Source organism: Molothrus aeneus, chromosome 7, assembly GCF_037042795.1.
Source record: "Molothrus aeneus isolate 106 chromosome 7, BPBGC_Maene_1.0, whole genome shotgun sequence".
Lineage (NCBI taxonomy): Eukaryota > Metazoa > Chordata > Aves > Passeriformes > Icteridae > Molothrus > Molothrus aeneus.
Window position 1 is genome coordinate 27,449,845 of NC_089652.1, and position 142,473 is coordinate 27,592,317.

The following is a 142,473-nucleotide window of genomic DNA, read 5'->3' on the forward strand; positions in this document are numbered from 1 at the left end:
CCCGAGAGCCCTAACTGGCTAAGCACTATCCACAGCAGAGACAGCTCTGCTTCAGCACAGCCCATGTGCCGGGTGTTTCCCCACCCTGGCTGGGCAGCTCTGCAAACAGGACTCCTGCAGAGTCTTGCCCTTCTCCCGCTGTTGGGACTCCTGTTTTGCAGTCTCCCAACAGCAGCTGAGGCCAGAGATCATGGGTACATTAACAAAGGACCAATCATTCCACTTCGTCTGGATCTGCTAGAACTACAGGTAAAGTTCTCTCAGAGAGTCTAAATAGATCCTGCTCTGTTCCCAGAATACCTTCACAAAATACCTTGCTCATTTTGAGCGAGAAAATGAGATAAAAATGGAATAGTAGTAAGTTAGGTGAACTATGATAAGCAATATTTTGTTTAGTTTTAGTAAGAAATCAATAACTTCATATCACACATGTATTATTGCATGTCACACATTTGCTGAGAATTTATTCTCTTCAGTATTACAATGAAGAAGCATTTACTTTGGAAATCTCCCAAAACTGTCTTCTGATATAATTGTATGTTTGCCCTTTTTTCACAGATTCTTTCTTCTAGTGATTCTACATTCACTGTTTGGCAGGCTAAAGCTTTGTAAAGAAATGCTGAGAAATGCAGCTGACATAAGTTAAAGTATTTTTTTCTCCCCTCCTAGGTAAAATTTGCACAGAAAATATAACTTTTATTCTCTCTTTTGTTGCAAGACTTCAGGGGACAACAATGGCATAAAACCTAGAAGCTTCCTTGTGCAACTGACAGATTGTGGACGTGGGCTTTATGCATTTTCTTCACATTTTTATTTTAAAGCAGGTAAAGTCTGCACAGAAATAAATTTGTCACATAATCAGCTCAAATATTTGGATTTTTTTTCCTGTTGCTACATGACTGTTTCCTTGCTCCCTTCAGAGACTTTTAGAACAGTTTATGCCTATATTCAAGACATTGTTCCATGAGCAGCAGCACTAATGATGCCTGGTTCCTCACAGGTCGGTGTTCTTTGTCCCTCTAATCCGCCCTGCTCTCTCAGCAGCCCTACCTTCCTTTGTGTGTCCTGTGCCACTCCCCTCCAAGGGGACACGGTGGCACAGTGGGGTTAGTCCAGGGCTGTATCCCTGTGCAGATGGAAGGGCAGCCCTCCATCACAAGGGATCAACCATGCCCAAGCTCCCTCCTGCCTTCCCCTGAGGCTGGCAATGATTATTTCTCTCTTCTATTCTCATGAAACTTGAGATTGTTTCCTCCCACCTAAACACTGAGAAGGGAAAAGGAGGGGGTTAGCCTGACAGCTGAATAGAAGCAGACAGACAGACTAGTCACATAAGCCTTGTTTTCATTAGGAAAAGAAGTCAAAAATACATTGTAACCTGCAGGTTTTCTTCCAACTTTTTAAAAGTAGGAGGTGAAAGCATTCTTCTGATTCTTGGCCTTTAGGTTTCTTAACATTATTCTCAGTATTCTTTAATTCTGCTCTCGATTCCATGGCACAATCCATCAGCTTTCCCAGGGCCATCACTCTGCATTAGTTCTGGCACACCTGTGACAAGCTGCGCATCCATCGCCTGCGACAGTTCCCAATGGAAACACCATGAAGGCATTGCAGGATACCCCAAGGGCAACCAGATCCAAGCTTCTGCATGGAATCCAGTCGGCAGGGATACCTCAGCCTCTCCAAAGTTATGGTTAGGTAACAACTGTGCTATTGCTAAGGAGCCCTTGGGGATTCATCCTGGGGTGCAGAGAGGACTGTCTAAATGAAGGAAATTGAAGTAACCACTGGAGGAGCTGCTGCCATCACATGAGACTGCTTGACCAGGCCTTCACTACCAGTGGCTCAGCAGCAGACATTTGGAAGTTCCCCTATCCATAACATACCTTAAAAAGGTACTTTTTACTATGCTCTCATTTCTGAAAGATCTCCATTTACCTACCTGTCTCCAAAACAAAGAGGCTAGTGCAGCAGAAAAGTCTCCTGAGAGGATACTGCTCCCAGTGAAGCTGCAGGCATCTCCCTAATCAGTCCACTGCAAAGTATACTGTTCCCTGCTGGCTGAGAAAGGTCTGGTTGGACCTTTGGACCACACACAAGGTGCTGTGCGCTTATACACATGCAAAACAAAGCACAGCCCATCTGCAAGGTGAAAAAAGAGATGAACTTATGGACATCTGCAGCAAGGGCACAAAAAGCTTTAAGTAAGGGCAAAACAAAGTCAGAAAGCTTTTTAAAATAAAAAAATGTAAGGATATTCTAGCTTTCAATTACAAACACTGCTCTTTCAAATAAAAACACATCAATAAAACTATGTTTCTGCTGAAATGGACTATTTCAGCAGAAACACTGACTATACCTGAATGACCTGCTCTTCCCCTTTCCTTCAGGGCCTTTTTGCACAACATCTGCTCAGGAACCTGAGAGCCTGGTGCTTCAGGGTGAAATGTTTTTATTTATGAATGACAATATGATGATGTAGCTGCCCATAACAGCAGAGGACAACAGTGTGAAAGCCTGGCTGTCCCTGGGTTGTTTTCCTATGCAGACTCAGCCACATTTCCTTTATGTGCTGTCCCAACTTGACTGCTTGCATGGCTAAGGGGGGGAACAGCTTCGCTTGACTCAATGTAGCAATGGACCTCTCCCTTTGCCATCTCCTGGCACTTCCATCTCCTGCACAGCCTTGTGCCATGCTGAGGAGAAGGCTGGACTGCTGTTGGCCCAAATACCATGGGCCAACACGAGGTGAAGTCCAAGTACCCAACTTCTGAGTGCTGCTGATCCTACTCTGGCACAGGTCCCCGTGTGACTCACCTCTTCTACCCCTCACTGACCTGGGAAACAGGGAATAAACTCCTCATCAACGCTGCATGAGAACAACACTTGAGACAGGGAAAGCACAAGTACTTCAGATCAACGTGAAATTTAGTAATTCCTCGTTCTTCCCTTTGCACATGGCAGTTGTCACAGCCCCAGATTTGAGCACTTTCAGCTCACACAATGTGCTCCCACACCGCTATCTTTAATTGGCACTTTCCTGCCAAGCCTCAGCGTTTTGCATCGGACTTTTTCCACGTGAGAGCTGCCACGAACAAAGCATCCCACTGACCCACTTAACTCCCACGTGAAGGCACATGAAGCTTCGCTTCAGTCACCAAACAGAAAAGAAAACACAAGAGCAGAAGGTTTTGATTAAAGGGAAATGAGCAAATGGCTTCAAGGCCCATGGAGTGCACACTGGCTTGTCTACGTGTGCTCACTCCTTGCAGACATTTGGCCACCCAAGGAGAAACATCCTGTACAAAGCAGGTAGTCTTCAGGCAGTGTGAACTGGGTTGGATTCGAGATTTCCCGTTGGCAGGAATGTCCTGTGAGCCATGCGACATCCCCACAGGCTTCTTCCCCTGACCTGGAGTGACTGCCTCCAGGAAGGCAGGGAATGGTTCATTCTCCCTGACCAAACATCAAGGAAGGTACCAATTAGTGTTAATTGTGGCATTGTATTGTGACCAGAGCCTGAGCTGAAACCCCCCAAAAATGAACACAGGCTACTGGCAACATTTAATGAAGTAACCTGGAAGATCAGCTCTGGCCTTACCAAGGCATGGGCACCAGGTCTTGTATTTTGCATCAGAGACTGTATTTTTCCTGGCTGCCCTCAGGCCTCTGGGAAGAGATATTTACAGGTCAAACTTACAAGAGTCCTATTTTGTCTTGCACTTAAATTTACATTAAACAACATTTCATCCCCATTTCCGCCTCCCTCATTGTTTCCTGGTTACGCTGTTTCAAATGGATTTACCTCTTCCTGTGCTTGTTCTCTACAGTCATCTGCTGATGCTATTTTATCTTTTTTCCACCATCCAAACACAATCATGCTCATATCTCCTTTTTTTTTATACTGGCACATTGCACATGCACATACCTTACCAGCATGGGTTCTTTCAATATTTGAAAAACATTTCCTTTTATCCTCATTCAAATATTAAGCCAACTGGAAAGTGACACATCAAGGTTAGGAATGCAGTCTGCTCCTGACAAGGAAAAAATGCTGAGCTCTGCAATAGAGGCTAAGTGGATTAAGATCCTTTTTAAAGATTAGATCACCCTTCACCCTAAATGCAGATTTCTACTGAAATTAATGGAAGCTCTTACAGAATGCAATGGGAAGGCTGACATTGAATGGCAACACAGCAAACATACACTGGCAGCCCACCCAATCCCAAGTGTCCAAATCACTACGTCCAAATGAGTCTTAACAACCAACTGGTTGATTTTGTACTATATATTAACAGGCAGGATTTAATCTTGTAAAATTATGAGCTGATGGGGGAAAAAAGATGAGGTAGTAGTTCTCAGGATAAAAACTTAGGCTGTGACTCATCTGATGGAGCTGCACTGACATAACACCAACAGACACATTTGCCGTAGGAGAATCCATACTACCTCTGGAGCTAGTCCTTTGCACTTGCATAGCTCCTGCCAGACCAGCCACAAAGCTCCAGCAGTTCCAACCTAGAATTTGTTTTTAAGGATACAGTTCAATAAAATGCACTTTTAGCACTGCCCTGTTAATAAACCACATACAGCATGTCTTTGTGTGGGATAGCTGAAAGAAAACTTTATAGATTTGTCTTACATTCCCTCTGCCATCAGCTCTGGGCAGATGAACCCAACCCCCTTCTAACAGGCAGACCTGCAAATGCAGCCCAGCACCTGAAAATCACACCAGAGCCCTTCCAGCTCTCACATCAACAGAAATAAAAATAGTGCAGGTGACAAAGCAGCTTTGCTGCTGCTGCTGCACAGCTGGCACAGACCCTGCTCACTCCCCACTGCATGGCTGCCTTGTGTGAGAAACAGTAACTGAGCAAACAGCAGAGGCAAGTCCTGCCTTCACCCTCAAAATGCTGCAATGCTCTCAGCCTCATGAAGCCACGCTGACAGAAGTAACTCTACTTCCCTGCTTGTTTAAAAAAAAAAAGCAGTACACAAGCAAACTGGGAGCTTTTGCAAGCCCTTGTGGGAAACTGGCAGCAATGCCTCACTACAGAGCAAGCAGCCCAATTTCCACATCTGTACCTGCTTACCAAGGCTCCTCTCAACCAGTACTGGAAAAATACACAGAAAAGAACAGGGCTTTCCAAAATCACTATCACAAAAATGAGATTTGTTTCTTTCCTTCCTGTTCTTTAAAACAACAAGTTTCAAATCCAGGGCAAGCCCCAGTCTCCATGTGAAGGATCAAATGGACAGACAGGGAAAAGAAGCAACAATACCAGTGCCTCTGGCTCACTGCAGGCCCCACCTCACTGTCTCAAAGTCCCGCAGCGTTAGTCCTCATAGTTCTGCCTCTCTTCAACAAGTTTGAGGACTATCATAAACCAGCATTTTCTTCCCTGATCAGAGGCAAACCTCGTGTAGGAGCTTCTTTGCAGCTTTTCCTTTCCCAGCACAGGAGAACCACATGGTTACTGGCCACAGACACACAGGTGTGTAACTACTCCAAGCCTCCCAGGACAGCCAAGATCTCTGCTCCTGCCATATGTTTAATTAATGCTGGGTGTCAGAAGTGATGAGAGGCCTTGCTGCACCCTGCATGGAAGAAAGCGTTTCACTTCAGGAATTCTCACTCACACATTAACCATTTCCTCAGCTTGCTCTGACAGCTGCTGCCCTTGGGCAGGGAGGGATGTGCCTGCATTAGCAGTGCCAGCAGCAGCCTGACACACAGAATGGCCTTCCCACCATTCCAGCAGCACCCTGGGCTGGTCCCCAGCACATCTCTGGCTAAGAACTGCAGATTATTGCTGCCTAGAGTTAGACATTTCAACAATCTGGGAGTTAGATGGAAAAGTCAGGAGAAAAGGACGTGTTTGAACAGCATCTTGGACAATGAAGTAGTCTGGTCCAAGAGGATTTGCAGATATTCCTGGAAAACATATAATGGAGATCACATTTCCTGTACTCCTGTTACCTGCTCGCCCAGCTTTCAGCTGCAGCACCCTGCCCAGGGCAGGGATGTGCACAGCACCTCACACAGCACGGCCCACCCCAGCTGGCTGCATCACACTGCAAAGTGGGAGCCAAACTCCTCAGCACTCAACCCAGGAATTTGCTGGAGCTCCCCTCTGCCTCACTGGTTAGTTGGAGAGGACAGCATGTCACCCCTCAGAGCCATGCCTAAATCTTCCCTTGCACCATGAGCCATTTGCAGACAGGTTTTATCCTCCTGCTCCCCAGGGCTGCAGCCATTTCCAAAGCCAGGTATGCAAGCAAACAGGCTTGGTACTGGCAAGAGCAAGTGTCACTTGCCCAGCCTGCTCTCCTCCTTCACCTGGTTCATGAGCAAGTACCTGCACTTGGACTGTGATGGCAGCACACTCCTTATGCAGCCTGGGCATCCCACAGCACATCCGACAGGCACAATAAGTAGCAGGAAAACATAAAACTGCATCTTTAATTTTGAGCAGCCTAACCTTGCCACATTCACCAGTATCTTTGCCTTGAGAGGTGAGCATTGCCTGCATCATTCCTTCCTTCCTTCCTTCCTTCCCTCTGTCTTGCAGCCAATTCTGCTTTTCTCCCTCACCCTCCCTACCCCCCATTCTTCTTTTACTTCCAGTATTTCTTGTGCTAGGAAATTGTGAACACTCTTAAACCCTGTTCCCTCCTCCAAAACAGAGAAATTGTAATAAATGAGTGTAAATTAGCAGGCTTGGCTAGCACCTAAGTTTCTCAAAAGAGTAATACATACATGAGTGTTCAGCAAAACAGCTCCACAAAGTCACTCATAACTGAAAGGCAGAGCACTTGCAAGTCATGCCTTGAAACCACAGCCCAAACACTCCCAGCATCCCTGTAAAAACAACTTGGAGCCTATCCTAAAACCAGTGGCCAGGAGGTTTGTGTTTGTCCAAGATGAACAAACAAATTACTGGAGAAATGAGAAATAAAAATCAGTGCAGGGACTGGGGCATAACTCATGACACAACACATCTGTCCACTTGCTACAGAAACTATGTTTGGCAAGTATCAGGTGTCTGAATTTCTGCTTACGTACATCTCCCTGGACAGCAGTGTATTAATAACACAGGCAGCCTAAAAACAGAAGCTATCACCAAGAAAAGCTGCCTTCTGCTAAGAGCTCCTTGCTGTAGCCTGGGTATTGCTGTGTTTTCCTCAAACAACGCAGAATTTTGCTTCCTTGCTGTTCAGAGTTGCCATCTAAGCTGATCTCAATTGAAGGAAGATGAACAAACAAAAGGAAGGGAAAGGAAAATTACAGCAGGAAGCAACCCTTATTGTGAGCAGTTTTCTTGAATGTCTTCCCATCAAGGCTCACACTGCTATGTGACTCTGGAGAGCCAGCAGCAGCCAGGGGTTTAGCTTAAAGGCACAAACCTTTCCAAGAGACCTCCAGAAGCCAAAATCTCTCATGCAGGGGACATGCAGGAGCTCATGCAGCCAGACAGGACAGCCCTGGCACTGCAAGCAGCATGAGAAGCTGAGTGAAACATGGAAGAAAGCAGCAAGTGAACACAGGCAGGGGCAGAACACTGGGCACAGAGAGGAGCACAGCAACAGAAGCAGAGTGGGAAGAAACCAACTCCACGTTCAAAATGCAGGCCAAGGCATTGGAATGGGAAGCACAGGAATGGAGATGCTCAGGCTTTAGGGAATGTGGAACTGCACCAGAGAAGTTAGTCTGGATAAACTAAGTTTTCTAAAGAGCAGCTTTAACTCGGCAGCCTAGGAAGAAGCACTTGTGGCAGCAACACAGAAATGGGCATTTTTGGTTAAGATCAGTATCAGGTTTCTCATGTATCCTCAAGCCGTGTTAGAGATGAGAGTCACACCAGTGCAGGCACTCACTGGCGGGAGAGGCTTTCCTCACACGCGTTGTTTCCCAGGAAGCCTCGTGCTGCGGCACGGCCACACAGCTGAGCCGTGCTGCCCCCCGCTGTCAGCAGATTCAGCTCCCAGCAGGAGGAACGCAGCCACATTTCTAGCTCATCCTGACTCAACAGCCATCTTTATGTGCCCGACACAAAGTCGGGAACAGGGATTTCAAAAGAAAACCGTCTATTCTGGGCAGATGCATTTTGCTTCTTTTCTGCTGCTCTCTGCTGTATGATGTCAAGGTAGAAGTTTTTCAGAGGTGCACATCAGATACAGATAAGCAATTTCTGCTAACCACTGTGGTGGTCATGTATCTCAAACCTCAACTCAGTGCCTATTTCTCACAGGTTTGGGGTACAAGCATTACCTGTTTCCCATCAAACAAGGCACAGGGAAGGAAGCCTGAAGATGTTCCATTGAAAGGCAAGGAACACTTCCATTGAAAGGCAAGGACTGTCCGTGAGCACTGGGCTGGTGAAGAGATTCCTGTGGCCTGCCCAAGGTGACAAGCATTTGATACAAAGACGCAGTCATCTAAGTGGCTTCCTCAAGAAAGGAGAATGATCTAATCTGAGTCATCTAGACAATGTCATTATGATCTCAGGATTATTCCAGTGATCAGGCCAGATAGATCAGAATCAGCAAGGCCAATGGTTTAGATTAATCTTTCTCTGCCAGGACTTCAATTAAAGTAGCCAAGAAATTAGTGCCAGACACCTACCTAGCTGGTTATTATCACCTGGGCTTTCCTCTAAAATCACCTGCTAAGCCTGACCAGAAGCCAACAGCATTAGAGTGTTTAAGACAACAAAAGATGAAGGCTAAATATCTGCACAGAACCCAATCTGGGATTTCTACACATCTCAGACTTGCATTAAAATCCAAATTCTAACTGCACAAACTGCCTGTTCAAGCAGGACTAGATATCTGCTATCTGCAATGACAAGCTAGTTGGAACAAGAATGAATCTTAATGCATTACAAAAAGCTACACTCAATTCTCTGAACTCATATGACTGCTGACAAAAACATGCCTTTACACTCCTGGTTATTACGATATTTCAATGTGCTTATCACCTCCTGAAGCAGAAGACACTGTTGGTTTCATGCAAGCAGTGAAACTAAAATGCAGTGACAAAGGAAAACAGAACTGCCAGTAGAACTCAGACTGCTCTGATTATTGGTGCATCTTCTCGAGAGCCTCCATCGGTGCAAATATATGAGAACTTTCACAAAACACAGACATTCAGTTAAACAGAAGAACCATTACCAAGACCAAAGAAAGTTGAAAAATGGTAATTTCTTTAATAACCTGTAATTAATTATAAATTTAAGACACAGTTGCTTGCATTAGCAAACTCTGAATGGACAGCCTCACATTTTCTTTCCAAACAGTGAGCACAAGACAAGAGTTATAAAATTAACTGAAGATTCTGGACTACTGTTGCTGTGTCACAGCACGGGCACTTGTGAGCACAAAGTCAAGGATATCTTCATATGTCCCTTGATGGCTAAACCACAGGGACAGGATTTGTGAACAGAGTCCTTGCCTAAGAAAGCCTGAAACAGTCTAGGCAGGATGAACCAAGCCAGGGCAGGAGACCCAGTAGAAGCTCCACCTCGAAAGTTTTTAAAGTTGAGAAAAATATGGCTACAGGCATAAAAATTTTAAGTCTGTTTCTGTTTCTTCAGGTTTGGCCTTTGCCTTGGCTGCTTCTTTGGTCTCTGCACAGCGTTCTTACCGCTGGCAGAGGGAAGCCTGAGAGTTACTTCATCGTCCTCTGTGTCATCATCCATCCGAGCAGCTTTCCGGCGCTCGAGCACTGCTGGAGTACACACTGGAGTAGGATCCTGAAGAGATCAGAAAAAATGGATTCACAGCAAAGCCATCTGCCAGAAAAAGCTGTCCCTGCCCCTGTGGTACCACAAGACACCTCAGTCCAGCTCTCCTTCAGAAAATTGTTTACATTTTATAACTAGCTACTTTTGTAGACATTATTTCTTTGGACAGAAGCGTCACCTTCAAAGAAGTGTATGTGAAAGGCAAATGGAAATTAATTCACATTTTTTAACGTGTTGTTATGCACATTTGCTTTCTAAACTTGGTATTTCCTGACTCAAAGCATCACTAAAGTCAAGTGGAACATAATCAGGACAACGAGGCAGGGGTTGAGGGAGTATATTTGAGACTGGCATACAGAAATGCCACATTCAACTTAACAACAGAGCTGAAACATCCCAACTTTATTACATCAGTTATCCCTCAGAACTCAGTTGACAGAATGTATTAGTTATCCTGTCTTCCTCACAACCAGCCATGCCCCAATTATCACAAGTAAATCCAGTAATAATAAAAATCCCCAAACAAACACTCACTCCCCCAGCTCACAACAATGATGAAACAGAACAGAAATGTTAACATCTTACAGACTGCCAATATCCCAAATCTCAGTCCTGATGACCTGAACTTCCCTTTCATCCTACTGCTACTTTTACCTGGCATTTGTTTCCAAAACACCAAATACTGCGCCTGGAGAGCACAGGGTAGGAGGGACAGTGCAGACGGAAATGGGGACAGACAGCACTAGACTGTATCAACAATTCAACTCCCTTTTTATCAAAACAGGCAGGCATTGAAACATGGTCCAACAGAAGGACTCCACCAAGGAGATCATGTCATCCCAGGGTAAAGCACAGGTGCAGGGGGTGTACAGGTGCCCCAGCACCCTGCAGTACCACAGCCTCAAGGGAGTGCTGAACAGCAGAGGCTGACAGCACTGAGGGACAGGCACTGCTGGTTACAGTGTGCTGAGCAGAAGCCTTTGCTGCTCAATACTCTCACAGGAAAAGGAACCATGAAGATTCTGTCATGCTCCTCAGTTCAAGAGTGTAAACACATCTCAAAGGAGCTACTTCTAGCACAAACATCTCTCAGGCAAACAATGTTATGGGGTTTTGTGTGTTGAAATCAGTATTAAGGTGCTAGCAGAAGACTTCAAACATCTGCTCCAATGTGAATGGTGGTACTGGTCAGCACCAGGACTGGTCTGTCTTACCTGGCTGCTCAAAGAAACGTTCAGTTTTGACTTCTTGGATGTTTTAACTTTCTTTCTCTTTTTGGAAAGCGCCTGTGCAGCCTAGGAAGAAAGACAGATCAGGTGGATCACTACGCATTTGTGTGAAGACACAGTCACTTAACAGTTCATAGATTTGTTTGATAACGACAAAGTCTTTGTTACAGCAAATAGGTTTAGAATAATTAACTGACTGACACAGAGGCGATCTGGTTTGAACAAAACCACCAAAAGCAATACAAGAAAATGTGCTACTCTACATTTTTAGAACATTCCATGTTAAACGGCATTAACTGCTCACAACTCAAGTACTTGACGGAAGCACTCTGCAGAGGAGGAACATACAAGGGCTGTGGATGGAAGTTCTGGCCTTGGGACCTGCCTTCAAGCCCCCACTCTGCCAAAGCCCCTCTGCTCTTTGGTGATCTGTGCTCCAGTATTAAACCACAGAATATCCAACTGCTTGTACCAACAGAATAAAAGGAACATCTGCCCTTTGCTGTTACCTATTACTTCTCTACAAGTACACACGCAGGCACATGGAGTGCAGCCCAGCAACAGCACTGAATTCCTGGCGCTTCCATACAGTTCCTAACACAAGTGAGCCTCCCTGGGGCTCTGTCTCTTTTGCCAGTTCCACATAAAACACATCATTTCCATGCATTCAGCACAACTCTAGAAACACATCTTGCTTAACAACCTCACTGAAGCGATGCCAAACTTACAAATCCTGGGAAGTCATAGTCCAGCCCCTTCTCAGCCAGCTTCTTCCGTAAGAGCCTCTCCTTCCGCAGCAGGCGCTGGGTCATCCTGGCCTTCTCCAGCAGGGAGCGGACGCGGTTGTAGCGCCGCACGGCCGGCTGGGAGGGCTGCCGAAAGATCCTGTCACAGCCTTTGAACAGGCTCTCGTGGACCTTCTCGGGAGGCACGAACTGACCTGCACCAAGCACAGCACATGGGTTACAGCAGGGCTCCCCTTCCTGCCGAGGGCACTCACACAGCACAGCCCACGGCCACAACACCGCGCTGCTCAGCGAGTCAGGAACAAGAAACAGTCACTGCACCCTCAGCCAGCCAGAGAAATGGGTGGGTGTGTAGGGGGATACAATATAAGAAAATAAAGATAGTGTAATAGTAATCTCACCCCTAAGGAGTTGCAGCTGGGCCAATTATTAAAGATTAGGAACAGGCCTGACTTTAACAGGCCACAGCTGTAACCAATGAGAAGAAGATGCTATAGAAGAGTGGGGAGGCTGGTTGAGAAGGGAACTGGAGTCAGTTGGCTACTTTGGGAAGAAGAAAGAGTCAGTGCTCTGAGGAGCTGCCCATGAGAAACACCAGGAAGGTATGAAACTTTTACGGTAAGGAGACAGCAATATGGAACTCTTGTGATAAGATGACAACGTGGGTGGGTGGATGGATAAAATGCTTTAACAGTTTCATCCAAAAAGAGCAGACAAAATTGTTTTACAACATGTCAACTTATAATCCTTTACAAAGAAAGTTTTACTGTTACCATGACTGAGAAACTCAGAGATTTCAACAATCTTTTACTCAAAACCTCCTTTTGTCCAACCTTACAGACAACAACTGCAGCAGTTACAAATGCCAAGGAGTTTCCATGTGAAAGGAACTATCCCTACAGCAACCCCAACTTTGTCCTGAGATTTCATGTTACACAATCACTAGGAGCAACATCAGCCCAGAGGAAAAACCAGCACTAGTGACCAAAAGCCTGCTGAGCATGTTCTTTACATGTAATGAAAATCTTTACAGATGATGAAAAGGCCAGCCCCATAGAAAATACTTCTGGGACAAAACTTCATTAAAAAACCCCTAAGAGTCTATGCTTGGTTGAAAATAATAACTGAAATAACCACAAGTTTCCTTTGCATGCTAGAGGACATAAACTGCACCTTATACTTACACTTCAGCAATCTCTCAGAGAACAGGTAGTTATTCATTGTGTCTGCAACAATCTTGGCCACATCATCAGACTCAAACTCCATAAATGCATAGCCTTTGCTGGCTCCAGTCTGTGAGTGACAAGTGAGAAACATCAAACAGTGCTTTGGTACCTGAAGGGCTCTATTAAAATTATTTTATTCTCGAAAGTCATAGCCCATTCTCAGCAAATGATAACCAATGTCACAAAGGTCACTAAAATTGTGAAAAACACAATTTAGACCTAAAAGACAAATTTAGTGCTAAATTGGCATGACGTTATTTGTAAAATACATATTTGCACACAAAATAAACTGCTCACAGGTATCTACTTGCTAAAAAACCCAGAGCTGGCCTGCATTGCTACTGTTCCATGCTTATACAGTAATCTTAAAATGTAACAGCAAACCCAGAAGTGAGAAAAAAACAGATTTATCAAACACAACAAGTAAGTTAAAACAGAATTGTGGCACTTCAGTTGTACCTTGAACTGGTGCATTCTGGTATTTCCCACTGGAGTGAATTTACTCACGGAAAAAAGGACCACAGGAGCCGTGTGCCAGCCGCCGCTTCGCAGTCGGGGACAGACCCGGGCCCTGCCGCTCCCACGAGGGGCTCCCGAGGGCCCCAGGGCGCAGCGGCCTCTGCGCGTTCCGAGGGCCATCGCTGGGCACGGGGGGAGCTCCAGCGGTCACGGAGACCGCCCGGCCCGGCCCGGCCCGGCCTCAGGCGCTCGGCCACATCACGGCACCGCACGGGCCGCTACTCACCTTCTTACTCCGGGAGAGCCGCAGCCGCGTCACCGTGCCGAACTGCCCGAAGTACTCGCGGAGCTGCGGCTCGCAGAGGCCCCGCGGGAGATGCCCCACGAACACCACGCCGGGCGTCAGCTCCTCCTGCGAGCACAGAGACCGCGTCAGCCCGGGCCGGGACTCGCCAGGCACGGGCCCCCGCCCCGCCGGGCCGCCCCGCTCACCTTGGCCGTCCGCTTGGTGCGGGCCCGCTGCACTTTCTGCTGGAACTGGCGCTGCAGCCGCGGCTCCAGCGCCAGGAGCGGCGCCGCCTTCACGGCCGTGGCAGACGCGGGCACCTCCGCCGCCATGCTGCCTCCGCGCGGCCGCCGGAAGTGCGTCACTGCCCTCGCGCCGGCGCCGCGCGGCCAGACGCCGTCTCCCGGCAACGGGGCGGACGGGCCCTAGCGCGGCCACAGCGGGCCCGGCCCCGCCGCACCGGGAGGGCGGCCTGGGACACGGACGCCGCTGGGGGGGCAATCTTCCGCCCTGGGAGCGGCCAGCTGCCTCCCCGGAGCGATCAGCACTCTCTGGGTGCCCTCCCAGTCGCTACTGGGCCATTCCTGGCTGCTCCGGCGGCTCAGGCGGTGCGCGGGGCAGGCCGGGGAGGCGCTGCAGGCGGTGCGGGGGCAGGCGCGCGCCGGCGGCGCGGAAGGCCCCGTGGGCGGGAAGCGGCGGCACCATGTCGGTGAGCGAGATGTTCGCGGCGCTGCAGGGAGCGCTCGGCCAGGACCAGGACATCCGAGAGGTGCCGGGGCGGGCGGGACGGGAACGGGGTGGTGCCGGTGCCGGTGCCGTGGCTCGGCTGACGGCGCGCTGTGCCCGCAGGAGATCCGGAAGGTGGTGCAGGCGCTGGAGCAGACGGCGCGGGAGATCCTGACGCTGCTGCAGGGCGTGCACCAGGGGCCCGGCTTCCAGCACAGTGAGTCCCGCGTCGCCGCCCCGGGCAGCGGAGAACAGCCGGGGGCGGGAGTGCCCCTCGGAGCACGCAGGTGCCCTGTCCCGGGGCCCCTTCTGCAGGGCCCAGTCTTTCCCGGGCCTTCACCGTGGGTTTCCCGGAGGCTGCGGGGAAGAGGAGAGCGCAGCTGGGAAGTTTCAAGCCAGACAAGCAGTAAAGCTGCCGTTCAGCGTTATGGACAGCGTTCTGTCCCTTTCTCCCCTCCCTAGTGGGGTGCTTTTCTGTCTCGGTGCAGAGCAGTGTGTTCTTTTCCGGGTGATCATGTCCTGGGCCGCTGAGTTGGCTCTTAGGTCTCCCTGTAAGTGGTTTGCACATAGATTGTGTTATCATCACTTGTTGGGCCCTTGATCAGTCTCATCTCTTCATCCCACACCCCAAAAAGCTGTGGTCCTGAGCACTGAAAGGGTATTCAGGATGGGCTGGGATGAGGGGAACACACTTCCATCTGGTTTGTACAAACACATTCTCTCTGTGTGTATAAAATCCCCTAACGCAGCAAAATGTAAAAAGAATTTCCAAGGGCTGAAAGAGCAGGACCTGCCCTTGTTGTCTGCTTGAGTGACAGCAGGAACTGTTCTGCAGTTTTGGAGGTTTGGGTTGTCATCAGCCTGGTTCCAGGCTTCTCAGGTGTTGGACAGAATGTTTCTGGGCCAGCCCATTTCCTCCAGGCCACAAGAGCAGCTCTGCAGGCCTAGGTGTCAGATCTGCTCTTTCTGCCCCCTCATTTCTCAGCTTACTGGTGACACTACTGGAATAAGCTTAAATGTGTCCCTTAAGAGCTGGATTCTTGCCAGTCAGTTAATGTCTTGTAAGAAGAAGCAACCATTCTGACTTTGCTGGAAACTCTTGAGAGGAATTTGTGCAGGCCACCCTGTGAAGGGAAACAGAACCAGCCTCCCCAGGTGCTGAGTTACTCCCTTGCAGAGCTGACAGGTTGTTTTCAGCCTGATGAGGTTCCCCAGCACGCTGGGGGCTGGGGCTGGAGGCCTGGGCTTCCTCTGGCCTCAGAGAGGGTCTGTGCTCAGCAATGAGCACCACCTGAGGTTTGAGCTGTGCAGGCAAGTGCAAGTTCCATCTGCTGGGAAACTGGCAGTGCTGGAAATCAGAGCTGCTGAGTGGTTATTTGCACAAGCTCAGTTCGCTAACCTGGGAAAATCCATGGTCATTCTGGGGGGAACAACTTCAGAATTGTTGTCAAGCATTTAATTGTAGAGGCCCATGTTCAACTCAGTGTATTTTCACTTGATGTTTAATTCCTGGAGAGAGCTGGTCCTGGAACTTGAGGAGTCGGAGAAGAGATTTGGAATAGTTAAAGAAAAAAAAAAGGACAAAACCAACTAAAAAATGGAAAACTAAAAAAAAAAAATCAAACAAAAAAACCCACAAACAAATAAACAATCAGACAAAAAACCCAAAGCCTCATCTTATAATTCTTGCACAAATAATGCTTAATAGGTCAAGAGTTAACTTGTGATAGCAGACCTGTGAATTTGTCATTAAAATTCAGCTCTGTTAGTAAAACCTTGGGATAGTTGGGAGTTTGATGGAGGACAGCTTCCCATACCAGCCAGTGGCTTTTAAAATGTCATCTCCCAGAGGCTTCCTTGGCTGCTTGTCCCAGCTGGAGCTGGAGAGCTGCTGGGAAGGCTGGGCAGGGCAGTGTGTGCTGTATCTGCTGTGGCCTGGTGGCAGGCAGGGTGACAGGCAGGGCCAACACAGCCCCAGAGACAACTCTGTCCTTGCTCTTGCAGCTGCAGAACATCAGTTTGAATCTGGGGTAGTGTGTGTGTGTCACTGGGCATTGTCTGAGCCTTTACAGTAAGGATTGTTTCTTTTTGTCACAGGTGCCTCTGCAGAACCCAAACCTGAATGTGTTCCTTACTCTTCCCCCAGCCGCACGATGCTCACATGACTGAGGCAGCCCTGTAGCTCTCAGTGAGCTTCACACAGCTCTTTCATCCTGGCTGCCACATGGAGCACTCCCACATTCTGCTTCCTGAAGCTTTCATTTTTTCCATGTCATTCTTGTCTCTTTTATTTTTTTAAACAGAAACAATGTGTTATTAACAGAAGTTTTATGATCACATTTGAGTGACTCCTCGTAGGTGTTGTTTGCTAAAAACCATCACAGCTTTCAGATGCAGCTTTTGTGAATAATCCTGGCTTCTGCACATGAAGATGCAGGAGGACCTGTCAGGTTGATTTTGTCCTTCCTTGGGCTGTGACCCGGCTGTATGAGGGGGCTGCAGGGAGGCCGCTGGCACTGCAGGCACAGCGGGGCTGTAACTCTGTCAGCGAACGGGAGGTGGCAGTGGCTGCTGCAGGAACAGGAGATCATTCCTCTGCAGAGCTGTAACACACACTGGGTAGGCTGCAACCCAGGCTCTGCAAATACATCGTAAAAAGCAGGAAATGCAGTTTCCTGAAGGGATGTTGCACTTCATGTAGCCAAATTCTGATGGATTAGAAAAAAAAAATAGGATAAGATTTTAATATAGAGAAAGAAAAGTTTCTTTTCCTTTGACTGTGAGAGTTGCCTGGCAGCAGTGCTTGGTATGTGCTTCCTTTGAGGCCAGCTGCTGTGTGCAGTGCTGTTCCACTGCTTGGGATCTGGCTGTTGCTGGGACATCTTGGCTCAAGTTCAAAACAAAGGCCCAGAGCAGATCAGAAAGCCTGGAATTCCAGAGTCTTTCTGCTTTACCTCTATGGCTCATGGTGTCACCAGGAATACTTCTCAGACCGATTCCAAGTGTCCGTAGCCTATCTTGAACAAGAAAGAAGTGTAAACAGTGCTGTCTACACAGGGAAACTGTTTACAAACCTCTGCTGCCTGTCAAATACCCATTTCCTGAGTGTATTCATTCCCCAAATGCTGTGCTGTTTCTTTTTCAGTTCCAAAGAAGTGTCAGAAGGCTCGTGAGCACTTTGGTACAGTGAGGACACAGATGGAGTCTCTGAAGACCAAGTTTCCTGCTGATCAGTATTACAGGTGTGCAGGATCACACACAGCCAGACACAGATATATACGGGAATTGCTTGGCATTTGGCATCATGGCTTTGGAATAATAATGTAAAGGTTGATGGGCTGAATGCTTCTTTCTCTTTGAAAAGTAAATCGTGGTAGACAAGTGTGAGGTTTTTATCAGCATAGATAAAAAATGCTTTTGCTCAACTTTAACTTTTCACCAAAAATGCTCAGTATTGAATTATTTTTCTAGGAATCTTCTTTAAAAAGAAAAAGGGAAGCTTAAGAAGTTGGAGCTGCCCTTGTATCTGGGAGCAGGGCATTTGCTGCTCCATTAATTTCAGTTAAGTTGTTCAGTTTGGGGCGTTCCTGGAAGCAGAGCTCTAAATCTGTCATGAAATGGCTGTTTGGTTCTGCAGACACTAAATGAAGTTGTCACCTCTGTGTTCTGTTGCTGCCAGAAGGGGACAGTGCCTGGCAAGAACATTTCAAAGAACAAGAATCTTGTCAGCTCAGATCTGCTGAGGGAAAGCTCTGGCTGTCTGTGGGCAACACAGCCTGGAAAAGTGTGGGAGCTGAGGAGGTGTGTGAGAGGGGTGAGCAAATGCCAGTGTCTGGTGTGGTAACCTGGGTGAGGAGTTCTGGAGTACCAAGGAGATGTCTTTTAGCTGGTGTCATTTTGATAAACCAAAAATACTGCAAAGTGCTTGTGTTAAGGCAGAAAACACAACACACAGAGAATGTGTGCTTGTTGCCTAACACTCCAGTAATAAACATTAATTATTTTTACCTGGACCTGGTGTTACTCCTGCAGGTTTCATGAGCACTGGAGGTTTGTGCTGCAGCGGCTGGTGTTCCTGGCAGCATTTGTAGTCTACTTGGAGTCAGAAACATTAGTGACCCGGGAAGCTGTTGCAGAAATACTTGGGAGTAAGTTAATGCTGTAACTGAAGAGAAAAAGCTTGTGGCCTTAGACACTGTAGCTTTCAGAGGTACAGGGAAACAGCAGAACTTAATTTCTTCCTGAGAAATCAGTTCCAGAGTTTATCTGGTATTTGATTTCATTATATCAACAACAAATTGTCAGAAGACGGAAATTGGCAAACCTAATGTTAACCAAAGTACTTAGTTATTAATAAGTTCTTCATCAATGAAAGTCATTCATTCAAAGTGTGTAAATGCACCAAAAGCATAACACAAAAATGAGAGCTTGTTTCTCTAACTTCTTGCTTTTGGTATTGAAAAAGTGTGTAAAACAGATTAAATTCTTGCCATAAAAGAACTGTATCTTCACAGAGCAAAAGATTTGGAAAAAATAGGGAAAATACATCCTGTATATAGATGTAAATCTAGTTACTCTGTTGGATGTACAAGATGCTGAATCAAGAACAGAGGGGCTGTAATTACATCACATACAGGAAAAGGCTGACTTTTATTTTGTAATAGTATTTCATAAATTTGATATTTCAAATTAGCACCAGTAAACAAATGCAATTTAAGGTGGCTGGGTTTGCTCCTGCTCAGCACCACCTCATCACTGCTCTGTTTTTGTCTCAGTTGAAGCTGATCGAGAACGGGGCTTTCACCTGGACATTGAAGATTATCTTTCTGGTGTATTAACTCTGGCCAGTGAGCTGGTAAGAAAGATATGCATGCATGTGTTTGGTTTGAAACTGACCTTGAAAACAGTAGTAATGTGTTTTTTAGCTTTATCGAGTTGGTCCTGGCAGTTATGATACACAATACCTTGATCTGAACTTATTCAGAGGCAAGATGCTTCTCTGCATGTTCCTCAGTGATACTTCTAAGATTTAAACTTAAATTTTGATTTGATTAAAAATCCAGAACAATGCTCAACAGAAAGGTAGATCTAAGTACAAATAAGCTGACTGCCAGGACCACAAGTGCGTCGTTTGGTACAGTAACTGGTGGGGACTGTGATGTGATGTGATGTGGGTGCTGTGCTCTCCGGTGTCTCCTCTGGCAGGCCAGGCTGGCAGTGAACAGTGTCACAGCTGGGGACTATTCTCGCCCTCTCCGCATCTCAACCTTTATCAACGAGCTGGATTCTGGCTTCCGCCTCCTCAACCTGAAGAACGACTCCCTGAGGAAGCGCTACGATGGCCTGAAATATGATGTCAAGAAAATTGAGGAAGTGGTTTATGACTTGTCCATCAGAGGACTCAATAAGGAGGCGACAGTTGGTGCAGGTGGAGAGAAGTGAAGGATGCTCCTGGAACAGCATCATCGATTACCTCAGATGGTTGCCAATTTAGGAAGTACCTAGAGAAACCTTCCTACAGTAGTTTAGAAGAACTGCAGCTCAAAGCTGCTCTCTATTTTCTTACAAAAGGTGTAGTACAGGTGTTAGATGTTTTGTAAAATCATGTCTAGATTAGGACAGGAGACTGTTTCCAGTGGAATTCCTCTGTCAAACACACGGTGCTGTTCTCTGCACAGCAGCAATAGTAGTCAGTAACTCCCATGAGCTGAGATTCCCATTACTTCTGTAGTGTTGCTTCCCTGCTGTCAGGGAAGTGCTGTGGCTATCTCTCCTCACACAGCACTCAGATCCCAGTGCAGACACGTGGGATCTTTAAAGAAACACAGTGTGTAAATACTGACTTTTTTTTTTAAGACACTTTTTTTTTTCTTTTTGTTTCTTAAATTTTCACCTATGTAAGTTGAACAAATTTGTATAACTGTTTATGAACCAGATCTCTTTTTTTTAATGGTTTCTCATAATGTACACCCTGTAATTGAGAAATTAGTGAAAATACTCCTGAGAATTCCTCTATTGGAACTGGTGTCTTGCACCCCAGTATCTCTGTCTCTCTCTCTCTGTCTCATATGTTTTTTCTTTCCAGCATCATTTCAGTTACCAGGGAGAGCAAGGTTTTCTTAGATACCTGCTTTCTCTGTCTGGTATTTGTTTTATTGGCATGAGTAAATGCAGAGTTTTAATGATGATTTGCCTTGAGAACTCAGTGTAACCAATTTGTATGTTTAATTTCCAAGTTTTCTGAATAGAGAAGTGTAAACTGACAAACTGCAGCTGGTGTCTGAGTTCTAACAACCTGTACAGGCCACAACTGTACCTGTATCCTGGGATTAAAAACAAAAAACACCACAAGACTCTAGTTTGTGTAGTAAAACGTTTGTACCTATCTCCAGAAATTAGGAGGTTACTGCTTTCAGGTAAGTATGTGAGATGTTTGCAAACACCAACAGCCTCTTTCACATGTGTAAGTGGACAGACTCATGCCTCCCCATGTGTTTGTTCTCTTGTCCTAAATGACTTTGAGTTTTGCCTTTCTCCTACTTCTGGTGGTGCAGGAGGGTTAAGGAGAACAGCTGACTTAGGAGGAGGAGGAGGAATACTTCAGAGGATGAATGGGAATGGTCAAGTTTATGCAGAGTTTGTTTGCGTTTCGGTTTCTTAGTGAAGATTTTCCACTGAGTTAGGGAGTTGTTTTGTTTTTTGGAAGAAAATCGTTTCTTGGTTATTTTGGCCAATAAAAGCTGTTCTTTGATTATGGCCACTTGGTACCTCTGTCTGTCTGTTCATCTGCTGTTATTTGCTTCCCTTGCTGGGAACCTGTTCTGGAATACCAGCATTTCAGTTCATCCTTCAGCTGTCCTTGGACAATAATGGAGTTCCTCCCCTTGGCTGTAGTTGTTCAGTAGCACACTTCTAAACACTGCCAAGTGCAAAGTCAAGCTGCAAACAGATTTCACAGGCTTTTTAAATTTATTTTTTTTAACTTTGAGCAATTTCACCAAGTAAAACAGGAGAGCTATGGAGTTTATCCTTACCCACCCAAGAGGTGGCAAGACTATTTTAAGTGCATCTCATAATCTTTCATGTTTGTCCTCATCCTTTGTATCTTGTCACTTAACATAGGGAGATGGCAATATTCCCCTTTTCACAGCTGAAGAAAATGAGGGTGTAACTTCCTGAGCCCTGTGGCAATGTAACAGCTTTCACAGTATTTGTTTTTGCCCTGTGCCAGTGTTTGCTCATTTCCTGACTTAACGCTGTGGCAGTGGGAGGAAGGAAGGAGCTTAAGCCAGTTTTACTGCCCAAACCAGAGATGGAGGGTGAACCAACACCCTAAGGCTGTGCAGACACAGCTGTGCACTTCAAGGTCACACAGGAAATTTGTGGGAGCAGGAGAATAGAGAAGGGTTACCTGAGCATCAGTTTGGTGTGCCTTTGGTTAGAGGACTCCTGGCATGTGGGACTGGGATGTGAGGCCATGTGGCAGGGCAGCTGCTGGTTAAGGCTTTGCACTGACTTGCGTCCCAGGTGCTCCAGTTGCCTTTGGTCATGTAGCAGGTCTGCTTCCTGACACAGGATGCTGTGTGCCTAACAGAGCTGTTTACTAGATCCCACATCTGCCAGCTCTTGCTGCTGGGTTCTGAGAGCTGGTGGAGATGAAGCAGTGCTGTGCCACACGTGCAGGTGCCATGGGAGGGACAACTGGAAGAGCAAGGTAATTACTTGGGGCTTACAGAGGTGCAAGGTGTGGGATCCTTCTGTCTAAGGCTCTGTGAAGAGCAAGTGCCCAAGAAACACTCACTCAGTGATGTCTTCTTGGAGGGTGTTTAGCAAACAGCTCCTTCTTTCCTGTTTTTAAGTCTTGGGGAGAGCCTGCCATCATCCTCTGGAAAAGCACTGTTTGCAAGAAGCAGGCTACACAGCTCATTCCCAGCGTGGGTCTGGAGAAGGAAAAAAAACCCACTAACTTTCCCTAGGCAGCAGCAGGGGAAGATGGGGATGCTTTTGTAGCTTCCTCTGCACCGCCGTAGCCTGTAGGACCTTGTGACCTTGACAAGGAATCTGCACATTTCTCTGATCCTAAATGATAAGTTGTATTCCTGTCCCAGAGCTGGGAGTAGAGGGAAGAAGGGAAAACCCAGAAGGACTTGAGTAGGGAAGGGGGAGCAGGGAATGGCAGTGGACTGCAGAAGCTTGATGGCTCACGGTGAATCAGATGCACTTGAACTCTGAACAAGTGACTCCTGTTGGTACTGAATGGACTGTGCAGCGTGTGCTGGCAGCTGGGAGGGGAGTGAGTCAGCACAGGAGCACTGGAGAGGCTGACTCAACACCCAGCACGGCTGTTCCCTGAGCACTTCAGCCTCAAGTGTGTCCCTGGGAGTGCTTTCTTGGATCGTCTTTGTATTCGCTAACTTGTTTGTTTGGATTTTTCACAACTTGATGTCATTTCTGTGGGCTTTCTTTATTTCAGTAAAAAGGGTACTTAAATAGTTGATTAATGGCTCTTTATTTATAGCCCTGCCTGTTGAAGCCCAGCAGATCAATGAAAGTGCTGACCTGAAACAGTCTGGGAAGCAGGGGTGAGCAGGATGCACAAGAGACCTTGAGGCTGGCTCTTGAACTGGGCTCTGTCTGCTGGAATTGATTAACTGCAGCCAGCCCAGCCACCTCTTTAAACTGGCAGAGGACACGTTATCACCTCCGGGCTGCCCTCTCCTGGTGCCAGCAAACCAGGTGTCTGTGCAGTGAGCTGGATCAAGGAACTGATTTAGCTGGAACAATCTATTTTTCAGCAGTGTTTGCTCCTGACCTGGTGCATCACACAGTACCCCTCCATGCTGTGCCAGTATGTTGGAAGGAGGCTTCTTCCTGCCTGCGGTGCCAGCTTTCAGTATTCTCTGAGCTGTAACATTGTGTGTAAATTGTTAGATTTTTCTTGAAGTAATTTAACTGCTTCCCGTTTTGAGAGGATGGCTAAGGATTTTCTCTCTGAACAAATAATTTGCCTTCATTTCACTGCAAAGTGAGTGAGCTGCAGAGCCTCACCCAGGTTTTTCAGCCAGCAAGTTCATTACACACCAAGACAATTAAGGGGAGCAGAAAGTGAGCATGGATGATGCTGGGAGTTTGTGTGTGGATCCTGACCCGTCATCTGCAGTCCATCTTCTCTTGTTCAAGTACTGTCACAGGATGCAGCTCTACTAAGGAGATCTGCACTGGATGCAGGGTGCAGCTCTACTAAAGAGTGTAGGGGTTGTTCAGAGTCTCCTCTCTGCTGAATTCATGGAGTGCTGTGAATTGAGTGTTTGGATTTCAAAAGGAAGACTCCTACCTGTTTTGTATCTCCTGTCTGTGTGTTGTGGGTCAGGCAAGACATGGGTATGTCCTCGCAGGTTTCACTGCCTATTTATTGTCACTTCAAACTGGCACTTCTGGTTTGCATTGGTTGGTCAGCACTGGGGGCTTGCCCTGCCCAAGGAGAACGTGGCTGTTTGAAAACCAGCCCTTTCTTGAAAGGAGGAATACATTCCTCGTCTGAGTGCTTGTTCACCTGCACATTCACACTCTGGGTGTACAAGCATCTAACCTGGGGAAAATGTAAGAGCCTGCTCTGCTCCCCTCGAAGTCTTCCCAGGGATGTGGCTCTGGCACTGCAAGGGAGGTTCCTGTCCTAGGAGGGAAGGGTTCAAGCCACCTGGGCCTCCACTGCAAACAAATCCTTTGCCTGATTCCATGCAGAGAACCTTCCCTGAGAGGGCTGTGGGCAGGCTGGGTCTTCGCAATTGCAGCTGAGAAGATCTGAGGGATGCAAAGGCTGCACTGGTGGAGATCACACTGGGGCAGGATTTGAGCTGGAAATTATTATTATGTTAATCCTTGCTAATGGATCTAGAGCCTAATGCCATCTTCTCTTCTAATCATCTTCTAATGCCATCAACTCTTTCCAGCTGTGTAACTGCTCCCAGTCAAGCCTGGGCAGAGACCAGTGCTGGAGGATGCTCTGCCTGTGTTCTGATTTCCCCAAAGTGTTTCATCTCTGCTGAGGAACAGGAACTCTGTTCCTATCACTCAACCTTTCCATCATGTTGTAGAAAGGTTTCCCGCAGGGGATCACCTTCAACTTCCCAGGGGAGGTGTATTCTTTTCTAATGAGTGCCCTTAGGGCTTGCCTGGAGTATTTAGACTGAACAGTGTTACTGTCAAGACTTCCTTTTTTCTTCTTTGCTTGTACCTATGTCTGGTCAGATTGCTCCTCTGCAGCAGCATGTGAAAAATAAGGCAGTTCCCTCATCTGCCTGATCAGTAAGACATCTTGCTCCTTCATACTCCACTGTAGTGACAGGTCACTCGATGACAATGAGAGCTTTGAATATTTATCTGATCTCTGGGAGGACAGTTTCCTCTGTTGCTTTCAGTTCCAGGTTTTTCCAGTTTCAAGTCAGAAAATGTCAGCCTAGTTCCAGCTAAATCTTACCCAATTCCCCAGCACACACATAAGAGGAGACATCACAAAATGAGAGTTACTATAGCTGCCTCATCCATGAGCCCTGAAGGGATCTTTGACATGGTGCTAGAAGATTTTTTTTTTTTTTTTCTCTTTGAACAAATCAGGGACAAGCAAGACAGTGCAATATTCACCAGAATCTCCTGCTGGGAAAAAAAAAATCTGGGACTTCTGTTGCATTATAAATTCACATGCAGCAAGTCAGGAGATCTGAGATGATCTCAGAGCTTTTTTCAGGATTTGCTGTATGCTGAGGTCGATCTCAGTATCCAATGACAACTCCTTGCTGAAAGACCAAAGCTGGTCTCAGATGTCTCTCAGATGTGTTCTTGATCAAATAGTGAGACCCACACTGAGCACCCCTTCCCCCTCTGCACTTCCTTTAATGACAACCAGGAAAGTATGAGAACACCATAAAGGAGAGGATCTCTATTCACTAAAGCAGAGGTGTCTGCTCTCTGAAGTATTTGCTCTTCATCTCCACACGTCTTCTTCAGACTTTCCCACCCAGCCTCGTGACTCATAAAGGAGCTTTTCTTTCTTTCCTTGGGACCTGAGCTCATAGAGGGCTCTTAGTCCAGTGTTTTGTCATCTTGTGTGTCTGCCTTCAGAACTCAAAACTGCATGGACTCTAAAAATAAAGACTGGCTTTTGTTGTTTTCTTTGTAAATGACCAGTAAGGCTTATACAAAATTATTTCTAAAGGTCATTTATGAGTTCTGGTAAATCAAGGGAGTAACCAACTTTTTCTTTTTCCCCCTGACAAGGGGTACTTCCAGAAAGGTCTGCTTGTACTTCTTGTGTAAGTTTGGTGAGCAGGAGTCTTGAAAAGTAATCTTAATATTGTCAGTCATGACAATGAAAGGCATAAAAATATTACAGAGACCTAGGAGGACAGCCAGCTTGGAACGAATAATTGCTTTCTTGGCTTGCAGACAACCCTGTTCCAAGTACCCAGGGTTATAATAGCATTTTGTCAGTTTGTTAATCAGAAATGGAAAAATACAGCACAACCAATCTCCATGGCTGCCAAGTAAGATGTGTACATGTGATACTGAAAGACCTGGAACTTCCCAGGAGAGGGATCATCTAGTTCAGAAGGGTGCCTGAGGAGTATGGAAATCTACTGCCTTGTCAGTGTACTGACACTCTTGCCCTTCCTGTGCTGCCTCACCCCACACCACAGGCACTCACAGGGCCACAGGGATTGTTCCCTGCTCATGTCCCCTTTCAACACCTGTAATTTACAGGCAGGTGAGCAGCTGCACACACCAGGTACATAAAAGTAGCCTGTGTTGGAAGCACAACCTCTGTCCAGTCTGACAGGTTCAGCAACCCCACTGTCGCTTCCCAAAGCTGTCCCAGATCAAAGGGCTTGTACTCACTGTTCCTTGGCCACAGTTCTTTAGAACAGGGCTACAGCACCACGTACACGTCCTGCTCATAACTCAATACCCGGTGATTATTCATGGACCTTCTTCTGGGGAGAGTTTGGTTCAGAGGAAATAGGCCATGATTACAGGAGCCTGGCAGGCAGGTGCTTCCTGTGATACTTAGAAAAATCCTGAATCTGACAAATTGAACAATCAGCCAAACATAAGATTGATGCTAAATATCAGATCCTTTATGTACTTATTGTTCCCTAACCTTTTTGAACAGCCAGGCTGGCTGAAGGTATCTTGATTTAAAGATATGACTGTACAAACAGTCCACTAGTGGTTTCGAGTATGAATTGAGGTGGAGAAAATCACTGTGCTGGAAAGTAATTGAAAACTTTCCAGCAAGCAGAGCTTTGTGGCTGTGAAAGCCACTCACTGTTTGGATAAATTGGGCTGTTACTGTACTTATGCCTTCTCTTGTCAGAGGTGCCCCAGAGAAATGAAGAGAAAGTGATTGTGCCATTGTGGTCTTGGGAGAGAAGACAAAGGTGCTACAAGCTGTTGCTTTTTGCATGTGAGGTGAATGGGGCTTGAAGGCTCATAAATGAGATCTGTCACAACAGCTTAGAAAAATCTTCCTCCAGCAGCTGCTCTGCTCAAGCATCCATCTCTGTGAAAAACAAATGGCAAACTAAAAGCAATGCCTCGTGCTCTTCACTGGCTGCTAGTGCATATTTTGGGGGAACAGCTTATTGTCTAGTGATTAGAAGGAGCTGGAGGGAATTCCAGCTCACTGAGGGAGGCAGGCTGCTGCCCTGCCAATCACTTTGACAGCTATTGCTTGCTACAGAGCTCTGCTGTGTGCAGCCACGCTCATGACTTGGGTACCCTCCAGATGATGCAAATCTTCCCATTTCCTCAAGGACAAGATGAAGCACTAAAGTGCTGGATGGTGCAGAATGAGAGAGAATACAGCCGGTAGGCACACACCAGTGGTGTCTGCCACAGTGCCCGGAGCAGTGCAACAAGCCCTGGCAGCTGTGGTCAGAGGACAAAGCATGGCACAGTCTGAGGCTTGCTCAGATGCTGGGTCAGTGGTGACTTTACAAGACTAGGGATACCTTTGTGAAGATGTCTTCTGTCTGCCTTTAGTGGTGACCTTTGATACTGGTTGATCTCTGGAGAAATACATAAATGTGCTTGTGTGAATCCTCCTGTGAAATAAATGCCTGTAACAAAAATATTTTGTTGGTAGTGAATAATACTGATTGGCTTTGTCTTTACCCTGTGGGCCTAAAAGAGCATTTACAGGCTGTCCTCCCAGATCCATGGACCAAAATTTAGGCTCCTTTAGTTTAGCCTCCAGGCTGAAATCTGGCCTTTGCTGTGTAAGTCACAGCGTGACATTTTGCAAAGCAGCGGTCAGTGTTAATGTCAGGCTGAAAAGGTTAAACCCTGTTTGCTTTTTTACCATTGTTCAGCTTTGAGTCATTTCCCTGCTGAGCAACTGAGAGAGGTTGGACCCTATGGGGCAGTTATTTGTGGCCTCAGTTTTGGCTCCAGAGCAAAAGGGTTTGTGCCAATCTTGTTGTTGTCTAGTGAGGACTTGAGTAGCAGGTTTGTACCATTCACCCAGTCTCATTTGGAGTAGCCCTGAGTTCTGTTCAGGGGATCCACAGAGCAGATGTAGGCACATTGCTCATCTGAATGCCACCCATATGAAGTGAAACACATACTCCATAATACAAATATTAAAAATATACCCACTTAAAGTAATTGAAACATAATTATTAAAACATTTTATGTTACTCTACAGTACAATGTAAATTGTTCCTTTCAATTAAATTTTGAAATACACTAGATTACATAATTTAAATAATTGCAAACTCTTAAATTCACTATCAGTGGTAGCAGAGCTGTATTTACATATACTTCTGAGATATTTCTTTCAGATGCAGCATTATGTTCCAGTCCCTAAGTCAGTTAAGTAACAGACTCTCACTGGGAGTGTGCTGCTCTTCCACAGGTTCTACACATATGTGGGGTTTATGTGTTTGCTCTTTTTTTTCTCTTTTTTTTTTTCTGCTGTGTGCATGCAGCTGAATTTGAGCAAATTGATACTTACTTGATTTGGATTAAAGATGAAAGGCCTTTCTTTTTAAGCAAGTGTTTTGACCAAATATACAGAGGTGAATAATGAAACACAGTCCTTAGGAGTAGTGGTGGAAAACAATTTTTTCCAGCTTTTATCCTCAGTTGCATAATACTGCACCTAATTTTGCTGAATACCCAGACTTTACCTAATGCTGATGAAATAAAGTCAATAGTGGAAACCTCTCTCATTGTCAAGACTGGCTTTCAACACGATCCATGCAATGGCAAGCATCATACATCATTCTCCTGCAGTGCAACATTAACAAGTTAAATTATTATCCTTGGGTGATCTCCTCGAGTGGAGCCCATCTCTGTATGTACATGAGCCACACACTATTGTGAGTCCAGGGGTTGGAGTTCAGCACCAGGCTGTGGCGTTTGTTTCCAGTGCCAGTCAGAGTCTTTGGGGACCAGGCTCCTCCCTGTGTTGTCCATGGAGCACGTTCAGGCCACTGGGGCTCTTGATGGTCTTTGCATGCGGCACTGGCCAAGCCAAGCCTGCAGGACTCAGGGCCTGGTGTGAGGAGTGCTGATCATGATGTTGGGCAGCGCGTTGCGCCGCTTCTTCCAGGAGCCCAGCTCCCTGGAGTAGCGCCTGATCTGCCTGAACCAGTGGTGAGTCCGTGCCCGGTCGCTGTCCCGGAACACAAACGCCTCCCGCCTGATCTCAATGAGTTCGAAGGTGTCGTCGCAGTCAGGATCAGTGGAGACGATGCAATTACTCAGCCTCAAGGGCTCCCTGAGCAAATGGAACTTCCCGTTATTTTTGTCCCTGATGAGAACCAGGACTGCGTCCTTCACAGGCCCTGGCTCAGCTGATTCCAGGCTGGACTCGGATACGCGCTTCATGTTCACCAGGAGGAGGACCTGCATGTTCTGGAACTTTAGGGTCTTGCTGCCTTTCTTCACCCACTGGCCGTCGGGGGGCTGGGCCAGCTGCAGAGACCCCTCCATCACAAACCGCGTTTCCTCCCGCAGCCACCCGACAGTTTTGAGGGCGGTTTCTCTCATCTCGATGTTGATGACTTCCCTCTTCTTCTTGCTGTCCTGGCGAAAGGATCGGAGGGTCCACGTGTTCCCCTCCTGCTTGGTTTTCATGTTGATGTGCTCCAGGTGGGACTCAATGCGGCTCTTGGCCTCCCGCAGGCTGCCGTGGTCTGGGTGGTACTCGGTGGTGGCCTTGATGATTCTGCTGAGCAGCAGGGGGTACTTGGTGACCCTTTGCAAAGGGGCCATCAGGAAGGACCTCAGGTTCATCCGCCGCAGTGCTGTGTTGTCATTCTGGGAGACATTGAGAAATATTCTGCAGGGATTTAAGAAGACAGGATGAAATGGTGGTTGCTCTGCCAGCAGATGCTTCAATGCTAAATGCAAACAGCATGGTGCTGACAGCTGCTGGGCACTGCAGCCCCCCCCATTTTTAGCAACCTTGTGAATTCTGTCTTATTAAAGACTAACAACCATTTCTGCAGCTGTGTTTAGCTGCAGAATCCCGATGAGGTGCCTGGGACACTTGGACATAACATTCTAACAGTCTTCTATTAAATCATAAAATAGCAAGGGTGTGATCTTTCTCTGGTACCTACTGACGTAAACATGAGGCAGATCCATCAGTTTATATCAGATTGCATTAACTTGTAATGCCTTTCATCATTAGATTACAAAACATATTAAACAAGAATTTGGCTGAGCAGTGGAAAGAGAAATTACTTGCCTGACATTGCCCAATAGACCATAGGAATGGGAACCAAATTCCAGTCGTGTGCCACAAAGTGGCTTTCTGCAGTGGAAATCCAACCTGGGCTCCAGCACAGGGACTGAGAGCTGATCTCAGCTGAGTATTATTTGGTGACAGTTCAGTGCAGTGGTCATTGGGCAGATACTGCTAGCACAAAACACAGAGTACAGCTGGGGACCAACTGGTTGATACCAGTGGAGATACCCAGGATTGAATATTTTTTGAGAATAAATGACTGTCCTCACCCTAAGAGGAAGCAGCGATAACTGAAGAACACTAGCATCAGACTTTGATCTAGATGGGCTGGCAAAGGCTTCACCCTCAGCCTGCTGCCCTTCTGTCCCCAAAGCCTGGATGAATATGCTCATCCCCCTTCTCACCTGAGCAACTCCTTCTCCTTCTCCAGGGCATTGAGCATGTTCACAGAGGAGGACTGCTGAAGACAGTACGTCTGAAAGGCTGGCAGCATGTTCACAAACTCCAGGAATATTTCTCCGATGCACACGGTCATCAGGTCATCATCCCCCTGCAAGTATGCAATAGGGCCCTGCTCAGTTAGCTCAGTTAGGAGAGGCAAAGCCAAGAGCCTGCCTTCAGTCCTATCAGCGTGAACTGCTGCAGGATCAGCTGAGCACCAGCCCAAAGGTGGAGCTGGGCTCACCCTTCCCAGTCAAAAGGCAGTTCCTGCAGGTCTGGGGGGAGTCAGTGCCTGGGGAGGGGAAGGAAAGCTGGTCTAACTGCTTGCTTTTCCACATGCAAAGAGCTGGCTGCTCTCCTCCTGTGGGCTCAGCCAGCTCATCAGAGCAAGGGCTTGAAGGCCATAGTGAGCTTCTTAGTCAAGAGGGTGTATTGTGCCCATGCTGGTGGGGAAGGAAAGCTCCTTGTGCAAGGCAGGGTGCATCAGTAGAAGTGGCCATACACAGCTGTAGAGCAGGGAGCAGCCTGCACTGCCTGGCCCCACAGACAGTCTAGAGCCAAGCTGCAGTAAACTGCAAGCCAAGGCAAACACAGCCAAGCCAGCATGAAGCCAGCCTGCTCAGGGCTGCAAGAGCACAGCCTGAGAGACAGAGCAAGCTGAGCTCTGTGCCCCCATGGTCACATTCTTGCCAGCATCCAGGCCAACTGGCCTAAAACTAACTTTGATAATGGGACCATTAATACCTGTTAATGGGATAAATAAGCAAGACTGCTGATGTCAGTGGCATCACCACAGCACAGTGAGTCCAACATCTGCAACCTGGCACAGAGCTCCTGAAATCTGCAGGAATAGCTGAGAGAGTAAGGAGCTAGATAGCTGACAGCTGACCAAAACCCAGGAGTCCTACCTCCTGTTCCTCTGCTCCAACTACGCTGCCCCCCTAATACAAAACCTATTTCAGTCTGCCTGGTCCAGACCCTTTAGAGGGCAGAGGCAGCATCATACCTGATCAAAGGCCTGATCAATCTCTTCTTGAAGTATCTCCAGGAAGTTTTCATTGAGGTCAATGAGCTCCTGGATGTTGCTGAAGATGCCCTGGAGCTGCTCCTGGCTGAGCAGGCCAGCTGCCTGCATGGGCAGGTAGAACTCCTCTTTGATGATGCGCAGGTCCTCTCCATAGCTGGCCTCCGTGTTGACAAACTCCAGCACAGACTCCTTGCGCTCTGTCCTGCGCTTGCGGCACTTCTCGCAGAGATCAGCCCGCCTCTGGTTGCAGTTCTGGACATCTGTCTCCACAGGGAGGTCCCTTTCTCCACAGTCGGTGCAGGGACGGTGGGCTTCCCAGGCCTGCAGGGAGCTCAGCGTTTCAGAGGCCCTGTTCCTCCACTTCCTGGCTGGCATCTGGCCAATGCCACTATCTGCCCTCTCCACATCCGCTGACTTGGTGCGGGTGGCCGCAGTGGGATCCAGATCATCCCGGGCATCATTCACACCGACAATCCCGCTGTCCGTGCTCAGGCTGCTGACGTTGCTCCAGTGACGTCTGGAGCGGAGGGAGCCCCGTGGGGTGCGTCGGGTCTCATCAAAGCTGCCGCCATGGCCAAGGTTGGCCTTTGCTACCACAGGACCTGAGAACAGACACAAATCGTTACAGGCACTACCAGCTGCACAGAGCTCACCCGAGGAACTCGTGCTAGCACAGCCATGAATGGCAGGAACCCTGGGGAGACAGGCTGGTTCTGGGGAAGCAGGGCTGTGAGCTGCCTCCCCTGTTTTGCTGCTGAGACTGGTGGGAGTCAGAAGGAAACAGCTCCCTGGTAAAGTCTGGGATCTGTCATCTCTGTACTGCCCATACCTGTGAACTCATTTAGGCTGCCTCTTCCCCTGCCATCTACCAGTCAGGGACAGAGCAGAGCAGATCCTGATTTCCTGCACACCTGGGTACAACCCAGGGTGCTTCCCTCCCCTATTTTTATAGAGTTACTCCACATTTACAGCGGCACAGCAGGGCGCAGCATCTGGCCCTAAGCCCCCGAGTGTGCAGTGTGAGTACCACAGTCCCGCTCCTGCCGGCGCTTCTGCGCGTGCTGCCGCGCTGCAGCCGCGATCTTCAGCTCCAGCTGCTTCCTCTTCACCGAGTCTGTCGGCATCGGGTCACTGAAGTGCGGCCGCAGCCGGCACTCCCGCTGGGCCTTGGCACCATCCGCGCTCTCATGGACAATGTCGGAGCTGGATCGGCGACAGGCAGGACTGGGGCTCTGCAAGAAAGGCAGGAAAGGCTTTGGAGCAAGGCTGAGCTCAAAGCAGCACCTGGTTTTGCAGACATTGGACTTCAGTTGCCAAAGGATGGAAAAGGAAACTCATCAGTAAAGGGATGGTAAATGTAGCTCTGCTACATGATGATTAAGAGATCTGCCCCCCTGAGTCCCTCTGTCTTGCTCAGCCCTAACAAGAAAAGACCTCTCTCCCTTTGCTGTTGTATAGCTCTGAGTACAGCAGCTCCAAGGTGGTTGGATCACGGCTGTCAAATAACCATGGAAAAGTCAACAGCACAGCCCGGGCTATGGGTATATGCTCAGGGACCTGAGCTCACTTGCAGCTGCTCTGTGAAGGTTTCAGTACTGCAGGGTCAGGAAGTTCAGCCTCTGTGCCCCATCTGCACCAGGAGCTTGCCCAAGGGGGCACTAGGAGGGAATCTGTCTGAACCCCCAGACACAGTGGAAGCCATGAAATGCAGTGGCACAGACTGAGGCAAAAAACTCACTCCTGTTTTACTGAGTGTAATAAAAAAGCTTCTAATGCTTCTAACAGCATTTAATCACTCATGGGAATCTTCCAGATTGCCATCTCCCAGCCTGCTCAGTTCCTACAATGAAGGGATCCTTCAGAGCTTCTAACAAGGAAAAAATCCTGAACACATGCATGAGAGGGGAACTCCTCTCTCTTACATTCCCTGCAGGTGGAGTGTCACTGGATGTCTCATTGCTTGGCTTGTCCTCCCAAGTCTCTGTTGCCATGGACATCGCTGTGGGCTGCTGGCTGTCTTCCAGAGGTGGGAGATCAGCTTCCCTCAGATCACACTGCCCCTTGGAGGGGGATTTGGCAGCAGTCTCGGCATTGCAGCTGCAAGGGAAGAAGCAGACTCCATTGAACGTCATGGATGCTGTTCCTGACACAGATGAGACTGAGCAGAGAGCACAGGTTCAAACAATGATCTGCAACAGTTCAGGAAAAGTGCAGGCAGGGTTCGTGACTGGTCAGCATGGACGGCTGTGCTTGTGTTTCAGCAGCTCCAAGCACTGCTCAGTTAAGAATTGCAAACTGGGTAACTACACTCATGCCAACATCAGTCTGGGTTATCAAGTCTTGGCTGTTCACAGGGCATTTTTGCCCTGTCATAAAACATGAGGTGCTCCACAGGGACCAGAAACACTCCTTTCTAAGTAGGCCACATCCATATTTGCTGCTATTTAAGGAGATGCTGCCAACACAAAAACCATATTGCTCATCTGGAAGAAAATCACCTGCTATAAACCATAATACTTTGAAGGGATTAGAGGATTAAAAGGGTATTCCCTCTGTTTTTCATCTCATATGATCCCAAGCCCACTGAAGTCACTGGAAAAATACTATCTGTTTTCAGTGAACTCATGATCAGGCCTTTTGGAGCACTTGAGACCTGAAAAGCCTGGCAGTGTCTGTTGCTCTCACTTGGCAGCTCTGGGATGCCCTCACTCACAGCTGTCCAGTGCTAACAAGGGCCTGGCCTGGCTGATACAGGCAGCCTGTCCAACCCCACATTCCCCCCTCTGTAGACAGCATTACTCTCCAGACAGACTCAGTCTGGTGCAAAACCACTGACTTGACAGAGTAGTTGACAGGCTGTTGTTTGTGATACTATTTGTGATACATTTTTTTTAACAGGCTTTCTAAGACATCTTATTTCCATGCATAATGAAGCCTGTTGGGAAGAATTTTTTTTTGTTGTTGTTTACTTAATTTTTATGGACTTGGATTCCTTAAAAAGGAAGGTTGTGAGGACTGAATATGGATGCTTGTATATACAGGAAGCCAGTGTCTGGAACATATTTCAGGTTCTGCATGTATTTTATGCTTAACAATAATCTCCTATGAGAAAAATTTGCTTCTTCTTAAAGGCTTCACTTGTGAACTTATGCTGGTAGGTCACACTGCTAATGTGCAATTCCAACAGTGTCAACTACAAGCAAACACATGAGACAGATGGGCATTCTCCTTGCAGTGAATGACACTTGGCTCCAATAACAAACCATCAGCCAATACTAAAATGACTGAAGAGGGAACAAATCTCCCAGAACACAAACTGGCTCTGTTGTCAGGCCAGAAAAGTTGGTTTGCATCTCTTCAGCTGATGCTTTTTCATCTTCCTCCATTTATGTTTCCAGGTCCCTGCTGACACAACCAGTTAAAAACAGTTTAGCTATGGCTACGTGACAATGGCAACAGTGCCAACAGCAGGCTCCTGGCATTTGCTTTTTTGCTGTCCCTCTCCAGGTCTCTACTCCCCAGCCTGCAGAAAGGGGATACCAACATCTCTGCTGGCACAGAGCAGTCTGTGGCACTTACAAGGCAGCAGTAAGAGCAGCACAGGCTCACAGCAAGGCTGCAGCTCCCCTGTGGTACTGGCCTGGCTTGTTTGGCTTGAGAGGCTCCTGTCTCCTTCCTCCTCACTGTCCCCAACCATGCTTGGGGTGCCACTCCTTAAGTGTGTGTAACTGTCTGTGTGGCCATGATCTAAAATCAGTCTTGAAATTATATGGTTTAAAACCCCTCCCTCATGCATTCTCAGACAGATAATTTCATCTGTGTTTCATTGAGTTGTGTCAAGTATGAACAGGTCAGCTGGGCAAACCCATGCGAGGGAAGACACAGGTTAAGAAGCAAGAAAACTCTTGAAGAGGATGTGCCACTGCTGAAAACCACCCTTTCCAAAAGCTGCTCCTGCTCAAAAGCTCCTGGTTAAATAACACAGAAAAGGGACCATGCTGGGGCACAGAGAGGCAACGGGATGCACCCAAGGTTAGTAGCAGAGCTCATAATTGGAATATTATCTTCTTGATCACACCAGCTCCCACTGTACAGAACATACTCTCATGAGAGATGCTGAGCTTTCATTTGTCGTTTTCACAGTGCTTCAAGATCATCCACTTAAATATGGGAAGCACTCCAAAGTATTGCTGCTCCTCTAAGTGAAGCTGACAGCAGCTCTCTGCTGATAGAGTCTATAGACCAGATGCCACCACTTATTGCAGTTTCCATAGCCCAAAAGGGATATTTAAAAAAAATCTCCAGACATGATCTTCAGTGGGAATAAGAGCCAATATTTCCCAGAGAGCTGAGCTAAGGAAACATGACTGAAGATTGAGAAATTCAACCCACCCATGGCTGATCAGATGGAGGTAAGAAAGGCAGATATGCAGAGCCCACATTGTGTGAAAGGAGGCTTCTTCATCCCTGGTTTGACTGCTCTACTTTTTGTCATGATAAGATCCCTCCTGCTTGATGTACTGGCCACGTGGTCTTGGGGCAAGTGCTGCTCCACACACCACTAGATTAGTGTGTGATCAGAGGCATGTGGGCAAACCAGGGAGGATAGAAGCATTTTTGTGGAACAACATCTTAGGGCTGCTACTTTAACATTTGCCTCTGGCTTAGGAGGAAGAGGGGACATTGCCAAGAAAATAGCATATTGCCCCTTTCTCTAGTCCCCTCCTCCTGGCAGAGATCTGTGCTGCCAACAGGTTCACACCATTGCCTGCTCAAGCAAGTCAAATCCCCTCACAGAGGGGTGTAGAAGGGGGGACTCCAGCAGCGTTCCTTCTGTTGGACCAAATCACTTGTTGGGACAGGAGTTTATGCCTGGCGTTGGTATCAGTTTTTCCTGTTCTCCCCAAGAGAGGTGATGCACTTGAGCCAACATAGAGAGGACCAATTATTTTTGAATGTGTTTTTAAACCTCTGGCCATCAACTCTAAATTTCATGGAAGTAGAGGTACTGGGGATGGCATACAACTGGAAATGCCCCTACTTTCCTTCACTGTCTCTATGGGCCTCTTCATGGTTTTATCATTGTCCAAGCCAGCACTTCTCAGCCCTTTCCAAACGTTCCTGACTCTTTCTGACTAATGGAAACATTTTTGTGCATGCCTTCCCTGCTGCCTTCCTGACTTGGTGTCAGTCCTCTGCTAGGGGAAGCTGGTATTGTACCCACTGTCCTGTTGTCACCCCACATACAGCCCATCACTCTTTTCAGGAAGCCTTTTCTTAGTCATGTCCTTGGCTAAATAGTGCAGCCTTCTGTTGTCACCATGTCCCTCATTTCATAGACACAAACCTGAGGTATTTGCATGTCCTTATCCCGAACAATTCCCCACTTAAGCAATTTCAGAAAATGGACTGTGTACTGAAAAGCTTACAGGATTTCCACCTAGAGAGCAACACCCCTTCCCAGCCAGGACTACAACCTAAGTTAAGGGTATCCAGTGACCCATGAGGGGGCTAAAGCCACCATAATTATGAGATTGACAATCAAATCTTCACTGACAAAATATTAAGTTAATTGACTGAATCTTAAGTAATTAAAAATTACTGTAGAGACTGCTAACTTACAGACAAAACTGCTTTGTAAAAACTGACACACAGAAGCACTAGAAAGAGATGACAGTTTTAGCTATTTTACTTTGTGATGCTCCATCACAACATCTCTATCAGAGACTTGCTGAGCTGAGTATCTGTGGAAACAGGACCAAATCAGCAAATGAGCTTTCAGCTAATTTCATTTGAGACTTAGAAAGAATGTGGTCTGGATGGCAGTGATCATAATTTAGCACCCAAAATGCTAAATTATAAAAATCTCCCATCTCTGCAGTGAAAATCAGCTGAAGTAGTGAATATTCAGGGACATTACGGTCTCAGGTGAAAATGATAGAAAACTGATAAAATTCAAAACAAAGGAACCCGGAGTTTCCCAATAACTAGTGCTTTGGCAATATCAATTACCATTAATTGTTATTATTCTGAAAAAAAATAAGGCCAGGGTGGTTCCTTCACATATAAAACTACCTCTCTAATACTGGAACCATTGTCATTCACATTTTTAGATCAACTGTCATTTTGGTGTTAATGAAAAATTGCTTCATAGATTTTAACAAATCCAACTGGGGAGACTGAATCCATTCACAGAAACAAAAACCACTGTGGATATTAAAAGCACAGAAACCACACATAAAGGCCTTGGGCAGGAAGTGTTTGGAGGCTGGGAGAGTAGTGGGAAGGAAGATCATATGCACTCCTCATTTCCTGTACTTTGCTCTGCATGCAGCTTGGGCTCCAGATACCAGTACAATCATTGATCTGCAAAGAGACAGCTGTTCTTACACCCTTACTGCTTGTGCCATTCTGCGTATTTCATTTCACATTCATGACAAAAATAGCCTAATCCATTAAAATGGTTGCATGCCATAACTCTCATCTACCTCTTTATTGGGTTTTCATTCTATAGAAGAAAAGCACTAAGGCTGGGCTGGACAGCTGAGAGCAGCACTGAGGGCTCTGACACCTCCGACTTCCCTTTGGATGTAAAGTTGCAGAATTATTTCTGCTGTCACTCTGGCTTCAGCCCCACTTAAGTTCTTTCGGATGACTCTAATTCCTGTGCAGAAGTCACTATCATCTCCCCCAAAACCAGAGTCCAGTCTCAGACCAGCCATTCCAGAAATAAAAAGACAGCATACAAGGTTGATGCCCTGTCATTTCACAGACCCATCTGTGGATTGCAGAAGCAGCCAGGAACCAAGTCTAATGCAATTCTTGGCAAATCCAACCATGAAAGCCAAGTGTATGGAAACAAACCACTCCACCAACACTTACTCCTCCTTTTCCTACCAACATCATCTCATGATAAGACAGTGATAACTGCTCCAAATTCATAGCTTCTAGAACTTGGCTGATTGCTAATGTGCCACCCTGCACAGAAAGGGATTCCCACTTCTTAGGCAGGAGGAAGGTAACAGGACTGCAGTCTCCAAAACCAGGATAGAGAAAGCAGTTGTTGTAAACATCTTACCCAGAGAAGGGGAAAAACCTTGCATGGAGAAGGAGGAAGGCTCTACAGAAGTATTTTCTCTGGCTGCCTACACAGAGATGGCAAAAGGACAGTATCTACAAGTACTTTCATTCACTGCCTGTGCAGGTCTCCAGGAGGGGGTTAAAGACTCACAGCAGCCATCTTACCCTTGTGTGCCTGCTCACTACATTCAGGCAGCAAGTGAAAGCACTTGCTTTGTCATTCTATCTAAATTCATGTCCTGCAGTGGTGGGACAGACTCTACATCTTTATTCAAAGGAATCATATCAGCACTTTGTATCCTTTTGTTGTCTTCTACTTTCAACAGATGCTAAAAACAAAAAAAAAGACATTCTGACAATACTGAAATAAAATGGGTGGGGAAACTGAGTGTCAGAACTACTAATGGCTGTTGTCTTTACAGAATTAAGGTGCACAAAAAGGCAAAGTCTAGATGAAAATGCTTTTTGATGTTTAATCCCCCACAAGGTGGAATTTAAGCTGAACAGCTTTAAAGACACGTCCATGTGGCTGAGACTCCAAGATGAAAGGCTCTGCCAACAGCACATTTATGCTACAGGAATTAAATATACCTATCAGGAGAAAGACCAGATCATTAACAAGGGAACTGCTTTCAGGTGACCCCATGGAGCATGTTACCTTTTCTTAATAAGTTCCAAGGCCGAACCTATGAATTCATCCTTCATTTTTTGTAGCTTAGCTCCATAGCTGGATAAGTCTGTGGCTTCTAACAGCAGCGATGAACAGCAAGAGGACTGGGCTTCAGAAGCCAGTGACTGCCCTGCCAGGTGGGGAACATCATTTAATTGTCTTGTCTCTCCTTTCTGCTGCTCAGCACTGAAGATCTCCTGCCCAGCACTGTGTATTGCTCCTGCCTGTAGAGGTGATCGTGGAATAGGACTGGAGCAAATAGGGACTGGTGATGAATCTGGGATGGAGCTCTGGAAGGTTCTGTCCTTCTCCTCAAGACTGCTCATCTTGAAACCATCCCATGTGGCTCGGTTTTGGGAAAAGCCAGCAGAGGTGTGGTTTTCATGAAATACATCATCATCCTCCTCTGCAGTGACAGCAGGTTCATTCACAGCTTTGGTCTCTAAAGTTTCTGGACAGACATTCTTACTGTTTTCCTCCTCCAGCATCTGGTTTGCAGGCAGACCCTTTTTCAAGCAATCTGCTGGCCTACTGCTGCTGTCAGATGAATTTCCCTCCTTACTTCTCATTTGCTTGAACTCCTCAAAGGTGGGTATGTAGAGCCTCCCTTTGCAGCGGCCTTTCTTGCTCTGTCCCAATGAGACTTTGCCATCTGTTTCCCCAGTGCACTGTTCTACGGTCTCTGCTGTTCTAGATTTGCTCATCTCATGGCTTTCCCCAGCATGCTGAAGGGGCAAATTCGGGGAGCTATTCTGCCTTCGGAGCTGAAGCCTCCTCTGAGCTTCCTGCTTGATGTCTTCTGGACTGATGATCCTGTGTGCCAAGCACAGTCCCTGCCCCGCTGTGAGGCTGTGCCTGAGAGCAGTGTGTTCCACCAGAACCGTGCAGCAGTTCACAGCACAGCCGTTCCTGCACTGCCGGCACACCTGGCACCCAAAGCACTCCTGGGCCAGCAGCTCAGGCAGGGCCACCTGTGGGCGCAGTGGCTTACAGGACTCTGCCACCTTACTGCTATGCAGCCTCAGCTTCTCCTTCAGCTCTTTTCTGGCATCCCCGTGAAGGGCTCTTTCCTGTGTGGAAGGGAAGAGCCACTGGGGCACTTTGGCAAAGGGAGGGAGGAGCACATCCTGTGTGGATCGAGATGTCTGTTTAGCACGGAGAGAAAGGTTCCTCAGAGAGTCTGACGCACTCTGTACTGGGGCCACATCCACACAGCCTTCTGTCCACTGACTGGTGCCTCTATAGTGAAAGATGATCTCGTTATCCAGGCTCCGGCAGTGAGAATACAGCCCACAGTCAGCAACTGCTGCCCAGTGCAGGTTTTCCACACTCCGATACATCCGGTTTTCCACAGGACTGGCCAAACATGCCTTGCCTGTGTGGCAGGCAAGAGTGTGGAAGTCCCCAGAAAAAATATGAGTGTCTAGGTTCTTTAGTGGATGCATGCTGCTAACTGAAAAATCCTTTAAGCCATGTTGCGCACAGAGCTGATTGTTTTGGCAGCTCGAGATCACCCGGCAGTGTTCCTGTCTCTCATCAACACTGATGTATGTCATAGCAAATGCACATGGAGGCTCTAGGACAGTGGCGTCTAGGGGGACAGGAGGGAGCTGGGGTGTTGCTTAGATGCCAGTCAATATCCACAGCCCACAGACAGCAAAGTGTGCTGCTGGGCACTCACGTAAGAGAGCTCTCACATGGGTGGAGTCGCCATGCGTAGAAGACCTGTGAATGGAAGGAAAGATGAGTTACTGAAGCAGCCGGGTGCTGGCTCGCAGGATGCAGCAGCAGGTCCGCTTCCAGGCTATGCAGAATCCAACACCAACAGCTTGGGAGGAGCAGAGCAGAATAACTGGGTGATGAGCTGTGGGGCTTGAGGCAGGGAAGCTTTTTCTTCTCCAGCCAAGCCAACAGTGGCCTTACACTACCTGTCTGAATTTGGAGAAGTTTATCCTACCTACCCTCAGCAACTCCCTCACAATAACAATGCTCAGCTCTAGAGACAAATGCTCAGAAGTGCTTGCTGCAGGCTCACATTACTCACTATGGAGATGGCAGGTTTCTAAGAGATAGTGAGGTCCTTTCCCTCAAATGGGGTGCAGACAAGAGTGTATAAGTTAAGGGGAATGCTGGGGCTGGGAAAGGATGACATAACTGTGGTCTCCTTGAAGACTCAAGTAGCAAGGAGGAAGAAGAAGGCTGACAGCTGGTGGTTTTGTGCCTGACAGTCACATTGCAGCCCCTTTTTGCTCGATTCACCCTTCACAAGGAAGATACATATGGTTTATTGACTGCATATGGAAGCCAAGGATTGCCAAGGCCTTTCCAGTGCAGAGACAAAGGTCTCTTACAGACTTTGACAAATGCACCCTCCTGACTCCTTAGCCACAGGCTCAAATGATCATCCTCCCACGACAGCTCAGTGGAGGCCCCAAAAGAGAAAGCTGTGCTTTTCAAGGCTCCTGCTATGAGCTGTGTTCAGCACTGTAAGGCCCAGGAAATCTAAGTGACTGAATCACATGTTCAGAATGGAGAATTTAATCCCTAAAATCCAGTTTGGGCCAGCAGGATGAAGGCTGAGTGGCTAAGTCCTTGCTGGAAGTGGACAGAGCCTCCTTACACTGAATGGAGAGACTCTAGATTTCTTTTAGGGATTTAGGCCTCATGGACTTTCCAGCAGTCACACAAGACATCAGTGTCTGTCACAATCTAGTCTACTCCCTTCCTTGGCAATCAGAGGCAAAGGGAATGAGTAAGTGCCATATGTAAAATGGAGTGAGATTGGGCAGGGGATGTGGGGTTAGCCTGAGATTTGTAAGGGCAAGATAGAGCTGGGATGGTGGGGCATGAGTCTTTAATAATAAGCCAGGCAAGAACCAACCAGGTTGAACACACAGGAAGAGGTCCTGATAAATCAAGACAGAACCAGTTACAGCGCAGGCTGTTCTGTAGTGCAGCTGGATTCCCCACATGTGGCCAACTATTCAGGCGGCACAGCCACCTTGATCAGGAGGGGAATGAAGAGGCTTGTTACTCCCTGAAGGCACCACAGGCACCTAGCCATGTGATGCACCAAGAGACATCTATCTGAGGGGAACTCTGAGGTACTGTATTGCCTGGAAGATAATCTTGAAGTTGATTCATCCCTTGCTTAGAGTGGCTCAAATTAGCATTTTTCCCTGCATTAATGAAATTATGTCTAATCTCATCCCAGAGAGGGAAGGCAGAACTGCTCCTGTAGTTCACCACTGAATGCAGAGCATAATTTGCATCCTTCATAACTGCTAAAAATAAAAATTAAAACTAGCTCTCAAAGTGTGCTGTTCCCCAAAACGTCACAGGCACTTCTCACCCAGTCTTCTCATGGTGGGGCTGGAGCTCCCCCTTCTTCACGGCTCTGGAGGAGCCCACAGGTGACAGCAGAGAAACGTGAGGATCAGGACTTTCTGTGCTCATAGGTTATAACATAATCTGTCAAGAAAGAAAGAATGATATGATGTGAAAGCCAGTCACTGAGCAGAGAGCATGGCTCCTGGTAGTGCCGGAGGGCTCCTGTGAGGAAGTGCTGTTAATAAAGGATGCCATGCCCTGTCAGTTTGGTCTGTGATCAGGTCACAGCCACAGGATTAAAAGCCACCACATACTTCTGGCACTATGCTTTCAGAACAAGAAGAAAGAGAAAACAGCCCTGGCTGCAGTGAGAGCAGAGGATAAAGCTGTCCTTGGCCAAGGCAGGGAGTTACACAGAGTAAGGCCTGAAGAGAAAGCAAGGCCCATGTGAGGCAGGATCCTGGGCTGGACACTGGCTCAGCAGGCTCTGCATGTGTGCATGTGACAGCAAGGGGGCCAGAGGAGGAAGGGCACAGGCAGGGGCAGAAGCAGTCAGGAGAAGAGCAAGGAAGCAGAGGCACAGAAACAACAGGGTGGGATCTGTCTGTGGGTGCTCCATTCACCCAGAGATGGGCAGCATTGAGAAGACAATTGATTTTTGTCCTCCTTCAGGTGGAAGCTCACTGTCTGGGCTCATAGAGCTGACCCCTCTGTGACCTGCAGGTCAGCTACAGAGATGCCAGGCATGGGAGGTCAGGGGCCACTCTGTCCCTGCCCACTCAAGTGCACCGCACAGGTCATGCAGGGAGGTTTACACCCCTCCATTTCTCAGGGGAATGCCTCAAACCCTCCAGCAGGTGAGGGCACCCCTCTGCACTGCAGAACAGCACAGGCCTGTTTCCCCAGCAGCCATGGAAGGTGCCACTGCTCTCAAGCACTGCCAGGCAGAAGGGACCTGCTGCTGCTTAGTCGGGGCAGGATTTTCCAGAAAATGTGCATGAGATGGCAAAAGTCACTTTCAGGGAAGCAGAAGCTGGAAGAAACCTCCTGTGTGCACAGTGGGGTTGGCAGAGTGAGGGACAGAGTGGGAGACAGAGGAAGGTTTGCGGAGCAGAAGAGCCAGAGAAGGCAGAGAACAGCCAGAGCTGGCTGTGAGACAGCAGGGGACAGAGACTTTCCAGAGGAGGCTGCACAAAGTTTGCTGACATGTAGACAAGAACCAAAATTTACTGCATTAAGTGCAGAAAGATGGGAATTTTGTTCCCAAATAATTAATTTTAATATTTGTCACCCTTCAAGGATGAATTTTCTTTCTCTGAACAGTGATTTTTTTGGTTTAAACACTTCTGACACAGGAAGTTCCTCTGATACTTCCAGGAGAGCTCAGAGCAAAGGTGCACATGGATGTAGCTCACAGGTGGGTTGGAAAGGGGGTCTGGTGCCCTGGCTGGAGTGAGAGGGAGTCTCAGAAATCAGTGAGTTCTGTTCCCCCTAACACCTGCAGGGCAGCTGTGGAGTTCTTGTAACAGCCAGCTCAGGCAGCAGCACCTTTGTTCCCTGTCACTCCACTCTTGGAAGGACCATCTCTTTCCAGCTGAACTCTTATGATCTTGCCTGTTCCTCCATGTCACCGCCCTGAGGGCTCTGCACAGCATGTCAGGCAGCTAAGCTTAATTTCACTGAGCACCCAAGGCAGCTGCTGCCCGAGTCATGACCTGGACAGGGGACTGGCTGAGGCACAGCCTCCTTCCCCCCCTGCTCAGGGATGCTTGGAGCAGGAGAAAAACAGTGGTCTCTCTAAAACACTAGGTAATTTTTCCCTGGCTTGTAACCAGGAAACACTGAGTGCTTCTCCCTCCTTCCCCTGTTCTTGTGCTCCATGGCATACAGCAACTGCATCATAGTTTCTGCTCAGATGCCTGCATTGGTCAGGTCATGGACACCCCATGATATAAAACATGTGCCTACACACTCAGCTCCCAAGGACCACGGCCACAAGCCTGTTGTAGGCAGTCTCCTGGAGGTGAGCACAAGATGGAGACAGAAAAAACCCAAACCAAGTTAATATGCTTCTGGTTGATAAGCTAGAGATGACCTCTGAGCACATACTTGCGGGCCCATGGCACACACAGAGTATTTAGCTGCAGTCCTATATGGTCACCAACAAAGAAACATTGGGAACCACAGCAATTTCCAAGTTTGTCCTCCCATCACCTCAGAGCTGTAAGTACATGCCATAGCTACAGCAGGTGATTCCAGGCATTGACCAGCAAAGGTCAATGAAGTGTGAGGCAACGGAAGAAAGGAAGAAAATGCTGATTTCTTACATGGTGACCCAACTCTGGGTCCTAATTTACCCTCTCCTAAAGGTGCACAACAGCCCTAATGTATCCTCTGCTCTCCTCCAGTTAGACCAAGCACTGAGTTGCCCATCCTTTGTCACTCTCCAGTGTGTGTGAGCACTGTGGATTGATGCTCCTTTGTTTACTCCCCTGGGTACTTCCAGGCAGTCCTGTCCACACTTACCCAAAGCTCAGGCTTTATTCTAGAGCAGCAATCCTCCAGGCCAATGGTCCCTTATTCCAGGCCAAATAGCAAAGCAGAGTTTAGTGTCGGCTGCTGCTGCAGCACATCATTGCTCCTCAATCACATTGTCTGTGAAACATTTTCCTGTTCCCTGGCTCAAGGACTGAAAAGTTTCTAGTGGTTATGAGCCTCATGCCTTAAGTGAGCATAAGACTAAGGGCAATGTGTGCTCAGCTTATTTTCTACCATGTGATTCTGTTTAATCAACTTCTCCACTACTCTGATAAGTGCCTGCTTGGAGACTTGCCATTAACCTTAATTTTCCTGTAAAATCCCCCCCAAGAACTTATTTCTCAAGGATTAAAGCTTGAAGGATAAATTATTTCTTCCCAAACACATCAGAACTGTTCTGCCTGGCTGACCTTCCCAGCAAAGCACGAGACAAAGTGTCAGGAGGATGAAGCAGGCACGCACTGGGTAAGTAGCTCATTGCTGATGAAAAACACTGTGGAGAATACCAGATATGTTCAAGGACTCCAGGAATACGAGGACGAGGGATCACACAGCCTCACAAGGCCTCAGGAAGAGAAGCCACCAAATCTGGCAGGGCTGAGTAGGTTTACTGGTGCTGCTTTGCAGAGTTCACTGCAGCAAGATTTACTCTATAGACTTCTCAAACATGGACATTTGTTCCATGAAATGGTGGAGAGCAGCTTGCATCTGTCTGGCATCTCCTGCTTGATCAGAGACATCAAATGAGTCTGGTACATTTTCCATTTTCCACATTTACAACATTTCAGTCACAAGCAAATGAGCTTCTGAGTCATGGCCATCACACCAAACTCGTGCTTCCAACGGAGGGGAATAGCTGCAGATCCTTACTCCATCTTGAAATAAGAGATTACACTAACCTTCAGGTTTTATTCTAATGTCTCTGCATTAGGCTTTGCAAATTGCAGCACTGAACAGAGGTTGGTTTATTCTGGACTACAATCTCCCTTTTATTTCAGAGATCCAGCCAGCTAGAGGGATGTGAACAGCACATTTCAAAGAGCTAGCTAAAGGATTTCAGCAAGCTATTTTACTGCTGTGAGCTTTGTGCTATCTGATACAGCAAACCTCATGGTCACAGCATGATCTGTTTACTGACACGTCATGCACATCACTTCAGCTGCCTAGCAGAGCACCAGCAGTCTCAAGGGAAAGAATGCCAGATGTTTTATTTTTTTAATATTAAAGGTTAACAAGAAAAAGAAAGGTGCCTTGGCTGTATTTGCTTTCTTAGCTGTTCTCTTAACCAGTGCTGTGCTGCAGGAACTGGTTGATGAAGATAAGGTGACCGTAGTTAAATTTCTTGGGGTTTTTTTGTCTGTTGTAGAAGCTGAAACAGGAACACAGCTTATATAGTGCCTATTAATTGGAGCAGGAGAGGTACAGCAACAGTACAATTTCCTGGGTTTCTTTCTCCTTCCTAGGGTAAACATAACTTTCCCTGAGTTTACAGTATTATCACTGCTTTCATTGTCCTCTGCATGGCATAAATCAGGATTGCTAACAAGAGGAACAACTGCCAGATTGATTTCAAAACCAGGTAATAATGGGAAAACAATAACCTTTACAGTCTGCTCACTGATTTATAGTCCCTCTGTTCTCACCTTGAGCATAAGAAAGAACCACAAAGTCTGAGAGACAGCTTGGCATGGGAAACCCCTGAAGACAGAGTACAGCCCAGGGTCAAGAGGGTGCTGAGAGCACAGGCAATGGCATTAAATTCTGCTGTGTTATGAGCTGCTTGCTTCACCACGTGATATTGTCTAGTCATTTTCTCCTTTCACATCTCCTTTCCTAATCCTTTTATGGATTTTTTCATGCTTCTCCAAGTCTTCCTCCATCCCACTGCATTCAATACAACACAACTTGTTGTTAACAACTTGTCCAGAAAAACTGGTCTTGGCCACAGTGAGGGCTGGCTGGTCAGAGCAGCCCAAAGGGCACACATGTGCCAGGCAGATGTGTCACAGGAGAATCTGGCCACGGTATCTGTTGATCACCATAGGAACATCCTGCTATGGATCAGCTCGGTTCCAACAGGGAGAGTGTAGGAATCACCATATCTTCATGTGAGTTTCTATTTGGGCCAGATTAGCTCTGAAATAGTCTCAAGGCAGCGCAAAAGCTACTCCCAAAATTTTATCAACTCACTTAAGTATTCTTGGTTCCTTTTCTGTAGGATTTTTAAGCTGTTTGGGAACTATTTTTATTGACATAAAAGGCTTCATCTGAGAAGCCCTACTGTTCCACACACCTGTGCACTTGGCAGTAGTGCCTTTGATGAATTTTTCTGGCTGCTCTCTTAGTCTGAGCAGCCTCTCCTTCTTGACACCCATCATGGTTTTCCCCTTGTTCCTCTTTCAAAAAGGCTATGATGAGATGATGCTTCCAGCCTACCTCCAAGGGCAGGCATTCCAGCACACTGATTTCAGGTAGCATACTTCCAAGGTGACTTATGTTTCCTCTTGATTCCCTGCTTTGGGAAAGGATACCTCCTTTTGTCTCACCAATGCACCACTCAATCTCTTGGATAATATTGCTCCAACAGTCCTGCTGATGATGCAGCAGAAGGACTGGAGCTTCAGAGGATTGACATTTATCTTGCAGCAAAGGAAGGCTGAATAGGTCAATTTTGTAGCAAATGCTCCAGGAGACATCAGTGTGACACCCCCATCAAGTGTCCCAGCTGGAGTTGCTTGTCATCATCAGCTGTGAAGCATCCCAAGAGATGACAGCATCCACCATCTGCCGAGCCTTAAGTGATTCAACACCCTGGCAGACCACAAAGCTCCTTTGGATGACTCCCTCTCAGGAGAAGCAAGTTCCATTTGCAATGAAGTCTTCTCAAGGGAAGATCACCCACAGCACCTATGAGCCTGCAGGTACATCTGACTGACAGATGCTGCCCGTGCCTGTAGCACTGTGAGCCACTCTGCTCCCCTCTTACAGATGGAGGGGGAGTCCACAGGGTTATAACCTGCAGAGACAATGCTCAGGCTTGAGTTAGCTGATGTTCAGGACCCAGGTGGTTTCCCCTGACCTGTGCAGACACCATGAACCAAGCATTCCCAGGCCTTTGGGTCAGGCAGAGCAGATCTTGCCCACCACCCCCCTTGGTCTTGGCACACACACACATCACTCACTATTGGCCTTACGAGGAACAGGATCTGAGCACAGGCTCTGACCTTGCTCCATACCTGGCAAAGACACACGCAGTTCTCAGAAGTAAACCTGAGCCAGGAAAACCTACCCATCCCCCTGTGAGATCTGGGAATTATAAAGCCATATGTCAGCTCACTTTACAAGCTCGCACCTCCACTTCTCCTTCAAATTCCCACTCTGCATAGGTGTAACATCAGCACTAACTGCAGAAAATGGTTCCAATATGGCTACAAGTGAATTTGTTATTCTTGGGAAAAGGGGAGAAGAAAAGGTTAAGGCTTTGACTTGAAGCTCAGTCCCAGCAAAGGGTCCAGCATCAGTTGTGACCTCCCAATGCCAGCTCCAGACCATTCTCCTCTGGCTCCCTGCCAGAGGTGTGCCCCAGCCCAGCCCTGATATGCTCAGTCAGTGACTCAGACGCCTTTGTGAGGCAGCCCAGTACTGCCAGCCCAGTGCTCTGCCTCCAGCTGTGGTCAGCAGCACATCCTTGTGGAAAGAGCAACACAGATGGAGCACGTCTGCAGCTGAAAAATGATGAGGTGGGGAACTACACCTCAGATCATCTAAAATTGTCTTGATCCTCTCTGCATGTGTTTGAGGAAGGCAGAAGGGACAGTGCAAAAAAAGCAGGGCACAAGGGGTCAGCTGAGTATGAGAACTGACAGGGAGAAGTAAAACAAGCCAGTAGCAGGAAAGGGCTGTCTGCTCCCTTCCCCTTGCAGCATGTGAGGAGGATCAACAGAGCCTTCACCTCAGCTGAGTGTTGTCATCTTTTGTGCACTGAAAACTGGCATTTCAACTCACCATTTTCATTCACTTTCTGGCAAGAAGTAAAATGCCAAGTCACACTTACTGGGAAAAATAAAATCAAGTCCTTTTTCAATATTGTCATTTAACTAATGATTTAACATCATGATTTGCAGGGCCTGAGTCACGATGCTGGATTTCTTTCAGGGTAGAAATACCCCTGGCTGAACTAGCAATACAAGACCATCATGGCACACAGAAACAGCATTTCCCATGCCCTATTACATTGCTTCCACCAGTTCAAGGACAACACAAAACCAGTCCTATGCAGTTGGCTCCCTCAGGGTTGCTGAAGGTATTCCTTCTTCCTTGTTCTACAATTGTCCCAAGAGTCTCAGCCTAATCCTTACAATGCATAGGGCACAGGAAAGAAATCACACCCTAATTCTAAGAATAAGCTGTACGTCCAAAGCTCCTACTCCCTTCCTTGTACCAGGAAAACGTTTTTTGCAGCACAGCCACAAATGTTAAACATTGAATGCACCACTGGCTTACTGCATCAGTCTTTCCAACCAGACAATATGAACCTTGGCTCCCATCTCACTAGTGGGGAAAGAAGCCCCACAACTTAATTCTGTTGATCCCAGTTTGCTAACTTTGCACTGAAAGCCACTCCAGCAGTCCCCAAAGCTTTGGGTAGGTGGATGAGCAGAGCTCTTCCATGCCAGCACATGTGAGATCAGAAAGAGATCTGGGGGGAGGAAGAGGGTGTTGAGGATGGTGAGGGACATGTATGATCTCATCCTACACCCTGCTTGGTTACATCCCAAAGCTGTCAGGCACTGTGTCATACTGCTGGCAGGCAGGTTTGCCATGAGGAAATGTGGATGACAGCAGTGCCAGTAGTCCTGGCTGGGCATGGATGGCCACGGGCAGTAACACTTCTTGCTCCATTGCCTCTGGAGGCACTCGGCAGTGCCTCTACAGAAAACCAGGCAGGACTGTGCCCACCACCTGTCTCAGCTGAGGGATGTATCCTCAGATGGTCCAGCACAGCATGTTGCCCACTATGAGGCAGTGGGAATCCTGACAAGGAGCTGGTGCAGCTGGCCAGGCTCCACCTCTGCATCAGTCCCAAGGAACATCACAAGCGCTTCCCTACCTACCAAAAAGAATTTATTTTCTTCTTTTTCACAGATTTTCAACTTCTCCCACGGGCCTCTCTAAACAACCCCCTCCCTTTCAGATGCTGATGCTTTTCAGCTGATTAAACTGTGGACCAGACCATGAGCTGGGTGTAAATCAGTATTGCTTGTCAATGCTAATTTACACCTGCTGAGACTGTCCCTTCCTTCACCATTTAGCAGAATTATATGACATGTCTTTTATCTCCTCTCACAGTTTAGCCTGCCATTCCCCCTTTCCTGGCCCCCAAGCCTCCCGCTTTGCTCTGAACTCCCTGGAGGTTTACAGGATAAGTTGCTTATTTGCAATGTAAAGTGTCTCTCAGAACCACAGCCCCGTGCAAACAAACCCAAGAGAGGCAAATTTATCCCTACTTGTGCAACAAATCCAGCCCCATCTTTTCCTGGCAGCAGTTCCCTAAGCACACACAGCAGAGAACTTGCTAAGGGAAGAAATATGTCCCTTATTGCCATTACACAATGCAGGACTTCTCTGGGGAGATGCAGAGGATGGAGAATGAAAGGATTGATTCCACAGAGACCCTGAGCTCTTTCCTTTCTCATTGAAACTGATGGTGATGGCTTACCACCCAGATCAGCACCCTGTAGATTCTGACTGTCAATAGGCAGGATACCATTAATGACTTCTCGTTGCTATGGTGATATTGATGGATACTCTGTGGTGGTGGTGGGAATCCTGTGAAAGCTAGCAAAAAATAAAAAAAAGTGGGTCAACAAAACAGTGAGTTTGCCTACAAATGGGCAGTTATGTGACATAATTGATGAACTCAGTAGCACTTCACACCTCTTGCCTCCTCCTGCCTCCTACAAGAACAGTGTGGTGTTCTCCTGCTCGCAGCAGGGCTCTGGTGCAGAGGTGCAGTGCTGCAAGTGGATTTCATTACTCGGCATTACTTTTGCAGCTTCACCCTGGCAATTCATTTCACATACAGAATAAAAATCTTGGCTCCAGTGAAATCACTTGGACCTGTGCCAGTGGGCACAGAGCCAGGATTCCCCCCAGCTCTCAGGATGCCTTATCGCAAGTGACAATTTCATTCAGCTGCCTGGATAGCCACTGGGAACCCCCTGCCTCTCCAGAGCTGTTTCAAGCGTGGAAAAGCCACTGTTGCAGTTTTTTGCTCTATTTCGCTGAGGTTCAGTACTGTGGTCTCTATGAAGGTGGTGTCATGGGCTCTCTCTTGGTTTCCTGCTTTGCAATGTGCAGTTTAGAGCAACCTTTCACCTTTCATCCCAACCGAGTGACCACTGAAAATGACAGGCTGGGCTCCAGTCACAATTGGGTCTTTGCACAAGTGTTCTTGGGATTTGGGGCACAGGAGCCATCTTCCTAAAATAACACTTCTCTCTGGGAAAATCATTCCTAACTCATGTTGGTGGCACATTAATGAAGAAGTGATAAAGCTCCAGTGGAACTCCTTATTTCTCTACAGATGCTATTTATCTATGCCCAACAAGGAGTGCACGAACTGCAAGATGCCTTGTTTTGATGGAGATTTTAGTATGATTAGCAAATTTTAGACTATGCTTTTTGTCTAGCAAAGACTCTCGTCTTTTCTGCTTTATGTCTAGGAGTACATACAAATTTACTAAAGAACCTTTTATTCCTAACAGTAGTACCACTCCAGGTATCACACCATCACCTGATCACTCTTAATCCAGAAAGTTTTTATTCATTTGGATCTGTTATTACAGAAGAATTATATCCACAGGGGAGCATTATCTATAGCAATACCATTACATGGATAGTTTTGCCAGTACTGCCCCAGGGCAGATCAGATTCAATGGATGTGTCAGTGTGTTCAGATCCTTTGCCTCCATATGAACTCAGGAACTGGAATCAAAATTACCCTGCCCCTCTCCTTTGCATCTTTTGATATCCCTAGTTCTAATGGCCTACAGAGTCTGAAAGCACTTTACATCAGGAACGGATCCCAAGAGGAAAATTCAGTTTCTTTCTCTAAATTACATGTAGCTGTTCATCAAATTTCCCAGGCAAGGTTCCTAAGCACACGGAGGCTGGACCAGCACTGACAGAGTGTCTCTCTTGTATAGCAACCCTTTGATCAGACTGACAGCATCATTTATTTACTTTTGTTTCATATTCTTCAATGCTCCAGTAAGTTATTTTTCCCAGTTGATTATCAAAGGCAAAAGCTGCCCTTTCAAGTTGGATTTGCACCTCTTCCCTTCCCCTCCATTTCAATTAGCTATGGAAATTACTTGGATTTTCTATCTCCTCTTGCCTGCCTGTCTATACAAGAGGCTTTAGGAACACTGATGGCTGGAGAAAACTCCAGCTGATGTGTTCCCTGTAGGAAATGTTGTGACTTGCAATTAGCACATCTAAGTGCTCTGTTTGACCTACTGCTGGCAGGGTGGAGAGCACAGACCCAGCTGCAGTGTCCTGCCTTTTCCCCAGCTAAGGGCAAGGGGATAGAGGGCTGTGAGTGCTGTGGATGGAAGAAAGGAGGTATCACCACAAACCAGTAGGGACAGGCAAGGACAGGAACTGGTTTACTACACTGGAAGACAGAAGGTGATAGGAACGTAAAAGCTTCTTGAAATGGGATCTCTGCCTGTGGGGAGCTGCTGTTCTGCTGCGTTTGCAGCTATTACTTTTCTGCAAACAGTTCTGTGACTGCAGAGAAACAAGAGCAGTGAACTGCCCAGAGCAGCTTAGGGCTGAGCAGAAATGGCATTTGGACTGGCTGGAGCTCTGGGTTCCTCCACCTGGAGGTACATGGATAAATGGCTTCAGGCACAAATCCTAGCATGCTGCGAGGAGCACACATTCCACAGGGCAGCTTTCCAAGTGTCATTTGCCCTAAACAGCTGGTCACCAAAGGTTTCTGAGATCACAATATCAAGACTTAAAAACACATCAGATATGTTCAGGATAGGAGAATCACTCTAGGCTGTATTTGACACCAGCTGGGCATTAACACCCAGGTGACCCCACAGGAACAGCATTTGGAGAGATCAGACTGGAGGCAGTACAGATCCATGGGATTTCTCACCACACACATCTCCCCTAGACACATCATGTCATGGTTTACTGGAGATGTTTTAAAGTCATCATTAAGAAACAAATTCTAAGACCGATTAATACCAACACATATATTCTTGGGATGTTCCTCACCACATCTATATATTCTAACTTATCAACATTGCCATGGGACTCTTCCTTTTTGGTTTTCTGCCAGACCCTACGCTATAGTGAAAGGTGATGGAAGAGGAGGCCAGACATGCCCCTTGTTTAAAGCCAGCTGTAAGAAAATGTTTTTATCTGCTCAGATGTACTAGACACTTTGTGCAAGCTGCATCTTCACACAGTGCAGTCCATAGTGCAGGTTTGCAAATGTAACATGGTGAAGAAAAGAATAAATGCAGCAATTTTGCAGCTCTTTCTAAGAGAGTGAGGGAGAAGGATAGTGAATCAGATTCCTTTTTCATGTGCTGCTGTTGTTAAATATTTCTACATCATATAGACTGCATGACATTAAGTGTGATGAAGACCCACCCTGGAACCAGAATCACAAGACTTCATGTCACTTCTTATGCCAGTAACTTGCTGCAGGGTCTAAAGCTGGCAGTTCCCAATCAGCTCTGGCTTCTTACAGCCTAAGTTTGGTATCATTACTTCCATGCTATTTTGCAAAATATTCCAAGAGCCTAATGAAGGTCACTACATTCTTGTTAACCTTTATTTTTTTCACAACTGGGAAAAAATAATACATAGATGATAGTAGCTGATTAGAGTTCTTGCATGCACATTTATTTTACCAAAGTAGTGCTAAAAACTAAACCAAGAGCATCAAGGCAGAGTTGCAGGCAACCAGCCAGGTTTTTTTAAATAATACAGCACTCAGTGTTTGCAGCCTTTGTGGTTGTCACAAAGTACACACACCTACCCAAAGCTGCATGGCAAGGAGGCAAAACCACACTACTGATACAACCTCACAATACCAACCAAAAGAAAGGAAACACTGTCCATGCAGACATCTAATCCCTCATGGAAAACAGGCAGGAGTCCCTTGTAAACACCTTTTTAAGGAGTACTCTGAGAAGATACAGTGGAGATGCTGCAGCCAACATTGTGGTAAGAGTCTCATGCAACACAGCATCTCAGAAAAGAATTTAATCTCAACCTCATAAGTACTGTCCATCAACAATTCCTGCATGTATCTATAACACCTCAGACAGTTTAATTACCACTTAAGAAATGGAAGACTAAATGAGCCATGTGACATTTCCCACCCCAGACCCTGTAGGTCAGCATTATTTAAGACAACTGGGAGCTTGAAAAGCTAAACATTAGGGTTGGCAGATGAATAGATGGATGGATTGCTGCCAACATAATCCATCTTCCCACTTGCCTCCATAGGAATGGGTGACATTCAAAGCTAACTACTTCCCTATGCAAAGAGAAATGCATGTGGTGCAATGAGTAGGCTTTAAAAAGGACATATCAGCTGGCAGGACCAGTGGCAAAATGCTTTGTGGCTGCTGTTTAATGTGCAGGTGAGGCTGTAAAAAAGAGGCATCAGGCTGTGACAGAAGAGGGGACTGTAGTGACCAGAGTGGATTAGCTGTAAGACAACATCTGAGCAAGCTCCTAAAATCTGTCAGGATGCTGTCATTTTTTCTTTGTGCATAAGAGGTCTAAATCTAATTAACCTTTTAATCAGAGCAGATAAAATTGTGGTATTATCATCAAAGGGGATGCCTTATCTACAGCTTCATGAAAATTTCCATCTCTGCTCAACTTAGAATTTTTTTTTTTTGCTTGAGGCTCTATGAGTAAATTCCCCAAACACTGAAAAATAAAAAAGAGTAAAGTAGGAGATGGTTTAACACAGCCAGTTACTATGCAGATACCAGCTCATCTGATGCCAGATGGGTCTCAGTTCAGAACTTTCAGATCCAGCTCAAATACCTGTTTCTGAGCACAGGGGAAGTTCCTGCTCCCTGGCTGGGGCAGGCACAACAGGAGCAGTGACACACTGTGCCAGTATGAATCGTGCCACCCTCTCTGACCGGGGACACCGAAGCCCACAAACTCCCACACACCCAGGACTTTCTGGTTTTCTGCAAGGATTCAAACAAAAGTAAAACAATCTCCTACATCTACTAGCTATAGCAGGTTGCTCTGTCAGCTACTAAACTACAACATAACTTTTCTAAATTGATGCAAATAACTCTGACATGTACCTTTGTACCTACAGGACCCCAAAGAATAAAGGTTGCTGTCTCTGACTGGCCTATAGTATAACCCAGATCAGACTGTATGTTGTGGGATTTTTCTTACAATGGCTGAAGTCTTCAAGATTTTCTACATCTGCTGCCAAACATCAGTACTGTTGACAAAGTCAGCCAGCACAAGCAGGTGCAGAAAAAACCCCAATCAAGATCTGTACCTAGGACTCCAGATAATGAAGCTTCCTGAGTAACATACTGGTGCATCTGCTTCACTGAACTTGCCTGTGTAATCTGAACCAAAAACCTCACTCATTTCCATTTACTACTGCCCATATGTCACCTCTAAATATACTTGCATACTAGCATTTATGCAATGTTCAGTACAAAATCCATATGGCCCCTTTCAGCAAGCAGCAACAAGGATACTTGCAAATGGAGTCTGGAGATGGAGCTTCTAAAGATTTCTTTCTAAGCACCATACAACATTTGCTGTAGATAGACAGAGGTGGAAGAGTTGTTACAAACTGCTCCAGATGGACCACGTTCTCTTTCTTGCATGAAGCTAAAATGGATTTATTTTCTATGAAATGTCTCCTAGTGATCCCTCTGGAACAGATTTTGGGTATCAGGGCAGATCCAAGCTTAGGCCGAGGAGTGTTGTACAGCTGCCACTAATGACTTTGACCAGTCTCATCTGGCACCTTCACCCTTGCTCCTGCCCCCCACTGGCCTGGGAGCTGCATTTAAGCCCTTGCCCTGGCCCTTACTTGGCTTGCACTTGTTCTGACCTGCTTAGCTTTACTTCTTTGGTGACATCAGAGCTGTGTTGGAACTACAGGTTTCTCTGAGGCCTTTTGGATGAAAAAGATCCAATCATGGGACCCACTCTACCTTTCCTGTTTAAGTGCAGTGGGATTGTGCCCCTTTTCCAAGGTTCCTATCTCAACCTGCTCTATTGTCTGGCTTCCACCTCACCTTCCTTCCTGGAAGGAAGATGTCCATCCTTATTTGCTTCCTGACAAGGAGTTTTCCAAGTCCTTGAAATTGGTGAGTATAATCCACAGTTAAACAGAAGAAACAAATGTTCCCATGGAATGAGTGAGCAGAAAATCAAGAGTTTTTGAAGCTCCCCTGCAGCGACCACTGCTGGGTGACCTTCCAGGATGTAGGAGCAAAGCAATTCAAGCCTGTCCCACTTGGCTTTCTGACTGTCAAAGAGAGCCTCTGAATGTTAACAACTTGCTGCAACAGATAAAGGGTAAATATAGGTTGGCTGTCACTGCCTGAATCACAGGAATAAAATGTGGCAGCCAATGAATTTCTTCTACTTAAACCATCAAGACTCTAAGACCATTGAAATTTCCCATGCACTGAAAGAAAAAGGTTTCATGTCCCTAAGAGACTGCAGTCAGAGCAGTAAGTCAGGGGCCTTGTGCTGCTGTTGCTCTTAGTCTTTTAGATGATGGGTTCCTAACTCCACAAATTGTTGTATCCCTTATGGACACATGCTGTGTTAGACTTAATCTTGACAGATAGCAAGGAATTGATCACAGAAATAAAACATAACTGGTTGCTTAGTTACCAATGATCACTACACAGTTACATTTGCTGTGTGCAAACAGAGCCCTGTGCAAACCAATTACCCTTCATTACAACTCTAAAATGTCAGCTTCAGAGAGCTGAGAACAACTGAGCCAGGTAATGAAGGGAAATTTTAGTAGAAAAATACAAATGATGATTGGGAACTTCCCCCCCCCACAAATGTTCAAATAGGCACAATCCTGTGGCTGAGGAAAGTAAATATATTGGTTTGAAAAAAATAGGATTCTTGTTTATTGGAAAAGTGAAAACTAGAATGTTATGTGTGTAAACACTGGGAAAGTAGAAATTAGTAAATAAAAATGACCATCTAAGAATTGCACAAAACTGACTGGGGGAAAAAGACATAGGGAGAATTAAAGAGCTTCAGGATTAATGATGGTTTCAAGGAGCTGAAATATTTTGGGTCCAAAAACCAGCATGGTGTAACTCCATAAATGAAGTGAGGGGTGTGGTGATTAGGGGTAATGGCTTAGGCATAGGAAACAGCCCTATGTCTTTGTGAGGCAGACTTGAAGAGGCAGCAGATGCAATGGTTGCAGGATCTGCAAACATCCTTCCCAGTTCTTAAAACACAGATATATGACTATTGCTATTTAATACACTGCAAGGAACCACCCTCATACATCTCACAATTAGATGCTATTCTTCTATGGTTCATCCCCAAAGACCAAATCAATAAATCTCTCATAACTGTGACCTTCCATTAGCAAGGTCTGTCTTTCATCCATCAATCAAACAGAGCTTTGGTGCCAGCTCTGTGGATAAACTGCTTTGCTTGGATGCCTCATCAGAAGCACATTCATGAGAGGATGCACCACAGAGATGCTGCAGGTTAGATACTCATGGACTAATCCATGCACTGAATTTATCACCAGGACTATAAACAATACATTCTTAGCATTGCTTGTGTCCAGCCTCTCGCCTCCTCAGCAGTTCATCTTCCCTCTCCTAAAATACATGATAATAAAAGCACCTATGGAGATTTCTGCCTTCCTTGCATGTGCTGTAAAGTGCAGCCATCTGACTGTGTCCTCATGACAATTTAAGTTCTCTGAATACAGAGCTGGATGCAGCCATAGTAGAAATGGGTTTAGTCTGAATGCTCTGTTCCTCTCCAGTAAAACCTGCATGTCTTGTGTACAGGAGGGACCATAAGTGCTAAATCCTCTACAGGATCTGGGCTGGAGAAATACCCTATCTTGGGTAACCTGCATTTTACAGAGGAGAAGAAATAGACCCATTTCTTCCTTTCTTACCTCTTTATGCAGTGCAGCACAATGTAATAAAAATAAATTCTACAGGGAATGAAGAGCACCTTTTTGCCTTTGACTCCATTATGAAATTGGTTCCTATGTGGCCAGAAGAGAAGCAAAAAACAAAATGAGCAATATTGAGGTTGATAGTGAATAGAGAGAAGTGTGTTCCTGGCTATTCAAGAGATGTACAGAAAGTGCTACAAGCACTTCAGTGTCAGGAAGCATTTTCTGTTGTTGAGTTTGAGCAGGAGTTCAAGGAAAGACACTTTACAACAGCCACCAGCTCAGCTCAGTGTTGGCTGTGGAACTGTTGCTCTGTGAAGAAGTTTATCAGCAGCCTGGATGGGATGTCTGCAGTGTAGGAGAGGTGCTGCTTGTGTTTACATTAATAGTTGTGTGGGGCAATGTGTGCATGTGTTACATTGATGGCTGATCCACAGAGGTGCTTCCTAAATGGGATCGGTTCATAAACATCACAGTGTGCCTTTCCTCTGTAGAAACATTAGAGATGTAGGAACAATGCCATGAGAGTGAGTCCATGTGAAAGATGGGAAGTGCCCCTCAGCTGCTGTGGTGTCCAGGCCATCTGCCTGAAGGGTGACACTGCTCTGGGGGTCAGCACGTAGCAGCTGAGTCTGTTTCTGTAGAAGCAAAGCCACCTTCCCTGTGGAAAGACAGAGCTTTGTGATCTCCTGAGAGATGGGGAGTTCTGTTGTCTCTTCTGCTCCCTGTAGATCTGCCCCAAGTTAGCACTGTCTGCTGCTAATCCCTTGGTTATTACCAAGGCCCTCAGGTATGTAAACGTGGACCAAATGAAAAAGGCCTCAAGAAATAATGGGCTTACCTCATCACATCCCAGCTGGCAGCACTGCTGAGGACACGGTGGAAAACTTGATTTATTAAAATTGATGAAGGAACTGGCTAGTCCTGAATAATTCATTACATATCAGCTGCTGCTGAGGTAATAGGAGCTCAGGAGATCAGCAAGATCCTCTTTAGCACTGCACAGTGCCTAAAATCTTTAAATAAGATGAAGTCAAAGATTGGTTAGTTAAAGATTGAAGGGCTTTCTCCATGTGAAGTGAGAGCCCCTGGCTCCTGGTGCTGAGGTCATCCAGCTGCGAAAATCACCTACGTCTCTCAAATGGAAGCCAGCCTGCTAATGTCACTGATATTTGCCAGGGCATGAAACATTCTGCCTCAGCCATCAACTTCTGCAGAATATAATAGCTCCATTTTTCCCAATTCTTACTGGAATCAGGTTTAGTTTTCAATATTCACCACAAGCTAGGGATGTCTGAGGGTGTTGTGAGCATTATGCTTGAAAATAAATCAGCCTGGTACACTAAGAAGTAAGCACTACTATTTGAGTACTCAGCTCTTGAGGTGCAATCTCTGCTGCTGCTCAGGGCTTTTGTCAGCACCAGCAGAATCAAATTACCCATAGCCTGGGCAGTGGCTGGACTGGGTTTTGGAAGCATGTCAGAAGCCCTGGAACAGACTCCTGCTAACTTAATCTGGTCCCACTTAACAAACCAAGAGCTCCTTTTAACTCCACTGATGTCAATGGTAAAACCTTTGAACATGTAAAGCAGCAGCAAAATAAGGCACTGTAATAAGATGGCTGGTATGCCTCTTCCTGTATGTCCTCCTGCAGAGGTCAGAGGAATTGTAGTCAATAAACAAAGAGGAAAAACCAATTGATGTACTGGACATATTCCTGCTTCCCTTCCATACAGCTGCTGGTATGGGGTCTCCACTATCCACAGTTACGGACCCTCCCTGAAGTCCATCACTTTCTCTCTTTGCAGCTGGTGATGATGGAAACTGCCCTCACAGCCAGTACTGCTGTCAGCTCCAGCTCTGGCTTGCATTGCCTTCCTTTGTCCCCAACCAGGCACTTAGGAATTTGTGAGGTGCTGATGGTACAGCACCTCTAGATCCTTAAGACAGCTGAACACAAGACAGCCTTTGACTTAAGATCCTAATGAATATAGAGATTGTGATGCCTTGTTGATTTCCTCATGCCAGATTTTACTTCCAGATGCCATTCCTGCTTCAGCCAGAGCAGATGATTCTAGCCAGTGTCTGAAGTATGTTGGTAAAGGTACTCTGATGTACCACTGGCATCATAAGGCATTTGACACAGCACCAGAAGACTGTCATTTTCCTCTCCTCTCCAAAAATACTGCTACATTAATCACTTGTGAAAGTGTTTTAAAAATTAAAGCCAACTCACCCTTGCCTTGAAATGCAGGCAGCACTTTCTCTTCCTGCTGTTAACAGCCTTTCTGCAGGAGGTCACACAACACTGATTTACACTCCTGAGCTTTTTGTGGACATAGGTTAAGATCATTTGGAGAAGCCACAAACTGAAGTTGTGACTTCTCACCCTGAAGTGTGTGAATGAAGCAAATACTGTAACTCTCACAGCTGCGGAGTGGGAGATGCTGAGAACAAACTGTAACTTGGTAACACATGAGACTGGTATCTGCTCCCCCATCTCCTGAGACAAGACACTCCAACTCCTGTGTTTCAGCTCCATTACCTCTAAGAGGCCAAAATAAAACTACCTTCCAGAATCTGCAAGAACTCTCCTGGCAGTCTCTGAGAACCAAGGAAGGTCAGGTAAGGTTTCCTAAAACTGAAGTGTAATCACTTGAAATTAACTTAATTCTGAGACCTGTGCTCAGCTGTAAGAGCTCCAAGCCACTGTCTGAGCACAAGCTGGCATGGCCCAGGGACATATGCCCTGAGAGACACTGTGCCTTCCCCTCTGACGTGGCAAGGACAGAACTATGGTTTCAGAAGAACAGCCCATGACCCACACATGCCTCTCTTTACCCACCACCAGCATAACTCTGTGTGCAGTTCTGTCTTTGAAGCTGCTTTTGATCTTTCAACACTGTTTTCTTCTTATTTTCCTTCTTTCTTGCCTTTTTTTTTCTTTTTTAAGAGCCATCTGTTCTCTCCTGGAAAGGGCACCTGACTAGGCACAATTCCCTTGGGAGCTGGTTTAGGAGGCACAGTGCCCTCTGACCTGCCAGACAACAGCAGTTGCTATGTGGTTTCCTTTGCTTTATTCCTGCAGGAGACCAGCTGGTATTTATAGCATTTTTTCTAAGCAAGGCATCATCCCTGAGGTACACTCAGGTGAGAGTACTTTGGGGAATTCCCACTGGGAGGTAGGAGTAAAGGACTTTATTATTAAAAAAACCCAAACCAACAACAAAAACCACAAAATCACAAATCCTGGAGGAAATGCCATTTCCTTTCAAGTGATTCTGTGAGGTAGGGACTGCAAGAGAAGTAGGGAAGCAAGAGTTTTACCAGCTCCAACACAATCCCTTTTTTTTTCAGAAAGATAGTAAAAGCCATTTCAATGCAAACCCTTCTGGGGAAGGGTGGAAGCTGAAGCCTGTTCAAATATACGCCTGATTTTAGCTGGGTTAGAGTTCATTTCCCAGCCTAAACAGAGGAAAAAAGGGCACAAAGCAACCTACTTCTTACTCCAGACAGAAAGGAAGGCAAATGGTATAAATCAAGAGCAGGAAAACTTAGACGTTTTTCTTAAAGTTTGTTTGTTGTTTTGTTTTTTTTTTTTAACCTAAGAGATATAAAATAGATTAAATTGAGTCGGCTAGAAATCTGGGGACACTGGAGTGGCTGGGTTCACAAAAGAGTTTGTAAGTTGCCTGAAGAGACACATTTGTTTCTCTGGGGTACAAGTGAGGGAGTAAAAGGGCCTTTCTCCCAGTTCTGTCCTTGGTGCTGGTGTGCTGAAGGTACACTCAGTGCCACTGATGGCCCAGCTAAGTGAGAAACCTGGCTTTGTCTATACAGCAAAAAAAAAAAGAAATGTTAAATGCTTTTCTATTTCCTCTAAGGATATGGTGGAACTAAGCCAAAAACCTGTATTTGTACTGCTCTGCCTAAGGCAGCATAAGAACCTTCTCTGGTGAATCACTAGGCCCCAAAGCTTTTACTCCTCCTAAATGAATGCCAAGCTTCCTGGGGAAGTGCTGCCAGGTACAAGGACATAATGACACTGCTGGGCTAATGCGTGATGGGTGTCCATGGCTGAGGGTCTGCAGGATTCAGCCCCAAACTCTCTAGGATGATGAGGTTTGGGATCTAATCCTCTGTATCTGACTTTTCACCGTGCCCCAATTCACCTCAGTTTTTCTGCTTAATGCTATTTTCCGATCTTCTATAATGCATTTTCCAAATATTTTGCCCAGTATCTTCCATGAAGCTGGTGAGAGACGTTCCTCACTGTTCAGGGGCCCACATATGCAGGATGTTGGCAGGTGGATGCACAGGGTATCTTTGGAGATCAAGGAAAACAGAAGATTGCTGCCACCATGCTTCTATGGACAAAGTACACACAGAAAAGTTTGGAAATGCATCTTCTGCAAGATGGCGATAAAGGGTGCAAGGGCAAACTCACTGAGAGAAATTTGAGGCTTCCTCTGCAGCTTCAACAGCCATATTGACATGCACGAGGTTAAGACCAGACTCAACAATTTGATTTAATTGCCTGGCTGCTTAAACTGGATATAGGTTCTAAGTCCTGGAGTCAGCTGTGCGACACAACCAACTGATATTTACGTCTACGCTGTCAGATCTTGCGCAGGGCTGCAGGGTCAGTGCACATCTTCCTGTGCATCAGAGCTGTCCACAGAACTGGTGGATTATTTTGCAAGAGAAGCAAGTAACATTTCACATCTGAAGGGACTGTTCAGACTTTAATTTCAGGCAAAGCTACTCTGGCCTAGGTTCAGTTTCTGCTCCAAGGAATGGCTCCAAGGCACTGATAACCATCATCAGCAACCAGACAATAATCACTGACCTGTTGGGCTACTCACTGGCAGTGCAATGACTGCATGTGGACACCCAGTGGCCTCTGACTGGTGATGTGACACTCAGGCAATGCAGTCAGTGTCCCTCTGGACTCACTGAGGGGCACAGAGGTCTCATGCTCTAAGGACACACAGAGTTAGAATACCACAGAGTAGTGGTTTGAGCATGGCTGTGTATAAGGAAGCTTTTTAAGATGACCTTTGGAACACCAGGATTCCTGCTGCAGTCTGTGCCAATGGGCTGGCATGTGGAGGGATGTAGGACTGCTGAGTCCAACTTCTGTCTTTCTTTTTGAATCTCTCCCATCCAAGATGATGTAGGATAGGAATACCCTGGGGGACAGAAGACACCCCTACTGCTTCCAAGCACTGCAGTGCCCTGTGAGCTGACTCAATTAGGTGGAGCACCAGGTCTGCAGCCATGCCCAGAAAACCACCAGGAGCTGGGAGCAGCAGGTTGTGTGGTGCAGAGATAGCAGGTGGTTCATGGCTGGGGCTGGTCATGCACTTGCACCAGTGCATTGGCATGCCCAGCCTGGCTCCACTGAGCCAGGGGTGTCACTGAGCCTGTGGAGCAAATTCCTGATAATGAGACTGCAGATCATCTTGTAGTGATCCCTGTTACAAGCAGCAAGACACTGTCTCAGCCTCCTGATCTCAACCTCTGTGAGGGTTTTGTATTAAGAGAATACTGACTCAATTTCTCATCTCCATTATAACTTCAGTGATGTAAGAGTAGAGGAAAAAAGACTTTAAATACCCTGCATCAAGGCGTGCTGGGTCTTTTTCCAAATAAGTGGAGGATGATCCCTGTGTAGGGTGTAGTCCCACACAAGCAGCTTTGATGACCACTCATCTGTCCTCACAGTCAGTACATCACACAGAAAGGCAGCTGGGAGACCCAGACTATTGCATACAGAGAAGCAGTACCACAGGCTAGTGCTTGCCCTCATTTGCATGGATGTAAACAACCTGCTTGGAAGCAAGCAAGGATACTTGATTTTTGCTACTGCAAGTGTGAGGAGGACACTGCATGGGGTACAGAGCTACCAGGATAAGCTACAGTGAAATCAGCCCAGCCCTCTTCAAGCCATTTACTGCAACATGAGGCAGAATGAATCAATAATATGTATCGAGCTGGGAAAGTTAATCTGCATCCAGAGCATCATAACAAATTAAAAGGAAATAAAATCAGTACAATTCCACTGGCTCCCATTACTATCACAGTGGAGAGTAATTAAAATCTATGGGGCGAATTCAACACTGTAGGAACTCTCCTGAAGCCAAAGGCACTGTACAAGGGCATTGCTTTTTCCAGATGCTATGTATTTCCAACAGCAGCAGGAATGGAAAAATGGGCAGAGTGGATAGGGTAGAGTAAGAGCCCAACCTCTTTAGGAGCCAGGCATTCTGCTGCTTGCTCTTCCTCATGTGGAGTCATGCTGCACAGCTGCTGCTTTGGTGCTTGATGTGCTGACTTTCAAAAGCTCCAGGCATTTGTATGTGGGGCTCCCATTCAAGGACTTCCCAAGCCAACACACAACTCCCATTCATCAGCTCTGGCTGTCCCCTCATCCTGCCTGTTCCCTGCTCTCCTGTGTTATCCCACTGCCTTTGCACTCCTCTCTCCTCCCCACTCCTAAGCCACCCATGCTACACACACTCTCTTAGGTGCTAAAGAAATGCCTTTTCCTGCCACAGAGCACCTTCTGCTATCCTGTTGCCTGATAAGACTCTCAACCCATCTTTCTGTGCTTTCCTACAAACTCCTTATCCTTTGACCCACACACATCCCTGATGAAGAAGCTGAAGGAGGAGTATCACCTTCCCCAAAGCCACAGCCACCTGCACTTCCATTACAGCTCTGCTCCAGTCCTGTGTCAATTATGATCTGGAGCTGTGCTATAAGGTGGGAATTCAACCTGAAGCAGCATTCACTGCCCAAACTGATACCTTGACTCTGTGAGAGGCCCTGCTGCCCCACAGCTGAGGCACTGTCATGACTCAGTGGAGCACCTGATTCCCACTGAGCGGAAGGAGATGTGTGAAGCACAGGCAGCACGTTCCTCATCACTGCACACAGCACTGTGTCCAACTACCCAGCACTGCAGCGTGAAGCAGCGGCGCAGCTGCCACACTGGCACCCAGAGGCAACTGATGGTGACAGCCAGTGGCATGGGGCTGTACATGCAGTTTGGTTCAGCTGGAAACTGCCATTAAAAGAGAGAGGCACTGGATGGAACAAATCAATCTGGGGAAGTCCTACAGATGATGTGTAGCAAAAGATTTCATCTCAGCATGCTTGTCCAGCTTTCACCTTTATGAACCTCTTATCTCCTGTCACCCCACCCTGTGTGTGGCTTCCACCTACGGAAGCCATGCCAATGTCAGCAGGATGATGCAGCTACCAAATACCATGTGTGGCAAACACCAGTCTGCACACACATAGTGCTGCTGAGGGCTCTTCCACATGGACATGTTTACCATATAATAATTACGGTAATCTACAGAGATAATAATCCAAAGTGGTTTGTTAATGCTGTTTTACAAATTGGTGTACTGTGGTCCTGCAGGTGGAACCATGGACTAAGAGTTGTATTTCCAGATATACCATGATCTTATTCACTGTCTGCAAAAGTGGAGGTCTCACTTGACCTGGCCTTACCCCAGTATGCCTTTCAGAAGTTCAACCACTTTATTACCACATATCCACATCAGTAACCATGTTCAGATTCACCAATGAACAGCACAAAAGCCTCATTCTTAAAAGTCTTCAGCACCTTAAAAGTCACAGCCATATTATCACAGAATGTGCTTCAACATTTCACCAAAAACAGGTGCTTGCATCTTTCAAAACAATCCAGCAAGGAAAACAAACAGAAATCTGCCCCTTAATAAGTACCTATCTAGTGGCCAATCTCTCCCTCATTTTTCTAATTTCCATCTGAAAATAGCAGACCTTCTCTCCAGATATATAAATCTCATCTGCCTTTCCTATAACAACTTTGAGCTGATTTGTATGATATTTATATGTTCTTCAAAGGGATTGCTCTTTAAGGTAGTGTTAGCTTGAGGTACAACTGGAGTTTTGATATGAATATTACTTCACTCAAAAGGGACTGTGCTCTGACGCTCTTTATAGGAGGTGAGATACAGGTAGAAGAATGGCTTTTAGGCAAAGAGGAAATAAAGTTTCTGAGTCTCATCCCTTTGTACAGACCGGGGGGAGTAGGGATCTTCTTCCTATGAAGGTCAAAAGCCATCCTAAATGAAAAAAAATATCTAAGGTATGCATTAATGCATGCTGCACTCTTGTAAGCATGAACAGGATTGCTGATGTGGTTGTGGGCTATGCTAATGCCTGCAGCTGCTTCTGGCCGGGTTAGCTCTGTTTAATGGATTTACTTCATGCTACTGCTGTAATGAAGAATAGCCTGAGGAGTGTGCTGAGAGCCAGAATAAAAAGTGTTGCAGAGTTATGGTTCCACTGTCTGCATATGACCAGAAGTATCACAGCACTGTGTAGACAAGCAATGACTGCCACCCTTGGGAACATGGCTCTGTGGTACCCAGCTAAGAACAGAACGCAGAATAAAGGGCAGAAGATCCTCACTGAGGACAGAACTGGCTGTTGAGTTGGCAGACCTGGTTCTCAGAGCCAGGAATGAGACATCGACTCTTTTTGTTGGAAGGTGCTCCAAAACTCCAGTGGCAGATCAAACAAGCAAGCTGTGCACCTTAATCTGAAAAAGCTGATCAGCTCAGAGGCTGCTTATCAAAAGGAGTCCATGGCCTACCCATTCCTCTTTCAAAAACAGATTTTCTTTTTCTTTCTTTTTTCCTCCTGTGACTTAGGTTGATGCTTCTTTTCAGTGATACCAAGCTTTTAGGGAAGCTGAAGTACTGTGTTGTGAGGTCTACCCACTGCAGGTAATATGGCTTCTGCAATCATAAATCACCAATTTCCAAAGCTGTATCTAGCCCTTAAATAGGAGGAGAAGTGCCACACTGGGGCTTACTGACAGCCTATCTTGTGTTGTGGAAACCTGAGCCCCGACTGTCCACAGAGAACAGAGCTGTTGCAACAGCTGTGGTAAAAAAAGGGGCACATCAGTGCAAAACAGTTAAGCACCACAAACCAGGACTCCTGAGGGAGTGCTCTCATCTGCTTGTAACTGAGACGTCTCAGTTCAGGCCTGAGGGGCTTTTTTCAGGTTAAACTACCACAGCACAGATTGATAGTGAAACTCTATTGATCCTTTATGAGAAGCAGTTACCTCCCAGGTTCTTACAAGGCACTTTCTTGGAAAGGCTCTTTCAAGACAGACCTCCTCTTGGAAGGGGCTGCTTCTGTCTACGCCTAGAAGCAGGCTGGAAGGATCAGCCACACCACCACAAACAACAGCAGTATTTCAGCACATGGCTGATTGATATCTCCAGGCACTGAAACCCTTTTGGTCAAGGGGCCTCAGCTTCAATCCAGTACCAGCCATGGCTAGTGCTAATTCCACTCCAGCCAAACCCTGACCCACTGCTCTGTCTCTAGACCTCTCTGCAAGGTGTGTTTATTGAGAAAGATGCTTGAGATGTAATGATCCTTAAGATAAGCAAGGACTCGAGTAGAGGGAATGGTAGGGAAGTTGTCCTTTCAACAAGCTAGGAAGCCAGCAAATAAATCTGACACAACAGCTCCAACAGGCTGTGATGCTAGAAATTAATGTGTATCACTTCTGTGCTAGGTCTGAATGGAGCTGTCTCTGCTCAGTGTCTGAGGGTCTTTAATTCCATTTTTCTTCGGAGAAGAACCTTGCATGAAAAGTTCAGCTGTGTGTACTCTGAGTCTTGTGAATCACTTGATTGTGGTCAAAGCCACTGTCATCTTTCAGTTGCTAACTGGCTTCCTAAACATGCCTACAGAAACAGTAGGATTGCTGTGTGGTAAACAAATTACTTTTGACAGGAGACTGCCAGCACTGCTCCCAGACGCCAGGGAAGCCACAAGATGGGCTGCACAGTGTCTGACTGGAGCAGCTCTAGCACTGCATCCACAGCTAGTGCAGTGTCAGGCTGCTTCTGCAAGCACTGACAAAGAACCGAGCCTGCAAACTCCCACCACCATCTGCTGAAGCTTCATATCCCAGAGGAAAAATGGATTTCTGCTTACACATATCTTTAAGCATTTCAACAGCAGAAAAGGCAAGGGCGTAGACACTCTCTCTAGCTAAAAACCAAACAAAGCCATGTTTTTTCTTTGTAAGAAAAAATTTACTGCTGCTCCTTGATTTCCCATCTAGGGCAGGGTTTATTTCAAAAGCTTTAGAACCTTTAGTCCCTTTCTGGAGAGAAATCCTTAGGACAGGTACCACTGAGTTCCCAAAAAAGTTATTTCTAGAATGTGAAAATAAGCAAAGGTTTCAAAAGGGCTGCAAAGGGCCCTGAGATGTTACATGGCAAAAGGAATATCAGCAGGCAGTGGAGATTTTTTTTTCCCCTTGTGCTTCACCTTGAAGCAGCTGTTAGCAAAGCCAGAAAACTCCTCTGCCCCTTGGTGTATTTAATACAGCCTTGGCAAAGGGACTGCAGTCAGCTCATGAATATGGGAATTGCCTAATTCTCCAGCTATTCTTATTACCTCAGCCCGAGGATCCCAGCTTTTCATAACTAATTCCTGAAATCACAGACTTTCCACTGTCCTTTCTGTCCTTGAGCAGCAAATCACTCCTCCTCATGTAACAGATGCTGGTGCCTGCTGTGGTGCCACCCGTTTTCCCAGGGCCCTTCCCTAGCAGGGACGGCGTTGTGGACAAGGTTACTGACCCCCGCACAGTTCCCAGAGATACTCACCCTTTGTTGCTGTAACTTACAGGAGCATGTCTGGAAAATAACCAATGCTGCACAGCCCTGTGCAGTGGCTCAGGCTGGCTGAACATTCTGAAGCCTGGGCAGGGGCTGGCAGCTGTAATGCAATCTGTCTCTGGCAGCAGAGATCTCTCACCCTGTTCCTACAAGCCGACTCCCTCCACATCCCACTTTGTCTGCGCTCCCACAAAGACCCAGGATTTGCAGTGCCTCCCACGTTGTCACTTCATTTTGCCCTCATTGTCATATACATTCTCAGCCCACCTTCCCTCTCTGTGCCCATGTACCTGTTTTCTAACTCTGTTATTTTTCCTTATCTCACTGATCCTGACAGCCCCGTCCATCCTCCCAAGACTCAGAGCTAAAGCTGTTCCTGTGCTGGAAGGTGATAATGGCTGCCAGGAACCAGCTGTGAGGGCCACTGCAAACTGAAAAGCAGATGGAAGCTGAGACTGGGCTAATTATGAAGCAGGGACTGCAAAACTTGTGGAGATGTTGGCCAGAGGTGCCCATTTCATTCCCAGACACAAACGGGTGCATCCGTGCATCCCTTGAATGCTAGCAGGTAAGATGGGAACAGAAAACTCATCAAGCTGTGGACAGCTTTCCAATCCTGGCTATGGAGCACTGCATGTGATGCCCCCTCATCTCACTAACACCCACAACTGCTGCTGCCAAGCTGCTCTGGACAAGGAGAATGTGCTCACTGCAGTGGCAGCTGAGGAAATCTCCAGGCTGGTTCCAAGGGCTACACTCCTGCAGGGCACAGGCAGGTCAGATCTTTTGTTGCAGGCCAAGAAAACAGCTACAGCAGCACAGGTTATACTGCAACAGGATCTTGGCAAGGTGGAAAAAAACTGTTAAGATCTTCCTGTTTCTTTTATGATAGAGGATTTTTTTTCCCCAAGAGCTTGCCAAAAGGGTAACTTCATCAATGGAAAATAAAATCTGGGTTATGTCCTCTAGTAGTTTATTTCTTAGTTCCAAAGTGGCCCAATCAAAAGCTGCAGAAGAAATCACCTCTGAAGTCCATGGTTTTGTAATCAGAACCTCCCTTTCAATTAGTCATGTTATAGGGCTGTAAACACAATAATTCCATCAATACTATGGAACAGTCATGTTGCATCTGTATTAACATAAATGTGTGCTGCTGTGCCATAGGGCTAATCTGATATGACAGTAATTGGCTGATGCCCAGCCATGGAGGCCCTGGAGCTATGCTTGCTGTCTCTCCTCTAAAAGAACTGTCCTCGGAAACACTGGAAAGGAAACCAACTGTGATGCTATATCTTGCCTGCCATCAATCAGCAATGCTTCTTGCACCTGCATCACTGAGGTGTTTGAAGTTGGATGGTAACTGTGTAGTTGGGGAAGCTGTATTTGAAGTGCAACTTGATCTCCTACAAACTTAAATATTAAGAAATCAGGATTTCCAGACTATCTTGTTAGAGTAAATCAGACTCAGCAAGCTCGCAATGGATAATAAACTCAGAAAATCCATAAAAGCATTCCTTTCCCTTTTCTCCGTGACTACTGGGAGGTGTGCATCGTCACCCAGTGTGCAGTAGGCTTTTCTTACACAGATGAAGCTTAAGGAGCTTAAAACTTTATAAGTGCTTTGGGGCTACTGTTGTTATCTTGTACAGTGCTCTACAGACAGAGGCAAGCCTTAAATCTGAGACCGCAGCTGGGGTTCTCTGGCTAAAGGCCTTAAAGAAGATCAATATAAACAATGCCTAAGGATGTGAACCTGATCTCAGACAGTCCATCTCCTGTCTGGGCCATGCAAGCAAGTGGACAAACTCAAAAACCAGGCTAGGATCAGGAGTCTTTGCAGTTGCAGGCACAACAGGAATCACTTATTTTGCTTTTGGCAATATACCCTTCAAAGAGCCTTAGTGAGGAGAGACCATGTCTCTTTTTGAGGGATTCTGCCAAAGAAACCACAGCAGATACCCAGGCTTTCTGTATCTGGCTCATCAGCTCTGTGTAAGCTTTGCTGTCTGGATGCACAATGCCTTGCCTAATGCATCCTTGTTCACGACAGAGCTCTTGGGTTCTACCTCAGCACAAACCAAATAAGAGAGACTTGTTTTACTCAGAAACCATTATTCTCAACAGTATGGCACTAAAGGTGCATCACTTTTGGCAATATGCAAAAGCAGTATCTCAAAATCCCAGAGAGTATGTGGCTGACAGCGCCCAAAACATCTCATGGAGCAGCCAGTGAAATTAGGAGGAAAATTTTTAAAGTAAGTTGGGGAACAGCACCCTAAATAGGGAATTTTGAATCTGTGCTTAGGTTCTGGATTTGACTTACATCTTTCTAGGACTCTTATCTGCTCCTTCATCTGTAAAATGAGATCAATAAAACCTCCTCAGATTTACAGCAGTGCTCCCAGTCTTATTTGATGTCTGTGAAGCATTTTGAGAACCATGACTGAAAGAAACCACTACCAAGCCCTCAGGCCTTACTATAATACCAACAAACAAGCAGAGTTGTTTACAATGCTTTTCAGTGCCATAATTACTAGGAAATGAGGAAAGGTTAAAGTGTAGATGCACCCAGTGCTGCCTCGCTGCTGTGTAAATGGTAGGAGCAGATTTTAGAGATTTTCCTCCAGGGAATTCTGTTTTCAATAATGCAGTAAAACTTCTACCTCTCTGGATTCAAACAGATGCTCCTGCTAACACCTCAGGTATCAGAACCTATTATGAATTTGGGAGAATGCGTCTTGGAGCTGAAATCACACGGAAATTAATTAAGAAATGACTCACTGGGACCTCGAAGATTTAAAGAGCCAGGTGCTGCCCAGCCACCCTTTCCCAACGATTGAGCTCAGCCTAGTACCGTACCAGCACAAAACATCCCACCTTGCACGGGACAAAAAGCCCCCAGGCCCCTCCAAGGCTCTATCCTGCCGCCTGCAAAGCTCTCTGTCCCTGCGGGTGCAGTTTCAGGAGCCGAGAGCAGCGGCCGGCCTCGCCCGGACCAGCTCCTGGGCAGAGCAGAGCGCTCCGTGCCGTGCCGCGCCAGCGGAGCCCCCGCTGCTGGGGCGAGCAGCGAGCGAGTGCGGGGTGCGGGCACATGCGGGGCCCCGGCAGCGAGCAGGTGTCAGCCGGGGCAGGTGTGCAAGGGCTTGGGAAGCGCGTGTATCCCCCGCTCCCGTCCCCGCGCTGGGCGCCGAGCTGCCGGTGGGACCCGAGGGGCCCCCGCTAGACCGGGGAACGAGACCCAGCGCACAGATAAATCACAGAGCGCTCCACGAGCGGTCCCGCAGCCCTCCCCGCCACGCAGCCATTTGCCTTTGTTGCAGCCCCGCGCCCGCAAGGTGCGGCGGGGCCGGGGCTGAGGCTGAAGAAGGAGCTCGCTCCCCGGTCGCTCTCCCCTCACAGCAGGGCGGTGGGGGCACGTTCTGCGGGACTGGCTGCCGAGAGGGACCCGCCCGCCCGCCGCCCGCACCTGCCTACCTGCGGAGCCCGCCCGGGACGCGTCGCCCGCCGCCTTTGTTGTGCATGCCCGCCCGGCAGCGCCGAGCTGCGGGTCGGCTCCGGCCCGGCCCCCCGGCGCCCGCCGCTCGCAGGCCCGGTTTAGCCCGTCACCACGGCAACGGCGGGCGCGGCTCGGGCGAGGTACCGGCCTCAGCGCCCCGCCCCGACAGGGCCGAGGGGCCAGAGCGGGCGGTCCTGAGGGGAAGGAGCGGGGGCACCCCGGAGGGCCCCGCCCCGAGCGGGGCTGAGGGGAGAGCGCGGGGCGTCCCCCGGGACCGGGAGCGGGCGGTGCTGAGGAGACGGGGCAGGGCAGGGGTCCCCGCGGGGCTGGGAGCAGACGGCCCTGCAGCCTCGGCTTCAGGCGCTCGCCTATCGGCGCCCGCCTTTCTCCCCAGCCCTGCGCCCCTCCTTCCCCACAGTGCCGGGCAGTTCCGAGCGCGGCTTAGATTAGCCCTCGGCTTCCTCTTACGGTGCTTGGGATCCCTCATTTTCCATATCCGGTAGCTGTTCTTTAGACTGGCCACCTCGGGAGTCCCTATCTCCGGTCACAGATCGCACGTTCTTTTGTCCTACAGCAAGCACGGCTCTGGTGACTCTCCTGACTATCTTCCTGCATCAGCCGCCACAGGCTCTACACGTGACGGGCAGCCTCTCTGGAAAGAGGGGAGCTGCTGTGAGAGTAAAGCCAAGGCAGTGGTAACGCCTTCGTTTATCCCTGTTCTGGGCGAGGAACTAATTGTATCCTGCGTTTACAAGTATTTTAATTGATCATTCATTTTAGGCATAACCATGACAGCTTGAGCCTCTTCCCTTTCAGTCAGTAAGGACTTGGCAAGTTAATAGTTATGTTGATTGTTTCTAGGATCAAGTACCGCAGTTCATTGGCTCTATCATGTAATGCTAGACTGAGCTGGGTCTTGTTACTGGACTTATACACGTGTGCCTGTGTTCATCTCGTTGTGAACAGGCAGGCTCTGGACTGGTGAGACATGTTAAAAGGAAGGTCCCTGATCAGAATTGCTCACATTCATGAGTTTTGTTAAGTGATCCAGACTAAGTAAAGGCATTGTTTCTGTTTGAAGACAATTACAAAAAAACCTAAATTCTGCAGAGAAAAGTTGATTGTGGAGAGAAATAAATAGCATAGCAACCCTGAACTCTTTCTATGTATTCAACACCTGATTATACATTTTTTTCCTTTCTGAGGTCTGTCAAACTCCTATTTAACATTAGTAGAAGGGATTTCAGTAGCACTGGGCTCACAGCATCCTCCACTGAAGGCTCTTGAATTACAAATAAAACATATGAAACCTCTTCAGTAAGCCTCATGTGTCAGAGGAAAAGACAGAGACAGAATGTGCTCAAGGTTACAGAGATGTTCTCTGGCAAAACTGGGAAAAACTGCCAGAGCTGTGGTGTCCTGTCCCTGGTCTTCATCTGCCAGACTTTGCCATTCTGTCCCAAGAAGGCACCTGGGGTAAACCCAGCCCTGCCTTCAGGGAGATCAGGGGAGAGGGGACAGGAGGCAGCTGTCCTTTAGTTCCCCTTGCTCATGTCAGTAAACAATCTCCTTCTTAAGGGGTTTTTCACTGGACACAAGGACGCTTGGAGATGACCTGGTGTTATTGTGCTGTAAAGGATGATAAGGAGAACTTGGAGATCTATTGCGATGGTCTTTGCAGCTCCCCCTGCAATGAGCTGCCTCCTTTTCCGTTGCGTGTTAATTTATAAATAGACCAGATTCCTCTACTCAGAGAAAGCCTTTGTCTCTCCTTGTACTCGATATATGTGATACTCTGCAGTGGAGAGCAGATGTTTGTACCAGATTCTGCTCCCATGGAAATGGGCAGTAGAAGACTCAGAGGCAAGGGGTGAAATAGCATCAGGGTTATCTCTTGTCCTCAGCTCAGAGCTCCTGTTACAGCCAGTCTGAAAGGCCAGAAGACGCCCTTGGATTTAGCAGCACAGTCTCGAGTGTATGCCTGTGTCTCTGCAGGAGATGGACATCCTGTTGTTTGCAGACTCCAGTTACAGCTAAAGCTAAAAAAAAAAGCAGCTGTCCGCATAAACAGGAATTTTCCTCAATTGCAGGAGCTAGCAGAGGACACTACTTTGTCTCTGTCTCTGAAAGGGCTGAGTAATGTTTTGTTTGTTTGTTTTGTTCTTTTTGCTGCCTTCTTCCAGCTCCATGACTTTGGTGGCACCTTTGGCAGAAGAACAGTTGCCTTTGCTTCCATTTTATCCATATCCACCAGAGGATTTTGTTTTCCAGATTGTTTGCTGCTGCTGAAGCCATAGCAATAATGTTCTTGTATAGCTTTACTTAAGGGAGGGAAGAAACAAAACCACATGACAAATTGGTCCAATTTATCACAGCAACAGAAACCTGCAATTCAGCTCAATCGCCCCCACAGGCCAGCTTAGACAGCATCAATATTTAATTACCTGAGCGCCACTGCTTTCACAGGTTGGGCTCTACCTCTGCCCTTGCCTTGCTGCAGGTACCCCCCAGGAATGTCACCCCACCAGTGTGGAGAGCACCCCCAGAACTCCTCTGGGTGAGCAGGGTCTGTCTTCAGCCTGCCAAGTCAAGCCTGCTTGCTACCCAAAGGGGCACAATCCAGACCTGTTGGGTATGACTAAACTCCCTTTTTCCTGCCTAACCAACGACCCATGCCGTAGGTTAATGCCCAAGCCACATCTCCATGCTTTCTGGGCATGCCTGTGGTCTGTGGCAAACAGGAAAGCAGGAGTAGGACTGGACCATCACAGCTCATGGCCTCTCCTACAGTCTTTTTTTGGGTAATTGTTTAAACCAGACAGAACTGTTTACTTGGTAGCAAGCTGGAGGAGACTTCTGTTCAGCTGTCAATATCTGTTCCCATTATTAAGACAAGAGTATTTTATTCCAGAAGGGGCTGCAATGAAATAAAATGCCAGTAACTTGTCCAGCATGCGGTGCAGGAAGATTTGAAAAGAGAAGGAGTCAAATCCCTCCCACTGTGAGCCAAGCAGGGCATCAGAGGAGGTTGGGAATCTCTTTTACTGGGCCCAGGCTCTGAACTGGCCACAGTAATTGGCATCCAGAACATCTCCCAGCTCCATCAAAGAATGTGGCCCCTTTCTGGCTTGCTCTGCCTTTCTGCAAAGCCCTTTTGTGACCATCTCCCTGCACCAAGGACCTGTTAGAATAAGGGTGATTAGGAATAAATGGAAGAGCAGAGGTTTCTGTATCAAAATAGTTTGGGCCAGAGGCTGCATGGCCAAGGGGACGATGATGTGCACAGAGGACTCAAGCATTTAGAAGGGAAAAGCTGGCTTGCTGCAGTTCATCCAGAGATGCTGGGCCATTTCCAGTGCCAGAGCTTGGCTGTTGAGGGATATCTTCCATCCCCTGGAGCACTTGGTGACTGCACCCTCTGCTCTTGTAGTTGTAGGGTACCTGTCTTGTTATGGGCATGGCTCAAAACTAACACAGCAGAACTGCGCAGCTCAACAGACACCTGCAAGTGCCCTACAAAATACTTAATGGATTGTTCCATTAATTAACTGTCCAAGAAAGGAATTGTGAGCCAATTCACTGCATTCCAAATCACAGTTCTGTGAAAAAAGTTAACACAGAGCACAGCTCTTCCCCCTGGCAGCCATCCAGTTATTAATTTCCATGTATCAGCTGTATCTGAATGGGCTTGGTCTTCCGCCCACTGTTTCTATTTATTTGTTTTCCATTCATCTCCACTAAAATTAAAACTCAAAGCCTTCCAGAGAGAATGGAAAACAAACATGCTGAACCAATACTACTGCCCACATACAACCAGCAGAAACCCCTGCACTTTTTCCTCCTTTGCAGTGAGGTAAGATCTAATTTTTAAGACTCTGGCCTTTCACACCTAAAAAATAGCACAGGTAGCTATGCCATTAGCACAATCTCAAATTCTTGTTTCAGACACATCAGTAACTGAAAAGCCAAAGGTTATGAACTTACTTTTAAAGTAATACAAATTACAAAATATGTTCATTTAAAATTACAGTATTTAAATCCTATTTGCAACAGCGCAATCAATAGGATCCAACTCTTCATGTACAGGAAAGGATTCTTATTAAGTAAAATGTGCTAAAATAAGGCTTTTGTCTTTTTCAGTCTTTTTCAAATGTTGTCCTTCCTTAAAAACATACACAAGTGAGTGCATAGTGCTAGATATGAGTCTCGTTGAATATGAAATTCTTCTGCTTGTTACCTAAAAGGATTTCCTTCCTCCAATAAACAGAGTTTCCAGTTCTGTGTTTATAGCATCATCAGGAATTGCATCATCCTCCATAAACTCATCTCCAAGCTTCTTCCACCATGGCCAACGAGTGTATCTTAGCATAGTGATGTGTGCTTGTCTTGCCTTGGTAGCTACAGGGATTGATCGACTCATAAAGGCACCAAAATCTTTTTCTGTGGTCTCTGCTAAACCTGGAGCATCTGCAAGAACAGGAAGAAGAGTTTTCTGTATTTTGTTTGTGGTTTTATAAGTATTAAAAAAAAAAGAACACTACCCTCCCACTTCTCACTGTCCTAGGCCACTCCTTTCTTTGTGATGGCATTGCAATTTTATGACTACCTGATAAATCATAAATCTGATTGGAGTGGAAATCCAAATAAAGGCTAATCTGACAAAAGAAATACATAATGGGGTAGAAAGAAGAAAGGGGAAACATGGACTACTTCTTTCAGGTGCAGTGGTGGTATCCACCAAAATGACTTCTTGTAAAAGTATAATTTCAGAGGATCTCCTGGTCACTACTGTGGATCAGTGCTCCTGGTGCAGGGTGACATCAGCTTGGTGTTTCCACTGCTCTGGTGCAGCAGCCTTGTGGTTTCCCTGCTTGGGGGACCCAGTACAGTGTGTGTTGCTGATTTGCCTGCTCAGGGAACGATGAGCTGCAGTGACACAGCACGTGACAGACTAATGGAATTCAGTAACTTGCTGAATTCTGCCCAGCTTGGGTGCTCTCTGGTGGCTGCAGTTTGCTACTCTTGCTTTTTCATGCAGCCACTTGTCTGGAATTAAGATAGCACAGTAGTGAATTCTGTTTCACTTATAGCCAGGCCAGAGAAAATGAAAACATGGAAATTGCAGCTCAGAGATTTCCCTTGTCATCTAGAAGGGGTGAGAGTGTTTTAACCAGCAGCTTACTCACAACATGAGAAAACAAACCAAAGCAAAACAAATGTGGGTGAATAGGTTGTGTGAGACCCCCTTTTTAAGAAATTCTAATGCCTGTTACAGGGCTATTGCTTTTCTTGTGAACATATCAGACAGAGACTTCCAGCAGAAGAATAAGATGCTCCTTGAAAAACAGGTGTTTATCTTGAACCTACAGCAGCACTTGGATAATCTCTAACAAAGCCTGGATCTCAAGACAAGGCACATGGCAAAGAAAGAAAGATATTTCAGTTTTGAAATGAGGCTTTACCACTGCTCACTCTAATTTTCCCTCTAAATTGGTTTAATCCAAATGGTAATCAAAGCCATGAGCAGAGCAGTCACATACTCATTAGCAGCTCCACATCGGTGTTGACCTGAGCCAGCAAAGCCTCTCTCCGCTGCGCCGCTCTCTGATCCAGCCTGTTCCTCAACAGGAACTGTGCCAGCTTTGCCTGAGCCTGCACATGCAATTCTTTACTCCTTTCTTCTGACATTTGGGAAGCCTGGAGGAAAATAAGTTTGTTACCATTAGGAGCTGGTTATTTTAAAACTTCTAGGGGTAGAATAATGCCTAAACAAGGAATGCAAATGCTGTTCCTAATTGTTAACTTTGTAATTTTGCTTCCTCTGCAACTCTCTTCAAAATTATCCATCATCATGTATATAAATTTTCCAATTACCGTTTGCTTTGACACTTTTTATTAGATTAATGGTTAAAATCCCCAGTATCCTAGTGCCTTGCTGCCAAAAAAGCAGGGTTAATACATACATACCTCAAATGGATTATCTTGATCATAATTTATGAAGATGAATATATTTCATCCCTACAGTATTTTATGTTGCATCATTAATGCAAATTATGAAATGACTAAGAAACAGACCGGATGCAATTTGATGTAGTCATCCACCTTCTGCTGCAAAGCCAGTCTCTGCTCATCAGTCAGTCCCTTGGGTTCTTTCCAAGGAGAGAGAGGTCTCCTCCTCCTTCGTTTCTCCAAGAATTTACAAGCCTTTGTAAGGAACATATGAGAATATAACAATCACAGAGAGGAAATTTGTCTTCCTGTTTTGTTTATAAACAATCAGTGAAAGTGTTTCAGTACTGCATCTGTTAAAGCCTAAATGCAGCCATGATGTTGAAAAGACAACATACAAGGTCAGCATGAACACTGCTGTTCAAATAGTAACACCACTCATTATGAGTTAGTGACTCATCTGTAGTATGGTGACATTCCAATCCTGGGTTTCAAAGAAGCAGCTTTTATATTTTAGTTGCAAGACTGTATTAGGCTTTGTAGCCTATACAAGCTTTAACCCTTTAAAGCAACTTGTGGCTCTAGACTATCACACCCGAGTAATTTTTTAATAAATTATGGCTACATTAACAGTAAGAAAATAAACAGTTTTATGAGGCTTCACAACAATCTGCTCAGTCCTATCTACTGTTAGACCAAAGTATAAATACTTACTGCTCTTTGAATGATGACAGCTGCCTTATATTCCTTAAGAGACTGTTTCTGCTGATGAAAAATTCTTCTTGCTCTATACCCTCGCCAGAATCTCTGGATAGTTAATGCTGATTTCTCCTCCATTTCCTGCATGTATTTATTCAACTGACCTACAAAGGTAACAAAAATTCACAGTTAGAAGACTGCGGGTTATGTTCTCTTAACAATTTACATTGTTAATCCTCAAGCTAGAGAGCACCAAAAAAACTTGGGTGCTCTCAGTTAAAAGCCCCTCTTTCCCCAAGGTGTCCTGGCTGTGGGTCAGGTCTTGCAGATCATAGCTGCAATGGAGCTTTGTAACACAAGAAAACTCTCTCTCCCTTTCTCCTGCACCATTTCTAAGGCACCAGATCTTGATCAGTAGTTACTGAGCCCTGGGGGAATTAGCACATTCTCTTTCAGATAATTGGGTCAGGAGAAGAGACAGTAAGACTACAGTGCAAATAGACATGCAAGATTGGGAAACAGATTTGGGGAAATTGTTCCTAAGGACACCCAGACACTTTAATCTTCTGCTATAGTTTAATATAAATCATACTGGCATGGACAACTTCCAGTAAGGCCAGCTGTCGTTCATGGAAGAGTCTCATGGCCCTCTGTCTCTGAAGTTGCATTTGCAGTTTTAGAGCTTCATCTTCCTTCTGTTTTGTTAAATGCTGCAGCTCCTGTTCCCGTTTAGCTCTGCAATACACAAGTACATTAACAATTACCTAAAGTTGTACATTTCTTTAAAGTACATCTCCTTTTCTTTGTGTTAAGTGGTGCAGCACTGAGAAAGAAAATCCACAAAACAATCTGCTATGCCAGCTGTTGGCTGCAGAATGACACCAAGCAATGAGAAGTCTTCTGCAAACTAACACATTACCACACTATCTATAGCCACGAAAAACTCTGAACCACTCTACAAAATCAGAGTGTAAATCTTTACTAAGGATAAAGTTCTAAAGGCTCTGAAGAGAATGATGCTTCATGTGGGACATTCACAGCCAGAATGAACTGGAACAACAATTTTGATTCCATCATCTGCTGAAGAGGTAAAGCAGCATTAGCCATCTGCTCCAGTACCCACCTTTTCTAGTCCATCCATCAGCATGCATGGCACATGCTTCCCACAACACAAACAATTATTTTTGTACCGACTGCGAAAGGAGATCAGGATATTGGCTGCCAAGCCTCACTTCTTAATTTTGGAGGGATTTTTTTTCTCCAGAAATACAGACTGACACATTTGGTCCATCAACTTTGTTAGAGAACACTAGAATTTTAAATATATAATAAATATAATAAAGAATTTTCTTGCAAATTCTTTCTGATGTTTTCTAGATTTGATGTTAGGGTGTTGCCCTGCTGTGCGCTGGAAAACCTGCAGCACAAGTTTCACAGATGAGACAGTTGAAAACTCTGTAACTGGCCCTGGAGTGTTTAAGCTACTAACAACATGTACATCAATGAAATACACAGCAACACATCAATATAGAGACTAACATAAAATACCTAATATACTGATGTATTGATACTAATAATTACTGAGACCACTAGGCCATGGTCTCAGTGAATTATGAGGAGGTGTGAGCTAAAGCTCCCCCTCCCTTCACCGCTCATTCTCATCCCAATGGACCCAACCTAGCAGCTTAAGACCTGAGAATGTACAACTTTACCCCACAACAAGGTAACAATGGGATTTCTCTGCTCCTACTGCAGCAAAATCACTTCCCCACTCAGGACCTGAGTACCCTCACTGGGTCCACAGCCCAGGGTTCTGCTCTCCTCTAGCCCTTTTCTGGGGACAATGAAAGAAGTGCTTTAAGCACCAGGGAAGAAAACCAACCAATGGACAGAGCAGAGGTATAAGGCATGCCAGAGGAGGAAAATGTCCACAGACTAGACCTAATGTCCAGGTAATTTTGCTATTGCTGCATGGCACATACCTTTAGACTCACAGTACTAATGAGCTATCTGTGTTTCCCATCACTAGTATAAATTGAACTATAATTTTCCCACCAACCATACATTCTCTTTAGTCTCTAAAACTGGGAGAAATTGGGATGGAAACTGTTGTGTGAAAGAGATGCTTTGGATTTAAAGATCTGACCTCAACAGATCTCCATCACAATCTGACAGACCATAATCCTTTTACAACTGTAATGCAGACTTGAGGTGTGCCCACACACCGACCTACTGAGACAGATCATGATACATGTTATTATATCAGAATGGTTTCAAGGAAACGAAAGGTTTTCAGCCCACACATTTCTACAAATTAGAGCTGTAAATTTCTACATTTTTAATTTAGGTAATTAATATTTTAGTCCAAATATTATATTTTTAAGACAAATGAAGTCACAGAATCAAACAGGACAATTGTTCACATTTTCTTGATAAAACTTTTAATATTTTGCCCATCAATTTTTATCAGCTTCACTAGGTTGAAAACTACAAAAATGTTTCATGAACTTCTCCGATGCACATCTGTGAAACCAAGAGTGTCTGTCAGGTATTTAAATGATTCTTTAATACTGATTATTTCCTATGTAGTCTGCAAAACACATTTGTCCTCTGTTTCTCCCAATGATAAGATATATTTGCTTGCACAAGACCACACTGTGATAGGGAACTGCCTCTGAACTAAAGTAAAACATACACAGAGTAAGATCCAAGCTTCCTTCTGTAGTTCATGGCACAGAGCAGCCTCCCTCTGGTCATCTCTTTAGAAATGTAAAATGGTTTCATTTTTGATGTATTATTAATAAAAAATATTGCCATTTAAAATGTCCTACAATTAGCTATGTAATAGTGAACTAGCTTCAAGGAGAGACCACAGGCTTTAACATTCACTGAGGAGATATTTCTGAAACCACAGTTTCAAAAGTTTATAACTTGAAGAGTTTAAGATCTTCCTCTGCAGCTGCAGGTGAGCAAAGTTTGGAGTTTCAATCTTGGCACTATTTAACCACACTTGTTCTAAAATAAATCTGTGAACATAACCAGGACCTGACTGCTAAAAATTAAAAAGTACTCTTAAAAGCTCTTCTAAAGTCATGTTTACAGGATTCCCAACACTATTTTTCAGTGTAATGTTTTGAGGTAGACAGAAGAAAACCAACACTGGCACTGTACAGTTACTGTATTTGCTCAGTACACTGGGACTGAGTGAGCCATGAACACACACAGCTGTAAGGACATTAATAAGTTTCCATTCCTCTCAATATTAAACAAACACCTTTCAAAAGTCCATTTAAATTACTTGAGGGCTACTTAAAAGGCACACATAATGCTTACAATATTGAAAATATGACACGAGGGAGTCAAGCAGCTTGGTGATGGCTGATAGTCTCACCATCCTTTCCCTGCTGCTTTTCCATGTTACACCTTAGCCCATCATCCAAAATTTCTGGGCTATAAGTTTAGCTTGCAGGCTTGCAAGGTGCCTTAGAGGGAATATTGGCTTCAAGTGCATGGTAGAGTAAAAGGGAGTGACAAGGATGTCTGACTCCATCACAAAAGTGCAGTGACCAGTGGCCCTCAACAGACACACTGCTTGCCCCTGCAAATCTTTCAGAATTTAAAAACTACACCTTAGATAGTCCAATATCCTCTTAAGGCTAGTCTAGACAATAAAGCATAGTTGTTTGCTTTGTATTACTTTGGTCACAATGCAATGTGATTTGACAGTGATTTATAAGATCTACTTTTGACACAGTAATGATCAATGTGCAAAAAAAGTTTGAAAAAACTTGCTGTGGAGCCTACGGTTGATTTTAATCCCTTAACCCATGTTAAATTCAAACTAAATTTCTCAAAACAGTTAGCCTAACACATGCTAACATTACTGCTGCAGTGTTATTCAAGTGAGACAAGCATTATTTACATAGCTCCCTTCTTCTCTGCTGCTCCAAGGCAGAGGATACTATTTCTAGGTCACTGAAGTAACTCTACTTCTGAGAGACAAAGATTTAAAAATTAATGAAGAACAAGGTCTTGCAAGCACTACACTGGCACTATGGGCCAAGCACTATGGGCCTTGGTTTCTGCAGCACTCTGGCATGTGCAAGCTCCACTGTAGCGCCCATGTAATTTACAGAGTAACTTTGTGTCAAGTTAACTGTTAACCAGTTATCTGTCCTACCACCAGCACATCATCTTCTAGTGCTGTTTAGTGCAATGGGAGGGATAGAGACCGTCCAAACAGAGACAATCAGGGCCATGGAATGTGGGATGTATAAGGACAGGCAAGGTGTGTTTAGCCTAAAGGAAGGCAAATCTGTCTCTCACTACCTAAAGAAGTGTTAGAAAGCAGACACAGCCAGACTCATGGGGGTGCTCAGAAAAAGGACAAGAGGTAGTGATAAAGAGTGCAACAAGGAAATTCCCACTGCCTGTAATGAAAGAATTCTTCACAAGGCAAATCATCCAGCACAAGGAAAGGGATCAAGTGAGATGGTAGGATCTGCATCCTTGGAGACCTCTAAAACTGGATGTGGCCCTGAGCACCCAGATCCCATTTTGAGGCAGGGCCTACTTCAAACAGGACACTGAATTAGATGATCTGAATTCTTCCTCTTCCTCTGTGACTTGAGAAAACCCAGCCCAACTCAAACCTTCGTACTAGATCCTGTTCTTTACTGTTTTTCACAAAGTCATACTGTTTACCTGAAGCTTCTCTGTAAAGTGACCACTGCTTGGGGTAGCTTCTTCAGCCTTTTCCTTGTCTGAAATCCCCGCCACGCTGCCTGGATTACACAAGCTGCTTCATGCCGCTTCTGAAATTAATAAAACAGTTGGTAGAATATTGTCTATGCATATAATAACACTATTACTGCTTGCATAATTGGACAATCTCAACATTTGGCCAAACCCCATCAGTTTCCAAATGCATCAAATTGGAGAATTTAAGGTTTTATGAGACAGTTCTTATCATGAACTCCATACTTGCCCCAAAAGCAGCGAATCTGACCACCTGTATTGATGCTGTCTGTGATAGACAAACGAATCTACAGCACAAATATATATATATATATATATATATATATATATATATATATATATATATATATAAATCAAGATGAGAAATTTGTATTTAAAACACCTGATGCACTTGATATTTCGAATGGTGATTCAATCAAAGTACCTACACTAGAGAGGACAGAAAGACAACTTTGAAGAAAGAGCAGCAGGAAAAATGTTAGATTTGCAGGATGATCAGAAGTCACTGAAATGCAAACATGAAAAAATCTATTCTATTCTTAAATGGATTTTTCATAAAAAAACCACAAACAAACTGCATCAAAAAACACCCTGCTCTGTTGAAGATGAAAGCAGGTCTCTGCAAACATAACTGATTTTCATTGAAGTATTGTCTCTGAGAAACCTGCATGCAATTTTTTTTAAGATGCTCCTGAAACACACATTGTCTCTTTCACTGGGAACACAGTCCAGGTGGTGTTCTTACTGCACATTTTCTGTATATGACTTAGTTCTATGTAAATGCTAGAATTCAGAGTAAATGCTATGTAAATGCTAGAATTCAGAGATCTAAATTTGTAACACCGATGTGAGAAAAGCAGATTCAGTTATTTTAATCTGATAATTAGCAAAAAAATTAATTATTTTCCCCCATGGTTATATTGAAACCTATGGTGAATCTGCACAGAAAGCCAATCTCTTGAGTCATAGTCCCATAATTTTAATGGCTGAGCAATTTCTTGATATTTTAAAAAACTACAATAAAATAATTTCAAAAATGCAATTAAAAATTAATTAACATAGTGAAATAATAACACAGGTTTGAAAAGTTTCTACAAAGTGATATAGTAAATCTGTTCTAAACATACACAAATGACATGTAAATAGGATTTCACATCGAAATAGGATTTCACATCTGAAAGTCACATTAAACTTAATCACCTGCATTTCTCCTTTTCCACTGGATTGTTCCAAATACATCAGGTCCAAGAGTTGATTGACCTCCCTGTCAAATCCTTTGCCAGTCCACTGTTTACTTAAAAGCCCTTTTAATCCTAAGAGAAAGAGAAGATGCTAATTCAGTATCGTGAATTTATCCTTTCAGGCTCTCAAAGTAACAAACTGTGAACCAACAAATTAAATCTGATTCTATGTGCAAAGAAGTGTGAGAGCTGAAGACCATCAGCCATCTTTGAGTGTCAAGGCATAATCTTATCAAAGAATGTCTGGTGCTCCAACTATCACAAAGAAGTATTATCCAGTGATTTTCTATGTCTGAGTCAGTATTGTGTTTATGTTACTGACAGTCAAATTACCAATCTACTTTCAGTGCCTTATCAGTAAGTCATTGTAAGGTGCTAAAAAGAATTCAAAGCACCACATAAGTGCTGGGTGTTGTTAACACTCTTTTCATATTTTTCGTAATAAAATTTATTTCTTTCCAACTGGAATTGTTTGATGTCTGCACAGCATCATTTAACTGTGAGTGTATGTGCATCCAATCCACGAGACAAAAGAGCTTTTTGGGTTTGCAGTAGCTAAAAAGCACCCTTGTGCTCCCTCCACAACACACACACACTCCCTATGCAAGTAGACAGTAACATGTGGTAAAATGTTTGTATCAGACAAATCCCAGAGCCTAAGGGCTCTGCAGGGAGTTGGAGGGAAGAGGAGGGAGGGCAGGAAGAATGTGCATGTTTGCCTCCTGAAGAACTGCAGATTCAAGTAACTTTTCCATCTTCAAATTATTGCCCATAAACATATTCATACACTGGGCAACTCCAACACAACACTCACATGTACTTACAGGATCTGGAGCACACAGAAATGGCACCTCTGTGGCACCATGTGCACCATTTTAGAAAAACAATAACAGGTAAACACTTCAGGAGAGACAGGCAGGACTCCAAATGGGTGTCCCTGAGCCCTGCAAAAGCAGGGAGCCAGGCTACACAAGAGAGCTCCCTCACACAAGTGCTGTGGGTCTCACACAACCACTTGCCAGTCTCTGTGCAGACTACACAGCCATATGCTCCTTCTGGCTACTGGCAGGGAGTACCTCCAGTGTGCCTCACAGATGTGTCAACCCATGCAGGACAAAAGGCCAGGCCCTCCAGGGAACCTGACACAGGGGCTGTGCTGGTCCTGGAGGTGCCCTCACCTCCAGCAGGCTGCCTTCACTGGCAAAGCTCACACCAAAACACCTCACACTGCCACTGTGAAGCCAAGGGACTTCAGTGAGATGGCCAGATGGTGGAAATGCTGTAATGCTTTCTCTGTTGCTTTTATTCCTCAAAGTCTCTAAAGGATTCCAAAGCCCAAATTAAAACTAACAGAAGGATTCTAACTTAAAAAAAAAAAAAAGTAGAGAAAAAAAGCAATTTATTTTCTTTTCTTAGTGGAAAGAGGAAACATGTACAGTTCTAAATGACTGTGGCATAATTCTAGAGCAAAATAAAGCATCCTTTGATGGAGATCTACACAACTTCAAATAAGCCAGCATTCTACAGCTGGGATGATCAGACCATCAAGGCAGCTTCCCAAGAATCCACAATGTGATAGCAGCCTTAGGCACACTATACTTAATTCCTCAATACAAGGAATCCCTCCTCTCAGTCCTGTAGGCAAAAGGGTGGCAAAGCTGTTCATCTGGTCCAGAAATTTATCTAGCTGTTACTCTACAATAAGTAGTCAGCACAAGTGAAAAAAATGGAAATTGGACATTTTGCCTTGCATTTCTTCTTTTTACTGTCTTTGTCCTCTAAGAACTGAGGCTGCTCACAAGTAGTTTTAACCCACAATAACATCCAGAACATAAAAAGACATGGCAGATATTATGCCTGTTCCTTAGTCTCCATGGGCATGATAGAGTACAAAGGGGTTTCCTGGAGCTTCCTGCTATGCTAGAGACAGAAACATTAAATGGGACACCTCATTAAGGAATGAATAACGTAGAACAAATTATACACAAACTCAGCCTTATCATATGAAGGCATCGAGACAAAACAATAAATTAATCTCATGAATTCTTGGAAAGAGCTCATTCCAATTACTTGGATATCAAAAGACAGCCAGCTCCTGGATAGCTAAACAGGCCCCATCAGATGAGGAGACTTGCAACAGCCAGGGTCAGCAGGTCACTAAGTAAAACTTTCCTGCTCTGGATTAGTGAGCCTTAGCACTGTGGCAGATGTGACACAGGGCTCTCTAACTGTGGCAGTACAGGCACCCTGCCAGTGGATCCCTCAATAACCAACCTGCACAGGGAAACAGAAAGAAGCAAAAGCCCATCAGGCTGGAAATCACAATCAACAACTTTAAAAGACTGGTTGCTACATGCAGAGTGCTCAGTACACAGAAGAAAATAAATCTAGGGAACAGAAAGAGGTGCAGTACCTGCAACTGCAATGAAAATGAACAGAGGGGGAAAAACCCACAAAGCAACGTGGCCTTGCAGTTTCCACCTGTACTGGAGAGTTATTGAACCACAATGGGAAACCTCTGTCTTTTTATTTCCACAGGGAATGCAAGAGGAGGCTCAGTGATTGGTTCCCATGCATGTTTACAAACCTTTGTAGTGAGCTGTGAGTAACTGCACAAGCTGTTTGCAAGATTTTGCCGCTAATAACAGCAGTTTTGTGGCAGCACTTCCAACAGCAGGATTGGTGGTAGAGGACAGCTTATAAACAAGTTCATCCAAGACAGAGTGAAGGGTCTCTTCTTCAACTTGAAGCAAGACAGAACTTTAAAAAGAATAAAGAAAAAAAAAGGGGGAATGGGACAGAAGCGTTAATTGAAAAACATGAGCTTTTAAACAGTGACTTATTTAGCTATGTCAGGCTATATACAGCAAGCCAAGATGCCCAGCTAGCTGGACCAGGAATATGATCCAAACAGTGCTACTGTTTCAATCAACCAATTACCATTCCCTCAATTTAAGAAGATTAAAATTCCAGCTTTTTAATGTTTTTAATTTCTACTACAAAGACTAGGGGGGAAAAAGCCCCCAAACAGTAAAACACAACAATGCTTGCAAATGAAAAGATTTTATTTTACCAAGCAGTAATGAGCTACCTTTTATATTTATTATTAAGAAAAATAATGATACAAAAACAACCAACCTATTGATCTTCAAAATATTGTGTAACACAGACATCATGACAATTGCTGTTTCAACATCATCTGTTATTAACAACTGCAGGAAGCGATCATTTTGTAGTACTGCAAAGAAAACCAAAAACAAGCAAACAAGAAATCATGAAATCAGAACCAGACTTGAAAATACCATAAACCAAATAAACTTCATCATAAGTCATAGCAAGTAAACCCAGACACTGTTTCTGGAACGAACTCCCTCATTTATAATTCTTACACTGAAACTTACTGAGATAACTAAACTACTTCAACCTCCAAAAAACATGGTGAATCCTGTTTTTTCTGCCTTTGGACATCCCTCAGGCATTGATGTTGCAAGGGAATGAAGGCTTTAAACCTCTTTATGTTACAATAGTGCCCTTTTCTTACAACAACAGTGAAATTAACACTGGGGAAACAAAATCTGCAAAAGTTAAGGACCTCAAACTTGACAGTTTGTTACCCCAGATTATTTAATGCAAGTACACTGATGTCATTAAAGCACCATCTTTTTTATTCCAGTGTATCACTGACTATGTATTCAGTAATTTTTCTGACCATTTGTGTTTTTAGTTATATATATCTTATGATCCTTTTGGTTTTTGTCCAATACTAGAAACAAAACCAAATTCTGCTGAATCAATGTGATTAACATCAGTTTAAATGAAAGCTTATTTTGGTCAGAAATATATTGTGAAGTTTCTTAGGTATTTCTAAAATTTCTTGTCATGTAAAAAACTTCAGAAATCTGTCTCCAAATCTACCTACTTAAAGGGCTAACAATGTATTCTGGTCAAATTTCTGCATATTTTAATCACATACAGGAAAATATCAATTGTCCCTTATTGGAAAGAAAAACCCCAACAACCTGATTTTTAAAAGGTATAGACTTTCAAAGATAAATTACAGGATGACACTTTTAAATGTTTGTCTCTGAAAGACTAGAAGGGGAACTCTTGAGTATTTCCCTTTAGTGGATATTTACCATTTCAGATATTGCTGTTGAGCTGACTACTTAAAAAGACTGATTTAACATCTACTCAAGTTTAGAAGACTAGGTGGAGATTAGCTTAAGAATGAATTTTGAAACTCCTAGTTGCCATAAATAAATGTTCAGGTGTTCTGTGGGTTGACATTTCCCTTACCATGTGCTGCTAGTTGGATATGCCCACCGAACAGCCAGCAGATGGCATCAGTTACTATTTGGAACCAGTGTAAAAAGTCTTGTTTTTCTTTATCCTAAACAAGAGAGAAGTAGGTAAAAACATGTGTATGTATCTTCATTAAGGACCTCACCTTGATGTCTTGGGAAGGTTTGTATGCCTTAGTAATTTGGAGACCAAACTCTACCAAATTTCCAAATGAAGTTGGTGAAACTGTAGGAACTAGTAAAAAAAAACAACCACCCCCACCTGTGAGACCTTTGAGGTCAGAGATCAATCAAGAAGATCTGAAGATACTAAAAAAATAAAAGTATGCATTTGGGAAAAACAATCACAACAACAGGAGAGAAATCTTGTTTATGCCTCAAAAATATTTGATAGCATTGGAGAGATAAGACAAATGATGGCTCAGCAAATATGCATCACAGATTTAATGCACTAAGTGGGAAATATATTACTTTAAAGAAGAGGGGGAAAATAAAAAAAGGTATTGTGGCCAAGGACACAGTGAAAATGGAAAAGGTTCCTGATAGCTGGTTTGGTGAAGCTTCAGAAGCACCTTCTAGCTGGAGGTGTGGGAGCAAACACCAAACCTCTACAAAGCTGAAATTTGATCTGTTTGCCAAACAGACTACATCATGTGCTTGCCTGTGATAGCACTGGACTGGAAAAAAACATAGAATCAATCATAGAATGGTAGGAAAGGACCTAAAGTCCATCTTGTTCCAGTCCCACTGCCATGGGCTGGGACACTTAACAGTAGACCAGATTTCTCAGAGCTTCATGGAACCTGGCCTCAAATGCTTCCACAGATGGAGCAGCCACAGCTTCTCTAGGCAGCCTGTCCCAGTATTTTGCCACCCTGACAGCAGAGAATTTCCTCCCTAATTTAAACCTCCCTCTTTCAGTGTCAAGCTCCCTGCTTCAGTGTCACCCCTTATTCTGTCACTACGTGCCCTTGTAAAAAGTCCCTCTTCATCTTTCTTGTAGCCCCTTTAGGTACTGGGAGGTGATACAGGTTCTCCTCAGAGACTTCTCCACGCTAAGCAACCCCATCTCTCTCAGCCTTTCTTCACTGCAGAGGTGCTCCAGTGCTCCCCTATGACCAGCAGGAATTCAGGTTTTAACACCTGAATGCACAGACAGATGCACATTCCAGTCTGTATTCCAAGTGTGAGCCACAGACTACTGGAAATCTGGAATCTTGGTGTGTGGAACAGCAAAAGGGTTTTTCACAGTACTTCACTGCTTACAAATGTTGCTACAAAGCACATGGTCATACATCCCACATTAATTCAGCCTCCACAAATGAAACCCTGGGAAGCCTAGTCCTAGATCCCAGCTGGAGCCACGGCTCTCAGTCAAGCTTTAACTTTGTATTTGGTCCAGACTGACGAGGAGAAATACAATAACAATACAAAATAACAATAATATGTTAAGCTGTAATATTATCTTTTCTGTGTTTTGGCAACATGTCTTTTTCTGAAAACCGTTTCACTACTTCACTTGACTTCGAAAACTTGTACACAAAGCAAAAGAGAGTAGAATAAACTTTAAATCTCTACTGGTAGAGTGGGATTTCCAAAATTCCACTGAGCAAGCATCAAGTCTGGGTGCCCAGTCACCTCTGAGACCACGAAGTCTAAAAGCCAAAGTACTAATTATAATGTAGACTGCATTTGCATTCAAAAGAAATCTTTGCCCACAAGCGTGACTCAAGTAGCATGTAGGCTGAGACATAATAAGAAAGTATGGGAGAAATTACATATTGTGGATAAGAGTCTTCTGGGATGTCATTTAGGAAGCTTCCTTGTCAAGCACAAAATGCACTTTTCAAGTACTCCACTAACAGAAACTATGTCATTGCACTGATGCTTTCTGAGAATTGATTGTCTGTGGTGTCTATCACAATACTTTGTAGGAAAACTTTGGCTAAGTGCTAGAAGCCAGTGAGCCAAGAAATGAGATAGTATGGAGAAGTGGGGTTATTAAAAGAAACTGTCAGAATCCATGAAGATGGAAATTTAAATTACTTGTGGGTTTTTGTTTGCTGGGGTTTTTTTTCCTTCTGATTCTAGAACTCAGAATACTCCAGAAGCATAAGGGAACCTCGCTGAGCAAAACCCTTCTTCATTGCAAAAAAGAAGGAAAATGTGAGAAAGTGTTTAGATCCATAAATTCATGAAGTCTGCCTTTGGCATTCTCCATTTGCAAGTTCAGAAATAGTGAGCATTCTTGGAATTTTGTTGCCAATTATGCAGCAGAAATTGAATGACAAAACAAACTTCAACAAATATGATTTAAAATCTTAGGGCTCCCTAAATTGTTTTTTGTATAGCTGAATAAAATGAGTGAGAACTAAGTCATTATGAAGGCTGAACTAATGATATGCAAAGTTAAGACACTACTGTGACTGGGATGCTGTCTTTTGTAGGGCTTTGTGCAGTGGCTTTGCACAAGTCATGGAGCAAATGCTGCACAATTACAGATTTCAGCTTCAGAGCTTGGAGGCATAAGAAAAACCACTGCAATTTCTAGAAAATAAATTTTCCTAATACCATAGCCCTAGAATAATATCCTACTTATCCAATATGCAGAAGTTTGCAGGCGTTCTCTGCTCTTTTAGCCATGAAACATAAATACCTTGATTGCTCGGATAAATCGTGCTTGCAAGCGTTTCCCCAAAACCAGCAGGCTGTCTATAACTGAAGGAAGAAACTTCCTGTAAAATTCCTCAGGATCTTCTTTCACCTCTAGCCCTACACAACAATGACTGAAACGGAGCAAAACAAAACAAAACAAAAAAAGAAAGAAAAAAGGGAAAAAAGTCAACCTGAATAGTCAAAGGCCTGTTTGAACAACTTTGAATGAACGTCACGTCATCAGAGAAATGCTTCAATGGCATGGAACAATTCCCCCTGAACAACAGCTCACTGCTGTGACTGGCTCCAAGGTGGCTGCCTCCAAGGAAGAGCAACCACTTGCAGGTTGGAGACCATATTACTACTTATTATGGCATTTCTCAGTTAAAAACATATCCAACACACTTCCTCCTTTAGCTTCATAGAATCTGTTCAAGCTTTTTCTATATTCTAGGGAAGGGCTCTGATGGTCATAAAGAAAAACAAAAAGGCAAAATAGAAAGGTAGGAAAAAAACTGATAAAGGAAGCTCGATGATGAAGGGGGTGCACATTTGTCAGTAAAAATATGTATAAAAAATATACCACAAAACCTTCAGCGAGCCTGGCTACAACTTTTCTCAAACTGAGGAAGGCATGTGGGCTAGAAATCACTTCCTCAGATCTCAGCTCTCTTATTTTACTCACCACAATACGTCAGCTGTTTCTGGAAGACTTTTTACAAGAAACTGCATGTTTTACAACTGATAAGTTGTTTCAATTCTGCACTCGGTACTGATACCAGTGCAACAAAAGAGTCTTCCTGACTTTTTATGAATTTTGCTTTCTGATATCTTATCTAGGCTATATTAACATTTTGGGAATGCACACACATAAAGCTGTCTACCAAAGCCCTTGGAAAACAAATTCTAGGCATGAAGCTGAGAATCATCTAGCTACAAAAGGACATTTTTAGAGCTAAAATAAATTTCAGTATTCTCTGCAACTGAAACAGCTTTTAGGGGATGATTTAAGCATCACACTACTCTGGTGATAACTCTTGCTTCCCTTACTGAAATTCCTTGCATTAAAAATTCATACTGCAGATATGGCATAAATAAGAGATGGTCACATAATTACTTCATGCCTTAGAATTTTACTCCTTAATTAAGCCAAAACTAAACCTGAGGAAAATTTAAAATGTATTATTTTTCCTGACATTTAAAATTGAGACTGGATCGCTGGGGGTTTGAGTTTAAAGTTTTCTTATTTACAATGCCATTCTCACAATATTCCTACATCAGGTTATCTAGTCTATATGAACTGTGTCATCTATTATATTTAAAAATGTAAGTAGATACTTCAAATTGGTATATTAAATAAATATTTAAATACAGTCAGGCTAAGCAGTGAGTCAATCAGATTGGAGATCTTTGCAAGATGAAATCTAAGCAAACAAAATAAAAATTTTTAAATAGCTACAATTCAAAATTATACAATCACTGGATAAAAACTGCTGCACTAGTGAGTACTGTCCACAAAAAAAGGTAAAGCGAACACAAACCCTGTTCCCACCATATAGCTCCCCCAGCTCAATAAAACACAATGCAAATGAATTAAACAGGACCAATTAGGCTATGCCTGACCCCTCTGCTCTTGACTGCTTCCCTGCACTTTAACCCTGGCCTTTCCTGAACAACAAGCCTTGTTCTGGATGGGAGCCAATGTATTACAGCTTGAAAAGAGAAAGAGCAAGATGAAAGGACAGAAAGAAGCTCTGGAAGCTCTCTTCTTAGCTTTTTTTTTTTTTTTTTACCTTAGTATCTCTGCTAGCTGGGCAGCAGTAGCCCAGGCTCCATGCAGCTGAGAGTGGTCTTGCTTAAGGACCAGCAGGCAGTACTGAGTAAGACCATAATCGTATATATCTTGCTTAATTTTATTTGATTCTTCACATCCTAAGGAAGGACTGCCTAAAATTCCTGTGGGAAGAAAGTGGGAGAGAGACAAAAAGAAATATAAGATTCCGATATGCAGGGGTTTTTTTTCTTTTTCTAAAATGTAAGAAGAGTATATGTACACAGAACCAGGATCCGGGATTAAAGTAATTGTAAAAGTGCTAACAACACCATTAAATATTTTGTCAGCAATTTCTGCTGCTACAGCTACAACTCATTTGAAAAATTATATGACAATTGGGAAGGGATAGCTAAACTTAGGTTTCCATTTTCTCTCTACATATTTAGTAGCAAAACATAGATTATCTGGGATATGAACCATTTGTATGAATTTCCTAGGCTAGATAAAACCACAACCACTGGGAAACATATAGCTTCCTTATAATTACATCCCAATTTAGAACAGGACCTGACTTGTTTCAACCATTCCTATGAGCAGTGGCTGTATAGCAGAAGGAAAGACAGGGAAGTCACACAGGAGATCACACATATGATCTTGTTTCTGTGTTAAGATTTAAAAACTGAATATGGACAACCACCCTCACTCTCTGCCCAAAGAGCACTGGGAGAAATGATTTGACCAAGTGTAAGATCCTTGCCTGTATCAGCAGGGAAAGGGCCCACATTATCAGCATGACAGCTGAAAAGCAGAAAAAAATTCTGTCCATTTGCTCCTCAGCTCCTCCTCTTTATTTTTGCCAAGTCAGACGCCACTCTCAGGAAAAGCTGCCGTATCAACCTTCCTTACAGAGTTTCAGAAAAACTTTCTGTATTTAAGGAGGTTGACGGAAGAATGACTGGCCATAGTTCACCAGCTCATAATTTTATTTTACGAACGGCACTAATTACCCTTTAACTTCAGCAGCAGCAGGGGGATGTCCTGTTCTCTGCTCTCAGTGATCTGAGCAGCCAAGGCCAGGACCTGGGGGTCCGTGGCTGCCATAGCAAACAGCCAGGAGCGCACACCACCATCGATTCCACCGTCTTTCCTTTTTATGTTAAGGCGCGGGGTCCTCAGGCCACTACTTCATCCCAGCTCCTGCAGCACAGCTGGAAGCCTCGGGATACAGGACTCCCCCTGAGAAAGGAAACAAACATGGAGGAAGCCCCACTCGCGCTCCCTCCCGAGGCCGCGGGCCGCCAGACCGGCTCTGCCGGCAGGGCGCACCTCCGGCCAGGCAGCCTAAGCGCGGCCCCACGGGGCGGGCAGCAGGAGCGGCCTCATCTCACCCAGGGCCGGGGAAAGGGCAGAGGGAGCGGTGCCCTCTCTCAGCGGCGCCACTGTCCCCGGGAGCGGCGGCGCCGGTGCCGCGCAGGCCTCAGGCCGCGGGGCCCCTCGGGGCGCTCTGAGGGGACCCGCACGCACCCCCGGCCCCTCTCACCGCCGGGCGGGGGCTCCCCCACTGCGGGGGAAGGGAGGGGGGTTGGAACTCCGAGCCCGCCGTCTCCAACGCGACGGCTCCCCCACGCCTCCCTCCCCTCACAGCTGTGTGGTCGCGGCCTCTCTCCGCCAACCAGCGCTCTCCCCTGCGGGAGGAGGGTGTATTTGCATATCCGCGTGCGGACTGGCGCCTCCGCCACCCCATTGGCGGAAATCTACATGGGGACGCGCCCGCTGACCAATCCGGCCCGGGGCAGGCGGGGCTCTGCCCCTCCCGGCCTATCGGAGCCCGCGTGGGCGGGTCCCGCCGGCCCGGGCGGCGTGAGGGATGCTCGGTGCGGGCGGCGGTGGCGGCCCCGGGGCCCGCCATGGTGTGAGGCGCTGCCGCGATGAACGGAGCGGTCCCGTCGCTCTACGACCCCAAGGCGCGGGTGCTAAAGCTGGGGGAGAGCTTCGAGAAGCAGCCGCGCTGCGCCTTCCACACCGTCCGCTGTGAGTGCTGGGGTTGGGGCAGCTCTCGGGGGTTGCGGGGGTCGGGGAGGGGTTCGGCGGCCCCCGGTGCCCGCAGTCCCCTGGAGGGCGGGGGTGGCTGCGGCCGCTCTCGGCGGCTGCCTCTGTCCCGGGATTCTGGCGCTGAGTGCCGTGGGGTGCTGGTCCGGGATTTCGGGAGCCGTGCAGGTTTCAGTCGGTGCTGGGAGCACGTACGGCCATTGTATCCTAGAGCTGCCCCTCGCTGTCCGCTGGGCACTAACTTCCCTTTTTATGCCTTTTCCATAGCGTCTCCCTGCGGTTCTGCTGGAAACCGAGCTAAGCTGAACCTGTGGCTCTGTCTTCTTTGCTTGCGCTCAGTTTTTAGAAGTTCCGTGTAATTCAGCAACCAAAGGTTAAAGGCAGGCGGTGGTAATCACGGAGCCAGTACGCCCTCCCTGAGTACATAATTACTATCTAGAGAGGTGTGTGCTCAAAGATTCTGAGGGTAGCTAGGAAACAAATGCTCCCAGGATTATAGTCCTTGGTAATTTAGGACTGCAGCTTCTGGTTTTGTTGTCTGGTTATTTATAGAATGAAATCCCCAAGATTCAGAGAACGTATGTTCTCTGGAGACTGTCCGGTGTGCAGGATGGGTAATGTGCTCTCTGTGAGCAAAGGGAATGGCATTTAGATTGTCTCCAACTGTAGAAACGGAGGAGAGGGGGAAAAAAGCTATAGATGGATTTAAACAAATGCTGCAGTTTGATATTTACCCTAATTTTAAAGAGGACTAACAACCCTGTCTGGTACCTCCTACCCTTAGAGTTTCATGCTGACTCTTCTAATGTGATGATTTATTCTGAAATCTGTTTTGAAATCTCTCTTCCTTTCCAACAAATGAGACATAGAAACTGGCACGTTCATCAGTTCTATCAAATGCACAAGCAGAAAAAATATCCTCCAACACCTTTTTTAAACAGTTGAGCAAAAGGGACAACAGCTGTTAGTTAGAAGTTAAGATTGGCAGTATCAATATCTTAATTTTCAGCTCAGTGGCCATATGTAAAAGCAAATATTCTCTGATTTGATGAGAAACTTTGGAACTGTTGTATGCTTGTTCCTGCAGGACGGCGTTCAGGGGTTTGCCCAAACAAGGTTAGCAGGGGCTGTCACCGGTGTCTGAGCTGCGAGCCTCCTCCTGCGCGGCCCTGCCCAGCAGCTCCTGCAGCCTGGTTTTCCTGCCCGGTTGGTGTGCTGGCTGGAGCCGTGCTTCCAGCTGCGGTCTGTGCGCCTGGCCCGTGGCTGCAGGCCGAGTTAGGGAACTGGGAAGCTCCCCAGCTGCAGGAATGCCGCCGTCAGTGACCAGCGGAGTGTGAGATGGGGCTGGCAGCGAGGCGAGGAGCGTGTGCCGGCCGATGGGTCCCCTCCGCGCCTCCTCCGGCGTGCGAGGCAGGGCACCGGCATCCTGCTGTACCTGAGCCGCGGGCTCAACCCCACATATGTTATCACAGGCCTTCAAGAACCTCTTGATGCTATCCTGTCTCCCTACACTGGCACAGGCAGAGTTTTGGCTGTAGCCTTCCCCAATTTATTTGTGGTGGAAATAATGCTTTTTAGGTAATGGTATGTGACAGAGCTGCCATGCTGATGCCTGAACATATGCTCATTTGCAATGTCTCAGAGTTTTGAAAAGGATCAGAAATCAATACCCTCTTTTGCTCAAAACTTATTTTAACGAGTCCTTTAGATGCTGAAAAAAAACCCCGAAAATGTAAATCAATGTTAAATTGGGAAGGAATTTCACTTTCAACAGAAATAACTAAACTGAAACACCAAGTTTTTGTCAGGTTCTGACGTGCTTGTTACAGTAAAGTTAGAAACAGAAAGAGAAATGCATATTGGGGGTTGATGTTGTTCTTTGCATTTTCTGTTACTTGTCTATATCTCTCATGTTTGGGATCAGCATTTTCAGGAACTGTTTATTGGTACTTCTGAAAATAATTACATGAGAGTGTACCTTTTGAAATACAACATAACTTGTTTGGCTTTCTTATCCATTAAAACCTAAAGGTGTTTTTCCAATTTTAACTGAAAGATTTAAACATTTATAATGGATCCTGAGAAAAGCATCTTGACTTTGAATTCTATTAACTTATGGAATGATCTGCTCAGGGGAATGCTAGATGATACACTAGCAACAAAGGCTTTTACTTAATAGCCTCCAACTGCAATTAAGTGGTGCCTGCATTTATAAGATTCCTGAAAAGCCTGTAAATAATCTAGTTTGTTTTTATATTTAGATGACTTTAAGCCTGCATCTATTGATATGTCCTGTGAAGGAGACCTTGAAGTTGGCAAAGGTGAACAGGTGACAATAACACTGCCAAATATTGAGGTGAGTTGATGTGGCTGAAGAGTGGCAGGCTTAAAAGAATTATTTATTTTGTTGTCCTAAGTATATACCCTGACTATGGAAGGGTATAAAGTTTTAGTGCTGTTTCAGAGCTGCCTGAGTGATTTTTAGAGTAGAAAAACAACTGCTCTAAGACTGTAAGATTACAAAAGACCCAAAGGTTAAACAGCTGCACTGTAACTTTAAGTGTATTTGCTGCACTGGAAATATGCTGTAGGATGACCCAGAAGTGTTGCGTACACAGAAAAGCTTCATGTGTATGTTGGCAGTGCAAGCTTCCCCTTGGTATTTATTGCTCTAGTGCAGCTCTAAAGCAGGAAAGACTGGAAAGGGAAAATTTACTACCTGCCATGCTTTACTGCTCTGCTGATATGAGAACTGAAACCCCTTTTGGTGAGATGAGTCCTAGAGAGAAATAAGGAAATATTGGGAAATAAGTATTTAATGAGTTTCAAACTAAGCTAAGTGAGTAAAACCCCATTCCAGTCAGACACCAGCTGCTTTTTGACATGGCAACTGTGAATCTAATTTGAATTAACCAGTAACATTTTTAATGGCTAGAAATGATCGCTTGTAGTGAACTTGTCACCACTGAAGGATTGCTGTTCCTATGAAAAATGACTACAGGAGTAACACTTACTGGACCTCTGATTTAATAGGGCTCAACTCCACCAGTGACTGTGTTCAAGGGCTCAAAGAAGCCTTACCTTAAAGAATGTATCTTAATTATCAACCATGACACTGGAGAATGTCGCCTAGAGAAACTTAGTAGCAACATCACTGTGAAAAAAACCAGGTGGGTGATTTACAGGAGAGACAACTCTGCTTTAGTCATTTTGAAAATCAATGTTAATGAGTCTAAATTGAGATATATAACTACATATCACTATTTTTAGGAAAACATAATTTTAGAAAGTACTTGGCCTTGCTCAGAGGAGTGAAAAGTCTGCTTTCTCAGCAAATTGACTTCACATCTTTTGAGTTGTGACTGCAGAAGAAATCAAAATGTATTTTTTTATTATCCAAAACATGTTATAGTATTGAAAGAAATAGTTACTATTTTCTGGTGGTTTTAAAGGGAGGAAAAAAAGATCTGTTTGGCTAGTAGCTTGCCTACTGTCTTCTGGCTTGTAAATGAGGAAATTAAAAAAAAAAAAAGAATTTTGTGACAGGTCTCAGTAATTGTAATGGCTTGTTTTTCTCATTCCAAGTTTTTTGAATTTTTTTTTTTTTTTTTTTTGCTGCTGAGTCCATACAAGTAACTTCCAGCAGAATTATTATTAAATGATCCTGGGTAGCAAGGTATAAAAACAAATCAACTGACAAAATATTATAAAGTTAATAGCACTGTATAAAAATAATTTTAAACACATATACAATATTAATAGTATATATTAATGTATTATGTGTATTAGTATAATAACTTACCAGTATAATAACTTACCTAAGAATCAAATGATGCTATTTAGAAAGGCATGAGAAAGAAATCCATGGTACCATATTCCCTGTGTTCTTGCCTTTTTCCTTGCCTCTTGCCTTCTAGCAATTTAAAATCTTTCCCTCTTACACACAGAGCTGAAGGAAGTAGTAAAGTCCAGTCTCGCATTGAGCAGCAACAGCAGCAAATGCGAAATGCAACAAAGGTTCCAAATAATGTTAAAAGCTCTCCATCAAAGGAAAAAACCTTTCCATCTTCTCCTATGGATGATATTGAACGGGGTAAGCTCCACTGGCACATACATTTCAGAAATTTTGCTGTTAACAAGCCATTAGTTTTTAAGAGGTTTTGGGGTGTGTAGGTTGTTTTTGTTTTGTTTTGTGGTATTTGAGTTTCACACTAGAAGCTGATTATGTGAGCAACTTCACTCTGAAATGGAAATGACCACTGTGGCTCAAGTGGGTTTAAAAAGCAGTATTTGTAGCTTGCTACAGTAAAAAAACAGGTAACCCATTAGGTTTAATAATGCCAGGGGTCCTACTGCTGTCTCCTTGACTCTGTCTTCCACAGCTACTTTAATCAAGTATATCCTTGGTTGTATTGTCATACTGGAACTAAGTCACTTCCATTTTGACATTCCTCCTTTTTCTTTCTGTGCACTCAGCAAATATGGTACAGTACTTCACAACTCAACCTACACCTTAAATTACCAGATAGAGCCTTGTGGAAGATGAGGTTCCAATGAAAAAGACAGCTAAAAACTTGCATAAATCAACCCTTGAGCAGTGCTATGTACTGTTTCCTTGAGAGACTCTGGTTTGGTGTGACACTCATATTTCACTTAATAGAAGGCCTTATTTCCTTTGGGAGGACAAGGAAGATGGCAGGTGGTAATTACTTGCTACAGAAATGCTGACAGGTGGCAGTTTCATTGACTGGAACTGACATCTGCTTCCTAAGTTGTTCTGAATTCCTTTAAACAGATTTTTTTTTAGATGTATCATTATGAAGATTGTTTTTGTTTCCATTTTGGTTTTAAGCTCTGACCAGCAATCTATATTGCAGAACAGTACTAGAATTCATCTCAGGTTCCAAAGAGGAAGGAAAACTTGAGCTCATTAAATAAAATTATTCCTCTCTAGGTGGTCTGTTCTTCTGGGGGGAGTGGTGTTATCAAATACTGGAAGTCTCCAAAGTGACTGCCAATGTACCAAACTCTTGTGTAGTGCCAGTCCAATTTTGAGTACCATTTAAAATGCTGAAAACATTAAAAGGATGGTAGAGATATTATCAAGTCATCTAGTCCATCCTTCTGTCCTAAAGTCAGATTTCTGATGTAACTTTTCACCTGTTCTTAGAACCTTCCAATGACAGATCCTTGTACTTGCTGGCAAGCCATTCCAGAGCTTTGCTCTGCTTACTGTTTGGGTTGTTTTGTATAGATAGTCTGACAGCAAGCCTCTTAATACTTTCATATTTATCATACAAGTACAGAGCAGATTACCGTGCTGCTTTTGAGCAGTCCCTCACAGACTCAAACTGCTGTCTTTCCCATTCTTTATGCAAAATTACACCAGTTGGTTCAGTCTTTCTTAGAAGTTTCCTTTCTAAATCCCTGATTTGTTGTCGATTTCCTTTAGCTTTCTTGCAATGAGTCCAAAAACTTCCTAAAGTGTAGTCCCTAAACACATCTACTGAAGTTCTAGCAGTGCTGATGTGAGCAAGAAGGCTGCCTTACAGGCACTATTCATCTTTATACACAAAGAACAAATAGTATCATGCCTGTAGTATCACAAGACCAAACAGTATCAAGTCATTTCCGCACAGCATGGAGTGGCAGAACAGTGTAGGGATCCACTGTAACTCTCAGCCTCTTCAGAAGTGTTGCCTGCTAATCATTCTTCATCCCATGGTTGTGTAACTGACTATTCCTGCTTAAGTACACTACCTGGAACTTGTTACTAACTTTGTTTTCTGGGGTGGAGGGGCAGCTCATTCTGCCATTATCCTCTAGTATATGTACTGCTCTTCCTTCACTGGTTAAAATTACTTAATTTAAATTCTGTCTGATTAAATTACATCAAAATTCAAGGCAGAGATCTTATTTCTTAGCTTTTGGTATTGGCCAGTTACTTAAAATTTTTCTTATATTAGACATTGCTTAGGAGGAAGTGGAATTGAATGCTTAGGATTTGAGTGGTGTCCTTCAGTTAGGTGTCTTACAGCTCCAGATGTGTGGAGGATCATGTTCTCTTATACATGTCCTTAGTGAAAGAAAGATGCTTATATGCTTCCAATTTTTATTTTCTTTCTGCTCCCCTTCTTTTTTTTCCTTATGCTTGAGTAGTTCAGTCTTTCATTTTCTTTCTTTTCTTTCCTAGCACTGGGTTAATTTGTTCCTACAGGCATAGCTGCACTCTTAGGTGCCATTTTTCCTGAACACCATTTTCTTTTAGACAGGCCTTTGATAATGATGGCCTTTCCTTGAGAGTGGCCTTTGATAACTTAGAGTCTGTTTCATGGAAGTTTGTGTTGAAGATTAATCATTTTATTCCTCCTGCCTTCTTCTCTTAAGCTTTACACCAACTTGCATCTTGGTGACTTTCACCTTCAACCTGTTCTGTATTGGGTAAATTTGAAGAGAGATGAGCTACTCTCCTACTTGCTTTATTGTGTCTGCTATATCAAAGCTCTTCCTGAAGTATTCTAAGAGCTTGTAAGACCATCTTAACAAATGTTTAGGCAGTTACAATCTTCTATAGTGATGAAGTTCTGCACCCTGTATGACTCCTCAAGTCTTCTCCCCACCACTGTTCTGTTTCAGACCTCTCTCAGCACTCGTGTTTTGTACAATTATTATGTGCACTCTTCAGCAAAGATTAACTTCCTCTGTGTGTTGGACTTATGTCACAAATACATACCGTGCAGCATTGTTTGCACCTCCAAATCTATAATGAAACAAGGATTTGGAGAAATCTTCCTAATATAAACTTTGGGTGGCTCTTTTGGCTATTCTTCATGCTTAACTTGATTTTGAGCAAAATGTCACATGGTCCAAACAAATGTATTGATTGCAATGCTGAATTGCTGGCAGGCATTTTGGGTGCAACTGCAGACATCTTGCAGTGACTGATCTGTGGATTGTAACTGCAGTTTTTAGTCAGTGAAAGCCATATTTGGGGTGCTAAGGAAAACACAGAACATTTTCTTCTAGTTGCAGAAATTAAAGGCTATGTGGGCTGCATTACCCCATGGAATGTGGGTTTAAGCATTTGGTGTTCACAGTCACCCTTGTTCTAACACTTGGCTTGAAAGGGAGAAAGTGCTCAAGCTATGAGGATAGAAAACCACATGACAGGCTGGATACCATTTGTGCCCTTTTCTTTGTTCTGGAGATCTTTGGTGGGTTTGGTCTGGGGTTTTTTTTAAGTTGCTGTAGTGTGTACCTGATGTCTGTTGATTTTTTTTTTTCCTTTTCCCCCTCTTCCTTATATTTCAATTATGATGAATGTAAACTGAGAAACAAATCCTATTGTTTACAGAGCTAAAAGCAGAAGCCAGTATCATGGACCAGCTGAGTAGCTCTGACAGTTCATCTGACTCTAAAAGTTCTTCATCCTCTTCATCAAGTAGTGAAAATAGTTCTAGTGATTCTGAAGATGAGGAAATGAAGCCCTCTCTTCCGATGTCGATGCCGTACTTGCAGCCTCAGCCTACTGGGTCTGCCATGCCACAACAGGCTGTTCCTGACAAAGATGCCAGTCATAACAGATCCCAAGAGAGCAGTGGTCATATGATGAATACACTACGTAAGTACAAAGGCTGTTCTTTTCTTAGTGCACAATTCCAGACATCAAGATTCTGAAAGGAAACCATATTGTTTTTAAGTATGTCTCTGTTATAATTAAAACTGTGGGAAGTGATGCTAGGGTTTGATTGTTCAGCAGCAGGCTGAATTAGACACTGGGCTAGAAGGTTCGTGGTTCTCAGAGATATTAAATTAAAGCTGAAGCAGTTGAAAATATTTCCTAAGTTGTTCTGACTTCCTCCCAGCTCTATACATTGGGACTGGAGAACAGTAATTTTGTATTGAAAATTCTTGAACTAACAGGGCACTCCCTAAACATATACTTTTCATTTTTGGGATAGAATTATGGGAAGGATACTATGGTTGCAATACTCTGAGTTACAGAAATGATGGTGTATTCTTAGCTGTGTCAGTTACAATTATTCATGGCAGTGTTCCACTGGTCAACAGGCAAAACTGTCCTTTGCAGTTTTGGAAGGAGGTGATTTGCTTTCAGGTGATATTATCTTATTCCACACATTCAGGCAACTAAAAAGAGTAATTTGAAGAGTAGCTGTGATGTTCAATAGGAATTGCTGCACAGCCTGGAACTGCATGCTCAATGTATTCAAGAAAAGGAAAATTTCTTGCTTTTCTCACATGAAAAATAAAATCCCATTAGGTAGAGAAACTTAAGTTCACTGCCTAAATAACAGGAGTACTCAGACATAGAAGTGAGTATTCAGCTGTGATAACTCTTCCAGAATGGTTACATTTTTAATTAGCTGCTTAGCTGCCAGATCTTGGTTTGAAGAGATTTCCATCAACCCTGGTTTGCAGCCCAAGATCCTTATGGTTTATCATTTATATGTAAACTTGTTATACTGAAATTTTAGACTCTGGCAGATCTACTTTTATTTCAGCTCTTAGTGAATAACATGAATGACAGTTCTTTTTCTTTTTTCTCTTTTTTATTAGCTAGTATTTAAATACTTAAATAACCTGCATTGATATTTCATTATGTACTGCATGAACAGATAAGATCAGAGTGAAAAGTCCTGTGACTTTGTGTGCAGAGAACAAAATGCTGCTTTCATTTTGCTGTCACTGCAGAGAACAATGTCTTCATGTTTACAATTTGTGTAACATTAGAGTGCCACTTATTTCAACCCTTACTGACAAATGCAATTTCCCATTCTCCACACTTTAATAGAACTGTTATGAAAATTTGATTAAGCTTTATCCCCAGTGACAGAATCTCAGGTGGGAAAGCTTCCAGTGGGAAATACAAGTACAGGTGCCAACTCCACCAGCATAGGGAGAAAATGCTGCTTAAACCATGACAACATCATGACTGTTTCAGGGGAAGTTGGCTTGATGTTGCTTGAGAACCATGTTGACAGGTAGAACCTTAGGCCTCTGAGCTTGCCCAGCTCTTGAGTTTACTGCCATTTACTTCTATTATGGTTACAGATACTGCTTAAAACAATTCCATCCCCAACTTCTAGTGCAGTTAACATTCACAAGACACCTCCACTAGTTAAAGATCAAACCAGCTACTTCCAAAATTGCTCTTCTCTAGCTCTGTGCTGAGGGAATTTGGCAGGAGAGTGAAACCTGGAGAAACTAAATGGATAGCACATTGTTCAACTTTGAATGGCAAGAATTCTCAGTCAGATTTTGTACAGTCATTTCTTCCATCTCAAATAAGGTTTTGCAAAAATAAAATACTGAATCAACAAATGTCAGCACAAGCTGCTTGCTTGTCTAATCTTGCTTTGAGGTGTGTGCTTATGTCTGTGACTAGTTTTGTGCACCTCTGTAGAATCAGGGCCATACCAGGTAATTAGTGAAGTTTTTCTTTGACTCTCTTTGTGCAGGGAGAAGGTTGGGGGAAGCTTAGACAGCAGAGTTTTATCTTGCATGTAGAAATTATACAGCTGAGATTTTGTAGAACTTGGAAAATGGAGGAGGTGGTGTCTGGAGCATGGCAAGTAAATACTTCTGTCAGATACATAACTACCTCTTCAAGAATCTGGGGCTCAAGACTGCCCCTCACCCCCAAAATACTGCTTCTTCCCTTTCTACCTTGAGAAGCTGATTATATAGGCTCACAACTTGCCTTGTAACAAAGTCTGTAAATGGTAACACTAATGAATCTGTTCTTCATGAATATTTGCTCATATGTTGCTTTATGTCTACTTTCTGTTTAAACAAGGGTTATGTTAAACAAAGTAACTTTCCAAAGAAAACCCAGCATAGATGGGCTGTTCTGTGGCCTTGTGTTAGGTACTTAGTATTCAGCACAACTTTACTTCTTTTGATGCTTGGTACAAACATAGCTGGTTTACTTTGACAAATAATAATTTTCCCTTGTATTAGTTTGGTTTTGGTGTGACCACTAAGATTTGTGAGACAGTGATCACTCCTGAGTTTCCCTGTCCCCTATAACTAGCAAGAATTCAGTTGAATATATTACATTCACTGATTTAAAAACATAAGAAATATAATTTGCAGTGCAATCTATTTCCCCAATTCATATTGTTAATAAGCAGCTGACACCATGAAAACAATTCAGCAATTTTCCCTCGCTTCATTTCTGCCTCATAAGTACAATAGTCTAGATGTTTCTTCAGGGTCCTCATTAAATGAGCTTTCTGTCTTGGCACCAAATCCATCTGAAAGCCATCAGCTCTAGATTGTGCTATTTTGCCCTCTCTCTGAAGGTGTTTTTTTGAGATAGGATTGCAAAAATGAGGCAGAAAGCTTAGCCTGAAGTAAATCCTAACATATTAATTCTGACTCTGGAACTTGGAGTTCTTGCTTTTCCCATCTGCTGGTTTTCACAAGCACTGGTATTTTTGGCTGGTGTTACAGGGTTTGTGTAATTTCTATTAACTGTGTTGAAATAACTTTTGAAGGCTGCAGAAACACCATTTGGAAGGTTATCTTCTTGTTCACACTCCCTGTCCTCCCATAAAGTAGCTAGTGCATAACAGGGCTGGGATTTCTAAGAATTCACTCTAATTCTCCTTTGAGTGATAAATACATGAGTTAAATTTACCAATACCATTCTCTGTCTTGAAAGGTTTTTAGGGTATTATATTGTTCTGAATAATTATTGGCAAATAACTTGATTTTGTTTTTTCTAAAGTGCTTTTAAAATTTATCTTAAAATAATATGGCTGTAATTTTTTTTATATAGAGGATTGGAAAGAAAAAAATGTCTTTAAAGATTTTTGGAAACAACCATTTTCACTATTCTTTTCTTATATAAAGTGTTTGTTGTTGCAGAGAAGCATGTACCACTTTCTAAGCTTTATTGATGACACAGTGGAAAACAAAGCAAGGCTAAATGCAGCCATGTTAAAGACTCCAGTGTTCTGGCAGAGATTATATGCCTGACAGTAAAAGATCCAATCTGAGTCTTGTGGGGTTTTCATGTAAGAATAGAGTATTGACTCAGTTTTCTCAGTTTCAGTGATTTTTGTTTTATTTTTAGGCCATTTCTGCACAGCCTGAGATGATTTTTTCTTTTGTAATGGTTGTTTGGCAAGGGAGGTGTGGGTAAAAACATACCAGTTGGAACAGACACCTAAAAACGTGTGGGAAGTTGCTAGATGTGATGTAGATTGTGTAGAGCATGCTGCTGTATTTTTGTTAGCTATGTCATCCTGGGAAGATTCCTTCCTCACACCCCTGAGCTTATGGACATCCACAGCAAGCACAGTGTAGCCTTTTTACTTCCTCATTTTGAAATATATAGAGAGAGCCACCAAATTAAAGTGCTTTTTAAATTTCTTTGATGTTTTGTTTGCTCACTTGTTCCAAAACCAGTTTGAAATAGTAGGTCACTGATACATCTTTAAGTGGTATGTCAAAGAGCTGCTCTTCTTGACTGAGACACCACTTTGTTTTCAAGCACAGCTGAGTAGCATTCAGATGTTTCCAAAAAAACCCAACAACTTGTTTTTCATGAAACTGCATTCGCCAGCAGTTTTTCCACTTGTGAAGCATGAAAATGTGGGTGGCAGAGATAGCTAGGTGTTGTCTTTTGTGATCTGGTGATGTTAAATAAATGCCCTTGTGCAAATATGCTAATGGCTTCCTTGCCAAGATTTTAAAATTGTAGAAAAATGATCTCTCTAAGGTTACGTTACTGTGAGTTTGGTTCTACACCCACTTATTCTTTTATCATAAAATAGTTTGGGTTAAAAGAGACTTGAAAGATCCTCTAGTCCAGCCCCCCCTTACCTGTTTGCTATTAGCTTTTGTAAACCATAATTGGGAAAGGGAGTATCATGAATGAAGAAAATTATTTCCTTGAAAATGACTAATACGTTGACTCTTTTTCTTCTAGGAAATGACTTGCAGCTGAGTGAATCTGGAAGTGATAGTGATGACTGAACAACTTTTTGGCCTTAAACGTATCACCTTTTTTGCTAAATATGTCTTAGCATCTGTTTTGCACTAAGATTAGATTACCAGAGACTGGAATGAATGTCCTCAATTTTGATAATAGACATCCTAATTTTCTACTGACACATCATGTCTATAATACAGCAGCATTGATATCCTGTCAGTGCTATGGTTATGTGTTTATCTTTCAAATTACTGTATTTACAGTAAAATTGTGTATGATCTGATTTTGATTATATTTGCCTCAGCCACCTGTTTTACTTGAAACTGATTTGTAACAGCTAGTTACTTTATATAAATAGCTATGGAATGGAGAAATTTCTGATATTTATGGAGGCAAGTTTCCTTCCTATCATTTAAATGCTGATCTCACAACTTTGACTTGGAGGAGGAGAAAGGGAGAACAACTAAATGAGGTCTGCTGTGTCAGCTACACTTTTTGTACAGTTCACTGTTCATACCTTTAAGGAAACTGCTGAATAATGTGGTCCACTAGTGCAGTTACAGTTTACAATTGTTCAACACATTGCTGAATTCTTAATTTCATTATATAATGGGACTTTATATATTTCTGAGCCTCAAGATTCCTAAGGGAACTTTCTGTTCTCTGCCTGTTTTATGTAACTTGAATAGGGCAGTCTTTTTACAACCTTTTTGTATCTAAATTTAGGTAACTGCAGAGACAGCAATGAATTTCCTTCATTTAATTCTGTAATGGAAATCAGAAAATTTCTTTGTAGAAGTATAAAAGTAATTTAATAAAGCAAATGTTTATCATTTTCATGCATCAGATTCTGTTTTTCCTGGTTAAGAATTCAATTTTCTACCTAAAGTAGTCATGCCAGTGAAGGGGTCAAGCAAAAAAATAAAGCAGTGAAATAGTAGCTAATAAGGACTCTCTATCCTGTCTACAAGACTGAAATGTTTGTTGCTTTTGTTACACTGAGGTGACCGTTAGTAAGAGCTTGCCAAAAGTTTACGGTGATGCAACTGAATGTTTATTACAGATTACATCCAAATGCCAGTGGGAAGTAATACCATATTAGATAAGAAAAGGTCTTTTTCCACATTTGAAATGATACTTGAAGACCTGAAGAACTGAAGATCAGACTCCAAATTTCATCCTGTAATTTACCACTTAAGAGTTTTGTAACAGTAGCAAATGTCTGTAGGGTGAGTTCTGACAAGATAAGTCTGTTCAGTCTTGCACAGAAGTCTCCTTTGCTGGATTGCAGTGGTTGGATCACAGCTCTGTGTCTAAACTGTGAGGATTGAATCCCATATGTCAGCCTGAATGCACAGACATGGAAAATGCATACTCAGTAAATGTATACAATAGATGGTACTAGAGGAGCTTATTCTTTGAACTCTGCTCTACCAGCCCAGTGAAATATGAGAAATGAAATGAAATATGGGAAATGCTGCTTTCTGATGCTTCCAGACCTTGTGCTCTGCACCAGGTCACCACTTGTTAATCTTCTGGCTTCCTAAAGCTGGAATTGTAAGAAGCAAAATGTTCTTGTGTTTGTACTCGAAGGAAAAAGCTCAAGTTCATAGCCATGCGTGAGCAGGTGTTATTAAAGGGCCAATGCACAACCTTGAGGAAGGATGCTATGTAATAACCCCTGTAAGACAATGGAAACTCTTGAGGGAAAGAGGATTGAGGTCTCTCATAGATCCTAGCTGTTGGTGTGGGAACTCTAGCAGAGTACCTGGCTCTTGGCACATGCTGCTGATAAAGTTGGGCAGTGTGAGGAGCTGTGATGTTGCACGTTAGCACTAAGGAGCAGCCCTGTGTGCTAAAAAAGGGGGTCTATGATAATGCAGTATCCTGAGCTGAAATGTCTTCTCTTTGCCTTCCCTCTGTCCCCAGTGGTTCACTTGCATCAAAGTTTTCCCTTAGGATGATGCTAAATTCTAATTCCAGCCAGAATGCTGCTGTTTTTCCTGAATAACAGGGCATCCAGGGTGTACAGAGTGAGCAGATGTGTGGAAGCACTGACCAGGCCACAATCTATATCATGCAGAGCAAATGTATTCATGGATTATAATCACTCCTTCAGTGATAAAACTGTTGAGTGCAGTGTGTATGTAACTGTGCTCCTCTGTATACAGGTGCTTAAATATAGCTCAGGGAGTAAAGCAGATTTCCAGGTTCCTGGGTCTCAGGACTGTAACTAAGCCTGTGCTATCTTTAGGATTTGATCTTTGGGTTGAAAGCTTTCTAGGAAGGGAAGAATGTTATTGAAGCTTTTGTACAGTATGTAGTACAGAGTGGTTACCTACCAGTCAGGCATTTTGTCAAATGCACAATTGTGATAATGCAGGAAAGCTTCCCTTTAAGTAATGGGAGAGGAGATAAGATTCTCTAACAGTTCTTAGAGAAATAAGGGGAAAAAGATAACATGTAAATGCATTAAAGAATAAAGCTCTACATGCCATTTCCAGCCCAAACATATGTGATTCGCTTCCCCCTTATCCATGTACCTGTCAAACATCAGCAGGTGAGCTAAGGAGCTTGAGCAGCCTCTTCTCACGCAGAGGACTTGGCAAGGGTCTCATTTGTGACTTACAGGGGGCATTTCCTCCCCTAAGGCTGGGGTTGTGTGCCCCGAGCAGTGCTGAGCCTCCATATCTCCTGCAGGTTGTTCCCAAATGGCATGAGTGAGAAGGGGACCCTTTTTTGACCCTGATTTGGAAATTCTATTCTTCTCCCTTAAAGCCAGTTTTATTCATGTGATATCAATTTAACTAGAAAGTAATAAAATAAGTAACAGCTGCAACTTCCATGACCACTGTTCCTACAACCTCTGAGTTCTTTCAAAATGACTTGAAATATATCTGGCTCTATCTTATTTCTTTTAGTTTTTTTGTCTTTACATCCAGAGATTTAAAGCACTAGTGTGTTTTTCTCTAAGCAGCAGGTATATTTGAATAATATTTTGAGACAGTATATATTTTTCTGTGACTTTATAATGAAGCTATTGTGTATGTTTTGGATTTGAAGAACAGCTACTTATCACTTATATTGATAAATCAAAAATACCTTCCTTATGCAGCTGAAAACTTGAGAATTTTTTAGTCTTCAATGCTACAGACCACTGCAGCCACAGTCCACCTGCCCCTTCTCTCTGCATGGCACCTGGTACGAGCACAATTTGTCTGGTAACTACTTCAAAGTTGCAGTATTCACCCTCCATTAATTCCTGAAATAGGGATTATGTGTGTTTACCTATTGTACCTACCTTGCCTGGCAGCTTCTAATATCTTAAGAACTCTGTCCTCTTGTTTTTCATGAATCCTGCCCTGAGGCATGTGGACGGTCCAGGGCCATCTCTTCAGGGTAGCTCTGGCACCGCTGTATTCCATGATAAACACTGGGATTGCCATATACTTGGGGTTTTCTTGACTTTTCTAAGTCAAGTAAAGTTCTTTACTTCTTTACAGAAGTAAATAACTTTACTTGACTTAGTAACAGATAGTACATCACCTTAACAACAGAACCACAGTATTTTTAAGAATTATTTGTTGCGTCTTTCTTGACTGATTTCTGGGGAACCAAATATGAACAGATCATCTCAGATAATAGTTTGATTTGGTAATCAAGATGTTGAGCCACAAAAATCATGTAATTTCTGGCCAACAATTTTCATTTTCTTTAGAATTTCTGCAGAAAGGTTTCTGAGCACAGCCAAACAGATGGTTGAATCCTCCTTAAAGAGAAGAGATGAGGGTGCATAAACTGGACAGAAATGAAGACGCTCAGAGGAAGAAAGAGAAGATAACTTGGGTCATAATGGTTGCTAGGCTGAATGCTTGCAGTATATGTGAATTCCTTCTCTCGCCACTTTTTGAGGTCATTCAGCCAACCACATAAGGTGCTAAGGACAGTCTTGATATATATGGGTTTCAGACCAGCTTTTTGAGGACATGTAAAAAGAAGAATGAGGAAAAAGAATTTTGAATATTGTTAAAATATATATTCCTGCTGCTTTGATCGATGTAGGGGAAATGCAATAAGAAGGTGAAGATGTGCTGAAATGAGGGGAAAAAAGTGAGAAATGATAAAGTCTTTCACAATTTAGACCTCAAATATGATATAAGTAGTCATCCACATCTAGGGGGGGATAGAAAGACTTCTGTGTCTCAGCTATTACTCTCCCCAGTTCAATGAAACTAGAGTAGCTGCTTTTCCTGGTTGTTGACTGGTTAGCAGTAGCATCACAAGGCAGTGGCTCCTTGCTTACCAGATATATGCATAGGAGTGGGCTGAAGTAATGGAAGTCCCTAAAGCATCTGTTACTGTGGAGTTTACTTCCCCACTTGCAGATTCTCATGATGGAGAAAAGCTCTTGAAGGGCAGACTCAGAGGTCAAGACTTGTGTTGGCATGGAGAACTACTCAGTTCCAAAACAGAAATCCCAACTTCTCATACAGGGTTTGTGTAAAACCAGTGCCACATCTGCTGGGAACAGCAAAGGCTTGGGCTCTCGTTGTTTCTGTGGTTTTCTGAATCCATAGAAGAAATGAGTATATTCTCAGATTTTCCTTCTCTCTAAAGCAAATCCCTCTGCTGTGGTCAGGAAGGAATGGAGGTTAGAGGCAAAGATGAAGGAGCCTTTCATTCAACAGAGAAGGCTTTGTTGATGTACAACACATACCTGGTGAGTTAGCTGCTGAGACCTCTCTTGACTGGCTTTGAACAGGGGCCCTTGTTACAGAACCTGTTCTCCATCTCTCATCTCCCATGTACTGAGCAGCTTGGCTTGTTCTCGTCAGTGCTTACGCATGACAGAGGATTACTTGCTCCGTCTAAGAGACGAGGCCTTCATGCTGTTTAAGTTTAAAGAAGAGTGGAGTGTCTTAAAAAGTTAATTAAAGACCCAACAGCAACCTAAACTCTTCTTTAATATCTTTAGTTTCACTTCCACATGCTGTGTATCTTGTTCTACCAGTTTCAGTGCTCTTGCAAAACGGTTGCACAATGGCTTCCTTTCAGCAACCAGCAGAATTAAACTTGAGCTCTTCTAACTGAATGTACCTTTTCTAGGATGTGCTGAATTTCCAATAAACTCTACAGAACCCTCTTTTTCCTTGTGTCTTTTCATTGCTACAGCTTTTGGAATAACTACTCATGGACATCCTCATATACAGCTCCCAGAGAGACATGGGAGCAGGTTGCAGCATGAAAATACCAACTCATCCCTTATCCAATTACCTTTTTTACACCTGACTCTCCGCACATTAGCAATTTATGAAAAGATTTAGGCTTTTACCAGAGTTTTGATCCAAGTGTTTATTGTAAGAAATCTACCACTGTGAAGTGTTCCTAAAAGCTAAGGCTGTTTTAAAGGCCAGTGTCTAATTGAGATTCCCCTACAAATAAAAACACATTTGTACCAGTTTGCTGCAATGAGGGCACAACAAACTATTTTGGAATTATCTGTCCTTCAGAGATTCTGCTGGAAATGTTTGTGTGCCTTATTATGATCCTCTCCCACCACAGTGTAGAATAACTTCCACTCCCATGCTGCATGATGACCTGGGCTTTTGGGTTTTTTTCTGGTTTCTTTATTGTATTTTTTTTCTCCATGTGTGAAAGTTGACATTTAGCTAACATTTTATAGCTACTTTTTGTTAGAAATGCTGGTCATCAAAAATGTGTTTGCCAAATGTGACCTGAATGCAGATGGGGAAAACTCCATGCAGATTATCAGCTACACTTGTGTTACTCCCTTATTTGAGCTCTTTCTCCCCTTACAAGCCAGACTTTTCCTAGTAGCCTTCACCAACATGGCATTTGTCAAGGACAGTGATGATCAGTGGCTGTGGCTATGTTTAACTCAGGATGCAAGACCGTTAAACTATTTAAGAAGTTCTTTCCACAATGACTACATTTTAGAAACTACCACCTGGAAGGAGTGTACCGAGCTTAGTGGGGACTTTTTATCCCCATTAGTTTGTAAAACAAATGGACTACTAAAAGATTAGAACCCATCCCTGCCTTTGTACTTTCCATTTGACTCCCTCCTGGTGATGAAACAACAGCTACTCACAGGTGAATAACTGAGGGCCCCAAGAGAGAAACTTGTTAAAATTTTAATAATGTGTCGCCTATATTTATAATTCTGTAGAGCTGAGCTGAGTGAACCAATGAATCTACCATGTTACATCAGAGCCTCTGATCCAAATCACCTCTACTGTGGAAACAGTACATGCTGATGCTGCACAAATCTCCCTAAACCCAACAAAAATACATGTGAGATTGTCTGTGCTGTACAGGAGAATGATTGCTGCCATGTAACTTCAGCTGCTGCTCAGTGGGAGCAGCTCTGTGATGGGAGGCTGACAAACAGCCAGTGTCCATGGGATGTGTGTGAAGGCAATGTTGGATTGATCTGAAGCTTTCTGGGAATTTGAGAGCAACACCCAAGCAGGTGCATTTGTTGCTGGAAGTGCTGAGGCTACAAACTGTGCTCCCTGCTCTGTGGTAGCTGTGAGTCTCTTGGGTCTTATCAGCAGCTCACACCCCACAGAGACCTCCTGCCTGATAGAGATGCTCAGCTGAGAGAGGCTGCCTCACAGCTGTGTTTTCTTCACCTTGTGCTTCTTTGACAAGAAGGATGGGCTGTACAGATGGTAAATTTGTTTTCCAAGCTAAATGAAAACTGTAATTTCAAGCTTGCTTGCCTTGGCACTTCTCACAGCTTTCCAGTTCACAGGGATACTGGCAGGGTGCTCATCAGGGAGGGAAACAGTTTGGTCATCCCACAATAAGGTGAGGTGACTGTTCCAGGTAGTGCAGTGGCTCAACAGCAGGGATCCTCACTGCTGGACTCTGCTCAGGTGAGAGAGCCACACAGTTTAACACCCAATCAATTTGTTGCGCTACCACAGTGTTCCCAGACTGCCACAAGCCCAGTTCCAGTGAAATCAGGCCCCTTGGCCTCACAAATTTTTTTTCTACCATGCTAGCATGAGCTTCCCTCCTCCCTTCTCATGCAAAAGAGTATTTATGCCACAAGTCTCTCACTCCACTCTTCATGTAGCTATTCTGTATTGTTTGAGTTGATGCAAGAGTATTTTACGTCGTTACTATGTCTCTTCTGACAAAGGAATGAGGCCCAGCCTTCCTAAAAAGATGCCAGTTTCGAAGCATAAAGACCATCTCAGAAGGGAGACAAGCCTTGGGAACCACACCTGGCAGCCCTTTTCCCTCTGGGTCTGAGTTAGTCACACATCCAAGCTCACAGTCCTGTCAGGACATAACCCACCCAGCTGCATGGTCTCCCAGCCTCCAGCACTACTGCCCAGGAGGAAAGAAAAATCATCAAGTGTAAATGTTTGAGTCACAAACAAAGGGTGGGTGAGTAGGACTAGGTGAGGCTGTGTTGACTAACCCACCCCAGCAATAGGCAAGTATCGCTCCCAATTTCTCCTGAAGGAAATGATCTGGCTGTGTTAAAGCTCAAGGTGGTGTTGAAAGGTGCAGAAACATCTTAACTCTGATCATGGGCCACCCTGCCAAAATCCACCCAGGCCTGTATCTGTCTGGATTTAGATAGAGACATCACAAAATCAGTGATAAAAAGCAAACAAGGAATATATCATTGTTGCTATTGCATCTGACAGTCAAATCCCTTGAGGCAGAAACAATTTATATGTGTCCCAAAATGACTCATTAGGAGCTGTTTCAAACAATTGGTGTCTTCGTATTGAAAAGGCAAGTCCTGATGAAACTGGCAAGGACACAGTTTCAGGTTACTTTGTACTCTGTTTTGTAAAGCTGTATGCAGGGTTAATGACAGTTTAGTACTAATTGTGTATCTCTGGCAATTTGCAGAGAGACATCTGTCTAACTAGAACCTTATTCTTGCTTTTAACATTTCTAGCTCTTGAACAACAAAACAACTGGAAATTAGAGCACTGCTTTCTCAAATGACTTTATCTGGGCTTTCAGGGTATGATACAATTAAGTATTTAATTGTGAGGCTCTCTCTGGACAGTGTAAAATTTATGAATCCCCAGCCATGGTGCAGCCTCCCTAGAGTGTGATGGCTGTTTACTAGCAGTGCCAAAATAACTCCTTGGAGTAGCAGGCTGACATGGGGCTGGGAGGAAACGAGACATTCAGGGCACCTTTAGCAGTAAAGCAGCTTACCTGCTCAGTGACGCTAACAAACAGATGCAGAAATACAAAAGTGTGGCTTCTTATCACAGGCAACACGTGTGAGCGGGCTCTGAGACCTGGCTGCTTTCAACTTCCAGGAATTAGCTGGTAATGCATTAGCTGTGCTAAGATAAACTCCTGTGTCAGCAAGGCCTGCTGTTAACTCTCCTTTGTGTGTGTGTGTGTGTGTGTGTGTGTGTGCTGAGATACACTCTGAAGAAAGAGCATTTGGTGCTGTAGCTTCTGGTCTCAGCTTCAGCAAGATAAAGACAACTCTTATGCAGCAGTTGTTCAGTGAAGGCCATTTGTTCAGCACAAGGGAGAAATGGTTGATAAGTTTCATTTTTCATTTACAATGGATTTAAATGCCTTTGAGGAACATAGATTTTAAATTCTGATCATTATTTAAATTATTTGTAAAATTCTAACTGACTTCTATCTGATTAAAATGACAATTTGAATTTACAAATCTCCAAGTGGTTTTCTTCAGGGCATGGAAAATTAATTTCCAGGAGGATTTAATAAATGCACAATGACGTCCACAGTCCCTGCTCTCAGCTTATTTTGAATGACTGGTGTGTTTTGGTGTTTCTGCACTTCACTCTTCTGCTGATTACCAGCAGGACTGTTGATCCTTATGCACTAGCACAGCTGGACTGTCAGTAGGAAGAGAGTAAAGGCTCTGGGAGCATCCTGTCTCCTGGAGGAGACATGGTGCCTGGACATGGGTTGAGCTAGAGCTACTTCTCAGATTTTCTTTTTCTTTTCTAGTTGCAATTAGAGGACACCCCAATTGGTAAACGTTTTTGTATTTCATGTGCTTGTAGGTTTCCAGAAGCCTGAACTTGGCATGCTGAATAGGTCAACCTATTTGACCAGAGTGACACCCAACTTTGATTTGTTTGGGCAAACCTTTACTTAAGCTTCAGTTCCTCCAGATACAGAAATTTCCAGGAGCTTGTCTTTTCCCAAAGAGCTATAGTCAAATACTCGTGACATGCATAAATCACTTGTCCTAAAACTGGTGTTTCAGCACATGGTACTGGGGAGCAGTTTGTGGCATTTGTGTGCAAGACAAGAGATGGTGATGTGTTTGGGAATAGTTTGACTCTCTGGACTTGTGGTTTGCAAGGAAATCTGAAGCTATTTGGTTTGGGGCCTCTTCCCACAATTTTCTGAAATTATGAGAAATGTTATTTTTATATGCTGCATGCTTTTCTTTTTGTGCAGCCACAGCTTGCTGAGGAAGGCAGACCATTTTTCCACAGCCTCAGACTGAGACTGTGACAGAACCTCTGGAGCTTGGGATGGGAAGCAGCCCCATGAGAGGTGGAATTGGTACTGATTAGAACTCAGCTCAGAGGGCTTCCCACAGTTAGCCCGTGGAGCAGTCCAGAGCAAGACCTTTTACTAATGGATGTCTTAATGATTTCCTGGGCGCCCACGAGACTCTCTATCCAAGACACTGAGAATTGGGCACCTAGAAGAGGACTGCTAGCAGTGACAGAAGAAAAGAAAGACAAATAAGAGTGGAGTCTTTTGGAACATGTTTTCCCTGGGGAACTCTGGAAACAGCTGTACAAACACTCAGATGGCAGCTGCATGTGTCCATATGTGCTGGGCTCAATTCCCTGCCAGGTAACACTGAGCCATGACCGTAAGCTTTGCTACCCTACTTCTCCCCAATTCCTACTCAAGGACCTTCCCCTCATTTGCTCCTCCAGTGGGGATAACAAGCCTTGGCACTCAGGACCAGGTGCCAGACTCAGGAGTTGCCCAAGCTTTTGTTGTATTTGAAGAATGCCATGTTTGGGATCTCCAACTCCCTTTTTAAAAGCACTCTTGATGTTTCAGTGCATCTTGTGATGTTGTTTGCCACTGCTGAGAAATTAAACTTTGCTGTTGATCTACATATGTATGTCTACATATGCGTGACATGAGAATAAATCCTTAAGGCAACTATTTCCTTTCTCAGTTCCAGCAGATTGCCATGAGTCCCAAGGACTACCTTTCCAACAGAAGCCTTGAAAGTAAAACATATTCAAAGAAACAGACACGTAAAACCCCCTAACTTTAGCATGGAGAGAAAGAGGCTCCCAGGGGACCTTCTTGCTCTCTGCAAACAACCTGAAGGAGGTTGTAACCAGGTGGGGGTTGGTTTCTTCTCTCAAGTAAGAAGTGACATGATGAGAGTAAATGACCTTGTATTGATCCAGGGGAGGTTTAGGTTGGATATAGGGGACAATTTCTCCACTGAAAGGTGGTCAGGCATAGGAACAGGCTGCCCAGTAAAGTGGTGAAATCACCATCCCTGGAAGTGTTCAAAAGGCGTATGGATGTGTCATTTTGGGACGTGATTCAGTGCAGCTGGGTTAACAGCTGGACTCAGTGACCTTAGAAGTCCTTCCCAGCCTCAATGGTTCTATGATTTTACTCTGCATTTTTGTTGCTTGTTAGAGGAAAAATATCTCCTGCAATTCCCAAGATCTGCTGCAACCACCTCATCCCACAGTCACCCTCACAGAACTCCTGACCCAGCCTGAGAGCACCAGGTTGGCATTGAAGCTGTTTTGCAATGGCTCAGTGGCCATTTAAAGATTTGAAGGTAGTGACGACTGATGAGAGCGGCAAGGAAAGTGCAGAGAGCCCGGCCCAGAGCAAATATAAACACTCTCCTGGCCGCAGGTCCCGGCACCCGCGGGGGCCCTGGGCTGCTCCCGGCTGCGGCTGCTCCAAAACTTCATCAGCAGCAGCAAATGTCCGCTCTCGTCAGGCCTCGGTTCAACCTGCCCGCTGCAGGCTGCCCTGACAAATCCTGATCTTTCCCTGCCGGGGTGACCCCATTCACTCCCGTTCCCAAGCCCCGTGTTCCCGTGGCTGCTCTGGACGTTCCCTCCCCCAGAGGCCGAAGACAGGCTGGGGACAGGCCGGGGCAGGGCGGATTTCCACGATTTCCATGGCGGGGCGGCCATGGCCGAGGAGCCGGCGCCACCTCCTGGGCACGGCTGAGGGGCCACAGCCGGGCCGGGAAACACCCGCACCGCTGCTGCCAGGGCACAGCCGGGCCGGGAAACACCCGCACCGCGGCTGCCAGGGCACATCCAAGGGCAGTCGGTGATCGAAGAACAACCAGATAGGTTCCCTCAGCCTGGGAGCCCCGCCGGCCTGCCAGCGGCTGGGAGGAGAGGCGGGCGCTCAGAAAACCCTTCAGTGTTATTCTGTGTTTTGTATCTGTGCTCCCTTCCCCTTCCTCGCTTGGTACTGTGGGCTTTTGTCCCTTCCAGACTGGTGTTTCTCAACCCGCTCAGCTCGGGGCAGAGGGCCCAGCGTGGTCTCAGGTGCTTTGCCAGCTATGGAAGAACGCGCTGAGGGCCGCCTCCCGGCTCTGGCGTGGGGCGGCTTCGCACGGGCAGCGTGTGCCATGCGGGCCTCGTGGAGCCCTGGGACTTGCTCTGCTCAGCAGAATGCCAACCGTGAGAACACAGGCTTGAAGAAGTACCAATCTCACTGGTGTCGGGAAGGCACGGGCAGGGCGCTTTTCCTGGGCGAAGGCGGAGGGATGTGCTGTGCCGGCACATCACCCCGACAGACACGTCCTGAGGGCTGGGTAAGTACCCGGGCCCTGCCCGAGCGGCAGCCACAGCCGGCCGTGCTGCGCTCCCCCTGCTCCTGCTTCCCGGCGGGATTGGGCTTGTGCCAGGCAGGCCAGGGCTTGGGACTGCTGGGACCTGCGCCTGTCTGTGCAGTCGTGCCCACAGAATCTCTGGAGGTGTTCAGTAGGGATCTTCTTACTTGCACTTAAGAGCTTCCTGAGTTCAGTGCCTCTCAAGGAGGCTAATCTCATGCTGAGATTTCTCAGAGCTGTAGGAGTTAGCAGGAGGCATGGGGCACTGCATCCCTGTTCCTTCAGTTTACTCAGGGTCAGCCTCAAGAGGTTTTCATGGTTGTTATCTGATGGATCAAAAAGAAATCTCATCAGTACATCCTTGCCTTGATAACTGCTACTCTGCATGGAAGGAGGTGGTTTTCAATGAGTGAGGTGACCAAATAACCTGTGAGAAATGGGAGATTTACACAAGTGAATTGCATTTCTTGGCTAATATACACTGATGGTGAAATAATAAACTTTGGATATGCTGCTGTGGGAATGCATAATGAATGTCATGGAATCATTGCTGCTGTGCCTTTGGAAGGGACTAGCACTTCCCATCCCACCCTTCTGCCATCTTCCCAGACTGCAAGCCCTCTGCTCCAATGCCTGTCTCTCACTAGGTGAGGGAATGACATCTTGCACAATGCAGTTGTTGTATCTGGTTCTTTTAGGCACCAGAGAGAGTTTCTGCTAATGACTATTCCTGGCAGGAACCCCTGTGGTGGTGCTTCTGTTAAAAAACAGGAAACTGTAGAAATAAATCTCTTCCTCTCTAGGGTGTTTTGTGGTTAAGCAGAGTTGCAATGCAAGGGACCACTTTTGCCTTGCCATTGGCTTGGTGTGACTGTAGGCAAGTAATTTCTTCTCTCTGGAGTAACTTCATGTCTCTGAAAGTCTGAGAAGCCTGTTTCTGACATGAAAAATTGGGTGTTGAATCACTTGTATAGCAGTAGAGGAGTGTTTTGTTCTTGTTCAGTTGCCTTTTATTATTTACCACATCAAAGAAGGAAGTGGTGGAAGTGATTAGCATAGGGAGAAACGCCTTTTGAGGAATATGAATTCACTGAAAAATACAGTTTTGCAGAATAAAATTATTTGTGAGTCTGGGTTGAGTTCAGTGAATTGTTTTGGGCAAAAATGAAGACGGAGAACTTTTTCAAGTAAGGGTTTTTCTGACAGCCTCAGAATAAAATATGACACATTTTGTGGAAAGTGATGTTTGTTTAAATCACTACAATTTCTAGGAAGTAAAATGGGACCTGTAGTGTGGCCCGGAGGAGAGAAGGGCTCAGAGTTGACTGAAAAAGCCTGAAAAAAAGTCATAAACTGTCTAAGGTCAGACTAATTTATGGGTTATGATAATTTCTTTCCTCAGCCATCATTCAAACCTCTGTGTCCTCATCCTGATAAACATGGACTGATGAGAGGACTCCCTGACATTTTTCTTATTGTAGAGTTACAGTTTGATGCTGCTCCTACCTGCAGGAAGAATTTGGCTTGCACCTCAGTGAAGAACACAGTGGAGTGATAGCAATTTCCAAAGAACTATTTGACACTGTTGACTGTATCCTGCAGATGGGCTTTAGGAAAGGGAGTGAGCCCCCAGAAGGGGCTGCCTTCCTTTCCTTATTGAGGAGAAAGTGCTCATCATCATCCTTTACATACCTCTGACACACAGCTTTGTGTAACTCCAGGACCCTGGGAGGCAGCCCTGCTTTCTGAGGCAAACAGTGCCAGACTCAAGCTGTTTTCAGTTGTGTTGTGCCCCCGCTGTGTTCTAATCTGTTTGAACTGCAGATAGATTGTCTTATGGGGAAAAGCTCCCAACAGACAAATCCTGTCTATCTATTAGTTTTGTAACGAGCCCTAAAATCTTGGAGGACGAGGGAAAAACTGCTGCAGCTATGCCCCAAGATTTGGTGGTGACTGTGAGGTCTTTATGTTGGGAAGCACTGTTTTGTTTGGTTTTTTTTCCTTAAAACTGAGGGACTTGGCTTGGTGACTATAGTTATTTATATTATTTATATTATATTTATTTTATATATTATATTTATATTATTACTATATTATATAGTTATTCATTATGTCTGAATGTGCTGATGGGGAAAGTGAGGGGTCCTTCTGTAAGGACTTGATTACTAAGGATTAGGAGCGATGAAACAGCTGGAAGACATGTATAACATCATCTCAAAAGGCTGGCTTATCCATCACATGTGGCTGCCAATGATGAAGCATTCTCTCCTACGTTCTGGATAGCATTCCTGGGTGTCCCTGGATAGCACCCTGGGTGTCCCTGATGCAGCAGCGACTCGGGATGAGCTCTGCGGGCAGGACAGCCCCGTGAGCGGGCACACGCGGGGCGCACGGAGCGCACGCCAGTCCCCGGGCCGGCCAGGCAGCGGCACTGAAAGCACAGCTAAAGGCCGGCCGCCAGCCCGGCAAGGTGTGTGCTGCTGCACGGGAGGCGCGGGGCGCGCTCTCTGCTGGGAGGCTGGAGCGGGGATTCGGGAGGAGTCAGCTGCAGTTGGCAGAGCACTCTGTCCCTTGGCATTTGGCAGCTTGCTCTGTCAGCCCGAGTGCTCAGAGTGTGCATCTGCATCCCAGCTGGAATCCTGGGGCTGTAATTCACCGGGGCTGTCACCAGAGGAAAGCAAGGGTCTTTGTTGTTTGCTCAGTTTGCCCTGCAGAATGACAGACTTCAGCTTTCCCTTCTGCAAGAGAGGTGTATTTTCAGCCTTCTTTTTCTTCTGCTTCATCTGTCCCCGGGATGAGATGCTGACTTGGCTCTTCAGTGTATCTGCAGACTGCCTGAGTGCAAAGAGAAGCTGGAGGCAGAAGTGTTGTTAAAAGCACATGAAAAAAAGGGAGTGTCTGCATGGCAAAGGTTCTCACTCTATCTAGTGACAAAGGCAAAGATTTCCTATTGATTTTCTAAATTGCAGAGTAGGCACAATGCAACAAATGGTTTTGAGCTGTTGTACTTGAAATGGCTGAAAATATTTTGATGAAATAATTTTGTTCAGAAAATACTTCTCAAAAGGGGGTGGTTTTGATTAAACTCCACTTGGATCGAGGACATAGAGAGAAATGATTGCATGCTCTATTGCAGTGCAGAGCTTTGCAGATCAAACACTGTGAAAACAAACAATCTCTCCAACCTAGTGCCCTGTTTCAGAGCACCATCTGCCTTTTTCTTGTACAATATCTCCCTCACTGGTACTACAGCTATCCCCCTCCCTTGTGTAGGGACAGAAAGGGTGATGGGCCAGTGCAGATTTACTGTGGGTTGCCAGCTGACTCCACTGGTAGATCACTTATTTCCCCAGACTGTCTGAGTTCATGTGCAGTGTTGTTCAGGTTGTTCTTACTGCAACATGAGATTACCATCTACTTGCCCACCTTTGGTTGCCTTTAAGTGCTGTTCTTTCCTCAAGGTGTCTTTAAGGAATGCAGTTACTGCAACTTGACTTCCTCTGGTTTTCTAACCTCTGAACAAGAAATCAGTTTTACCTGGTGTGTTTGGCCTGTAAATGAGCAAAGGAATCACAGGGATTTCAGTTAGCAGTGGTCTGCAGCAGTGAGGGACTGTGGTGTGCAAAAAGACCTTAAAGAAGCCTCTTCTTTGGCCCGTGAGGTCCTGTGGCTTTATGTAAGCAGCTTGTAGACAGTCCCTAAGACAGGAAAGGATGGAACCAAAGGGACTCAGTCTGTCCTAAAACACAAGTCAAACCTGCTTGGGATGCAGAATGCAATTTTTCCTTTACTGCTAGCTCCACGCCTCTTGCCAGGTAGGAGGGTTCAGGCAAAAACCTCAGCTCCTGGCAGTCCCAGCCTGGCTGTCTGTGCCTTACATCAGCATTCCCCTCACCTAACAGGTATATTGCTTTCCTCCTCTGCTGTCTGTCTCTGATTGATGCTGTCATTTGTGTATTGAGACAACCAGAGCTTATAAATCCTTCCAAATACCCTGTTATTAAAAAGGGATCTCACCTTCAGCTTCAGGTGGTGAGAGGGGCTCATTATGCTTCTGTTTGTTAGCTGTGCTTGTGCAGGCAGTGTCTCTTGAGGCTGGAGATGGCGCTTGGGTGTGTGGTGTAACGCAGTCAGCCAGTAGTTGTGTGTGTCAAGAGGCAGCTGGAGGGCAGGCAGGGGTTTCAAAGGCAGCAGCCTGTAAAAATTGAGATATTTGCACCTGCACTGGGAGGGCTGTCAGTGTGGAGACAGGCATTTGTGACTTCTGAGTGGCTGCTCACTCCAGAGCAGTTCAGAGTGATGGCACCATCCCAAGGACCCTTTGTTGTTGTTCCTTTCCTGTGGCTGAGGGTGAAGGTGGGTGTAAAAACCAGAGGTCCAACTTAGCAAGTGCAAAGTCTGCCTCACAGAGCCTGTTTGCAGGGCCAGAAACAGCCAGGATGAGCAAGGCAGGCACTGTTATGAACAGATGAGAAGCTCCTCATCCTGCTTCTCCTGTGTTCTAGGAGCTCTGCTAACGTAGGGGAAGGCAGGTGTGGATCAGCCGTGCTCCAAACCTCACTTACAGGCTGATATACAAAGATATTTATGAGAAGAATCCTCCACGTACAGGTTTAGCGGTATTGACTGTCTACTTCATGTCACCTCCAAAAAACCCATAAAACTGAGACAAATGTCTATCTCTGTGCCCAGGTGGATTCAGTTTTCTTGCATTCTGGAGGTTTCTTCCCCATTTTTTATTATGTTGCCTCTGGCAGAAGGTTCTGTTTTAGGGCCAGTGCAATAACTATCATAATTTTGTCAGGCTGACACATCAGTATGGTGCCAATCATGGTTATAGAGACCCTGGGACCACTTCATCACAGCAGCTTCACTCCAAGGTTCCTTTTAATCTTTCCTAATAAAATTTAAATGACAGTAGCTGTTCCAGTCATGAACCAAGAAAAACCTCTTGTATTATTTCCTCTTTTTTTTTTTCCTAATGTTTGGTTCTCTGGTTTATATTGACTAATTTATATGAGAGCTTCCAGAGATGGATATGTGAGTCTGAAACAAGTGTCACTTCTTTTTAGTGACTCTCTTCTCAGCAGATAGGATTTTTCCAGAAGGATGTGGAAAATTGTATAGTTGGGCCTTTGCCATCTTCATCATAATCCAGGCTGAGGTTCCTGAGGCTTATGGGTGGTTTTGACCAGGAGCTGTTATTGAGCTTAGATACATATTTGCTGCAGGTTTTTCTAATCAGCCATGAGAGATCTGACCCACTGGTGATGCTGAGGTACCTGTCAGTCCCACATTTAATGAGGTGAGCCAATTCTCCTCATATACTTCTGCTTTTCTCTGCTCCCAAGCAGAAGATAGTGGAAGGAGAAGTTTAACAAAACTGCACAACCATTTCTGTTTAAGCATGAGTGGTATTAAATGGCCTGCCCTACTGGGAAATGGGCCTGCCACTTGGAAGGAGAGGTAGAGTGGTTTTTAGCAGATTTTTGGATCTTGCAGGCTGCACAGTCTACAGACTTGGACCAGCCCCTGAGAAAAAATTTTTGGCACTAAAAGTCAACCCACAGAAGACAGTCTCAGCCTTCCTAAAGTGTGAGGGGTCAGGGAGCTGTTTGGAAATCCTGTGGCTTGAACCTCTGTTTGAGCTGTTTCTAGCACTGAGCACAGTGGGATTGGAGCAATAATTTGGATTGTGCCCATGTCTTTTGCTTATTTTTCATTTAACCTGCTGATGGCCTATGTCTTGTATTGCTTTTCAGATCCACTGAGAGTAACTGCTCATGACTGCATTAGTGGGAATGAATGTTTATGACTGATCCCTTGGTGGTTGCAAAACCCATCATGCTTCATCAAAACATAACACTGCAGTGGTTCAAGTAAGTGTTTTTTTTCTGGTCTGCTCCTCAGTCTGTTTCTAGCAGAAGGCTGGAGAATGACCAGAATCACTGAGGCTGTCAGAGTCCTGGTGGGAAGGAGGAAGGATGCTGGTGTGTGTGTGGGTGTCAGTCTGGTGGGGTGAGTGCTGTCCTAGTCCAAACACCCCATGAGTGATGAGTTCATGTGCTGGGGTTGTGTGCTCTGGGAGGGGAAGTGCAGGGTTGCTGGGCCAGATTCCAGGCATTGCTGTGTTCCCTCCATGTCATTCATAGGTCATGAAGCTGGAGGGAAGGCAGGAGACTGAGCTGGTAATGTGAAATCCAAGTGCTGTGGCAAAGAGGTGGGAGATGAGGACTGATGTCATTACTCATTTCTCTTAACCTCTCATCCAGAGAATTTTCACTGGTCTAGTATGGGAAAGACCTGCTGCAGGTCCTTCACCAGCACAGACCCCTTCTGTGACATAAAGAGTTTTTCTTCCTTTCTTTTAGCAATTGGCCTAGTCTCACATGTAAAGAAAACGTCAGTGAATTTAATCAAGGTATCTTCAATCTCCTTTCTGTATGCACATCAAGGAAGGTGATATGTGGGGCCTTATTAATACTGCAGTGGTGAAATGTCACTGACTCTGTGGCACAAGCAGGCCTTGATTTACATGAGTATGATAGAGATCAGACTGGGAGACTCAGACTTCAGCATCAAAGGCCTGCAGAGTTACATTACGCTTCCCTCCCTGGTGATGGAAATGAAGTCCTGGGGGGAAAAGAGTTGTTTGGTCTCATCCGAATTCTTTCTGAAGTAGTGTTGCCTTCAGAAACTCTAACTGGCAGCCAGTGCCTCTCTTCTTGGCAGTCTTAGCGGGAAAAACAAGGAATTAGTGATCTGGGAACAACATTTTTGGCATTTCTCAGCCATCTATGTTATCCCATTTAGCTACAAGAGGGATTGTTACCAAGAACATCTGTGGTGTCTGGGTGGAGGATGAGAGAGCATTTAGGAGACACACTGTGCATCCCAACCTCTGTCACTTTCTGGAGTCAATCCCCAACAGGCTGTCTTTGAAGGGGATGATATCTTTTGTTCAAGTTTCCCATCTTTACTCAATATCCATGTCCTTCCATCAGCCTACACCTTTCTGCATGACTGTTTGGCCCATATCCACTGGCATCATTGTCCTTTTGTGCTGATACCTTGCCAGCACACCTTGCTTGAGATCTGGCCCTTTAGCAACATTGCATGTTCTGGGAGACTTGCCCTTCAAAGACTTCTGGCCAAACTGTCTCTGTCTCAAGAGCTTGGATGTTACAAGGCATCATCAGCTCTTTCTCTCTGAAGTTTCTTCCAGTTGGCTCATTCAGAAAATGCTGCCTAGACTGGTATTTGCTTTCTCAAGTTTTAGAAGTTGTGGGGGAAAGTGAGCTAAGCTCATATGTCTTAGGGATCCTAACATGAAGGTAGGTATCCTGATCCTTTGGCCTAGGGAAATTGATTTTGTAGTAAGATGGGAGCTCTGGCTGTTGCTTTTGCAAGAGTGACTGTGAAGACCATACATGTAGGTGTCTGGTGGCTGGACAGGCCTTGGCTGCTTGTTCCCTTTTGTGTCTGTGGTTCTCACCTATTTCCTATTACAATGGTGTTCTTGGGAACCATTTATTATCATTTCTCTTCTGTAAGAATTTTTAGCAGAAACTAAAAAAATTATGGGAAATTTGGCATAGTTACTATTTTTCCTCTTTCCAGGTGCATGTTCTCCTATGGCATATGTAATTGCCCCATTCTAAACTGAAAATACCCCCCTAAGTGCTGTCTCCCCAGGGACCACCTTGTTCCCATTGAGGCAGAACCAAAGCCACATGTGTCATATGAATTTCTGGTGGCAGTCTGAGTAGTTCAGGGGCTGTTTTCAGGGTAGATGGGGACCTTGATTCTCATTTTCAAGAGACCAAATCCTTTTGAGCTCAGTCTAAACCATATAAAGATTTTACAAGATGCCTAGAGTTTGCCACAGACTAAAGCCATGCAGAGACACTTTCTCGAGTCTATTGCTTTTGGTGGATCTCTAAAGAACATTATAAATGGTCAGTTTTGGAGCCCAACAAATCCCTAGGGGGTAACTGAGGCTCAAAAAGATACAGTAACTCAGGCAACACCTTTTAAACACCTTTTCTTTTCTCTTAAATTTTAAATCCTGTACCCCTGTGCCTTTTTTTACCATGTGAAGTTTCTAGCAGAGAGCATGCAGGATTCTGTTTATAGGGGACTTGGATGTGAATTATTACCTGTGAAGCTTGCAGTCAAGGTAGTGGGTTATAATACTAATTAAGGCAAATGTCACAGCAAGAGCATGCTGACGTTGTCAGAATTAATGGCCCAGAGCATTACTACTTAGCACACCTTTTGAAGTTAATGGAATCCTATTAATTGGGATCTTGGAGGGGCTGAGGGACACAGAGTACATCATTCCTGAGCAGCATCTCTGTTATTACATTAGAGCTGGAATAGCATCCAAATTCCTCCTGCTTTTTAGGACCCTTTTGCACAACCATTTCACAAGTGAGTGTCTCTGATAAGCACCGGGGGAAGGTTGTTTGATTCTAGGGTAAGAGGTGGAAAAGTCAGTTCCTGCTGTGGTTGCAGAGAATCACTCTGTCTCCAGAAACCAGTGCTGAGGACTGCCAAAATGCCTCTGGCACAATACTGAGGGGTCAAGGAAATGTGTTCAAAAATACTGTGTACCTTTGTCCCTGAGTCTGATTCTACAAATTCATCTCCCCTCCAGAGCACTTGTTCCAATGGGCACAACCCAGGGTAGTGGTGCAAGACACAGTGTCAGAGCACTAAAACAAAAGTGTCTGTCAGCAATTCCGAGTTCTTTTGGATATTAGCCAGCTGTGGTAGCACTGGAACCAGCACAAGGCATGGTTAGACCTAATGCCAACAAAATTCTAGTTTTGAAATAGAAAACAGCAAATCATGGAGGGCATTTGCTTTCTTTGAAAAAAAAAATCAGCCTGAAAAGCTTATACTTATAGAAAAGCAAAGCTCAAAATTTTTAATACAGTGCTGTGAGCAGATGAGGAAAAAGAAAAAAGCCCAAGTTTTCTACTGAGGATTTTGATTCTAAAGCAGAATGTTCTCATTTTCATCCAAGTTTTCCACATGGGGGAAATAATTTTTAAGCATCTCTCATGTAAAGTAATTAACCATAGATGAGAAATGGATGATTTCAGAAGAAAAGGAACACATGCTATCTTTAGATAATGGTATTAAATCCATTGTGCACTGGAATGGAAGTTTTTATGATACTCTAGATTTTCTGTGCCGTTTTATCCTTCTTGAGTTTAGATTTTAAAGAAATTACTTAGCTATGATAAAACCTTTTTTCAGTGTTAACAGGAGTACAATTATTAATTGTCCTTTGCAATGTTACTGTAGGTTTGTGATTACTGTTGACTAAATTTGTAGGGTTTCACATTCTCTCCTGTGTTAGCATAGAGGAAACATACATATTTGCTAGAAACGATGATGATTCGATGTCAGCTCAGTTACCCTGAATAAGTAAGGTAGTAGTAAGTAAGAAAGTAGTACTTTTCTACTGCGTGAAAGTAGAAACAACAGCATGGATGAGCCAGTGCTGCCCACATGGGAAGATCCCTCTCAGCTCCAACCTCAGAGGCTTGACTGCAGTATCTATCCAGAGCTCATCCCATATGGTGCTGGTCAGCTGAGCAGAGGCTGTAATACATGAGCCCTAAATCTGTTGCAGGCTTCCTGCATGATGTTAGACACACCTCAGCCTCACTGCTGGGTCTGCTGTGCAGCCTGTAACTGGCTGCAAGGGAGGGCAGGGCTTTCCAGCAAAAGTCCTTCTGCTTAGGGCAGTTTTTCTCAGGGCTTGTTACCCTGACCTGAGGCTGCAGAACTGCTTTGCTCTCAAGCAAGCGCAAAGCGCTCCTGGCTGTTTAAATCTGTCACAGTTCTGTTTGAACTGAAAGATTCCTCTGTTCCTCAGAGGAATGTGTTGTAAAACAGTAACATTTGTTAAATGGAGAACACGTAGGGCAAGGACTCCATCAGCTTCAGGAGACAGTGAGTAATGATCCCTTAATATCTGAGAGCTTTAAAGCTACTATAATATTCTTCAAAGTCAGGGTAGTGTGGTGGGGCCCCACAGAGCTATCTTGTGTTCAGGAGCAGGTCAGTGCTGAGCACACAGCCAGACACTGTTCTTCAGCATCATCTCTGCAGAGGGAAGCATTAGTTGCTGTGCAATGTGCATCCCAGCCCAGACAGATTTATGATTTACTTCTGAGCGTTCCTGTAGCACCCATCACTCAGCTGGTTACCTGTGCCTGCCAGACACTGCTTTGCACTTGGGTTGGTGTCTGCTCTGCCCTCTTCCTGACACAAATCAATGTGCTAAGCCTCAGTGCATTTGGGAAGGAGGTAAAAGTTACACAGTTGTCACCACAAAAGGAGGAATGGAGGGGAAGGTCATGTCTGTGATTGAATAGGAACCTGTGGTACAGTTGGATGTGGGTCTTGATGTTTTGGATCCCTCAGATTTGTGATACCAGGGATCTCTATGTGGTGCCATGGCTTCGTGTTACCCTTTGGGCAAGGTCCTGGCTTTGCAGAGCTCAGGAGCAAAGACAGGGCAATAACTCCATTCAGGCTGTCTCTTCCCCTCTTGTGTCAATGTCTTGAGCTGTCCTGGGCACATGGCAGAATTTGCAAAGGCTTCCTTACAGCCACCATGACCTCTGCTGCCATGCACAGCACAAGACTAAGCTGATCCTCGTCTGTCACATGAAGATGTACATTTATGCTATTTGAAACTTGGCCGAATAACAACTAAGTGGTAATGAACTGTGGGTTTTTTGCTTCAGAGTCTCTGGGACAGAGGGATGGAAGCAGAGAGATGATTTATATCCTCAAGTCTGTTATTTACAAGCAGTCATGCTCCTCATCTTTCTGTAGACAAATGGAAGGAGTTGTAAATTTGCCATATACAGTCCCTTGAGCTAATGCTTATGGGAAATATAATTTAAAACATTCATTTGTCCTGAAGAAGTGAGCCTGAACCACACTGCCATGGAGATAGGTATAAGACCCAGGAATAGGTGGATGCACTTCCATACCATCCTTAGTATAAAGAATTTGCTATCCATACAGACACAGCTGAAGAAGCAGGAGAGAAATTAGGTCTCCTGAGTTGCAATTCACCTAATTAATCAGTGCAACAGATGACTAGTTAAGGACTAATTAAGGGCTAGCTGTGGGTCAGGAGAAGTGAAGCAGCTACCAAATAGGCATGACAGCATTGGACATTCATTCCCTAACAGATCACGTAAACCTGAAAGGGTACCCCCTACTTTTAGTAGGCATGGGACTACTCACATTTTAGAATTAATCTGAAAAACAGTTATGTCTTCTTGCTTGTGTGTATGTCTGGGGGGATACAAGCATTATGTGAGATAAAGTGTGCGTGTCAGGATCAGGCCTTAGATATTTGCATTTCTTCCTTTCTGGACACTTTTATGAGGACAGTGTTGTTCTGTAGAACTCACCCTATGCAGAAGCATTTGTTAGAGTAGGGGTGGTGAGTTTTGTTTGCAAATAGTCTGGTGTTTTAATATCATCACTCCTCCATGCCTGTGCTTACCACCCACATCAGGATTTTAAGGAAGAGGTGAAATATAGCTATTTTGTGCACTTTATCTGTTTTCCTTGTAAATCTTCTTTCCATCTGAAATGAGGATTTTTGAGGGCTAATGTTAAAGTCAATAGATCCAACTAAATGGATTAGATTCCGTTTTAATTCTAGTAATTGTACTGGCTTGACTGGAGTTGTTACTGATTTATAAGGAATTGCCATTTGTGCCATGGACTTCTTTAGTGAAGGACAAAGCCCAGCCTCTGTAATACTTTATGTCTCAGTTTCCTCTCTTCCACCTCCACAGTCTTGTTCCTTGGTGTGAGTGGACCCAAGTACAGAGAATGCCCAGTGTCTGCTCTGGCTCGTGGGCAGAGCTAATGACAGGTTCTCAGAGTCCCAGCTGGGCAATGGTAAGAGCCTTCTGGCTGTCCTGCTTAAGGCTTCCACTCATATCTGAAGCACATCATTTTTTCATGCTAGAATGTTATAATGAATTATGGGGATAAGACTTTGCCTGTTTGTCTGGGACTACATCAAAATAGTGTTACAAGCAGATTGCCTAATTCCTTTGTGCTCTGGATCTGCCGTTCTTCTGGTGTGTACATGGATCAGGCATGCCTTGGAGCTCTGCAGGGCATGATCAAATGGGGCTTCAGAGGTAGCTGCAGCAAACTCGTAGTCCTGGGGTTGTCATGGTTCTGCTTGCCTTCCTGCTTGGGTATCTCAGTGCTGTGCTAATACACTGAGTTCCTTTGCTAGCACTGTTAGCTTCCATAGATCTGATGCTCTCTGGCTGTGATCTCCATTTCCCACACAGCTGTTAAGTGCATTTTCTCTTTTAACTGGGTGTTTCATGTATCTGGCAATGGTGACTGCCCTATATTTTCCAGCACCACTTTTGTGGCTATCTGCACTTATTTATTTCTCTCCCTCCCAGATATATAGTTTCTGTCATGCCATTGGGTCCTCCCTCACTGCAAAGAGGCAGAAAGAAAAAAAAATCTCTTCATAAATTCCCCCATTTCATCACCTGCTGACTCCAGTTCACCCCTAACATTTTTACTGGAGTAATTGTCTTGTTTACTCTCTGTCTGGTACAGGCTTGTCCACAGTGCATTGTGCTTCCTGGGAACCTCTCTGTAAGTCTGGTACTCAATATCTCTTTCTGGTTCCTTAATAATCCTCCTAACTCACTTTGCCTTGTTTTTATAGGTCTTCTAGTCCCCTTGCAGGTAGTTCATATCTTTAATACAATTCTCTTTATTGCTTCTACTCTTTTTTACCTTCTGGCCTAAAAACTAAAAACATTGCCCTCTAATGCCTCGGGTTTTGCTCCTAGTCTAGAGTCCTGTAATTAGTACTGAGCTCACAAAAGGTAAAATAGTAATTTTAGAGAGCTGCCCATGAACCTGTGCATGTGAGAGAGCATCCAGGGGCACAGCTTGGGTTTCTCTGCCGCCCGAACTCTCTGCCCTCCAAACTGTCTGCCCTGGATGCTCCAAAGGCCATGTTGTTCCTTGCCTTTTCTGTGGTCTATTGTTTTTTTCAAGTAGTAACTTTGGCTCTTATTAGACCTGTTTGGCATTTATCACAGTGGAGCTTGGCCTGCAGGTGTCTCCTGCTTGCAGATAAGAAAGATGCTTCTCTGCTAGTACTAGGAGGGTTGTTATCTCTCATTTTTAGGCTGATATCTGCAGAAAGTCCAGTGCCAGGTCAGTGGATGAAGAGGGGTGGATTTGACTGGGTGGTCGAAAGCATGTGGAAATTAACATTGGTCCCTCTACATGGACCCTTTTCAAAACTTAAGTGTCTAAGTTAGGAGAAATCTAAGGGTATTCCAGTATTGTACTAAAGCTGGGAAGAACTTAGGAAATTGATGACTGATGGAAATTATGCTGGGGTGTTCTGTAGATCAGGCTCTCTCAAAGCAAGCATGAATCCTTGTGTTAATTTGTTGTGCTTCAGAGGTCCCTTTTATATTTGACGTCATTGATTGTGTGTGCAGTTCTTCAGATGGACTTGGGACTGCTAACAGAAAGGGAGCATCTCTACAGGCAACATGTTAACAATGTGAAAATAAAAATCCTTTCTCCTTCACATTGCCAAGATAAAATGAAGCGCTCTCCATGTCCCTGACCTGTCACCCAAATTCCCATCTTGCTTTTTTGTCTGTGGCAGTAACAATAAGTGACCCAGCAGGATGACTTTCCATTGAAGGAAGGGCCTGATAGCTGAAATTCTGTGAGGTTATTCAGAGAAGCAAAGATACTGAGGAACAATTACATCTTTTCCTTAATGGCAAAAAAAGCTATGTCAGTATGACTTCATCTTCCTGCTGTGCAAAAGCTACAGATGTGCTTTTAAGGCCCTACAGGAGTTGGCATCTGCATAGCATGTCCTGTGCATTGTATTGCTCTGCTTTGGTGCTGCAACTTTGAAACACAAAAGGTTGCATTAAAGCGAGGCAGACCACAACCAAATAATGCATAAGGGCAGTACAGTGAGGATGTATGATTCTGGCATTACAACAAAAGGCAGTGAGTGCTTTGAAGAGGAGAATGGTTCCTTTGTTTTCAGAACCAAAGTATGCCATGGAAACCTGTTTGCCTTTTTCCCTGGGTACCATTACAAAAATTAATAGATATAGGTACAAACACAGTGTGTCAAATGATTTATTAGAGACACTGTTTCATAAGAAGTTACAAGCAAAATTAATTTCAGTTGTCTGGGAAGTAAATGATACCCCAAGGCTACAGGGACACATTTTGGTTGGTTAGAATATGAAATGCATGCTCCTGTCTCAGAGAGGGGGTATATGTCTGATTTTCTATTATTGATTATTAATGTGTATGTTTTCTTTGTCTTGCTGGAAGAGACAAAAACAGAAAGAAGAGTGTTCTGATTAGCTCCCCATGCTTGTATTTGTGCAGAACTCGGCATGCAGCCTTCTGAATCTTGGGGGCAGAGGTCCTTACCTCTCCTGCAAGTCATCTAATGACAGGCTGAGAAGACTTCATCTCTTCCCAAGGAAAGGGTTGGAGACGAGCAGGTAAATTGCCTGCCTGAAAAGTTGGTCTCCCTCCAATGATTAGAAGAACTTTCTCAGTGAAAGTGGGTCTCATTGGGTTAGACTACAGGTGTCACTTTTGTTTAGCTGCAGGTGTATGAGGGATGTACCACACCTGTGGTCACACTTGCAGAGATACATTGTGGGAGTTACCTGACTGCCTCTATGCTTAAATACTCTGGGAATTCTTTTATTCTGTAGAACACAAGGGAGTACTGAAGGAAAAAAAGTACTTTCCAGTTTGAGCAGTTGAGGAATTAAATGATAAGATAAAACCCCATAATTCTGATTTCCCTGTTAGCTTCCATCTTCTGATATTAAGCATATTCTGACATCAGTCATGAGAAGACCTGCCTGTGGAATTAAAACTACACTATGCCTTGGAGCAGGGCACACCATAATTTCTGTGCTGTCTTTGTTTTGAGGAATCATAGGAATCTTGGACCTGAGGTACAGTCTGGGAGTAAAAGCAAGATAGGCATCACAAGGAGATGATCCTTTTGAAAGGATTTTTTTTTCATTCTCATTTTCAAAATAATCCATATTGTCTTCCATTCCCAATTCCTCATCAGTTTCAGAACATTTAATTAAAAGGTCATATCCATCTATGCCTGGTGCCCTAGATAGCTTCTTCCTCCACTTTAAAGAGAAGCTATATTTCCCTAGTGAGGATAAATGGGAAAGTATTAGGCCAAAGTGGGTAGATACAGTTTCTGTGGAACATGTGGAGAAGGAAAGCATATGTAGAAGTCACATCTCCTGACAAGACTGCTCAGGCAAGACATTAGTCACAGGCTGGGAGTCAAATGGCTTCCTGAGTAACACCAGGAAACAGCAGTTCTCATCAAATGACGCATCGCAATATGATTGTTTGGGGCAAATTGCTTGATGCATATGCATTTCAGCTTAACTCACTGTGAAATAAGGACAACACAGTGTTCACTCATCCCAAAAAGTAAATACGTGGGGAAGGTAATAAGTTTGCCAGATACTCATGTCATGGAATGATTCATCAGAGTGTGCTTGCACTGAACCTTATGCACTGCTGCTTGATCTTGACAAACATGTCATTTCATATGGAGATACCTGGAGCATCTATTTAATCATCCTGGATGGGAGAGGTTTTGCCATGTCCTGGGTGGGAGGTTACATCCTGTTCATGAGGAGTGCTCCTACCCTCTGATACATGACAATGAAATTTCTGTACTTGAGCACTCTAAATACCAGATGCATGTTTTTGATGTGTGCCCTTGTGACCATACATGGGGAAAACTAAAGAGGCTCCATTAACCCCTTAAACAGAAGGTTATTAAAATGTGAAGACCACAGTTAAAGCTGTAAAGCCAGTTTCATAACTCATGTAGTAATGTTCCCTCTATTTAATAAAGCTATTTGTTGATCTGCAGCAGCAAATTGTACTTTTTGAGCATTTAAGTAATACTTCCACTTGGCTTCCAGTTTACAAGGCAGTTTAGTATTTCCCTCTGCTCACTAGTTCTGACTGTACACAACTTCTGGTGCTGGGCATTTAGTCAGCGTAGAAGCTTGAACAAAGTTATTGCTATTTTGTGCACAATATGGGAACATTTCCTTTTAGCTATCTCCCCTTTGCCCAGCTACCTCCAATCCATTGGAGCATACCCAATTCTAGCAAACAAATCCAAAAGGAATGAATAAATCCAAGTGACTTACATAGGCAGCCAACATCAGGAGCACCTGGCCCAAAGAGGACTTGGTGTCAGATTTCTAAAGCTGGCGTGACTGGTTCACCCTCTCTTCAAAGGCACCAAAGGACCGGGTGTCTCATCTGGATAATGGGAAGAATTCAAACAGAGGACTCAGGTGCCTTTAAGAAAACTGTTTCAGAAGGATCCATTCAACAAGAACTGGTGGTGTTTTTGTTTAGCCCTAAATTATTTGAAGATGATTTTTTATGATCCTAAAGCTGTTTTGGTTTTCTTTTTAGGTCAGCTGATGTAATGAGAGATATTGCTCCCATATACAAACCTCTCATCTGTGGTCTTAGACCATGGCAATCAGGATGGTCACAGCTGTGGACAGCAGAAGTTCCTTGACCCCATCCACTAGCAATCATGGCTGTTAAAAATCTGCCAGCATGCTGCAGCTGATTCCATGAGACAAAAATATCCTTCTTATAGTAGTCCTTTTCCCAAATGGATCCTTCTTCAGCTAAAAGCCCACTCTACCTTGCATTATTTCAGAATATTTCAGAACATGTTTTTTCTAGGATATTCCTGAGCATTTTTGAGGCATTTCCTTTAGGTGGCAGCAGGAGTACAAGAATATTCAGCCATCACGGTCCCCTGCACCACTGCGATGGCACAGCTTTGTGCTGAAGAATGTAAGCCCAGTTTTACCACCCTTTCATAGCCTAACACTCATGAAAGTTTATTTGCATTATTAGAGCAACTTGCTGATGATCTGAAATCATGAGTCAGGACCCTGTCACCTGTCTGGACAGTCCTTTGGGTCTCTGCATGTAACTGCTATGACAGTCTAGACACTTAACAATAATGGAAATAATGCAGGCCCTGCTTAGGGGACTATCTGGACTTGGTATTGCCTACACATAACATTGTGATGGAGTGTGAAAGGCAAGGAGATGGGGAGGAGAATGCTCAAGATTGTGTGGCATGTTCACCTGTTCTAGGAGTTGAGGCAACACTGACAATATGCTAAACACAGTTGCAGCAGCTGCTGAACTGCAGAATTCCCAGTTTCTGGGATAGCCCTTCTTTTTGCTTATCTGCTGGTAGGCCAAAAGATACTTCTCTATACTGTCCCTAATTTTCAGATTCTCTTCCTTCCTGTTTGCTTTGAAAGGAAATTCCCAGCTGTTGTGTCCATCACATTTCCTGGGAAATGCTTTAAAGTTTGTGGTCTGCTTGTGAGACAAGGAAGTCTGCAACATCATTTTGCTTTGAACACCAGTATGCTATGGGGTCTCTCGTGATGAGGAGCTGGGACCTGAACTGTCAACTGTGCCATTCAGGCATTTCCATCCAGCTGGAAATGAGCCAGTAACTCTCATTACTAAGGGGGACATGTCTCAGGGCACTTGCCTTGGGCCCTTGGGGAGTGAGGCAGAGGCTGAGCTTTGGCTGTTCTCTCCCACACCTGAAGTGCCTGTGGGATCTAGCTGGAGATTCATGGCTGGGCACCTCAAGCAATTGCTTGTATGTTGCTGTGGAAGAACCTGCTCTGGTTCAGGCCCTTGTACCTTCTGTGCTTGTTAGCCTCAGACCTCATTTCTCAGTGCTGCTCCAGAGGGGAAATGATGTTTCTCCTGTATGTTGGTCCCCTGCTTTCTCATGAGAGCCTTGAAGTGGCCGCACCTTTTTGAGGAACAAGCAGATACACCTGTTGCAGTGACTTGTGAAAGCTGTTGGTACAGTTCCCAGGATCCTGATGTTCTCTGTCATGCTCAAACCTCCTTCCATTCATCTGTCAATGAACAACTGCTGTTGCCTCACACCCTCCTGGAGCCTGGCCATTTATCCAGCTTTTATAGAGAGTAAATAATATGCTCAGTTATATGTCTGGAAATAGTGTTCTGTACAAATTCCTGGGGCAATCAATATACAGAGTCATTTTATGTTAGAAATAGCTTGTTCCAAATGGCCATATATATCTTTATTATACTGTAAATTCTCACACTGTCACTGGAAGCCACATATGCCTTAGTGCAGAGCTTTGGTTGCAGAACAGCTCCTTCCCTCCTTCCATTTCCAAGTTTCTTTCTGTTTCCTCCCATTCACCTGGATCAAGGCTTAGGAATTGACTGAACTCTCCAACGCACCTCAGAATCGCCTTCTCTTTCTAATGCAAATGTGCTATTAGGATATTTTTCTCACCTTGAAGGCCCACTGAAGTTCTCTTCCAAAAAGAAAACCTAATCAGTCTATGAATGCCCATGCCCTCCCTATAGCCTTACTATTTTGGTCGTGTTTCTTCTGTCAAAATTAATTTTTTGGCAAAAGCCTTGAGAGCTCCAAGCCAGTGCTGAGCCCTGCTCTCCCAGGTCCCGTACACAGAGCACAATATGGCTTTAGTCATCTTGAACCAACAAATCTACCAGAGGGAATCTGTATCCTGTGGTTATGGTCTCTCCATATCTGGGGACTAGTCTGAAAGGCTTGCGAAATATAAAAGTTTGGGACCTGAGCACTCAGATACAGTGAGGACAGTTCCAGCCACATCATGGAATATAAAATGCATTTGCACTATGGGCAAGGATGAGGGATTGGTGGTTACTGCCCCTAGCAGCTGGGGGGCTGCCACACAAACATGTCCATTAGCTACAAAATATCTGGCAGTGGTATAAGAGGGGATTTTGGTAACCGTGAGTCCTCCTGTAGGGAAAATGTAAAAAAAAAATAATGTAAGAGGCAGAGTGTGGTGATACAGATAGAGAATGAGAGTCTTCACACACAGACACAGATGCTATTCCCCTAGAAGCACTCTCATCTCCTTCCTGTGATGGGAAAATGAAAGTTATTTGCAGGGTTAAAGTTATGGCCATTGGAGACAGCAAAATAAACAATAATGGCTTGGAGAGAAGACAGTAAGATGAAGCATGGCTGTGCCTTGGGGACAGTCACTGCTTGCACAGCATGTCTTGCTGCTGTACACCATCTCAGACTGAGTCCCACCTTCAGAATTTGAATTACTTTAGGGGAGATATTTCTTTTTTACTGTTTTTAGCCCTGTTGTGCCCAGAGAAAGTGGGCAGGGCTTGTTCTGCTCTGGCACAACTGGAGCAAAGCTCTGGCTAAGTGAGAGCCAGAAAATGCCATAAAAGAGAGGGATGATTCTCATGGGACTCTCATGGGAGGAACATGGATTGTAGTTTACTGTGGGTCTCAGCTGAGCTCAGAAGAAAGAAATTTCTTTGCAAGTCCAGCAGATTTGAGCAAGTTCTGAGGAGGCACTAAAATGTCTTGCTGGGAAACAGTTTTTGTTTTTCAGAATGAATGTGGCTATCAGGTGCATCCACTTTGCAGAGCTGGGCCTGCGTGGAAGGGCTGAAACATGGCCCACAGGTCTGGGGCTGAGAAGTTTCTTCCCACCCTCTGAGTGGTCCCCTTAGAATAAGGGTATTTCTGTGCTCCAGGAGCTGGTGCTCTGCTTAGCACAGAGGCACCACATCTTCAGCTGTGGAGTTAGTAGTGGTGACTGAGTCATGACCTTGGATGGCTGCTCTCAGGGAAGATGTGCTGCCAGCTCCATGGCCTGACAGAGAGGGCATTAGTGAAGCTGCTCAGTGTGGTTGTGTGATATGTTTTGGGAAGGCTGTTTGTAAAGCCCTGACCCCTGGGACAGGGTCCACATTTCTGTGAGCATCACCTCCCTAACCTGGACACGGCGTGAAATCCCACCACAGCTCCCTGAAGGCCAGCACTGCTTGTGTGGGGAGGCAAAGCTCTGCTGGAAAAGCCAATGTAATCCTGCACCATGAAGTCACAGCTGGAGGCAACAGGCACATCCTTTGCCAGTGTAAATTACCGTGACCTGATTGATTTCGGGGCCAGCCTTAGTATTGAAGATGTCGCAAAAAGTTCTTTCAAAGGACCCTTTAGAGAAATGTCTCCCCCTTGGTCTTCTGTTAACTTGCCTGTGATAATACATCTGCAGTTGCTATCACTGTAGAGCTTGCTCAGAAGAAGAAGAAAGAAAAAGAAAGAAGAAGAGAGGCTGCTGTTCATCTTATTGACCGCTTATTCACTTCTTTAAAAGTAATTAGGAGTTTAATCAGAGTTTCTATGGATTTTTGGGGGAATCTGTAATTAAAATCTGCACAGTCAACTTGCATTATATACTTAACCCTCTTCCAGAGCTGCTCAAATATCTTTAATATTCTCACGTCCTCTAATGGAAACTGTCAAGTACCTCAACATAAAAATGAGCAGCAAATCCCCTGCAACAGGGTGCCAAACTGCAGCCCCCAACAGTTTTTTTGTTGTGAGGAAAGGTCTGCTCTGTGATAACAGCTCAGGCTGTAGGTTAACAGGCCTGATCGACTCCGAGCTGATTTTTCTCTAATGAATAGAGATGTTTCTTTTCATCAGCATAGAGTGCAGTGTATGGAGAGGGGGAAGGGAAGCAGAAGAAAAAAAAGCTGTCTGACTGTGTAGAGATGGAGCCAGTCTCTTGATAAGCTTTCAATTAAGAGCAGATTAAAATTAGGTTTATCTTCTCCTGAAAATGGCAATGACGTTAATATAATAATACAATGTAATAACTTAATAACCCAGTTGGAAGTGACTCATCCTTATTGGAAAGATCACATTTTTGCTGCCTGGTTCTGGGAAGGTTAAGTATGTCCATCCCTCATTCCTGCAGGTGTGCAGGCACCCATGGGGAGAGGTAAAGCTGAACAGTAGTTCACAGTCTGGCTGCTTCTCCTCCTGGGAGGTTTGATGTGACTGACAAGGGAGCTTTATGGTGCAGAAGCGTGTGATGGGTCCAATTGTAGAAACAAGTGTTGAGGCTCAGCAGAATCCTCCACTGCTTGGTCCTCAGTGCTTACTCAATTCCATTGCTCCACCAGGGACAGGACAAAGACCCAGAGCTTTGAGGTGTAGCAGCTGGTGTCTAGGAAATTGCTAGGAAAAGATCCAGAATCAAACAGTCCCAGCTGACTGTTCCTTACTCAGTCCAGCCCATCCTCAGCCTTTACTCCTTCTCAGTCCAGCCTGTCACATGTATGAAGGACTATGAAATCTGCTGGCCATAGTGGGGGTTTATTCCTTCTGTTCAGGTAAAGGAAATACATTTCCTCTGCCACAGGAGATTGTGTGTGTAAGCTGCCTTGTGCAGTGTTTGCTGCCCCAAGCTCAGGTGTTGACCCCTGAAATTAACCCAGATTTTCACCTGAGAAGAGCCTGACTGAACTGGTGTCATGGGAGAGTGCAACTGCTCATTCTGCTCAGGCTGGATGATCTCAGATGTGCCATTTGGCTGCAGGGACAAAGCTGGTAAATCCTTTCCTGCAGTCAGGAGATCTGATTTGGCTGAGGATGATTTGCTCATCTCATTTCATGGGATGATCAACTCTAGCCTGTAACTTGTGTGTTGGATGAAGGACTTGTGTCTGTGCCCTGTGAGGTGTTTTATGGAGGAGGGTATAAAACACTTCTACTCTCTTCTCGTGAAGGCTGTTATCATCATTGTCTTGGTCCAGAGCCTGAGCTTTACTCATGAAAAGTGATCTGATTAAATTAATTGTCTTACTAGAGCACCCAAGACCTCTAAATAATAAAGTGAAATGATATAGTTATTTTCAACTGACAATGTTTAAGCATTTGAATTAGTTATTGTGATTTTGTGTGCTGGCCACTTTGTTATGTGCTGGAGATTTCCTGCACTTCAGCATGTGGTTTGCTTGTGTTCTTTAGTTTATTTAGCTGGGAATAATGAATTAAAGCATCTTCCCAGTAAGACAAACACCTGTGTCCAAATACAAAACCCTTCAGGGCAGTATTTACTCATTCCTGATCTCTAATGTGGGTTTAACTGTTTACCTTTTGAGTTGAGTGACTCGCTGTGAGTGACTGCAGGATGGATCAGCTCAGTCCAGTCCAGGTGCAGGGTGGACAAGTTCAGTGATAAAGAAAGTGAAAAACAACAAAAAGCAACTGAAGTAACAAGGAAATATCAGGAGAAAAAGGAAGTGCCTGGAGAAAGAACACCAGATTTCTTTCCCTTGGCATTATGGCCAAGGATTTTTTCATCAAAGAAATGGAATGTGTAGAAGTCTTTGGTGTTAAAACTCTAGCTTTAATTCAGAAATGGCTCTAATGCACTGAAAAGTCATCCCTTGGAGAGTGACAGCCCAACAGTAACGTGGCCATGACTAGCCCAGTTCCTTGTGATCTTCCCTTTCCCACTTCTGACCGAGCAGCTGGAGATGTTAGAGTGGG

The 142,473-nt window shown here is 44.7% G+C and overlaps 5 protein-coding genes across 6 annotated transcripts; 2 read left to right on the plus strand and 3 right to left on the minus strand.

The window, feature by feature from the left end:
* Positions 1 to 9,184: 9,184 nt before the first annotated feature.
* NIFK (nucleolar protein interacting with the FHA domain of MKI67) lies at positions 9,185 to 14,033 on the minus strand. Its single transcript, XM_066553496.1, is given in 7 exon segments — positions 9,185 to 9,608; positions 9,611 to 9,755; positions 10,961 to 11,041; positions 11,704 to 11,915; positions 12,906 to 13,014; positions 13,693 to 13,818; positions 13,899 to 14,033. Coding segments are annotated over 7 exon segments (852 nt in total). The 5' UTR covers positions 14,025 to 14,033; the 3' UTR covers positions 9,185 to 9,555.
* Positions 14,034 to 14,343: 310 nt separating this feature from the next.
* On the plus strand, positions 14,344 to 21,174 carry TSN (translin). The gene is made up of 6 exons (XM_066553879.1): positions 14,344 to 14,461; positions 14,542 to 14,635; positions 17,564 to 17,660; positions 18,451 to 18,566; positions 19,194 to 19,273; positions 19,624 to 21,174. Exons 1-6 carry the CDS (start codon positions 14,396 to 14,398, stop codon positions 19,858 to 19,860), a joined length of 690 nt encoding a protein of 229 aa, XP_066409976.1. The 5' UTR covers positions 14,344 to 14,395; the 3' UTR covers positions 19,861 to 21,174.
* A 6,897-nt stretch (positions 21,175 to 28,071) lies between these two features.
* Positions 28,072 to 72,768, minus strand: LOC136559045 (intersectin-2-like). The gene is made up of 6 exons (XM_066553906.1): positions 72,664 to 72,768; positions 33,563 to 33,737; positions 32,668 to 32,872; positions 31,620 to 32,242; positions 30,577 to 30,722; positions 28,072 to 29,761 (listed from the first exon to the last, which is right to left on the minus strand). Exons 1-6 carry the CDS (start codon positions 72,708 to 72,710, stop codon positions 28,966 to 28,968), a joined length of 1,992 nt encoding a protein of 663 aa, XP_066410003.1. The 5' UTR covers positions 72,711 to 72,768; the 3' UTR covers positions 28,072 to 28,965.
* A 904-nt stretch (positions 72,769 to 73,672) lies between these two features.
* Positions 73,673 to 95,659, minus strand: IQCB1 (IQ motif containing B1). Of its 2 annotated transcripts, XM_066553343.1 has the most exons (15): positions 95,451 to 95,659; positions 95,070 to 95,298; positions 94,082 to 94,244; positions 92,290 to 92,419; positions 89,629 to 89,722; positions 88,471 to 88,570; positions 87,920 to 88,092; positions 85,292 to 85,404; positions 84,038 to 84,147; positions 79,926 to 80,068; positions 79,349 to 79,497; positions 78,761 to 78,889; positions 78,226 to 78,382; positions 76,923 to 77,152; positions 73,673 to 75,006 (listed from the first exon to the last, which is right to left on the minus strand). In XM_066553343.1, the coding sequence occupies exons 2-14, from the start codon at positions 95,161 to 95,163 to the stop codon at positions 76,923 to 76,925; spliced, it is 1,785 nt and encodes a 594-aa protein (XP_066409440.1). In that variant the 5' UTR covers positions 95,164 to 95,298; positions 95,451 to 95,659; the 3' UTR covers positions 73,673 to 75,006. The 2 variants fall into 2 exon arrangements, with proteins under 2 accessions (XP_066409440.1, XP_066409439.1); XM_066553342.1 differs by lacking the exon at positions 73,673 to 75,006 and having other exon boundaries at positions 76,250 to 77,152; positions 95,451 to 95,657.
* A 263-nt stretch (positions 95,660 to 95,922) lies between these two features.
* On the plus strand, positions 95,923 to 108,916 carry EAF2 (ELL associated factor 2). Its single transcript, XM_066553414.1, has 6 exons — positions 95,923 to 96,093; positions 98,373 to 98,467; positions 99,145 to 99,281; positions 100,059 to 100,204; positions 103,466 to 103,732; positions 108,071 to 108,916. Exons 1-6 carry the CDS (start codon positions 95,991 to 95,993, stop codon positions 108,115 to 108,117), a joined length of 795 nt encoding a protein of 264 aa, XP_066409511.1. The 5' UTR covers positions 95,923 to 95,990; the 3' UTR covers positions 108,118 to 108,916.
* The last annotated feature ends 33,557 nt before the right edge of the window (positions 108,917 to 142,473 follow it).

What these genes read in the sequence shown, in the direction of transcription:
- TSN (XM_066553879.1), top strand. Translation starts at nt 14,396, where the DNA reads ATGTCGGTGAGCGAGATGTTCGCGGCGCTGCAGGGAGCGCTCGGCCAG. An exon ending in CCTGCTGATCAGTATTACAG is followed by an intron (nt 17,661 to 18,450) that starts GTGTGCAGGATC and finishes TTACTCCTGCAG; the next exon opens with GTTTCATGAGCACTGGAGGT. An exon ending in TAACTCTGGCCAGTGAGCTG is followed by an intron (nt 19,274 to 19,623) that starts GTAAGAAAGATA and finishes CTCCTCTGGCAG; the next exon opens with GCCAGGCTGGCAGTGAACAG.
- LOC136559045 (XM_066553906.1), bottom strand. Translation starts at nt 72,710, where the DNA reads ATGCACAACAAAGGCGGCGGGCGACGCGTCCCGGGCGGGCTCCGCAG. An exon ending in GTCCCGGGCGGGCTCCGCAG is followed by an intron (nt 33,738 to 72,663) that starts GTAGGCAGGTGC and finishes CTTCCCTTGCAG; the next exon opens with CTGCAATGCCGAGACTGCTG. An exon ending in ACACTCCACCTGCAGGGAAT is followed by an intron (nt 32,873 to 33,562) that starts GTAAGAGAGAGG and finishes CCTTTCTTGCAG; the next exon opens with AGCCCCAGTCCTGCCTGTCG.
- IQCB1 (XM_066553343.1), bottom strand. Translation starts at nt 95,163, where the DNA reads ATGGCAGCCACGGACCCCCAGGTCCTGGCCTTGGCTGCTCAGATCACT. An exon ending in CAGCTAGCAGAGATACTAAG is followed by an intron (nt 92,420 to 94,081) that starts GTAAAAAAAAAA and finishes GCTCCGTTTCAG; the next exon opens with TCATTGTTGTGTAGGGCTAG. An exon ending in ACTCACAGCTCACTACAAAG is followed by an intron (nt 85,405 to 87,919) that starts GTTTGTAAACAT and finishes TCTTTCTCTTAG; the next exon opens with GATTAAAAGGGCTTTTAAGT.
- EAF2 (XM_066553414.1), top strand. Translation starts at nt 95,991, where the DNA reads ATGAACGGAGCGGTCCCGTCGCTCTACGACCCCAAGGCGCGGGTGCTA. An exon ending in CGCCTTCCACACCGTCCGCT is followed by an intron (nt 96,094 to 98,372) that starts GTGAGTGCTGGG and finishes TTTTATATTTAG; the next exon opens with ATGACTTTAAGCCTGCATCT. An exon ending in TCATATGATGAATACACTAC is followed by an intron (nt 103,733 to 108,070) that starts GTAAGTACAAAG and finishes TTTTTCTTCTAG; the next exon opens with GAAATGACTTGCAGCTGAGT.